Source organism: Monodelphis domestica, chromosome 3 (genome assembly GCF_027887165.1).
Source record: "Monodelphis domestica isolate mMonDom1 chromosome 3, mMonDom1.pri, whole genome shotgun sequence".
NCBI lineage: Eukaryota > Metazoa > Chordata > Mammalia > Didelphimorphia > Didelphidae > Monodelphis > Monodelphis domestica.
The window spans coordinates 29,104,377-29,246,726 of NC_077229.1; the positions used below are offsets into that span (position 1 = coordinate 29,104,377).

Sequence of the window (142,350 nt, forward strand, 5' to 3'; positions counted from 1 at the left end):
AGGTACTCATCGACTTAGAAGAGCCCGTATTAACGCTCCGCGACTGGCCAAATCCCATCACCCCGTTTGCCTCAGTTTGGTGGGTTTTAAAATTAATAATCAATAATGAAATATTATATTTTATAAAGTTTTATTAATAATAACTAAAACGAAAGAACTGCCTGACTTCAGCCGGTTGCAAGTTCAAGAGAGGATGAGGGAGGAGTTACGGCCACTTAAATACAATCACACAAAATGCAGGGATGCAGGAAAAGGGAATTTTGGGAAATTCCAAGGGACTTCTGGGGGACAAAGTCCAAAGGCTCACAATCTCCATTTATACAGTTTCCTTATCTGTCAAATGAGCTAGATTTAAAAAAATGGCAAACCAGTCCAGCGTCTTTGCCAAGAAAACTCCAAGTAGGGTCATGAAGAGCCAGACGTGACTGACCAACGTGATTCACAGGGCTTCTCCCTCTTTCTGGGGCCAAAAACTGGTCCTAGTTTGGCTCTTTTCTACAAGAGCCTTTCAGATGCACCCCTGCCGCGTCCTGCCCATTTCTCCTTCCGATAGGATGGGGACCCCAATTCATTCATTCAGTCAGTCAATAGTGATGGTCACAGTCTGCAATAGAAGGTCCTAGAGAATTGCCTCGGGGAACAGAGGAAATCCAGGGCTTGTCCAGCCCGTCATCCTCTCCTAGTAAGTGCTTAGAAAATGCTCCTTGAATGAATGAATGAATGAATGAATGGCACAGAAGATCCCAGAAGGAACCTCAAAGAGGGAGGATATCTTCAGAAGACTCTTCCCTCTCCTGGCTGGGTATTTCTTGGGGAGATGTGGATAAGGGCTCATCCAACCACCTGAGGATTTACCCTGCCTGCTTGGAAGAGGCACCCCACCCTGGCCATCAATATTGTCTTAAAGAGTTCAGTTCTGGCAACGCTGGGGCCAGGGCCGTGCGACAGGCAATTGGCCCTGGAATCAGCTTTGAAAGACCATTTTAGGGGTAGGTGGGGGAGAGGCATTGGACCTTGGAGGGACCCTCGTGTCCATGAGCGTGGCAATGTATTCCCGTGGGAAGCTGGTGTGGGAGTGGGGGTTAGGAGAAAGGAAGGCTGGAGGCAGCTTAAGGAGAGCCACTTGTTCAATTCCCTGCAAAGGCTACCACAAATGAGCTCCATTTGTCTCATTCTCTAAAATCTTCCAGACTGAATAAAGTCAGAGTGAAAACGGTCATCATTAACCCTAAAAATGTGTCCTAGCTTCTTCCCCTGCTCCCCCAGGGCTGGTTGTTAAACATTTCCCAGGAGCCCAGAGGAGGGGGTACAGTGGAGCACGGCAGTCCCATGGGGTAGGGGGAGGAATTTAAGCTAATAGCTCCCTAGTTCCACAGATCTTTCTGGCACACTCCTTGTTTCTGCCTTAAAGAAGAGGAGCATGCCCGAAGCCCAGGCCCTGGACGATGCCCCAATGGCCTCTCCTTAGGTAGGGCTCCAGGAACAGAGGGAAGCAACTGTGGAAGCCCCTGGGCCGGGGTGTCTCCCCCCTCTTCTTTCCCTCCTGTCCCTCCTTTGGCAGGGGATTTGGCCCGGCTCAGGTTGCCTTCACAAATTCCCCTGCAGCTGCTGGCTCTGTCCCCCTGGGCAGGGGAAGGCTTTATAGCAGCAGCTGCACCATATAAAATAAAACGGCCCCTAGTAAACGGGTTCCTGCTGTCGCCACCGGATACTGGCTTCAATGGCTGGGTCAGGCTGTGGAGATGGCAGGGGATGGCCTGGAGGGCAAGTCAGGGATGCTGCCTGGACCCTCCCTGGACAACACAGCGAGGCAGTGCCAGACAAAGAGGCTCCAAGCCCAGGGAGTGAATCCTGCCTTTGCCCGCCTCTAATGTGGATTATTTAGAGGAGCTTGCAAGTCCCTTTACCTCCCTGGGCCTCAGTTTACCCATATGTAAAATGAGGGGGTTGGACTAGATGGCCTTCTAGCCCTCCATCTGTAAGCTTGTGGGGTGAGAGGGTTCAAATCCTGCTCCAAGTATTGGTTGTGATTTTAGGGAAGTAAATTCAATCCCCTGGGCCTCAGTTTCCTCATCTGTAAAATGAGGGGTTTGGAATCGAGGGTCCCTCTTCATGCCTTTTCCAGCTCTAGAGTTGTGATGCTGTTGGTAACCTCTGTGTCCCTGGATGAGGCCCTGCCTCTTCCCCGGACTCCGTTACCTTCTCTGTCAAAGGACGGGGCTGAGCTCTCAGGTGCCTTTCACCTCTATCTTCTGAGAGGAAAAGCAGGTGGAGGGAGATGTCAGTGCCCAGGGATGCCCTGGTTCTGTGCTCCCCGCTTCTATCTGAGGATCTGCCCAGGTCAAGGGGCAGCAGGGCACAGGGGGTTCCTGGTGGTGATTGTTACTCTTGTTCAGTTGTACCCCATGTTGAGTTGGCAGCAATCCTGAAGTGTTTGGCCATTTCCTTCTCCAGTTCATTTTACAGATGAGGAAACTGAGGCAGTTAGGGCGAAATGATTTGTCCAGGGTCACATAGTCACATAGTCACAAATGAGGCCACATTTGAACCCAGGACCTCCCATCTCTGCGCCTGGCTTTCAATTCACTAAGCCACCCAGCTGCCCCCTTGACTTTTTTGACTTTTTAAAACCCTTCCCTTCTGTCCTGGGAATGACAACTCTAAGACAGAAGGGCAAGGGCTAGGCAAACGGGGCGAAGTGACTTTCCCATGGTTACAGCACCAAGAAGTGATTGAGGCTGGACTGGAACCCAGGACCTCCCCACTCCAGTCCTGGTGCTCTATCCACCAGACCACCTACCTCTCCTCCATGAATTTGTTTTTAAATTATATTTCTGTATTTCAATAGAATTGGTTTCCTTTATAACCTTTTGTATTTTAAGTGCTTAAAAACACAATTCTGAGAACTGAACCCTCTCAACCCACTGACCCACCGTGCTGCCTGCTTTGAGCTGAGCCTTGAAGGAAGCTAGAGATTTGGGGAAGAAAGGGTGAGGAAGGAGGGCATTTGAGGTATGAGGGATGGCCGTGGCAAAGGCATGGAGGCAGGAGATAGAGAGCTGTGTGTGAGGAAACAAGAAGGACCATTTTGCCTGGACCACTGAGTACAATAAAGGTAATAAATGGGACAGGTTGTAAAAAGCTTTCAAAGCCAAAGAAAAGAGTTTCTATTTTATCCTAAAATCTGGATAACGCTGAGGTTATGAACTAAAAGGATAATGGCACCCTATACAGTCATAGGAAATCTGGAAAAGGACAGAAAGAAAATGAGTTCTTTTTTTTTCTTAAGGCTGATCTCAAAGGTCCCTTTTAGTTCTAAATCCTATAATCCTATGATCATAAAATAATTCTGAATGAACAGCCTGGGTTTTGACCTATTTGCTGAGACAGAGATTAAGGAGAGGAGAAATTTGGAATAACAAGGAAAGCTGGACTGAAGGAACAGGGCGGTAGATGCATAACTAGGGTAGGGCGACTGGGGCTTTGTCCTGTGGAGACAAATTTACAAGGTGCAGACAGCATTTATAATCCTTTAGGAGCAAAGAAAATGCAGGGTGAAGCCCGAAGTGACTCAAAAAGGCCCTTCCTGTTTGTTTCCGGCCTTCTGAAAAACATCCTCATTTTTGTGAGATAGCGGCACGTCTGGCCTCAGAGGGAAGAAGCTCCAGCTGGGGCGGAGAAGAGAGGGTCAGGACTGGGTGGGACAAAGCTCAGGGGATGTCAGAGGGGGAAAGGAATGGAGAATCTCGAGGGTCAGAGTTGGGGGGCTCTCAGAGCAAAGGTCAGCCCTCGTCCAGCCCATGAATTTGTATGTGTTTTTTTTTTAATCTTTTGGCCATGATATCTTCATATAATTTGCTTCCTTTGGAATCCTGTGTATTTCGTCTCATGCGCTTAAAGAGCTGGTTCTGATCAGGTTAAAAGGGTCCACGACATAAGCGTGGTTAATAAGCAGAATTAATAGAGCGTAACGTAACAATGTGATAGAAAATAACCTGATGTTATACCATATAACAAAAGCGTGTGATCTAAAACACAGCACGGCATAACAGTAGGGCGTATCAGCACACTATAATATATAACAATACCCGTCACACACTATGTAAATATTTAATGAGTGACCACAGGGACATACCGTAACTCCCTTCTGTGCTAACTCCCCGAGAAGGGGAAGTGCTTGGCCTGGAGGATCAATATTATGTAGCAGTTCCAAGACAGAAGAATGGGTAACAATGGAGGGTAGGTGACCTGCCCAGGGTCACACAGCCAGGCAGGGTCTGGTCTCTGGGCCGCTGTGTGGCCGATGCTACTTCGGGGGCCTTTTTTCCCAACATGGCTGAGCAGCGCGGGGTCTCGGCCCTGCGCAGTCAGCAGAGTTCCTGCTCTAATCCCAGGAGAGCCACCCTGGGTGGCAGGGCCTCCTTTTTGCTGAGGTAGGATTGGGCGCCCGGGGGGGGGGGCAGAGGGGCCTTGTTGGGGGTGGGCAGGGAGGGCTGGCAGCGGGCCCACAAATACCGGTGACTCAGCCTTTGGCCCTCAGCAAAGCGGTTAGCTCAGCAGGATGGAGCTCCAGCATCCTCTCCTGGGGTCAGGGCACGTCTGGCTCCCTGGTGTCCCCCTCCCAAGGCCCTGACCTGGGGCCGGGGGCTGAAAGGGAGCCCCTGGGCCACTCTGGGGGCTTCACGAATTTGGATGAGAGGGAAGAAGCTGCATCGCCTCTCAGTGAAATCTGGCCATTCTTTTCAGCCGTCTGAAAACGGGATTCTGAGAAGGGGCCGAGGGGGCCAGGACACCAGGATGCTTAAAAACCTCTAGACTAGAGGCAAAATTAAGCTGAGGGGCTCAGAGGATGGAGAGCCAGGACTAGAGACCCAGGGAGGTCCTGGGTTCAAATCTGGCCTCAGACACTTCCCAGCGGTATGACCCCGGGCAAGTCACTTAATCCTGTTTGCCTCAGTCTCCTCATCTGTAAAATGAGCTTGAGAAGAAAATGACAGTATCTCTGTTAAAAAAAAAATCCAAATGGGATCAAGAAGCATCAGACATCGGGGCAGCTAAGTAGCTCAGTCAATTGAGAGCCAGGCCCAGAGATGGGAGGTCCTGGGTTCAGATCTGACCTTAGACACTTCCCAGATGTGTGACCCTGGGCAAGTCACCTCACCCCCATTGCCTAGCACTGACCACTATGGATTCTAGGATGGAAGGGCAGGGTTTGAAACAACAACAACAAAAACCCTAATCTGTCTCCCCTAATTACTCCGGGATTCGATTTAGAACCAAAAGGGCCCTTTAGCACCGAGAGTCCAACCCTCTCATTTTATGAATAAGGAAACTGAAGTCCAGAAAAGTGGCAGTTCAAGGAAACTGAGGCAGGATTCAAATCAAGGTTTTTGTGACTCCAGGACTAGTGTGTTCCAGCCTTCCCTTTTCTGGCACAGTTTCCTTCTATATAAAACGAGGGGGTTGGAATGCTTTCTGAGGTCTCCCTCAGATTGGACATTTTATGATATGGTTTCTAGACTTTCTAAAAATGAATTTGACTTGGTTTCCTCCTCTATAAAACATGGATCATGAGATGGCAGCTCAGTGGCTCAGGGGACAGAGAGTCAGGCCTACAGACAGGAGGTTCTGGGTTCCAATCTGCCCTCAGACACTTCCTAGCTGTGTGGCCTTAGGCAAGTCACTTCACCCCCATTGCCTAGCCCTTACCTCTCTTCTGCCTTGGAGCCAATACATAGTATTGATTCTAAAATGGAAGGTAAGGGTTTACAAAAAATAATAAGCATATTTATTACATATGTAATATTACATATTATATAATTAATATATTACATATGTTAATTACATAGATTGACACAATCAATATAATTGGTTGCACTAATTAATACAATTAACTAAACTGATGAACATGAGTACAATCAACTATATTAATTAATATAATAATGCACTTCATTGCATGATTATATATTATATATACTTAAATACATATCTGATTAGTATAATCATATTGACGTGTTAATTATTGCATGCTGTTTGGTAACTATTATTTATTAAATATTTTAAATTGAATATTTGGGATAATTTAGTAAGTAAATGTTAATCATTGATAGTTAACCAATAGAACTAGTTACATTGATCAACATAATCAATCTGATTAATTGCACTAATTAGCCCAATTAAGTGCACTGACCAACACAATAAATATAACTGGCTACAATATAATACAATGAATTGCATCACCAGTGATGTACATTGATCACATTGGTGTTAATTAGTGCATGCTGTTTTGTAATTGTTATTTAGTTATTAAATATTTTTAATTGGAGCATTTATTACAATTTAATAATTAAATGTGGATCATTAACTAATAGAATTAGATTGATCTATATAATTAATACGATTGATTGCATGAATCCAACTAACTACACATTAACATACTATAATCTACTCCATTAATATAATAATATAGTTATTAACAAGATACAATTCATCACAGTGATGTTAATTATTGCATGTTGCTTGATTATTTAACTATTATTTAACTACTAGATATTTTATGTATTTAATTTAACTATTAGATATTTTAAAATGGAACGTGAGTTATTACTTTAATAACTAACGCTAATTAATAATTGTCAGTTAACCTCCATTTTACAGAATAGAAAACTGAGGCCTAAAGTGATTTGCCTTATGGTGGATTGCCAGTGGGGAACACTGCTGGCCCTTCACATCGAGATCTCTGGCCTCTCAGGCTGATGACTTTCCTGGGTACTGCCAATGGCCCGGCCCATTTCCCCAGGGAGAGCAGGCAGTTGGTTTAAGCTTCTACCCCTCCCAGGAGATTTCTGTTTTTGCAAGGAATCTTGGATATTGCATTGGATATTGCCCTGATTCGAAGGAACGAATCTTGATGTGTGAGATTTCAGGCCCCGTGAGAGGCAGCAGGGGGAGATCTCTGGGGATGAAGGCCGCCCAATGAGATATTTGTAAAGTGCTTTAGAAGGTGCCTGGAAAATAGGCCTTACTAGTGCTTGCTCCCTTTCTTCTCCTTCCTTCTAGTCACCATGCATGGGGTGGTCACTCTCCTGAAGTGGAATAATGGCCCTCTTTCCCCCCAGGAAATGGGAGAGGCCCAGGAGAGGTCTTGGTTGGGAGAACTGTCTAGGCATCATGGCACTGTGTTTTGTAAAAGTTAAAATTAAATCTCAATAATAAACATATTATATTTAAGAGATTTATTAATGATCATTAGAAATCAAGGAATAAAGAAGATACAAAATGAAGACCACATGCCCATGGCCGATCAGCCAGTTCAAATGCCCGCCCTTACCACCACCAAGCTCGGGACAGGAAGTAAAAAGATGGGACCCTTAACATCCTTGCCTAATATCCCCTATCTATAGGAAGTACATAACAACAGGAAGTCAGTGGGCTCCTGGGAAATGTAGTTCTTTTTTTTTTTTAAGGATAACATTTTCAATGATACAGTTTGGAGTGAGAGGACTGGCGCTGGCATGATCTCCTCCTTCCTAAGGGCCTCAGGATCCTGGCTCAATGGAGCAGGTTAGATGAGAGGACTGCACTGCTCCCTTCCAGGCCTAGATCTAGATCGAGGGCCAAAGAAGGCATGGATGGCTGTAGTGGAGCTGTGCCTTTGAGGCGAAGTCCTCAAAATGGAATGACTTGCTCAGGGCCACCCAGCTGGGAAGCTTCAAGGACAGGATTTGAATTTGGTTCTTCCTTCCACTAGGTTTGAATTCTAGCCACTCTTTGGAGTTCGGAGCTTAGGGCTGAAGTGGGACCTCAGTTTCCCACTCTGTAAAAGGAGGAGATTGCTCCAGATGGTTTCTGGGCTCTAAAGGCTGCCTTGGCCGTTTGCTTTAGGACCACCTGGATCTCTTTCCCTTCTTTCCTTGCCTGGAAAAGGGACGTTCCTTTCCCACTCGCTTCCTAGCCTTCTGTCAACAGGGTCAGGAGGTATCTCAGCGTTGGCACTGGGGCCTACCAGGCCCTTTGGGAGCCATGTCCTGGCCAGGGGGAGGTGAATCATTCTCTTGAAGCCTTGAAGGCCAGTGTGAGCACAGACAGGAGGCAAGGGGCTGAGGGGCTGCTGAAATGGGGATGGGGGGAGGAGAAGGGGGAGAATTGGCTCACCATGCAGAGAGAGGGCAGTGAGCAGGGGTGGGAAGGGAAGAGGCTGACCAGCGGCCAGAGTTGGGTATAACCCAGAAGGCCCTTTCCGCTAGACATAGAAAGAATGTCTCATATCCATGCCCAGAGCCTGGCTACTTTCTCCTCTTTGCCTCCGTGTGAGCCCATGGGAAGCACCTATCAGATGCCTGTCGTGTGCCAGGCGCTCATGCCCACAAGGAGCATCCTCCGGGTCCCTGAGTGGGGGTGGGGGTGCCTGGAGGGGAGGATTATCTCAAAGGCTCCATCTGGTTTCATAGCTTATCTTTTGCAGAGAACAAGTGCTCTCCCTCCTGGGATATTTGACATGGTCCCAGACGCGCTGGAAACCTAAACGGCTTGGGGCCCACAGGGATTCCTGGGCCATGGAAAAACGTCCAGGCTTGGCTGAAGTCACCCTGAAACGCGGAGTGAGCTCAGCCAAAGACCACAGAAACTCCACAGTCACGGGATTCCTCAGGTGGAAGACAACAGCTCTGACCCAATCCATACAGGAAATCACACCACCGAAACATGGCAGCAAAACGGGCAATCAGCCCTGGCTGGAAGAGCCTTGATGGCTACTTTTGGACAGCTCTGGCTGTTGGGAAATTAAAACCACCTCCATCTTAGAACCGATTCTAAGGCAGAAGAGCGGTCAGGGCTAGGGAGTGTCTGAGGGCAGATTGGAACCCAGAACCTGCCGCCTCGTTGTCCCCAGGAAACTTTTCCTGACGTATTACCTACCATTTTTTCTAGCTGAACTTGTGTAAAATGATTCATTTCAGCAGCACAGCTCAAGCCCCGCACGGGGCAGTATGGGGAGGCCAGGGCTGGGCTTGGAAGCCCCGAGGCCTCCTGGTTGGGCCAGCCTGGGCACAGCTAATCCCAGACTTCCCAAGACTCCAGAGGACCCAGAAGTGACTCTTTGTTTTGGTCCAAATGGTTATCTGTAGAACATTCCTCCTGGGGCTTGGACAGACCCAAGGGCGATCACTGGGAGAAATCTCTTTTCAGAGGCCGTTCATATCGTCATGATGATTAATAACAACAATATTAGTGGAATGAGGCCTTGAATGTCCGCTCCTCTGATTCCAAGGCCAAGAGCCAGCCTTGGGCAGAAAGCAGACCCCACATCTCTGCCTTCTCTCCCAGTCCAGGCCTCCCTCCGCGGCCCATCTTCTGCTTAAGAGAGGGGCGCCCCCAAGTGGCTAGAACAGGCCAGCTCGCCCAGATGGTCACGTGATCTCCACCTGCCTTCAGCCAGGCCCAACCCGGCCCTCTTCCTCCCTCCCCGGCCCCAGATTCCACATCAGAAAGTCCTAGAGGGCGTCTGTGGCCCTCCCCAAGGGTCCAAGCTGTGCTCCTTCTGAATCCGCCCCCCAAGCCAGGAAGGAGTGTGACCAAGGCTCTCTGTTCCCCTGGAGGAGGGGGCGGCCTTATACACACCCCTCCATCTGTTAGAAAAAACACCCCATTTTGGAAGCAGATCCAATGTCGAGGCTGCTAGGGAGGGAGTCGGCATCCTTCCCGCCTTCCTTTCTTCCTAACCCCTGGCCTTCTGTCAGCATAAATTCTATGATGAGTGGCGAGGATGAGGCAGCTGCGGCTAAGTGACATGCCCAGGGTCACCATGCTAGGACTTGGGAGTCTTGAAGGGGGATGTGTGAACCTTCTCCCTGAGCTCCTGGGAGTGAAAACTTCATGTGGTCTAGTCTGAAAAGCTTCTGGGAGATGTCCTGAGGAATCTTTTAAGGGGGGGGTACTGCCATGCCTTTGGGGGGCTGCTTGGACCGTCCTCGGGAGCATTTCAAGATGGCGCACTAAGAAGAAACCTCATCAATCCCACTGCATCTCCCTGTTATGTGTGTGCTAGAGACTGGGCTGCCAGAAGCTGGGAATACAACAGCAAAAAGGGAGAGTTCTTGTCTTCTCAAGGGGTACCCCCTGCCCCTGCCCCGTGAATACATCCAGGCAACAGTGCCTTTACAGGAGTGAGTGAATAACCCAAGACACAGAGCTGACCGAGGACGGATGAATTCTTATAGGAGTTTTATTATGTCATATATTTATATATATATATGTATATATAAGATCTGCTTTATGTACAATAATTGGTTCTCTCAAATAGTTATACTAAGGCAATCTCTAACAATTAACTTTTTTCCCCATACCCGACTCAGGTGAAATTAAGTGCCACTCAATGAAATTCACCCTTCAGATGAAAGGCATGTTGGGGTTCCATCATTTGTTTGCATTTTGGGAACAGACAAGGCAATACAGGTCACACAATTCACAATACACAGCTATGGCAGGCCTTGAGGGGGCGATGGTGCAGAAATAAGTCGGAAGATGGAACACGAGCTGTGCCTTTCCTGGATATTATTCAATGAGAGCTGCTATGAGAACAGGAGGACATTGTGTGTGATTATTACATAGATCTTTTATTGGGGTACAGGAGTCACCTAACCTTTGAGGTGAGATGGATTGCACTGGAAAGGAAGACTGGATGGCTTGGCCAGCCCACGAGGCACAGTGGAGCCTGGAGGGCACGAGTGGTCACTTCTCCTCAGGCTCCTCTTTTTTCGGGGGGTCCTGCTTCAGCTTGTAGTCGGCCAGGGCTGCCTTGATTGCATCTTCGGCAAGCACTAAAAAGGAAGAAAGAAAGGAAAGGAGGGAGGGAAGGAGGGAGGTAGGGAGGGGGGAGGGAGGAAAGGAAGGAAGGAAAGAAGGAAGGAAGGAAGGAAGGAAGGAAGGAAGAAAGGAAGGAAGGAAGGAAGGAAGGAAGGAAGGAAGGAAGGAAGGAAGGAAGGAAGGAAGGAAGGAAGGAAGGAAGGAAGGAAGGAAGGAAGGAAGGAAGGAAAGGAGGGAGGGAGGGAGGGAGGAAGGAAGAGAAGGAAGGAGGGAGGAAGGGAGAGGAGAGAGGGAGGAAGAAAAGGAAGGAAAGAAGGAAGAAAAGAAGGGAGGGAAGGAAGGAGGGAGGGAGGGAAGAAAAGAAAGGAGAAATAAGAGAGTTGAAGGGCAGCATTTCAGAAGCCTGGTCAAATGTATTGTAATTCAAGGCTTTGTACCTTATAAAATTACACAATGGCAGGAGGTCTGAAGGGATCAAATCACTAAGCAGAGACTTTAGCAGCTTCGTTACCAAGTTGGCCCCTTCTTAGTGTTCTTTTTTCACCTTGTAATTTCAAGTCTGGGTCAGTTTAGTAAAATCCCCATCAAGCCTTTGGGCCCAGTTCTGAGACCAAATTTTGCTGCTTTGACATGTAGTATCTGCCTTATTCATTCATCCGATAAACATGTATTAAGTGTTGGAGGGGCTGTGGAAAAATTAGGACACTAATACATTGCTGGTAGAACTGTGAACAGATACAAGCATTCTGGAAAGCAAGCCACAAAACTATGCATACAGCAATACTCCAACTGGGTCTGTACCCCAAAGAGATCAGATAGGGGAAATGGACCTACTTGCCCAAAAATAGTTTTAGCTGCTCTCTCTGTGGCGAAGAACTGTAAAGTGAGAGGGTCTCCGTCCGCTGGGGAGTGGATGAACAAGTTGTGGGATGTAGTTATAACGGAATACAAGAAATGAAGAAGAGGATGAGTTCAGAAACACTGGAAAGACTTCTCTGAACTGATGCAAAGTGGAATGAGCAGAACCAGGAGAGCAATGTACACATTAACAGAAATCTACAATGAGTGACTGGGCAGGGTTAAACCATTCTCAGCAAAACAAGGTTCCAAGAAAACCCCAGGGGACTCATGATGAAAAATGCCATCCATAGTCAGAGAAGAACTGTTGGAATCTAGTGCGGATTAAAGCCTGCCATCTTTTGCTTTATTTCCTTGGTGTTTTTTGTACGTGTGATATGTGTCTTCAGGAATGACATGGGCAATATGGAGATATGTACCGCATGGAAGCGCCGGTAAAAATAGACCATTTGCAACCTCAGGGAGGTGGGGAGAGGGAGGGAAGGAGAGAAATCTAAATCCCAAAATGTCAGAAAACAATTGTAAAAACTGTTTCTATGTGTAATTGGGGGGAAAAAAAAGAAAAAGGAGTACATCACTGTGGGGCAGTTGGGTGGCCCACTGGGCAGAGTTAGGCCTACAGATGAGAGGTCCTGGGTTCAAATTTGGCTTTGATAATCCCCAGCTATGTGACCCTGGGAAAGTCATTTAACTCCACTGCCTAGCCTTACTGCTCTTCTGTCCTGGAACCAATATTCAAAATTGATTCTGAAATGGAAGGTAAGGGGTTGGGGGGAAAAAAAGTACATCATGGCTTTACTTCTCAGGCCAATGGGGGATAAAGTAAGATTTCAGCAAAGCCTGGGGCCAACTTCTCATTCTGGCTAGAGTGTGGACAAAGGGAAGCACTGGGGGCGAGATGACCATGCAGTTAATTAGGGGAAGTTAGAACTGGCTTAAGTCCAGACCCAAAGGGTGGTCCCCGCCAGTCAGTTTGAAGAGAGACCAATGGTAGAGTATCCTGGGGGCTGACCTGTCTGTGCTCCAGCGCTGTGAGAGATCTCAGTCTATTATTTCCCACTGATTCTGGAGAGTGTGCTTGTCACCTCTGGGGTGCGGGGAGGAAAACAAAGTCAGGACCCCCAAGACTGCCAAGATGAAACCAGCTGAGGTAGAATGTGATGGGGAAGCAGGTCACGTCCCACACTGGTTAAGAAGCCATTCCCAAGGCAGCTAGGTAACCGCACAGCAGATGGAGTGCCAGGCCTGGTGTCAGCAGGACCTGAATTCCAATCTAGCCTCAGACCCACTTCCTATTGCGTGAGCCTAGCCCTTGCAGCCCTTCTGTCTTGGACATGATACTAAGAAGGTCAGGCTTTAAAAAGAAGTTGTCGTTTTACAGACTACAGACTCCCATTGCGGGGCCCGTGGCCAGACGACGCATGTGACACGTCCCAGTCCCAGGATGCTACTGCAGTGCTGGGCTCGGTCCCAAAGGCTCTTAGGAAGTCAGGAAGCATTCAGAAGAAGACGAGTACCCTGGGAAAGGGCCTTGAGAACCGGCCCGGGAAGGGGCACTAGACATTTAGCCTGCAGGACAGAGGGGCACCACAGCTGATTTCAAGTATTTGGAAGAATGAAAAAAACTGGCTGGTGAATGAGAAGGCCTGGGCTTGAACCCTAGCCTTTAGCCTGAAGAACCTCATTCCTCACCTGTAAAAGGAGGGGGCTGACCGCTTGGCCTTTAAGGGCCCTTGCCGCTAGGACGATCCTGTGGAAGAGGGTTTGGACTTCAGCAAGTCTTCCGACTGCGAGACCTTCCCCAGAACTGGAGCTGAGCAGTTCTCTCCACAAGCTCCCCGACAAGTGACCGTCCATGTTCTGAACCCTCCTCTCCTCTCCCAAAGGGCCTCCCTCATCCCTTCCCACCCAGAGGACTGCAAAAGCGTCCGAACCAGTCACTTGGCCTCAATCCTCAACTCACTCCAGGTGGCCCTCCACGCGGCCTTCCTTAGGAGATGTGGCCCAATCGCTCCCCTACTCAATGAATTCCAGGCTCCCCATTGGCTCCAGGATTGACTAGAAACCCAGACTTTTAAAAGCCTTTTCAAGCTGGATTATTGCTAGACGTTACTCTCCTTTCTACACCTGGCGCCGCAGTCCCACTGGCCTTTCCTCTGCCCCTTGCACGGTCCCTCCATCCCCCGTTTCCTCACTCCACAGGGCCTTCTCCCCAGCTGGGTCTTCTGCCTGCCTGGCATGCTCTCCTCCTTCCCTCTGCCTCAGAGCCCCTCTTCCTACAGGATGCAGCTCAAATGCTACCTGCTACATGAAGCCTTTCTGGAGTCCCCGATCGCCAGCCCCTCCCAGAGTGCCCTGGGAGCCCTCCTTCTCTATCACACGTGCCTGGCCGCAGGGCAGGCGTGTGACCGATACTGAAGGCAGTCGGCTCCGTGGCTGGCGGGCCCTAATTGTGTGAGATTGTTTCTTTCTATCTACCTTCAACCGCCTTGTCTATCTCTTCATCCATGACGCTTTTTTCTTCCTCCAAGCCCAAGCCGGACCCGTCTACCTCCCCCTCCCCCGAGGGCTCTTCAAGCCCTGGCAAGGTGTCCTGCTCTGGGCTCTGGGGATGAGCATGTTGATCATAGGAAGCCAGGGCACGAATGGCCCAAGGGCCCCTCCAGATGTGTTGTCCCTGTGGAATGGGTGGCCCCCCTCACAGAAGGTCTCAGGCAGAGGCCAGTGGCTGAGAGAGAGGCCTCCCATTCTAATCTGAGCTGGATTAGATGGTTCCGGAGAGCCCTTATGACCCAATCTTGTTGACAATGGGTGCAGGGCATTGTGCCCTTCAGTCCCAGAAAGGTCTCTGACTCGCAGAGCCTGCGATCTAGAACCCAAACACAGACACCGCGACACCCAAATTAGATGCGCAGTGAGGTCCCGGGGCAGAAGGTCGTGGCCTCCGCCAGCTGCTAGGAAATGCCAAGGATTCTAAGTTGCCCACAGAGCAGTCACAGTGTTCTTGTGGCAGCCATGGCACAGAAGAGTTCACAGAAAGAACAGAGAAGAGGAGGATGTGGACTTAAGGCGAGCAGCTTCAGTGCTATCTGGTCCTGAGAAAAGGGTTTCATTCTTCAGAAGGCCTAGAGATTCCCTTTCTTTTCAAAGGCCCTTTCCATGATTACCAAGGCAGAAACCAGAACCGCAGCACGAAGGTGAAGAGCATGGGCTCCCTCCCTCCCAGAACCGCTCCTCTCTAAAGCAAGAGGAGGAAGGATGGAAGAAGCAGTGAATGTACTGCCCAAGATGAACTCCAAGGTGTGCAGACGTTCCTAAAAGCACCTCCTCTAAGGAGAGGGAGGGTAAGGGGAGGCAGCAGGAACATGGCCGGGCTCTCAGTCAACACCCCGAAGGGCATCTGGGCAAACCTGGCTTCAAAAAACAACCTGCAAGATCACTCACCAACTCAGGGAGCAGGAGGGTAAGTAGAGTCAGAAGAAGAGAGGGAAGGGGTGGCAAAGTGGCTCAGTGGATAGAGCCAGGCTTGGTAAAAGGAGGTCCTGGGCTCAAATCCGACCTCAGACACTTAGCTGTGTGACTCTGGGCAAGTCACTTGAACCCCACTGCCCAGCCCTTACTATTTAACTGATACACAGTATTGATTCTACAGCCACAGGAAAGGTTTAGAGAGAGAGAGAGAGAGAGAGAGAGAGAGAGAGAGAGAGAGAGAGAGAGAGAGAGAGAGAGAGAGAGAGAGAGAGAGGAGAGAGAGAATTTGGAACTCAAAACTTAGAAAAAAGAATATTTAAAAAATTGTTTTTACTTGTAATGGGGGGAAATATTATTTAAAAAACTGTTTTTACAAGTAATTAGGAAAAAATAAAGTATTCTTTTAAAAAGAAGTAAAGAGGAACAAACCCCTGCAAAACCAAGAGGGACAGATTCCCTGGAAACCTATGATCTCCCATTGAGTGAGCTGGTGGTAACTTTGTACTCAAGACTCCCAAGGTTCCCTGGGCCTGGCATTTCCTTCAAAGGAAACTGAGGAGGAACCTCTGCTCTTATATGTCCACCCCGCCAAGAATCCCGAGACTCTGGGACTCACCTCTCCACCCCCCGAAAAGCCTCTTTGTCCTCCTCTCCCATCTGACTACCCATTGAATCCCAGACACCGTAATGTCTCATGAGATGCAAGTTCGAGGCATTTCTGCCAGGCCATGACTTACTAGAGCAGTGAAGCTTAACAGGAGGGAGGCACAACTCCTTGGCAATGTCAGTATTTTTGATCGTTAAGGCTTCTTCAACCTGAGAGGCACAAAGGAAAAGATAGGAGCATAAGATTTGGCAAATGATTTGTCTTCTGTTACAGGCTATACAAGAAAAGGGAAGAAATAAGGATTACTTCTGCATGGGGTATTTTCTTTAATGGATACATTTTGCTTTTAAGTCAAATTCATTTTCAAACCTCCCCCTACCCTGCATGTGTGCACTGCATGCACCCACTCATACTCTCTCTCTTTCCCTCCCTCCCTCCTCCTCTCCTTCTTCCCCCTCCAATAAGAGCAGAGCCTTCAAGGGCAGCAGCCCCCTGGACAGCCCGTCACCGGCCTTACCGTTTTCCCTTTAACCCACTCAGTAGCCAGGGAACTTGAAGCAATGGCAGAGCCACAGCCAAATGTCTTGAATCTGGCATCCACAATCTTCCCTTTTTCATCCACTTGGATCTAGAAAGAGAAAGGGTCTTGGCTCCCTGCACCACCTCTCGGGCCGGGGTCCCTGGGACTCGTCTTGCTCTCTACTCCATTTAGACATTTCATGACAGACTTGATTTCATTTCCAAGTTATGTGTCAGAAACCATCTGCAAACACTGCCAGGCCTCTCCCAGCCCATTTCCATGCTACTCTCTAACCCTCTAGGGTGGTCTCCATAATGCAAAGAGGGTCAATCCTCCCCCTTACAAGGCTGGAACCCTTTGCAGTGGTTCAAGTTTCAGGTTAAGGCTTTTTCTTGGGTCCTGAGGACTGTTCAGAGGTTCCTGGCTGACTTGTTTCTGTATTCCAAGATAAGGGTGAAAACTCTGGCAGGCAGCCAGCTGGCCTCCTTCTCTCCACATGATGAGGGAACTGTTGACCAAGATGCACTCAAAAACAACCGAGTGAGAGGGTGCCCTCCAAGCCTGATCCTGCCCTTGTCCTAAGGGGAAGTGGCAGCCACCTGGCTCCTTGGAGCCCTGGCATGAGGCCACTGGCTATAAGGGGATGGCAAGACTCTGAGTGTTCATCCTCACCCATGACAGCTAAATTATCATTGACTGATTCACAAAATTCAACACCATCTCTGTTGAATACACCCAATAACAACTTTTAGGATAATAAAGTCAGCTTCAGAGGTCATCTATTTCAACACCTTCCTCTCCCCATTTGGGTCGTGTCTTATTCTGTGGCTAATTAACTTAAAGGGTCCTGGAACTTCATGAAAGCAGAATCCCAGCTAATAAGACCGGGAAAGAGTGGGATCAACTCCCTGTGACTTTTTCAAAAAGATGAAGCCCACCCTTACCTGTAATTTCATAACATCCCCACAAGCTGGTGCTCCAACCAATCCAGTGCCAACATTCTTGGATGTCTTGTCAAGGGACCCTACATTTCTGGGATTTTCATAATGATCAACTACCTGGAATGAGAGAATTACAAAATAAATCTAAATAAACTGTCTATAAAGAATTTCTTTCCATTAGGGTGAGGAGAAGGGACGAAGGCCTCCATGAAATAATGCTTATGACTTCTGGCCACAAAGCTAGCTCTCAGTGAGGCATTCCTTCCTCTTCCCCAACTCAGCAGCAATTTTTTTTTCTTTTATATCATTTATAGAGAGAACATCAAGATGGAAAAAATTTGGTTCATCCAGTTGGCTATTGGCTAACCTGAGGCCCAAAGATTCCATAGGATTCTTAGCACCTTCTGACATCCTTGCAGCCCAAGGGCACCTCTACCATTTGCACTTTTGTCCGATTCACCAGTCTTCATAGGGGCAGGGACCGGAAATTTAACTTCATTGGTCTAGGGAACTCCCAGGTGAGGAAATTCCCTCTATCAATGAAGGATGGCACCATTTCTGCAACTCAGTCTCAGAGAGCACTATCTAAACTGTGGGCCAAACTTAAATAGAAACAGGCCTGGGCCATAAAACAACTTAATTTAAAAATGTAATTATCATCAATTATATTAAATTTTTATTCATTTTCATAAATGGGCCACTAGAGAAGCTGAGGACATGTTTGACACCCCGAGTCTAAGGCTGAGAAGTTAGGTGACTTGTCCCTAAGGCTACTAGGTTGTCTAGCTCTCTTGGGTCTCCTAGTAAACAAGACACAGCCAACATGACGAGAAGGTGGGGAAGGTGGCTGGCACACTGAGGAGAGCTCTTTAGTGAAGATTTTAAGGAATAAAGGGATGTAAATCAAACAGAATCAGGAGGCAAGGGGAATACTGTGACATCACAGCCCCCCCCCCCCAAGGTGTAGAGAGTACCCACATAGGTAACATTATCAGTCCCCGGTAGAAAGAGGAATTGTTATGTCGGGTGCTTAAGCAAAAAAGCAGCACCAAAGCAGGAAGCTGGTCAAGGTCATTCCCAATCCACCTCAAAGGTCCACAAAACCGGAGGCATATGCAGTCAGGGCCTCCCGGAGAAGGTGCTAGCCCCATCAGCTGCACTGGCTCTAACAGGGGCCCACAAGATGTAACTGTAAAATACCGTCGCTGAAAACCCCCGCCGACAAGTATATGGCTCATTGTTGGGAGGCTTTCACCTGGACAAACTGCATGCAGTTATGGCAGCTGGGACATTTCTGGAATCTCCAAGTCATGAGGCAAAGAGGGAAGACCATGTCCTCCTCTGTCACGACTCATTTTAGACAAATCCCCATTGTCCAGTATAGGCCAATCTTTATGCTTCTAAATGAACTTGAACAATTTCCAGCTGTTCCCCGAGGCCTAACTCGGAGAGCCCAGAGCTTTGTCATCGCTGGGCTGTCTAGCAGTCTGAAGAGGAGATCCCAGTAAGTTTTGAGCAGTAACCATGCTGTGAGAGTAAAGGTAGCTTTGGTCCCTCCCGCATAGGTTATATTTGTTGTTAGAATTCCTCCTGTGGCCTGTGTCCCAGGCTGGTGATAGCCTTGACTGGGGAGCCAGCTCCAGGTCAACAAAATAACCTTGGGTAAGGGTGGGGGAATTATCTCCAGACTTGGGGGAAACAGGAAAACACAAAGTTATAGCTACCCGCTTCTTCTTAGGCAGGATAGGAGAGGCTGGCAAAGGCTCCAACAGGCCTGCTAAGCAGACTTCTATGCCTTGTCTGGAATCAGTCATGATCTATCCAGCACAGATACAGTGGAGCAGATATTGTGAAGGTCAAATGCAACCTTTAGACTTAGGAGCTAGAGGGGGCCTTAGGGGATTACCAGCCCACCCCTGACTATCTAGACACTCCGGTTTCCCAGGTATACATCTTGGGTCCTTGAGAAAAAACAAAATGACCTTAAGGCAGGGACTGAAGTGGACCAGCTCCCTTGATGTAGACTTCGCTGGGATTTCCCACCCATCTCCTGTAAAGGAGCTAGCACAAGGATTAAGTGATTTTGCTGAGGAAAGAGTGAGCTTGTCCTGCCCAGTCCAGGCTGATCAAAGCAGCACTGGGAGTTGTGGCTTGATCCCCTGTTCTCCTGGCCCAGCCCCCCAGCAGCAACCTACCAGAGATTTGTGGACCTGATAGAGAAGGATGAGGTGGGGAGTGAGGAGATCCAGGCTGACGAGTCCCTTTCCCTGTCTGAGCCTCAGCTTCCTGGCACAGTCTGACATTCCCGGAGACTTTGGATTGATTCAGCAACACTTGCCCCCAGTGGCTGCAGGGTTTTTAGTTTTAAGGCCAAACTGGCCCATTAGAAGGCAGTCCTGACTCCTCTAGACCCGGAAGGACCTTAGGGATGATCTGCTCAGAATTCTGCTGATAGGGTGGAAAAGAGCCCTGGACATAGAATTGAGAAGCCTGGGTCAAATCTTGGCTCTGAACTTGGAGCTGTGTGACTTCCAAGTCTCAGGCTCCTCCACTGACTTCCACTCGAAGCCAATTCCTGTCTCTGGACAAAAGTTTTCTCACCTGTAAGATGGGGATAATTCTGGTAACTGCTGACCAGACAGGAAAGTGCTTTATAAAGCAGAACTATAATAATTCCTCTGGACAAGTCCTTGACAACTACTCCAGAAGATTCTGCAAGAGTGGAAATGCTTGGAGAATGGGGCTTAGTAATAACTGGATCTTGACTGAGGGCTGGCCTAGCTAAGTGCAAGGCAACAAGTGAACACTTATTAAATGCTTACAATGAGCTGGGCAATGGGCATGCAGACTCAATCACTGACTTGGACAAAGATTACCATTACCTATATGTCAAAGACTGTTTATTAAGGCATGGAGAGATTAACATTTTCATTGGTAGAATAGGAATTTGTGATGTGATAAAACCACAGATATTTGAAGTATTACTATCATTATTCTCTGTTTCATGTATTTCTAAGTCTGAATCCTCAAATTAGACAATAACAATTTCAGATTTAGCCTGGGAATGGGGGAGGAGGGGTTTAAGTCCAGCTCTGTCATTTACTATGTAGAAGAACTTGTGTGCTTTGTTTGGCTTCAGTTTACCTCTTCTGTGAAATAAGAATGAGGGTACTCTGAGGTGCCCTCTAGCTTGGACATCCAATTTCCTAAGGATAGGCACTGGTGTGATATTAAATCCAGAGTCAAGAAGACTGACTTCAAATTCCACTTCTGACTTTTATTAGCTGGGAGTCAAAGGAACCAACACTGGTGCCTTCTTGTCAAGTCATCTTGGACAGGTGGCTTTAGTTTTTCAGGTCTGTTTCCTTCACTATAAAATGTGGGGGCTGAGCTGATCAGCAGGTCTTAAAGGGTGCTCCCTGGAGGTCCCAAGACCTTTTTTCATGGAGTCTGTGAGATCAAAACTATTTTAGCAAGGTGTTAATAAAGTATGTTAAAAAACTACATTTAAGCAATGAGGCCAGATTTTCTTCTTATTCTTCAACTGAAACAGCACATCACAACAGATTGCAGAAGCAGACTTCCATTGAACCAGTCACTACAGGGATGAACAAATATGTGTAAAACAAGACCACTTTGCTAATTCCTTTTGTTTTGGAAAAGCTGTTCTTCATTAAAAATGTTAATATGGATTGGATTTATTATTTTAAAATGAATATTTTGAAAAATGGATTCATTTTAATTTCTCATATGGCAAATATTGATATAACCCACATTAAAAAAAACAAACAAACCCTTTTGAGGGTCCTTGATGGTCTGGACTAGGTGAGGGGACTTTTTCTGAGCCTGTTTCCTCAGCTGTCAGAAAGATGAGGATAACAACCCCGCCCACCCATACTATTGCAGCACCCCTCTCTCAGAAATGGCTGTGTGGACTTGCCCTGTAGCCCTTAGGGGATGGGTGACCACAGGCAGGTGGCTAACTTCTCTGTTTCAGGGAAAGGGGCACTGGTGGAGGCTTTCCTCCCCTGGAAGTTCTCCTACTCCCTAATTCCCCACCTCCAGTCCCCCTCCCTTGGCCCTGACATCCGGCCCAGATCTGCACCCTCTCTTGTGTTTACACTTCTCCCAGTTCCCAGCATACAGTATGCTTTTAGTAAGGGCTTGTTGCCTGACTTGACTCGGAGCCCTGGGGCGCCTTCTTCCCTCTCCGGGATAAACGAACCCAGGCTCTTGGGGGATTCTGCTTTTAGGGCTTTCCGGATGCAGGCCTTGCCTCCCCCCCAGTGGGACCAGCCGAGACACGCGCAGGAGCCGGGAAGGGGTGGACGCGCAGGCGCAGGAGGGGCGTGAGCCGCTGCTTTCTAACGGCGTCATCGAGGGTCCGTCAACATCCCAGCTTCCCTGGCCCCGGCGCTCCGCGGCCCCTACCTTCTTGTGGTACAGTCGGGCCGGGGCTGAGAGCTCCCGGCAGGGCGGCCGCCGAGCGCCCAGGCATATCGCCGAGGCCGCCCGCCTCAACCCCGCTGCTCCTGCTTTCGCTGCCGACGCTGCCATGTTGTGTCGGAAGGCGGAGTCGCCGAGGGGACGGGGCCGCAGATGCGGCTGACGACCTGGGGGGCGGAGCTCAACCCGAGGGGGCGGGGGCGAGGGGGCGGGGCCCAGAGCAGGAGGGTGGGGCTGAAGATGAAGGGGTGGGGCGGTGGAAGGGGCGGGACCCAGGACGGCCGGTCTCGGAGGAGGGTTAGGGGGCGGAGCCTAAATGGAGCGGAGCGAGGTGGAGAGAAGCAGGAGGAGGCGGGACCACAAGGGCGAGACCTTTAGGTTCAGGTAGTGCGGCGCTCAGGTAGCAAGGGAGTCCGAGGTGGTCTAGGCCTCAGCGGCGGGGCGGGGCGGGGCCTTGGAGAGGTTGGGGGAAGGGGGTGGGGTTTGGGAGGAGAGGGGACGGGAATACGGGGAGGAAGGGACGGGTGGGAGGAGGAGGATCCAAGGGGGTGGGGCGGGGCGTTGGGGAGCGAGCCCATGGGTGGCCCCGCCCCATACCGCCCCGCCCCCTGATCCCCACGTGACTGCGTTCTCACGCCCGCGTGAGAGCCCGGGTTTTGTCCCTCTCGTGACCACGCCCCACGTCTCCCAGCAGCGTGGGAGAGGCCTAAATGGTGGAGACCGTGGATGGTGCGTATGGCCTGACCTCTGGGACTGGAGGCCAGAAGACTTCAGTGTGGGCGACGACCAATTTTTCTGAGGGAAACTGAAGGCGGGGAACCAGGGCACCCCCTCTTCGTGACTCTAGCCCCTCGTCCGTCAGATGACAAAAGGCCCTTCCAGACCAGAATCCAAGAAAATTTAGAAATCAACAATGAAGCCAGGAACAAGAGCAAATCATGAAAAAAGGAAGCAAAGAACACAGCAAAAATAATGTAAAATGAAACAAAATGAAAATGTACAAAGAAAAGAAAAAGTGTGTGTGCACACACATGCCACCTATCGGCATGGGCTCTAATAACAGTCATAAAATAGGGATCATTCCGCCTGTCGTAGTTAAGGGGCCTTTTAAAAAAATTTTTTTTTCTAAAACCCTTTCCTTCCATCGTGGAATAAATACTGTGTTTTGGTTTCAATGCAGAAGAGTGGTAAGGGCTAGGTAATGGGGGTCAAGTGACTCGCCTAGGGTCACACAGCTAGGCAGTGTCTGAGGCCACATTGGAACCCAGGACTCCTGGTCTCTAGGCCTGGCTCTCAAAGGGCCCTTCTTTAATAGATGAGAAGACTATTATTGCCTGTGAGGCAGGATCAGAGATCCTCCAGACTTAGGTTCAGCTTAGGGGACTAGCTAGAGTCAAGGAAATCTGGTTTGAATTCTGATTCAAACATTTAAAAAGACTGTGTGACCCTGGGCAAGCCATCTAACTTTTCTGTGTCTGTTTCTTCCTCTTTAAAATGGGAATAATATTAGTATCTACTTCACAGGCTGAGTGACAAGATGAAATAAGTTAATAGGGAAGTCCTTTGTAAACCAAAAGCACTATGACTGTGATTACTATTAATTGGGGGCCATAGATTTCAAGTGATAGGAAAACAATTATATCCTTATTTTTCACTAACTTCTAACAGAAATTTAGCATTGCTTTCAATTATGAAGGGAGACCATAAATATTCAGAAAAGGGTCCACAGGTGTCACCAGACTACCAATAAGATCCAAATACCTTCGTTCTATGGTGGTAATAGTCATTTTCCACCATGTGTGACTTTTCATGACCCCATGTGGGGTTTTCTTGGTCAAGATACTCATAGAGAGGTTTGCCATTTCCTTCTCCAGCTCATTTGACAGATGAGGACACTGAGGCCATCGGGGTGAACTGACTTGTCCACAGTTTATAAGTTCTGAAGCCTAGCTTTCAGTTATGAATACAAGCAACAAATATTATTCCGAGAAGGGTCTGCGGGCTTCACTACACTGCCAAAGGAATCCAGATACTAGCCTCTGTTCTTTATCCATTGATAAATCTGTAAACATTGCTCATTAGAGGCTGATGATAAAAAGATAGGAGCTTGTATTTTTATCTGGGAAAAAGCAAAGGGACACATCTAACAGCTATCCTATTTGATGGTGGAGGAAAGGGCAGCTCTAGGAGGAAAGTGACAGCTCTGGGATTCCAACTAAGGTCCTCTTGCTTTAAAATCTGAGGTCTTTTGGTTATATTTCACTCAGTTCTGATTTTACAGAGAAGGAAGCTGACACCCAGAGAAGCCATTGTCTCTCATATTGAGTAATTGTCCTTGGCTTCTCAAAGGAATTCAAACTCTAGCAGGTCCTCTCAAGGCCTTGGCCCTGACTAAAGGCTCAGTGACAGACCAACCAGCCTCTCCTTGTGCTGTCATTAGGACCAGACTACCAAAGTCTGAGAAGGTTCAACATCAGAAAACCTCTCACTAAGTGATATACTTATAGCAAGTTACAAAGAAAATCTGTTAAATTTAAAAGGAATGTGATCTGCAGTGGAGGATAGAGTGCCCACAATTGGGGGATTGTGACTCACATTAATGGATAATAACTCAGGTTTCTATTCAACTCCAAGGTTTATAGAGTGCTTACTTCATAATGATCCTGTGAAACAGGTAATCTATTACCTTATGACCACATTGGTGCACACCCTCTTCACAAGGCCTGCCCTCCAACAACAGGTATCCAGCCCATTACTTGTCCTTTTCAGAGCTCCATGTGGAGCTGACACTCCAGTGTTAGTTTTCTCTCTTTCCTCCAATTCTCTTGTCTTGATTTACACCTTTGCACAGTTAGAATGTAAACTCTTTGAGGTTAGGGACAATTTTATTTTTTCTTCCTATATCCTACGTGAAGGAAATTGACCATCTCCTCCTTCTGGGGTTGCATAGGTGACATCACCTCTGGTTGACTACCTGCATACCTGGTGTCAGCCTGAATGATTATCTGTAATTTCATAATAAATTCATTAAACTTATTACAAGGCTCCTATTTTAATTGATACAATCCCTAGTACCTGGCTCAGTGGTTTGTGTATATTAATGTACTTTTTTTAAAATTGGATTGGAGGCCTTTTCCCTTCTGGAGAATGTGACCTGTGACCTCTATAGTTCCCAGGCATAACAAATAAAATGTCAGGTAAGAGCATTTCTTCCCCTCAGGCCTCTCCCCGGAAAAAATGGGATTTTTTTCTGAATGAAGTGCAATGGATCAATAAAAGAAAGAGAATAATAGAGATACCCTTGCCTCTTTTAATGAATAACCCAAAGGAGAGGAAAATGGGATGGGATCCAGTCTTGCTGGAACTCCCTCTGGGGAGACTCCGTTCCCCAGACATCCTTGCTTAAGACAAATCTTGTGGTGAGTGATAAAAAACTGACTGATTTTCTCTCTCTTAAGACTCAGGTCTAGGCCATGTTGGCTTAAGGCCCTTCATACTTATATCTTTTTTTCTCTCTCTCTTTCTTTGATTCCTCATTGTATTATTAATTAAAATTCTCTATAAAACCCAGTTGACTTGGGCATATTCATAATTTGGGAATATATTCCCTGGCGACCACCTTATATTTGATTTTTAAACAAAACACTGTAGTGAAAACATTTTTCCTGCGGTCACAATTTACTCACCCTCTCTTATATGTATCATAATTTATATCTTCCACCATTTTAACTCACTACAGTTTACAACATCAACTATTTTACTCACTACAGTTTATGTCTCCAACTCTTTTAACTGCCCCAGTTTAAGCCATATATTATTTTAAATATTACAGCTGCTATAAATATTTTTGTACACAAATGTCCTTTTCCTTCTTTTAAAAAAACCTCTTTGGGATACCAACCTTGTGATCAAAGGGTATGCAAAATTTTAGAGCCCTTTGGGCATAATTCCAAATTGCTCTCTAGAATAGTTAGATTAGTTCAAGACTCTACCAACAGTGTTTAGGAACCCAATTTTTCCACATCCCATTCAATATTTTCTCTTTTCTTTTTCTGATTAGCTGATTTGATAGAAACTTGTTGTAAACATTTCCCCCCAAATTTTCTGCTTCTTTTGGTTGCATTGGTTTTATTTGTGCAAAACCTTTTAAATTTAATGTAATTGAAATTATTCATTTTATATTCTGTAATGCCATCTCATTTGGTCATAAATTCTTTCCTTATTCATAGATCTAAAAGGTAAACTTTTCCATGGTCCTCTAATTTGCTGATGGTATTATCCTTTAATGTTCAAATCATGTACCCATTTTTGACCTTATTCTTGGTATATGATATGAGGTATTGGTCTATACCTAGTTTTTGCCTAACTGCTTTTCAGTTTTTCCATCAGTTTTTGTCAAATAATGAGTTCTTGCCCCCAAAGCTGAAATATTTGCTTTTATCAAATATTAGATTACTATGGTCATTACTAAGTATTATATACCTAGTCTATCACACTGATCTACCACTCTATTTATTAACCAGTACAGTTTGGTATGACATTGAATAAATTACTTTGGCTGAAGTTTTCATTTTTATTTCATTGGCTCAGACTACTCATGAGTAATGAAAGGTTCTCTAATTGTTTAGGATCTGTCTTTATATGGGCAAATAGAATAAGTATTTAATAAATGCTTGTTCACATGACCTTGAAAATATCCTTCTTGGTGTCCAGAGAGAAAAGCTTCAGGCTTCCATGAGGGAATCAAGGAAGTCACTACTTTGGAGTCTGTGGTGTGTATGTGTGAGTTCAACAATACAGCATCTTTCACTCATGTAGCTCCTCAGCCACCGGACAGTCCAGGCTATTTCCATGGTGGCTGCCTCCACCTATGTCTATTCTTCTAGTTCTTTTAAAAATTTTAGTTAAAAAAATAAAATTGTATTGACATCTTTGGTTGTTACATTATCTAAATTTGTCCAAGGATCTGCTCCCTTCTTCCATGTTATATAACAAAGAATATTCTTAAAAGGGAAAACAAATGAAAAAAGAAGAGAAAAAAGCCCATAAAACCAATCAATATATTATAGAGGTTTGAAAATAAATGCAAAGTTCCATTCCTCTTGACTTTCCACCTCTTCAAATTGTGGAGCAAGGTTCTCTCTTCATCTCTTTTTGGAGCTACAATTGTTAATTCTGCTTGATCCACTTTGTTGTTTGGTGGTAGTGATTCTTTCCACTTGCTTGGTCATTGTCATTCTGTGTATGGTTTTCTTGGGTCTGCTGATCCATTCAGGTAGCTTTTCCCATGCCTCCTATTAATCATGATAGCACAGTAATATTCCTTTACATTCATATGCCACTATTTGGTTAGTTATTATTTGAATGATGGGGATCTACTTTGCAGTTTTGTGCTGCCAAAAAAATGTCAATATATTTTCGGGGTATATGATGACTTCCTTATCAATGGCTCAAAGGGTGTGGGCATTTTAATCCCTTTATTTGCATAATTCCAGATTGCTTCCTAAAATGGTAGTATTTCTAGTTTTCATGAATAATGTATTAATATACCTATTTTTCCCCACAGCCCCAACAGCATCAACTATTCTCATCTTTTGTTACCTTTGCCAATTTGGGGGGTTTGAGGTGAACCTTCAGTTGTTTTGATTTACATTTCTCTTATTATTGGTGATTTTAGAGCATTCTTTCATATAGTTATTAACAGTTTGTAGTTCTTTTGAGAACTGTTCCTAGCATGCAATCACCTTTCCATTTGGGAGTGGCCATATATGGGCTGCTACACCACAAGTCTTAGTGCAGCTTTAAGCTTTAATATCTATTATGTTTAGGGTTAGAAGCTTTAACAGCTTGATCTGGGATACCTGTTCTGTACATATGTGTTTGTTGTCAAAATACCTTGGATTCTAAACCCTTATCTGAGAAATTTTATAAAAAGATTTCGCCCCATTTGATCACTTAAAACTTAGATAAATTTTGTTTGTGCACCAGTTTTTAAATTTCATGTAATGGTAAACTTATGTACTTGTTTCTGTGTCTTGATTAAGAATATACTTCCTATCCATAGCTGTGAAAGGTACATAATCAGCTTTTCTTCTAATTTCTTTGACATGGTCTTTAATATTAAAGATACATCCACTTTGAATTTATTGTGAAATATGGTATAAGATGCTGGTGTAAGCTTAATTTATATTTGATAATTTTGTAGTTTCCCTAAGCAGTTTTTGTCAAATTGATCTACTTCTCTATTTTTTTCATCATTTCTGATGGTTTTGATAACTGCTATTTTATATATAGTTTGGTTCTTTATCCTTAAATCTTTTAATGATTTTCCTTGATATTATAGATCTTTTATTTTTCCAAATGAGTTGCTATTTCTCTTAAATTCTGTAAATCCCTTTGATAATTTGGTTGATATATTAAATATTAAATAAATATACTAAATATATTAAAAGTATAAATTAATTTTGGTAGTATTGTCATTTTTATAAAATTGACATGGTCCAGCCATGAGCACTGAATATACCTCCAATTGTTTAAGTTTTGACTTATTTTTAAACTCTTACTTTCTGTCTTTTCTGAATCAATTGATTCCAAGGCAGAAGAGCAGTAAAGGTTAGGCAGTAGGGGTCAAGTGACTTGCCCAGGGTCCCACAGCTAGAAGTATCTGAGGCAAGATTCAAACCCAGGACTTTCCATCTCTAGGCCTGGCTCTCAATTCATTGAGCCATCTATCTGCTCCCTAAGTTTTTATTTCTTTGAGGAGTACTTTGTAATTGAAGCTATTTATACATGTTCTTGTGTGCTTTGGCAAAATGATGCCTAAATAGTTTGTGCATTTTGCAGCTTTCTCTGGTTCTCATGGTAACTATAGTTCCTTTTCTGTTGTTAGATAGGCTAAGCGGATTGTTTCTTTTAAGGGCTACCAGGGGCTTGGCCTAGCTTCCTATAGCTGATGCTGAGATTCATTTCCAATTCAGCTAGAGAAATTTTTTCACATTTCATACAGTAAGAGCAGTAGATAGGTAACGCCTCATCGTCTTACTTATCTGTCCTTTACTTTCTGTCATTACACATCACCTGAGTTTAGGGAAGCGAAACCATTTGGTCAGGAAGAATGTTAACCATATGTATGTATGTAGGGTGTATGGGGTGTGCAGGGAGGACCTAGCAACTTGCCGAAATCTATTTAGGCATACTTATCTACTTTTAGGGTCCAGATCTCCCCCAACACTTTTTTGTGACTCTAAGAAGCTATAGCATGTACAGCAGCCGCAACTTAGAGTAGCCTAATGGGTGATGGAGTAGCAGTATAGGAGCTGATGGATTAGCCTCTGAGCTGGTGGAGTAGCAGCTCGAAGTTGATGGAATAGTAGCCTTAGAACTGATGGAGTAGCAGCTCTCTGACTGATGGTATAACCCAATAGGTAATAGAGTAACATCCCCAGGTGTGGAGTAGCAACTTGGGGTGTGAATCAAGGTTTGCACATTTATTAGGGTCTGAGGGCTTCCAGAGAAATCTCTACCTTTTCTTGAAAACCCTGGAAAATGGGCATGGCCAAATTCAGGTGTTTTGGGGTACATAGCACCAGGAGAATAAGGAACATGCACAGGTTTGGGGGATCCTTCTGGAATGTCAATCTCCAGTGCCTACATCCCATGTTCCCCCCATTGTCTATTTTGCCATCAGTTGTCAATGTGGGAGAGGACTTGCTACCCTTCTATAATGGGAATATGAGAAGTGGAGGTGGAATATATCACAGTCCTAACAGTTTAGTGCTAAGGTAAATAAAGAACAATATGAGTTATTAATAGTACCAAACAGCACAAAGCTGATGCCCCATATAGAACATTACAGACTCAATATAGGTGATTGATGATACAGAATGCGTAACTGATTAACAATACAGTTTGCAATTCCTGCTTGACTACTGCTGAAAACTACAGATTTTTGCAGTTAATGCCAACTGGAAAGAAATAGAAGATTTCAGAGTAGAAGGTCCTGCTTTTATACTGCCAAACCTCCATCAGTAAGGCATATTCAGTCACCTTTATGGTCCTGATCTTTAACTTTTTTTTTTTTTGTGAAAGAAGTCCTTTACTCAGTTGTATTAGACTGGCTTTTTATTCATAGTCAGGTTAGACTGTTTTCCTTTGAATGAGGCCAGAAGATAAAACTGGAGTCATGGAATGCCTTCAGTGATCACTCTACCACCTGACCTGGCAGGATGCTATTTTTAGAGTTTAGTAGTGATACTGGGCATCAAGAGGGACAAGAAAAAAAACTTTCCAAATTAAAAGAGAACAACCAAGATCCAAAGATCACTGGGATCAGACAAAAATAAAATGGGATAAAAATAAAAGCCAAGAGGCAATCTATTGGAATTTAGGGAAAAGTGGGAGTCCCAGGAAGGAAGGATGGAGGGCACTGCAGGTATTGGAAAGCCGGTACAAAAACTTCATGATGGAAGATCCATTCCTTCTACATTGGCAAGAAGGTACCTTCCAGCTCTTGAATGCTAGGTTTCTGAATTTTGGAGGTGCACAAGAATTAAGTTATTTTTACTAAGGAGGCCAGGGGAAAATGGCTCAGTTAATCAAGGTCACTGAGCAGAGCAGCAGGTAATTACTCCCACACCTGCATGGGTCTGCACTAGTACTACCCGGAGGTGCAGAGCAGGGATTAGCTCCGAGCTAGCATCCCGGGGCGGATGAAGGTGCATGGCCTCGGCAACAGATTCTAACGCAGCCGACAAGCTGGGCCAGGGCGCATAAGCGTGGCTGCAGCAGCAGCCTGGGCTCTGGGCTCCAGTGCACCTGTCGCAGCACGAGCCCTGCGCAGAAGCAAGGATGGCAGGTAAACCTCTTTCAGAGATGTTTTGTCCTTCCCAAGATGGCCCCAGACCCTGCACGGCCCGCCCCCAACAGCGTCCTGACCTCCTCTAAGGCCGCCACTTCCTGTTCAAGGACCCTGAAGCCTGCTCCGCATCACGCCTGGACGGACGCGGTATGCATGGGTTCTTTCTGGCCCGAGAGGAGGCTGCCTGAGGGAAGAGCCTCCTGTGGCCCTACGGCGCCCCCACGGACATCCTGCCGCTGAAGCGCCACGGGCAGCTTCCCAGCTCGGCGCGACAAGATTGCGATCCGGCGCGGCCCGGGGCTACCTCGTTGTCATCGCTGACGTCAGAGCGGCGTCGGCGTCGGGCTCGCGGGGAAGAGTCGCGGGTGGCGCAAGATGGCGGCGGCAGCAGCAGCGGCGGCCGCTTCTGGGTCCCGGGCGGAGTCGGCTGCGATATCGGCGGCGGTGGTGGCAGAGGAGACAGAGAACAAGGAGGCAGCGACGGCCTTAGCCGTGAGGGCGGCGCGTGGGCGCCCTGAGCACAAGGAGCATTCGGAGGATTCGGGCGGGGGCGGCGACGGCGTGGACGAAGATGAGGATGACGATCTGGGTTGCTCCTCGGCGGAGGACGACGATGACGATGACGACGACGATGAGGAAAAGGAGAACGAGGCGGAGATCCAGCGGCTAGAGGAGCAGGTGCGCTGCAGGGCGGGGCAGTGTCCGCGGGGAGGGGGGGGCGGGGCAGGGCAGTGGCCGTTGCCGAACTGTTGCCTCGGACCCGCGCACGCGCACTTAAGTTCCATTCTGGGCCCACGTGTAGAGTGGGAAAGGCAGGAATGGGTCCCGTTCTCGAAGATCCCCTTCTCCCGCCATTAGGAGTACACAGTAGCTGGGGCAAACGGAGGAGAGCAGGAGCCATAATAGGAAGGCTCCCCTCCGAAGAGAGCCGGGAGAGAGGGAAGAAGGCAGCGGGAGGACATGGGAGGGCAGTCCTGCCAGGGGGTCCAGCCAGAGAAAACGTCCTTAGTTGGGAGATAAGGGATTTTGTGAGAAGGTTGAAAAGTGGGGTGTGAAAAGACTGGGAAGGCCAGACCAGAAGAGGCCAGAGTTCAAATCCTGCCATTCACCCACCCATGCCGCCTCCTATTCAACCTCCACCTCTAGAACTGTGTTGCTGGACTCCTGGATCAGGGATTGGACACCCCTCAGTCTATAGCCTCATACCAGGCCATCTCTTTATTTTGTTTTTAAACTCTTAACATGTCTCAGAAGTAATCCTGTGTATTGATTGGTTCCAGGTTAGAAGGGCGGTAAGGGCTAGGCAATGGGGGTTAAGTGACTTGCCCTGACTCTAACCATTGTGCAGCCTAGCTGCCCTCACACCATCTAAAATATCTGCCATTGGGAACACAAATGTTGTGGGGTGGGCAGAGTGTGGAGTTAGGGGTCCGGAGAGACCTGCCTCAGATTCTCCTTCCTCTTGGTCACTTCCTGGGAGGGGATACCTGCACTCTCATCCTGCCTTCAGTTCCATATCTATATTCTATAGGCTGTGGGGAGTGAAGTCTCCTCTCCGTGACCTCTCCATCTCTGCCAAGAGGCAAGAAGAAGGAGTGAGGAAAGAGCCGGTTCCCTTCCTCCCTGTCCTTGGAAAGACGGGAGGCAGCCCAGGAGACCTGGGTTTGGGTCCCAGAAGGGTCACCTCTGTCTCCTTCCCAATCCTAGTCTTTCCTGAAGCCTCAGCCCAATGTGGACAGCTGCCCATTGGACCTCTGGAGCTGCGTGGCTTGTGGGTAACTGGAGCTCAGCATGTTCCACACTGACGTGCCTGCCCTTGAGGTACCTCATCCTCCCCGAGCCCAGCATAGGTTCTTTCAGGCTCTGTCATTTCTGCCAGCAGACAGCCCTCATCTCTGTACCCCGACTCCCCCCACAGAACCACTCCCTGAGTGCTGCTTTGGGCCTGGATGTTGCAGGAGCCTCCCAGGCAATCTCTCTCTCCCCCCTTCAGGCATTTCTGTCACACAGGGCTGCCAAATTCATGCTCCTAATTCACTGCCTTGACATGCTAGTTCTGCTTTTCTCCATGCACACTGCGTTCAAGCCATCTTGCTCACACAGAGGCATGTCTCCAGGTTCCCCAACCCTTGCCTCTTGGAGAGGGCAGGCTGGGGATTTGAAGGCAGGCCTGTGCTTGGTTGTAGATTCACAGCTGTGTCCTTGTGTGAACTATCCTGCTTTGTAGACGACTTTGCCCCTCTGTAGCCATTTCTTGGGGCCTAGTTCTCTGGGCTTAACTATAGTGCCATTCAGCAAGCATTTAAAAATGCCTACTGGGCTATGAAGGAGGCCCCCACAAAAGCCCCAGTCCCTTATCTGATGGGGAGACGGCACAGAAGCATTTCAGCATCTGCCAAGTACATGCAGTGTAAATAAAGATCTCTGGGTTGAAGGCAGTTGCGGCCCTGGGGGGTTAGGAAAGGTCTCCTGCAGGAGGTGACACCAGAGGCAGAGCTAGAAATTGGGGTGGAGCAGGAAGGACACAGGACCATTGGCATCTCCCTCCAGAGCTGAGCAATCACTTCCCGATTAAGAAGATTAGAAGGAGGCCCTCATTTCAAGATTGTGCTCATGGAAACAAGCAGTGGTTCCCTTCTCTGGCGCACGGATCATTTCCAAGGGGTCTTTGGCCTCAGCCCTGTCTACGGAGGTCTTGCGTCATGTTTGCCCAGCACATAGCTCAGTGGGCTGAAGGTCCCCAGTGTGGTTGCTGTTATAGGAAATATTTTAAAGACTTGGCCTTGGCCCTGCGGTAAGAGGCAAGTAAGAAAATGCTGAGTAGAGGATAAAATGAGAAGGTATGAAGGAGAATTTGGAACAGGGTGAGAATGGTGATGTGAGAAACTTGAGAAGTGAGCAATAACTTACAATTGGGAGAATTGGGGAGGTCTCCTTGTAGGAAATGGCACTTCAGCAGAGCCTTTGTGTCAGGGACAAAGAGAGGGGTTGGAGAGTGTCGATGCCAAACCCTGGGGAAGGGCAGGCGAGTATTGGGAAACGGGGATCAGTCTCTTCAGGCTAGTCTTGTACCCAGAGACGGTGGTATAGGGTGAGGGTCAGGGGGTCACAGGATAGAGAATATGAAATGAAGCTGGAAGAGGGCTGAGGTTGAAGTCAGATTATGGGAAGTTTTGTTGCCAGGGAGTTCCTCTTTATTCCATAGGCAATAAGTTTGGTTTTTGAAGCCTTTTGAATGGAGTGATGAGACTGGACTTTAAATGTGAATTTAGAGTGCTCCATCCTATGAAGTCATAAACCACTGGAAGGCTTGTACTGCAGAGCCCTGTTTGCAGCTCTCATTGGGTCACTTTACCCATTAGTTTGTTGGCTTTGAAATCCCATTTGTGTGTGTGTTTTTTTTTTAACCCTCACCTTCCGTCTTGGAGTCGATACTGTGTATTGGTTCCAAGGCAGAAGAGTGGTAAGGGCTAGGCAATGGGAGTCAAGTGACTTGCCCAGGGTCACACAGCTAGGAAGTGTCTGAGGCCACATTTGAACCCAGGACCTCCTGTCTCTAGGCCTGGCTCTCAATCCACTGAACCACCCAGCTTCCCCGATCCCATTTGTTTTTGAACATCTCTCTCCTCCCCTACTCAGTGAACTCTCCCTAATGATGTAGACTGAAAAATAATGAGGGAAGAAAGTAGTTCAGGGAAACCAGCCATACGCTTTGACAGATTCCAACAGGAATGAAGATGCCCCTCCTGAAGGAGCAGAGGTGCGCTTCCTCAGCCCTTTTTTTCCAGGGTCAAGCTTGGTCATTTTAATTATTGCTCACTATTGGGCCTTGAACCAATAGATTGACAGCGCAGAAGTCTTGGTTTGAGTTGAGGTGAATTAAGTTGCTTGGTAGGTGGTTCTTGAATAGGGACTCCTTTAAATGAGAAGCCATGACCTGGAGAGTTCCCCAGAGGCTCCTGCTGAAGCCTTAGGCAGACTTTTTAACCCAGTAGCTTCAGGCCTCTATAGTTTTTGTCTATATGAATGGGGTTTTGCTGCAGGGGAAAGCATTCCTTTATGGTTCTTCAGTGTCTCCTACAGATTCCCAGGCAGATACACAGGGCTTTTCCTGCAGCCCACCCAGATGGCCTTTCTGACAGACCAGTGGAGCCAAATTTCCAAGTTCCTTCTCATCTCAGAGTGTACGTGAGGAGATCTCATGATTCAGCTCTGCTCGCATTTGTCACAGTATAGAAGAAAAGATCTCTTCTATTTGTTCAGATTGTATTTGTGGCTATTAATTGAGTAGTAGTATTCCATAGAATCTTGTAGTAGTCTAGGTGAGATTCACAGCCAAGGTCAGTTAGTATCCTTATTTCTTTTGGCTGTTGGGCCACCTCATCTTTTAAAAGAAATCTCAAACCCTACTTTTGGTCTTAGAACCCAGTACTGTTGTGTATTGGTTCTAAGACAAGTGGTCAGGGCTAGGGCAATGGGGGTTAAGTGACTTGCCCAGGGTCCCACAGCTGGGAATTGTCTGAGGTCAAATTTGAACCCAAGACCGCCTGTCTTCAGGCCTGGCTGTCCATCCACCTAGCTGCTCCCCACCCCATTCTTTTCATGAGGTGCTGATCTTCCCCCTCAGGCTTGACATGATGGTCTTCAGGTAATTGCACCACAATCTGGGGCTTGAGCAGGAACTAACTTAGCCAGAATTCTCTCAGTGCATGGATTTAACCCATTTGACTAAATCTTGCCTTTCTTTGGAGCATCAGTTTGCTTGTTGACATGGCATAAGGAGGTCCAAGGAGAGTGTACCTGCTAGTTAGATATTGGTATGTGAATGGTGATAATAGTGTTCATTTTAAACAAATTTCAGTATGGTATCTGTCAGCCACACACAGGCCCAGAGGAGGAGGCCTTGGTTGGCCACACAGGGTGGGTGTGAGCCCATGGCTAATGCCAGTGAACCACAGTATTACTTGTCAAGTACATCTATACATAGAAAACTTTATTATTCTGAAATAGTCACAGATCTTGCAACTTAACATCTGAGACTTCCTGTCATTTTAGGAGTGAAAAAAAATTGGGTGTAGATGGGTGAATTTCCTAAGACCATACCTATAGATACCTGCATAGCAGGGTGGTAGGAGATCCAGGGACCTCCCCAGTTATTGTACAGGAGCACCTCTATATACCTCCTCCCCATTCCCTCATATAGTATGGATATAAGAGATTGAGATTGAGCTCCTGAGTCTGGAGGGCAGCAGACCAGTTCACCTTCTTGAGCTTTGGCTATTAATAACCTGTAGTGTTTACCACCAGAATGTCCTTTGATGCTCAGTAGAGTGTAAAACTCAGGAGTTTTGAGTTTGAGTAGCATCTGAGTTCAAGTCCTAGCTCTGCCATAGTGTCTGTGGCTAAATATCTGGCTCTGAGCTTCCTTTGCAGCATTCCATTTGCACTCGATGGCCTCCAGAGGCCTTGGATTGGGATTGATTGGGAAGTGTTAATCTTAGAAGTTGCATTTCTAAATGTTTACGTATCTCCTCAGGAGAAATTTAAGTAGAGGGGAGGCTTAAAAGAATTATTATTACTACTAGGACTACGACTATGACTACGATGATGACTACGACTATGACTACGACTACTTAAAATCCTCACCTTCCATCTTAGAATCAATATTGTGTATTGGTTCTAAGGCAGAAAGAGCAGTAAGGGCTAGGCAATGGGGGTGAAGTGACTTGCCTAGGATCACTCGGCTAGGAAGTGTCTGAGGCCAGACTTGAACCTAGGACCTCCCATCTCTAGGCCTCACTCTCTTATTGACTTACAAAAACACTTCTAATTTTTTCTTTGTAAACCATATTTTGTTGCTGTATTTTTCAAGAGTAATAAAAATCACTTTGTAGAATACTTTTAAGAGCAGTGTCATATTTTCATCCTTGTAGAGATGAGCCTAAACACTAGGAAGTTCTATATAAGGCTACTTATAGGAATGATTGTCTACCCTTCCTTATAAACTTTATAAAACATATATTTGGGTTTTTATATAGTAGTCGTAGTCGTAGTCGTAGTCATAGTCGTAATTGTAGTCATAGTTGTAGTCATCATCGTCGTAGTCCTAGTAGTAATAATAATTCTTTTAAGTCTCCTCTCTACTTAAACTTTATAAAACATATATCTCCAGAAATCTTATTCCAGTTCTTACAACTGGTAACAGTATGATTCTTAATTTAAAACTAAAAGTTCTCTCACAACTGTTGTCCTTATGCACAGAACTTTGATTAGTTCTGAGCCAGTTTTTTTAAAACCCTTACCTCTCCTCTGTCTTAGAATCAATGCTAATTGGTTCCAAGGCAGAACAGTAAAGGCTGGGCAGAGACCAAATTCGACCCTAGGATCTCCTGTCTCTAGTTCGGCCCTCTATCCACCAAGCCATCTAGCTGCCCCCAATTGTTCTTTACTCCAGAGTTTTTCACTTTAAAATTTTACTAGTAGAATGTTTACCATCATTTGTGGATGGAAATTGGTTGAAATGGGTCAGCCAGTGGTAGAGGCCTTGATAACCTGGGCTTGGGCCAATGATCCTTGTGAGAAAGACGCAGGTCTGTGTGATTAGCCTGTCTTAGGTAAAGGAGAACAGAAGCTGGTTTGAACACTTTATGTTTATACAAATTATTTCCTGGGTTCTTTGTCTTTTTCTCCTGTGCCCCCCTCCCCACTCCACTCCTACTTTCTGCCTTAGTAACAACCCCAAGTCAGAAGGGCAAGGACTAGATAAATGGAGTGGAATGACTTGCCCAGGATCACGTAGCTAGGACATGTCTGAGGCTGTCTTCCCAATTATAACCCTGATTCTCTTATCCATTGTGGTACTAGCTGGTCCTTTCCAAGTTCTTTTCACTATGCCCTTTCCCTTTTCCTGAGGGACAGTGTTGAAAAATTCTGGATTAATATTCAGTGAGTTTCACAGATGGTAGACTCACTTTTTTTTCTTTTAAAATATTTGAGTGATTCTTTTTATTTTTCATCTCACCGTTATTTTCTAGCTTGCCTCCTATCTCTCATAAAATAAACATAGTTCAGTAAAGCTCCAGTATCCTGCCCATGTGGACAGTGGATATTCCCTTCTGTACTGAGTCCTCAAGTCGGGAAAGGTCACCAAAGTGGTCAGAGGGTGGGCTTTCTTCAGAGTTGTTTTCCTTTGCATCATTGCGCTCATAGATGTTGTTTTGCAGGATCTGAATTAGTTTATGCAAATCTGATTTACCTTGCTTATGACATAAAGATGAGCTTTTTAAAAAATAGTGGTGAAACTCTCCTCCCTTAAAACCATGTAATTAGAATCTGTTCACCTGGACTTCAGTTCCCAGAATCCCACTTTCTTTCTCACCTTATGAACTGACATATGGAGGATATAAGTTTTGTGTAGCCCCACCTCTCTTTTTCCCTTGATCACAACAGGAGTGGGCAGAAGTTACTCATGTGGGTTTACTTTTTGTTAGATAATTAGGTTTGAACTTCTATTTCTTTTAGTTTATTTTCTTTCTACTTCAAGTGATTATTAATAAACTTTATAAAATATAAAGAAAAAATAGTGGTGAAAGCCATTAATTGCTTTTTTGGTCTTTTTTTTCCCAGATTACATTTAAATTAACTTTTAAAACTTCTTTCTGTTAAAGCTTTCCATCAATGCCTTTGACTACAATTGCCACGTGGACCTGATAAAGCTGCTTCGGCAAGAAGGGGAACTTATCAAACTGAGAAGAGCTCGCCAGAAAATGAGTGAACTTTTTCCTCTTACTGAAGGTAAAGCTCAGAATTTACACTGGGAATGTATTTTAGGCATCCATAGTACTTTTTAATTTGTAGGACAGAGCAGCTAAGAAGTTTAGGAAGCTCTGATTATCCCTCAGAGGGAATGTGCGGTGAGTGGGCAGTTAAGTGCTTTATTTTAGGAAAAATTTGTCGTGTGTGAAAGTTCAATGGTCTCATTTTTCAGCTTTTAGGCCAAGTGCCTTGTGAAAACAGATGTCCCCTTATTGGTGGGACCTTATCTCTGCTGATGATCTTCAGTCTCTAGCTTGTTTGACCATAGTTGTTTATATGTCCCTCCTGTTAGACAAGAAGCTTCTTCAGAGCAGGGACTATCATCTGCCTTTTTTTGTATCTCAGAGCTTAGTCCAGTGCCTGGCACATAGTAGGCCTTACAAATGGTAGTTTGACTAATAGATTGTAGTGGTCAGAGTATTAATGATAATGTTTTGGGCAGCTAGGTGGCTCAATGGATAGAGAGCCTGGCCTGGAGATGGGAGGTCTTGGTTGCAAATGTGGCCTCAAGATACTTCCTAGCTTTATGACTTTAGCCAAGTCACTTGACACTAGTTGCTTAGCCCTTACTACTCTTCTGTCTTGGAGTCGATACTTGGTATTGATTCTAAGACAGAAGGTGAGGGTTTTAAAAAGATAATGCACCACTTATAAGAAACACATTTAAAACATTGATTCCATTGAAAGAAAGAGAATCTCTAAATGTGTCTCTGTGTGTGTATCTACCACGAACAGTGATCACTAGCAGCATCGTTCTAGATAAAAGACATTAATGTTAACCTACCTTCTTATATTAGAAATTGAGGTTTTTGCCAGATGTCAGAAATTGTGTAATGGACCATCTGCTAGTCTATGAGCTTTTGAATTATCTGGAAATACTTGAATGCAGAATTCAGTAGAAATAAAACTACTTCTGGAATAGCTTTAATTAAATTTCACATCTGTCTTAGGGATTAATACATGGATTTCAGTGATTCCCCAGGAGGCTTTAGGGACTAGTTTGGGGATGTTCTCATTTGCAAATGCCTCAGGTGGTCTTTTCTTTGAATTAACAATTTTTTAAAGTACCAGATCACTTTTCTTAAAATTTCCAACTTAAAATATTTTAAATATCCTGGATATGGTTTTATTTGTCTCATCCTCTCTCTTTCCCTTTCCCCTCCATTCTTTTTCCAACCTTCCTGTTCTGTTTGTTGCTTGTTAAGCTGCTTTATTACTTCTATGAACTTGTTCCAAATAATAAGTTGAAATATCTGAATTACATTCTTACTTGAGCATTTTAGAATATTAGAGGGCTGGCAGGGGTAGTAGCCAAAGGATTCTGTAATGTGATAGTAAGTTCTGGTTTTGTCTTCAATCATTAGATTTGAATGTCCCTTATTCTTTGAGAGGGAGCAGTGCTTTATGTATCCAGTGACTTGAACTGGATCTCACCCATTCTCATCCTAGTGATGGAGCTCTGGTTTTTGGGACAAGTAATTGGACTTCTCTAAGCCATTATTCTTTTTATTTATTTATTTTTTTGAAAGTGTATTTAATGAATTAATTTAGAGTATTTTTCCATGGTTACATGAATCATGTTCTTTCCCTCCCCTTCTCCCACCCTCTTCCTGTAGCCAACGCGCAATTCCACTGGGTTTTACATGTGTCATTGATCAAGACCAATTTCCATATTATTAACATGTGCATTAGGGTGATCATTTAGAGTCTACATCCCCAATCACATCCCCATCGACCCACGTGATCAAGCAGTTGTTTTTCTTCTGTGTTTCCGCTCCCACAGTTCTTTCCCTGGACGTGGATAGCTTCTTTCTCATAAGTCCCTCAAAATTATCCTGGATCATTGCATTGCTGCTAGTAGAGAAGTCCATTACATTCGATTGTGCCACAGTCTCTGTGTACAATGTTCTCCTGGCTCTGCTCTTTTCACTCTGCATCAATTCCTGGAGTTTGTTCCAGTTCACATGGAATTCCTCCAGTTCGTTATTCCTTTCACCACAACAGTATTCCATCGCCATAAGATAACATGGTTTGCTCAGGCATCCCCCAATTGAGGGACACCCCTTCATTTTCCAATTTTTTGCTATAAGCCATTATTTTTAAAATGTCTTTTTTTCCAGAAAAATTCTAAAATTAAACACTTTGAAAAAGGGCATTTTTATAAAGATAGCAGGACATTGAAAAAGGATTATATATGAAGTTTCCTTCTTGCTTTAATATATGTGTGTATATCTGTATATATAAAAGATATTTCATGTTCGTTTCAAAATTGGCCAACTTATGTTTTTTCTGCACACTTAAAAATGTTAAAATGAACCTCTTTTGGGCATCACTTATGTGTTGGCAGCCTTAATCTCAATTAAAAACAAAGAAAGGCAAAAACAGTCCTCCCAAATAAGGATAATCAAGATGAATTCACACACAAGATGAATTCACACACTGATTGTTTAGAAAGTCGGTATCTTTCTGCACCTTGTGACCATCCTCTTTTTGAGAAGGTGGATAAATGTATGTCATCACAGGTCATCTGGAGATAGGATTGGTCATGATGCTGATCGCAGCTAAGCTTTTATTAAGACTTCATCAGTAAATGGAGAATTCTGATGGTAGCTAATCTTGTTAGGATCAAGAGGAATTGATGCTAAAGCCCTTGGCAAAAAACAAAAATAGTGTTCTGAGTATGAGGCATTATTATTTTAAATGATTTGTTTTTCAGATGTATAAAGCTCTAAATAGATTTAGCTTAGTAATTTTGTTGTTTAAAAAAATTTTTTTTCAAGTATGTGTAAAACAATTTTCAACATTTGTTTTTAAAAATTTTGAGTTCCAAATTCTCTCTTCCCTTCCCCATCTTTGAGAAGGCAAGCAATTGATATAGGTTTTACATGTGCAGTCATACAAAACATTTTTATGGTCTCCCCACTCATGCCTCTTATCTGTCACCAAGCTGTCACCATGGCCTGTCATCTTCACCTTTGCAGTATGCCCTACCCTGGTCCAGGCCCTCATCACTTCATACCTGGACTATTGTAATAGCTGCTGCTGGGTCTGCATGGTTTAGATCTCTTTCCCTACTCTAATCCATCTTCCATTCAGCCACTAAGGTATTTTCCTAAAATAGGTCTGATTGTATCACTTTTCCAATACACTCCATATAGCCTCTAGAATCAAATCCAAAATTATCTACTTGGTATTCACAACCCTTCATAACCTAGCCCCCTTCTACCTTTTCAGTCTTCTTATATCTTACTCCCTATCATGTCCTCATCTATCCAGTGACATGGGCCTTCTGGTTGTTTCATAAACAAGACATTCCTCCTTACTTTGGACATTGTCTCTGGTGTTTCCCATGCCTGCAATGATCTTCTTCCTCATTTCTTCCTTCTGGTTTCAAGTCCCAACTAGAATCCCATCTTTGAGAAGCCTTCTTCAGTCATTCTTCATTCTTTTGTCTCATCTTTCTTATAATTATTTCCTAGTCTTCCTGTATTTGGCTTCTTTGTACATATTTGTTTACTTGGTGTTTCCCCCATTAGATCATGAACTCCTTGAAGGCAGGGATTTTTTTTTCTTTTTTTCCATCCCCAGTGCTTAGCACAGTTCCTAGCAATAGGAGGAGCTTATAAATATTTTTTGGTTGATTGTCTGATGATAATCCTGGGAGGGACTTTTCTTTCAGAAATCTGGCTGGATTGGTTAAAGGATGAGATCAAGATTGCCTCAGATGGTTCAGATCGGGAGAAAGTATATGAACTCTTTGAGCGAGCAGTGAAAGACTATATTTGTAAGTTTTTAAACAATTTTTCTGTATGGACTTAAAATGCTTGTTTTACAATATAGCATCATACTCTGTTTCCTTTCTTGGATTTTACCCTTTTAATCCTGTTAAACAGCTGCCCATGTAATGGACTCTTCATAAATCTAATGAAACCTATTGACTTTGCTTAGAACTGTAGCTGCGAAAATGTGGGTTTCAAGACTGTGAATTGCCAAAAACTGTAAAGATAATTTTTAGTGTCTTGATTTAAATAAAAAATAAGTGGTCGCCATGGGAAAAATTCCCAAATATAAAAATACCCAAGTCAGCTGGGTTTATGGAGATTTTAATTAATACAAATGAAGGAATTAAGGAAAGGGAGAGAGAGAGAGAAGAGAAAATAGTAGAAAGGGCCTAGGCCTTAAAGGAGACTAGTCAGTCTTTATCGCTCACCACAAGATTGTTCCAAGCAAAGCTCTAGTGTTCAGAGAGACCCTCCAATTCAGTTTCCAAACTGAATTCAAATTGTAACTGAATTCAATTGCCTTGAACTTGTTCCTTTGCTTCCTTTTAAAGAGATTTTTCTCTTATAGCCACCTCCCCTAAATTTTCACGTTTACCAATCACAGTAGACTTTTTTTTCCAGGACTGCCCATTCTTAGTTCTCACCACTCTTTAGTTTTCACCTTCTTTGGGTAGACCAAAACTTTACACCTCTTTTGTTAAGCTTGCCTTTTGTAAGTTGCTTGACCTTTTAGTGATTTATTTAACCTTTATAGGTACTTAGCACCCTTTTGTATTAGATCTCTAGCTTTACTATAAGTATTAGTTGGGGACTTTTCATTGTTCAGTAAGGAGTTTACAACTTTATCTTCCCCTAAAGTATGCCTAAGAATGAATGGAGTAATGTTAAAATTCCCAATACATTCCTGATCAAGTACTTCCATTTGTTACAATAAGGGAATAGCTTAACCACATCTTCTAAGGTAGAGTCTGAGCAGTTTTAAGATTCACAGAACAATCCTTTTAAATGCATTAAAAATACATTGGATTGCAAGGAAAACCTACTATATCAAAATATAGTTATTTAAACTATTTTAAAAGCCAGCTTCAAAACCTCAGGTGATGAAGAGCCTTTGTTCCAAGGAAACCTTAAGCTCTAACAGCTTAAAAGTTTCAAGGATGGCCTGTGTGCCTTTTATTCAAGGGCTTCTCACTTGGAGACAGTCAACAGCCAGGCTTCCTGCCATCCTTGCCAAAGTAGATCAGGTGGCAGATTTGTGGATGGAAAAGCAGCCACTGAACAATTTGGGCTAGGAGTCCTGAAATATATTTTCCAAGCATTTCTTAAAATATTTTTGTGTTGTTTTTCAAGGGTTAGTTTTCAAGTCTTAGAAATGATTTTCCATGACTAGAGGCAGAGAAGAAGGGGGAGGGCAGGCCCAAGAGAACAGAAGTAAAAATGGCTTCATCAGCCATTCTGAAGAATTGGCACATACTTGGGCCAAGGGGGAATGGAATATTGTTTCATGAAGTCTAGCATCTCTTAAAATTTCTACTTTGGAATCAGAGGTAAAAAGAAATTCAGGGGGCAACTGGGTAGCTCAGTGGATTGAGAGCGAGGCCTAGACATGGGAGGTCCTAGGTTCAAATCTGGCTTCAGATATTTCCCAGCTGTGTGACCCTGGACAAGCCATTTAACCCCCATTGCTTAACCCTTACCACTCTTCTGCCTTGACACCAATACACAGTATTGATTCCAAGATGGAAGTTAAGGGTTTAAAAAAATTTTCATAGGAAATGATGGAAAGACATCACAAGGAAAAAACAGATTTAGAAGACAATGATTTTATATCTCCAAAGATGTTTCTGAGGAAAGTTGATAAAAGCGGTGGATCCAAATTCAGCTCCAAGAAGTTTGAGAAAAGTAATATAAAGCCTGGAAAAACCTGCTGGAAATTGAATTCAATAATAAACAAGGAGGATGAAAAAAAAATTCTAGCCCAAGGGCAGATGTGAAGAGATAGCAGCTAAGAAGCCCAAGTGGGATGACTTGAAAAAGAAGTAAGAAAGGCAGAGCAGACAACTCGGTGATAAAAACAACTATGACATTGTTCTTAAGGCAAAGCAAATTTGGAAAAGGTGACAAAGAAAAAAGAACAAAGTTGATGAGTGCATTATGGAAGTTGATTCAGGGCAAGATGAGAAGGATGACATTTGCTTATGATTCAAACCATGTTATCTTGTGCTATATTCAGTCTGGTGATGAGGAGCAAAGGAAAGAATTAAAAGAGAATTGGGTTGGATTGAGTAAGGCCAATATTTCAGGAATGTCATCAAGAAATTTCTCATGTTTGGAAGTAAATCCCAAATTACAGAAATAATAAGTTTTAAAAGCCAGATATGGATGACATTGCACCTTGTAGAAGCTTTGGCTGTAGTGGGATGTGCTTATCCTGGCAAAGTGATTTTGGAATAGTGGAACATGCTGGGAGAAGAGCTCTATGAGAAAACATTCCAGCTTGTCAAGTCTGTAATTTCCTCAGCTCTGGAGAAAATGTTAGAGGTACAGCCTGATAAGCAAGAAGCAATTATGGATGACAGAATCCTTATGCCAATGGCTCAAAAAGAAACTAAACATTCACTGGTACCTAGAGTGTTCTGGTATTTTTTCACCTGTGTTCTCTTGGAACTAAGACCAGAAGTGATCGACAGTCAGAGAATCTGGAATATACCTCACAGTACACAAAACAAAGTGTAGCCACGTACCCTCTGCGATGTGGCATGCTGAAGGGCAAGAAAGTTATTATTAAAACAGTGACAACTCCTGTTGAAAAAACAGCCAATGGCAAATAGTCTCTTTTAGTTACTTCTGGCATTTGATTGTGTTGATGATGATGATAATAATAGGCTTGTGAAGCAAATAGTAATGCCAGAAAACATTAGTTCCTGCTCAATATAGTGAACAGTAACTATGGAAGGAAGATTCTGTTGTATTTACTAAACCCCGAGATCTGCACACTTTGTACCTGAAATCAAAATGCTAAAGAAGGGCATAGTATGAGAAAAAGTATAATTGACTTATTTCCCCAGCCCTATTAAACCAAACATAAGATCATATCCTGAAATTGTGACAGACAAATGGATGTGTATTTGTGTTTAATGACCTCCCCTCCCGTCTTAGAATCAATACTGTGTATTGCTTCCACGGCAGAAGAGTGGTAAAGGCTAGGCGATGGGGGTTAAGTCACTCGTCCTGGGTCACCCAGCTGGAAAATGTCTGAATCCAGATTTGAACCCAGGACCTCCAATCTCTAGGCCTGACACTCAATCCACTGAGCTAGCCAGCTGCCCCCCAGCCACTTACTTTTCTAAAGTTGAGCGTCAAGAGTTTCTTCAGGCTCAGGGACAGTTCTTCTCAAATGAGATAATGTGTGTGAAAGTATATTTGTTATAATCAGGTTAGTCTTATATATTTACTATAGGACTCTGCAGGATGAGAAGTCAGAATACCCAGGTTCTAGTTCCCCATCTACCATTGCAGTTGTCTGTTTGACTTTGATCAGTCTTCTCTCAGGGCAGCCATCATCATAGTTCTTCATGGGTATAACACTACTTTCATAGGCATCGTCTTAATCTTTTGAACACATGTGTGAGTGTATATGCATTTGCTGGACTACAAGGACCTTTAAAGAGTCCTTTAAAACTATGAATCTAGGTGGCTCAATGGATATGGCTATGTGACCCTGGGCAAGTCACTTACCCCTGTCTGCCTAGCCCTTGCCCTTCTGTCTTAGAGTTGTTATTAAGGCAGAAAGTAAGGGTTTAAAAAAACAAAACCTATGAATTTATATTCTTTTCATCTGTAGTACACAGTGTTTTACAGCTCAGAATATAAATTGATGAATATTTTCTAATATTACTTTAAAATGCACAATTTCTAGATTGGGTGATTATGAAATGATTGAATGCATGGATGTGCCTTGGGGTTTTGAACTTTTTCTCAAGAATCAATTTTGTTGATGTTGCTTGAGTTAACCTGTTTCATGAATTGACGCTTTGCAGGGCTGAGGATGAAGTGAATTGGTTTTTGACTAGAAATTAACATCATATTTAACTTCTTGGAGTAATTTTTATCCAGAACTAAGAAAAATTTTCTTCGTTTTAGGTCCTGAAATTTGGCTGGAGTATGCCCAGTATTCAATTGGTGGGATTGGTCAAGAAGGCGGTATTGAGAAAGTTCGCTCCATATTTGAAAGAGCCCTTACTGCAGTTGGCTTACATGTGACCAAAGGAGCAGCCATGTGGGAGGCGTATCGGGAGTTTGAGAATGCAATTCTGAAAACAGTCCAGGTGAGCTCTGGTGTGCGTCCGGCCTTCCCTGGCAGTACACCCGTAGGTGTGGGCACTTGGTTTTTCTTTTTGGCAAATAATATTAGCTTGGTCTTGTTGCCAGTATGTGGCATGAGTTGATGCAGGATCAGGATGAAGGCCTCAGAGTCAGGAGACCTCAGTTTAGAACTTGGGTCTCCTAGTGATTATTTGTTCAGTGTGTGGCCACAAGCCCCACAAGAGCCACTGTCTTCTCAGTATAGGTGAATAGTTTGAATTAGGCCACCTTTAGGACCATTGTTGATGTTAGACATGTGACCCTATAATCCAGAATTTTTGTCAGCCTAAGGAAGATGTTGGACTCGGGGCTTCTACATCATCTTCCAGGCTCTTTTAGCAGTTTCCAAGGCTTGAAAATAATGCTACTTTGGTAAGATTTTCTTTTCCTTTTAAAAAAAACCCTTACTTCTGTTTTAGAATCTGTACTGTGTGTTAGTTCCAAGGCAGAAGAGCAGTGAGGGCTAGGCAGTGGGGTTAAGTGACTTGCTCAGGGTCACACAGCCAGGAAATGTCTGAGGCCAGATTTGAACCCAAGATCTACTGTCTCCAGGCCTGGCTCTCTATCCACTGAGCCACCTATCTACCCCAAAAGATTTTCTTCATAATCACTCTGAGAGGAAGTAAATACATCACCATTTTTTAAAATTTTTGCTTTTAAAGAGTGCATTATTGACTTGTGGCTTTTATATGACAAAAGGGTTATACTTGGCAATAATGGTTGGTGTTTTTATAGCTGCTTAAGACTTACAAAGCATTTCATATCCATTCTCATTTGAGCTTTCCCCCATTTTGCAAATGAGAACATTGAAGCCTTGCTCCATGTTGTCCTGTCCTGCCCTGCACATGAGGTGCTAAGCTGGGCTTGCACTAGGGTTTCTGACTGCCTTCTCCACCCTTCTGATGAGGGGTTTGACTTGGAGCTGGCTTCTCAGCATTTTTTTTCTGGGGGTCGTGGTGGGAAAGAGAGATAATTTGTGCAGAATTAGGGTGTGTGTGTGTGTGTGTGTGTGTGTGTGTGTGTGTGTGTGTGTGTAAATAAGAATCTGTATTGGAAATGATAAGAAGAATTAATGTAGTTTGGTCCCCATCTGCCCATGCAGCCCACTCCTGGCCGTGTCCCAACATGTAAGCAGCAGCAGACCCTGGCTCTACAGCTTGAGAGAATCCACACGCTCTTCCGTCGCCAACTGGGCGTCCCACTTCTAGGTGAAGCATCTGGGATTGACATGGTACCCTGTGGCTTTCAAAAGCTTGAGGGGTCATAGAGAGAAGAGAAAGACTGGGTGATTTTTAAGTTTGAAGTGTTTCCACTTGGGAGTATTACTATGCTAGATTTCAGGTTGGGGGCTTTTTTTGTTGTCATTACTTTTAAATTTGCAAAGTTTCTAGCAGGTAATAGATGATATTATGGTTTTGTGGCTAAATTTAATAAACGTTTAATGAAGGGCAGAAATAGTAGTGGCTAAGTAGAATTCTTAAAGGAATATTCTTAGTTTGAAAATCTTAACTCTATTCTTTCTATTATAAAATTAGACATTATTAGAACTAGAAAGATCTTAGAGACTATCTGGTTCACTTCCATATTTTTTAAGTGGGGAAACTGAGGTTTGGAGTAACAAGGTTTGGTCCTTTAACTTGGGTTCCCATTGCCTTTCTCTGCTCTTGGTTCTCGTGCCGGGTCTTGGCGGGGACTTTTGTAGTGGTTGTGTCCAGAACTAGAGATGGAAAGTACAGAAAGAGGTTGAGAATGGGCTGTGGGAGAGACCCTGCCATGTGGTAAACAGCATTGGGCTTGAGAGGCATTAGCTCTAGGCCCAGCCTGAGTGAGTGTATCTTCCAATTCCCACTGCCTCACATTGCCTTGCATTCTTCGTGGCCTCTGCCTAAGCCCAGACATTTTTTTTCTGTTCATGTTGGCTTGTTTTCTTGTCCCAAGTTGATTTCAATGTTTTATAGAAGAGGTTCGGTTTGGTGGAAGGAGCTTGGCATTTGGGACCCCAGGATCCAGATGTGAATGTGGGCTTAGCTGCTTTTCCTCTATGTAACTTTAGATGAATCTCCTTACTTTTCTGACACCTCAGTTTCCTCATCTGTAAAATGAGGTGAGGGAGTTGGTATGGATGGCTTTAGAGATCCTCCTAGCGCCAACGCTCTGAACCCCTTTTGAATTTGGGATATGTAGTTAAGCAGGCCGTGTTCAGGTGAAGGATGAGAGTGTAATTAAGAGTTGGAAACTAGTATTTTTCCCTTCCTAGACATGGAAGCCACCTATGCAGAATATGAGGAGTGGTCCAACGACCCAATCCCGGAGTCGGTCATGCAGAACTATAAGAAAGCGCTACAGCAAATGGAGAAGTGTAAACCCTATGAAGAGGCCCTGGTGAGTGCTGGCCTCTTCTTTTCCACAGAGGGAGCTTTTTGTAGGTGGATGGGTCTTGGAAGCATTGCCCTTTTGCCATAGCCATGCTGGGAAGTTGGTGTGGTAATTACCAGTTCTGTTTTATAGCAGATGACAATGAGGGTCAGAGGTGAAGGGACTTGTTCCCACTCTGTGAAGAGAATGGTCGGGGACGCAAACTTGAGTTGTGGTAGGGTTGGGCAGAGAATGAGAAGAAATGGAAATAGGAAGGGAAGACTGGTGAAGAATGGGAACCCTGGAACACTTCAGAAACCCTAGAAAGACACCCTTGTCCTTTCTCTGCTACCTGCCTAGTGCAGAAAAAGGAACTCCTGGCTTCAGATTATCAATGAAGATAAACTATGAAAGACTGAGTTGTGTACTCTCTAGATAACCAGAGAATTAAAGTATTCTGGTCACTTCGTTTTGTATGAGACATAATGTAGGACTGCATATTAGGAATAGAAATTATTCTAAACTTGATAATTATTAACAAAAGCATTCCCATTCCCACAACCAAAAATGATCTTTAAAAAATGACAATCCTACTTTTTGGAAGTATATTTATAGTGTGAATTTTAAAAATGTGTATTAACTTTAATAAAAGAAAACAGAGGGGGCAGCTGGGTGGCTCAGTGGATTGAGAGCCAGGCCTAGAGACGGGAAGTCATAGGTTCAAATATGGCCTCAGACACTTCCCAGCTGTGTGACCCTGGGCAAGTCACTTCACCCCCATTGCCAAGCTCTTACCACTCTTCTGCCTTGGAGCCAATATACAGTATTGACTCCAAGATGGAAGGTGAGGGTTTAAAAAAAAGAAAACAGAAAATTCCTATTTGAGTACCAGATCCCTTTGGGGGGCTCTTACTTGGATATGTTTGGAGTCAGACTCCCGACTGGAAAAAAACCCTAAAACTAAAAGTTTCAAGCTAGAAGATATATTCAGGACAAGAGCCTGACCTCCTCCCCTAAGGCCCAGGGATGGCAGGGGCATGCTGACCAATCATACAGTAGCATCTGTTTGATTACATTTTTATTTTATATTTAATTTCAGCAGATTTCTGCAAGCTAATGAGTTCTTTTGTTGGCTTGTACACTTGTTCCTCTTGATAAGATTTGAGTGAAATATCCTTAAACTTTATTTTCCCCTGTAAAGCTGGTGATTACCACTGAGGGCCCTTAGTTTTGATTCAAGAATCCAGTCTTTTCTTGCTCATTTTTGGCCAGAAGGCATGTGTTAGTATTAGACTGAAGATTTCTCTCTTGGTTGATCTATCAGGCACACAGCTGGTGCTGTTTGGATTCCCGCATGGATAGATGAATTTTCAGCACATTTCCACAAGCCTAGCTTGGAGTCTCTTTTGGGTGGCGGGTCTGTGTCAGCCAAGGCAGCTTTAGCTGAATCGTTGTGTGCCTGATGGTCAAGCCACCATCAGGGCATTTAATATTCTGGGTTGGTGTCAAGATTAATTGTTTTCCTTAACCAGATAAGGAACCTGTTTTAATTTTTCTTCTAAATGTTTTTGTTTTAGTTGGTAGCAGAGACACCAAAGCTAGCCGAGTATCAAACATACATTGAGTTTGAGTTGAAAGCTGGCGATCCTGCTCGTATTCAGTTAATCTTCGAGCGTGCACTGGCCGAGAACTGCCTTGTTCCCGACTTGTGGGCCCGTTATAATCAATACCTGGTAGGGCATCATTTTCCTTTCCTTTTTAATTAGAAATGGTTTACTGAAAGAAAATTGTGAAGAGAATACTACTAAGAGATTGCTTTTTTCACTTTCCCTTCACTTCTAGCCTTTTTCCTGCTCATCTTTTCCTTTTCTTCTTCTCTAAATTCTAAAAATGATTTTGAAAATACTGAATACTGAATTTATCAGTTTTTCCTAGACTGACTTGGGAAGCAAAACATTTATTCACCTACAGCATATAGAAGTGCAGCAATAGAAGTGATCATTTCAAAGTGCTTTAGTTGTCATGTATAAAGTAATTTAATGAGGGAATTTCTTCTCCTTGCAAGAAATAGTTTGACATCAATTAAGCCTTGACAGCATTGTGCCACATTTTCTATAGAATACCAAAATGGACACTGTCCTGTCTCACCACAAGATTCTTTGACGTAGGATCGGCAGTTGAAAATGAAGGATCTGGTCTTATCTGCACACGACCGCGCTGTTAGAAACTGTCCCTGGACAGTTGGACTCTGGAATCGGTATCTCTTAGCCATGGAAAGACATGGAGTTGCTCATCAGATTGTTTCTGGTAAGGATATTTTTGTGGGAATTCTCTGTTCAGGTAACTGGTTCTTCCATGTTAGCTCCAGCTAGCATTTGAATGCTTTTAAGAGTTTGCGACTTGGAAAAATATACAGATGGGCATTTCATAGAGATTTTCAAAAAATTATTTGTATTGACGTGCTTTCTTTTTGCATCGCCTGCATTTCCTCAAAGAATCTTCTCTCTCTGAGAGCTATTCCTTATGAGAATAAAAAGAAAAGGAAAACCACTCAGCCTAGCTGGACATGGCAGTGTCCACAACCATAGAACGCACCTCTGCAGAGAAGGGAGCTGCATCCTCCTGTCTCTTTTCTGAGTTCAAGCTCAGTCATTTCTCATTTCTTAGCATTTAGTGGTGACTTTGGGGGCAGGGAGTTGGCCTCTAGATTTTCCTGTTTCTGTTAGTCTTTACATAAATTAGAGAAGTCTTCCCGTTCCTTGGTCCCACTTGGCTGTCCTTAAATGGGGGCCTCTGCCTTGTTTCCAAGTCTTTGCTACCACAGAAAGAGCTGATCTCAACATCTTGGCATATACAGCAATACTTTGTTCTTACTTTGGTTTCCTTGGAGAATGGGCCTGGGGACACCTGGAGCATAGGTCATGGGCATTGTCACCCTTGCTTAGCTAAAGTTCCCCAGAATGGCCAAGTCAGTTTGTAGCCCCCAGGGCCATGTGACTTCTCTTAAGTAGCACAGAATTCGCTCTTGTTTTCTAAGCAGTTTCTATCAAATGGGAGTTATAGACCCTGCAGCCAGTCATTTAAAGTTAGTTATTTTGAAATGGAAGTTTACCATGTCCAATTATTCTGACCACAGATAACTTTGAGAAAGCACTGAATGCTGGCTTTATTCAGGCTACGGATTATGTGGAGATCTGGCAGGCGTACCTTGATTACCTGAGGAGAAGAGTGGATTTTAAACAAGGTATTGTATATTTCATTTATATGTAACTCGCCAAATGTTTACTAAATGCTTCCTGTGTACGAAATGTTGGTTAGGTCTCTCAGGAAGAGCAAAGATAAATAAACCTGGTCTCTGCCCTCAAGGAACCGACCATTTAGTACCTCAGGTAGCTTTATGTTACATCAGGTCCTGTTTAGGGCACTCATCGATTGTGGAGGTCACCTGTTGGGGATTGGCCTGCTGGCAGAGTTTGTGCCTGAGGTCTGGAGAGTCCCAGCACCAGGTGCAAGGAGTGGTGGGGTCATGATAACTGATATCCCATGAAACTTAATGATGAGAATCACTTGAATTTGCATTTCTGGAGTGGAGCCCTTTAATTAAGATTTGCCAAATGCTTTTCATATCCATGGGGATCCTAAGTAGCCCTGAGAAATGGATACTCTTCTTCTTGGTCTCTTTTACCCCTGAGGATACTGCAGCCCAGAAAGTGTCCAAGGCTGGCCTTGATCTCAGGGCTTCCTGTCTAGAGCCATAACCATGATATTTCCCAGTTGCCTCTAAACAATGGGCCTTGGGGATTATGTGCTCCCCTGTGGAGAGAAGTGGCAGAGATAACTGAGTACCAACGTGTGGTTTGTCTATAAACTGGACGAGCATTAATTCACCTGTTAGTACTTTAGTCTTCTTGTTTGGTGGTAAAGTTGACTGTCCCCTAGAGGAATCTGTTAGGTCAGTGTCCACATTCTTATGAGCGACACTTTGAGTGAGAGAGAAGGTACATTAAGTGCATGGATAGTCCTGAGGCTTCCCATGGAGACACAGATGAAGAAAAGGCCCTTCTGAGAGAGTGCATGTGGACCTTTTCTCTCCCTCTCCCTTTTCCCCATCTCTTGTCTCCTCTCTGTTTCTGCCTGCCCCCTCTCCTGTCAAACCCACGTTCAATGAAAATTCTTTCTACAATATCCCAGACAAGTGGTTGGTCATTCAGCTTTTGTTTGAAGACCCATAAAGAGGGGAAACTCAGTAACCTCCCAAGAATCTCAGAACTTTTGGCAGAGCTCTTCATTTTTAGGTGGTTTTTCTTTTTAGCAAAACTAAGTCTGTTTCTTGGCAATTCCCACCTATTGCTTTGCCTAGGTGTGACTCGTGGGGCTAAACAGAGACATTCTATTCTCCATTTAGCTAGCCCTTTAGCTAGCTGATGTTGCATCCCACTCTTGTGTTGGAGTGGCAGTTGAGGCGATCCCCTAGGTCTTTGCTATTGTTATGGAAAGTCCCAGTGTGAGAAGGACGTACTAGGGCAACTCTTCCAAATGCTCTTCTTTTTGCAGATCATGGACTGATTGATAGTCTCAAACTTGGAGTAAGGCCCAGTCTCCTAGAGGTGACCCACAAATACCTTAGAGCTTGGCCCAACAATCCATGCTCAAAAAGAGGAGGGGATGAAGAATGCCTGTAAGACTGTGATAACCATGATAGTAGACAGTTTGGAGAGACAGACTGCTGAGCTGGACCATTGGTATACGGACTTGAGACAGATGCCGAGCCAGGCCCAGAAGGAATAGGGAGACAGCAGAGTAGATTGGTGTCTGGAAACTGCCATGTTTGATGGCTCAGTGTTCTTTTGGTCATGTCCTGATTTCTGAAGGGTGGAAATTGTAGGTGCTGCAAGCACCAGGTGAGTCAGTGTGGGAATCTGCCAGCAGGTATTTCTTGAGTACTTGCTGTGTGGCAGGCATTGTGCTGAATGGTGGGAATATAAGCAAAGGCAGACCAAAATAATTCCTGCCCTCAAGGAGTTTATATTCTAGTAGGGGAGGCGACTTTTTAATTAGAAGTACTTCTAAGATTATACAGGGTGGGAAGGTGGCATTTCAGAGGGGAATTTTAAACAAAGTAAATAGAAATAAAGTATAATATAGATCATTTTAATGTGTGGTTTTCTCAGTCAGGACAAAGACTGAAGGGGTGGTTAACACCAGTGGTGTAGGATATGGCCAGCTGGGAATGGTCACCATTGAGTAGAAGGGCCACTCTTCTGAAGGTCTGGCCTGTTCCTCTTTCCTCCCATGGCAGGAAATACGGCAACAGGAGATAGATGGCCAGAGGCCTAAGGAAATGTGCTTCGTTTTGTACCAAAACATTAGGCTGGCAGCAGGAGGGGGAGGTTGCCTAGTGATGGTACAGATGGCAATCACTGCTGGCTACTAGCATCCTTCCTTCAGTGAACATGGATAGCAGCAGCAGGGGGAGAGAGAAGGCACTGGTCAGAGGGAGTTCTTGCTCCGCCTCTCATCTGAGGCTGGAGATCAGGCAGCCAGGGCAGTAGAACAGTTCAGGCTCCTTGGGATCTTCCCTTAGGGGACATGCACAGCAAGAGATGGAAGATTTGCAGTTCTGAGGAAGGTCTCCCTTTCTCACTGAGTGGATTTCAGTGACTAGGAGGTGACAAAACTTAGGAAAGGGCTTGGTGGTGGAGGATAGTCTATATGTGAGGGTGCAGACCAGCCAGAAGTAGGCCAGGTGAAAGGGGATGTCTATCATAGGGTTGTAGCTGTCTTAGTGGAGATCAGTAGAGCAGAGACATGCTTTCTAGGTAAAAATGATTTGGTATGAGATGGGTAAGAGGGAAGAGAGGAAGACACCAGTGTCATGAGCCCTGCTGTAGTAAAAATGCAGGGAATATGGGAGGCTTGGGGGAAAGAGAATGAGTTCACTGTTGGGAAGGCAGTGTGCCTAGGAGAGCTGTTAAGGCCTGATCTATTGAGCTGCCTAGAGACAAGCCCTGCTGAGAGCTGAACAAAAGAGAAGGGAAGGGGCACATGGAGAAGAAGGGAGGTAAGAAGGGCTTAGGGGATAGAGGGTCAGCTTGGACTCAGAAAGTGTCCTCACCTCCCAGAGCCCTGGGCAACACCAAAGACCCTTGAGTTGTGTATTGAGTTGATATAAGTGGGTGTTCTTCACATGCAGCAAGTCACAGGTACCTTTCTAAGGGAAATATTTCAAAGCTCTTGTTAGATGGTTCACTTCTTTTTCATCATCAGGATCTGAGAAAAGTATATTCTAGTTTCACAAGAAGACTTGAATGTTTCGTTGTTACCATATGGGCCCCATGTTCTCTATGGCAGAACATTCCTGTGCTCAGAGCTGGAGTTTTGTGTGCTTGGCATGAAAGATAGTTAAAACTCTCACTAATCATTCCAATGTCCTTTCATTCTCCTGATTTGTCTTATAGATTCGAGTCGAGAGCTGGAGGAGCTGAGGGCTGCCTTTGCTCGAGCGCTGGAGTATTTGGAACAAGAAGTGGAAGAACGTAAGTTTATCCCCTTCCCCCCTTCACCTTGGGCCTCCTATCATCCCCTGGTTTGTGACTGAGTCTCTTTCTCATGGTTTTTTTATTATTTCCTTCTAAGGTTTTAGTGAAAGTGGAGATCCATCCTGTACCATAATGCAGAATTGGGCAAGAGTGGAGGTAAGTTTTTATTTAAAACTCCCATTTTATCTGTCCTGTTACTAGTAGCTGGAAGAATTCTTTTCTAAGATCCAGCCCCATGTGATGTGACAGTACATTAGTTTTCCCATTTGTTAAAAAATGAAATGTAAAAATATAAAGCAAAATTCAGCAATTGTTAAATTTTTTGATATTCCTAGAGTAAAAATATTCTCATTTTCTGTGCTTCTGTAGAATTTGCACAAATGTTGGCACTGAAAAGGAGAGTCCTCTTGTTAGTAAGGTGATAGTTTCTGTTGAATCTTATGGTTGGACCAGAGCTGTTGGAGTGCTTATCTACCCTCTGCATATTTTCTCTGACATTTTATTTGCTCTCCTCTCCATCTTGAAGGCTCGCCTTTGTAACAATATGCAGAAAGCTCGAGAACTCTGGGATAGCATCATGACAAAAGGAAATGCAAAATATGCTAACATGTGGCTGGAGTACTACAACCTGGAACGGTAACTGAGAACACTGCCAGTGGGGTTGTTGGGCTCAGAGAAGAAATAAACCTTAGTATGTGCAGGGTGATAATGGCAAAAGGTAAACTCTATCAGCAGGCCATGGAAATCAGGAGAGCATTTTCTAAAATTTATAAAAAGATTTGTTATAATTATATGGTTACTGGATAGCCCAAAGCAGTGAACAGACTGACTTCTGATTTGCCTGGCACTGTGCTAAGGGCTATGTATATAAAGGGTAAAAACCAAACAGACCAGCAGTCCAAGCCATGAAGGAGTTGACATTCTTCTAATGGGGAAGAAGGAAGCATCTGCACATCACAATAAACCACACAGATACAGAGTGTGTACTGAAGATCAGTCTTGAGGGGGAGGCACTGACAGCTGGTGGGACCAGAAAAGGCCTGAAGCAGGTGGTGCCTTAATCGAGACTCCAAAAAATGCCAGGGGTTCTGAGAGTTGGAGGTTGGGAGGGAGAGCCTGCAGATTGGGGGACAGACATACAATGAGAAGGTCGTGTATGAGAGATGGCTGGGCTATAGAGAGGGTGGATGGGGTGGAAGGTCGTGAAAGACCTCAGATGCCAAAAAAAGAATCTGGGATTTGATCTGGGAGGTGACAGTGAGCCGAGGAATGACAGGATCAGACTTGTGGTTACGAAGATTGCATTGAGGACCAGGGCAGTTGGCTCCTTCAGTCTTCTGCTGGCATCTCCCCGAGGCCAGGGCACCATTTGATTTTTGTATGCTTCAGAGTGCTTTGGACACAGTAGCCCAACAACGGTAAATAGTTGTTAAAGGAATCAATGAGTAGCACCAGGCAATGGGGAGAGCCAATGAGAATGACCAATGGAGCCTTTTCTCAGGAAGCCATGAGTCTAGTGATGTGAGCCAAGGGCATGCCCACCCCCAACTTGCTGGGTACAAGACATTTCTTTTTTAAACCCTTACCTTCTGTCTTAGAATTGATACTAAGTATGGTTCCAAGGCAGAGGAATGGTAAGGGATAGGCCATGGGGGTTAAGTGACTTGTACAGGTCACAGAGCTAGTGTAAGAATTAAAATTAGGACTCTGGTCCTTAGAATTTCATAAAGTTTATTAGAATTACTTAGATAGGGGAAAGCAGAGAAATAGAGAAAAAAGCCTAGTCTAGGTAGCCATGGGGCTTCTATAGCAGCACCCCAGCATGCAAGTTCCTTCGCAGGACGCCAGGGACAGAGAGAGCCTTACTTCCTTGTCTCCGATCTTTTAACCTCCCTCTCCCTTTCGGGTCAAATTCAGTCATGTCTGGATCAGACTCGGAGAGAGTCACATAACCTGCGCTAGATGACATAAGTAGGTGAGCAGCCTAGGTGAGTAAGTGACCTAGCTCCAGGAGCGCAGGGACACGTGATCCTGGGAGAGGATTCCCTCTACAGGCTAGGAAGTGTCCGAGGCCACATTGGAAGCCAGGACTTCCCTTCTCCAGGCCAGGCTCTCTACCCTAGCTGCCCCTGTAAGGCTTATTCTTAAAAGGCAATATTTTTACCTCCATAAAATACCTCGGATAAGAGAACAGAACTGTAACGTCCAATTCCAGGCATCAAGTTAGTCATTTCGGTTCTAGGTAGAATCTTTCATTTTTTTTTTCAGCATGGATAGTCTAAACCAATGTTCCTCTGGGGTAGATGGGGTTTAAGATAATGAACAGCAACAACAAAAAAATCATTTGTATTTGGGTGCTGAGCGTTACGAATTTAGCTAGACTAGTCAGTCTTAGTTCTGAAATTCAGGAGAAGCCAAGTGGTTCAGTGGAGACAGTTAGAGACACCTGAGTTCCTGTTTGACCCCAGACACTTCCCAGCTATGTGACCCTGGGCAAGTCACTTAACCCTGTCTGCCATTTCTTCTAGTATAAAGTGGAGGTGGTAATAGGTTATTGTGAGGACCAAATTAGATTATAATTGTGAAGCCCATAGGACAGGGTCTGGCCCAGAGTAATTGCTTATGTAATGTTGGCTTATGCTCATCATCAGTCATTGATAAAAATCAACATGCCTGCAGCCCTTCCCTGGGCACATTGCTGCCCCATGTTGTGTCTAGGCCACTCTAGACATTGGATACTAAACATAGCAGCTTTCCCAGCAGCAAGACCAGGAAACTGGCCAGGCTCGGTCCATCAGTTCCTCCAGTCTCTTCTCTCCTCCTGACATGCTCCTTCTCCGGGGGTCTAGCGTGGCTTTGCACAAATGAAGGTTTTATAGGAAAGCTGCAACAGGGTGACTCGGAGTCAGAGGCCAGCCCTCTGCTGGAGGACAGGGGAATTGTTAGGCTTGGCAGATCCCGGCAAGGGGGATCCTGCTCCTTTTTGTGTGTCTTCTGCTGCTTCCTGGAGGTATTACACCTTGTTGTTGTGCTTCAGGGCACATGGGGACACCCAGCACTGTCGCAAGGCTTTGCATAGGGCCGTTCAGTGTACCAGTGACTACCCGGAACACGTCTGCGAAGTACTGCTCACGCTTGAGAGGATTGAAGGTGAGGAGGTGTGGCTGGGTGCCACTGACCTATTTACTGCTCAGTCCCAAGAATGGATGGATAATCTTGTCTGGTTTTTGTAAGACAAAACAAGCTGTGCTCCTGAAGGTTCAGGTCTGACTTCAGAAGAGAAGAATTCTCATGGCTTGCCCACTGATTAGAGCTTCCCCATATTGTTAGTGAAGAAACTTAATTATCTAGAGATCAAAGAATTTTTTTGGAGCTGGAAGGGCCCTTAGAAGCTGTTAAGTCCAACCCCACCATTTTTGGATGAGGAAACTGAGGCCTTGAGATATGGGGTGTCTTGGGTTCATCTGCCATTGAGATGGTGGAACAGGCCTCAGAAGGATCCTAGCACCAGCTAGAATACAGTCCTTAGTATTCGGTAATAATTAGCTATAACTGCCTACAATGGGAATAATACCTTACAGTATCCTTTCGATGACTTTAGGGAAAGACAGTTGTAGGAAGTCTCCACCTCCAGTACAGTGTACAGTCCCAGCTAATGCCAGTGTTTGGCCTTCCTTTAATCCAGGTCTTAGTTGTCCATATCACCAGTAGGAGGTCTCTGTCTCTCCTGGAATCCCAACCAATTGCCATAGAGGCCAGTGGTTGGGCAGTTGTGAACCCTGTGCGACTGATTTCTGTTCTCTCTGGACCACGGGGCAAATGGCTTTGCCGACCTCAGGCAGACATGCTTCTTTTTGGACTAACTGATGCTTCTCTCTGTTTAGGCTCGTAGCAAATGTAGGCACTGAAGCCTTTTAACCAACCTAGACAGTGAGCATTTTATTTAGCCAGTACCTTTAATTAAAAAGTTCTGAGATTGAGCTCTTTAGAAACTTTTCAAAGTGGCAAAGTAACATAATTAAAATTAAAATGTTAAATTATGAAATGTCTTGATTAGAGACGCTTTTTTATACTTTGAGTTGTAGATCCAACTCTCATATCTTTCAAAAAAAGTTTTTTCTGTATTTTTATATTACCATCATTTCCTAATTTATCATTCCCTTTCTATGGTGCCAGTTCTTGCAAAAAGAAAAGAATAAACTAATTTTAAGCCAATTCAATAGGGTCAGGTAGATAGATCGGTGGATTGAGAGCCAGGCCTAGAGATGGTAGGCCCTGGGGTCAAATGTGGCCTCAGACACTTCCTAGCTGTGTGACTTTGGGCAAGTCACTTAACCTTCACTGCCCAACCCATTCTTTTGCCTTGGAACTAATATACAGTATTGATTCTAAGATGGAAGCTAAGGGTTAAAAAAAAAAAAGCATTTCAGCACAACCAACAGATCTTTCATCTGGAGTCCAACAACCAGAATTCAAGGCCGTCTGCATGGCTGTGGGCAAGTCTTTTAACCACTTAGAGTTGAGGTTCTTCAGCTATAGAATCAGGAGTTGGGACTGTCTGAGTGAGACAGTGTTTGTAGTATTTGTAGTACTTGTAGTACTGTGTTCTCCTGCCTCTGCAAAGAACTCTTCTTTTGCTCTAGGAGTTATTCTCAGGGAGAAACCTTTTCCTCTTGAATATTTGATTTACTGAACAAATGAATGACAAAACATCCCACCTGACTTGTTAGTGGCATTTACTTTTCACTTCTCGTAGGCTTTGAAACCTTATGTTTGGCATTCTGGCTTTCAGGTATTAGTGATGCCAGTTTTTCAATGGGGAGATTTTCAACTCTTCTCCCCAATTCCAACTGAAAGCTTAAGCTAGCTGAGTGTTTCTTAGAGGATTTAAATGGGGAAGTGATCAGAGAAATCATTTAGAAGTCATCTAAAAACTGTTTCGTAGCTGAAGAAATTAAGATTGGTTAAGAGATTTGTCTGCAGCCATCCAAGTAGTAAGAACGCATGGGAACTTTAACCTTAGTGGTCCCCTGATTCCTTATGGGCATTGAGTCGTTTATGTTTTCCTTTTTTTGGTACAATGGAGGGAGATCTCTTAAAGAAACATTTCCTAATAATCAGGGATAAAGACTTGCTTGTTGGAATATGGGATGGATTAGGTCATTAGGGTGTGTGTGGGAATCTTTCATGTAAGGGTTAGACCAAGTATTTCTGAAAAGGTCTTTCTCAGTTCTAAGATTCTGTTTTCTCTTTAGGGAGTGTGGAGGAGTGACTGCGATGTCATTCCCTTTATGAAGTTTTCAGAAACTCCAGGAAATCAAAGCTTGTTTCCTACTTTTCTCATTTAGGTACTCTGGAAGATTGGGACACAGCTGTTCAGAAAACTGAAAACCGATTAGCCCGAGTTAATGAGCAGAGAGTCAAGGTAGTGATATTCTGTGAATTGCTGAGGAGCTACGGATAATTGCCCTTCTCTAAGGATACTTGTCCTTGAATGTTTGTCAAGATCTCCAGATAACCTCTTTTGAGATGTATTTCTCAGATGGAAAATTGGCTAACTTCCATGTTAGACAATTGAGGCAACATTTAATTCCTCTGTTGCAGCATTCTGACAGATGTTCTTGAAATTTGAGGTCTGCCTAGTAAGAAATTGTAAAAATAACTGAGGGTCTTTTTAGTCACTGGTTTTTGATAATAATGTTCATTGAGACAGGCCTTGCTGTTTGCTACACATGAGGATAGCCTAGATCACTCATGCCAAGTGGGTGGTGAGAGTATATGGGTGTACTGCTTGCTGTGGAAACAAACCATTCAGAATCCTGAAGTCCTTATGCACCTTTAGAGTTGAGCTTTGAATTAGTAATACAGGATTTCTTAGCCTCCTGTTCTTTCTTCATTTTTCTCCTTTTTATAATAATGCACAGAGATCGCGTTCCTCTAGAATGAGGCATTGCCCTCTTCTCTCTTCCTCTCATCCCTAGCAGAAGGTTAGAGTGGGGGATGAGGTAGCATGCCTACTGACTTGTCTTCCTGGTATTTGCAGGCTGCCGAGAAGGAAGCTGCCCTTGCCCAGCAGGAAGAGGAAAAGACTGAGCAGCGCAAGAGGGCTCGGGCAGAGAAGAGGGCCTCCAAAAAGGTGAAGAAGACCAAGGCTGGGGACAAGCGGAAGGTGGATGAAGATGAGGAGGACCAGTGGGGGGATGAAGAAGAAGGTATTTTGGGTCACATGTGTTAGCTTGGGCAGGGAGCAAAGACAGTGTGTTCATCCCTTGGCATTCCTTAGTGAAATGTGTCCTCAGAGAGAAAGCAAGAGTAAGTTCTTTTGCTAACTTTTAACCAGTGAGTCCGAGTAATATACAGTATTTACATGGCAGATTTACATAGAACAAGGTGGGCCGTCTTGAGGGATGTGCACCAGTTATATGCAGGTGTGCAGATGGGCTAATGTGGGCTATGGCTTGGGGTTGCCCCCTGTAAATATGTGGGGGGTGGAGACACACAGGGTCCCCTCCATGCAGGCAGTGCCCTTTTTCAGCTGCAGTGGTAGGGCTGGGCATCATTTTGGAGCTGGGCTGTTAGGTTGCTCATGGAGGAGAACTTTACTGTCGATCCCTTCTTGTTTTGGAAATCTGTAGAACAGCCCTGCAAGCGACCAAGAGCTGGGCACAACCTTTCCTTGACCGAAGAGGCAGAATCCATGAGCATGGAGCTGGGACTCTTTGGGAGGAGTGAACCTACAGAAGTGGACCCCCCTTCCAAACAGAAGGAGAGAGCAGCTGCAATCCGAAAGGAGATGCCCAAAGTGTTCCACGATAGCAATAAAGACAACATCACTGTATTTGTCAGCAACTTGCCCTATGGCCTGGGAGAGCCTGATGTCAAGCTCAGGCCCCTCTTTGAACCCTTTGGGGAGGTCACAGAGATCCGCCCCATCTTCAGTAACCGTGGAGACTTCCGGGGCTACTGCTATGTGGAGTTTAAGGAGGAGAAAGCAGCCCTGCAAGCCCTCAGCTTGGACCGGAAGATGGTGGATGGAAGGCCAATGTTTGTTTCACCTTGTGTGGACAAGAACAAGAACCCAGATTTTAAGGTAGACTTTTGGGCAGAGGAGTGGGCGGCAGCCTCAGTTAAGGAAGACGGGCTTCTTGTCCTCCCTCTGGAGGTTCGTCTGGAAGTTAGAAAGTTTTTTAGGCAGCAGCAATGAGAAGACCAAGCTGCACGGGATGCCTGGGCTCAATCAGTTGGGTTATGGGAAGTAGCTGTGTGTGCCCTTTGTGGCTAGCATGTGAGGCTTGAGGCCGCAGCTCAGGCCAGTCTGTTCTTTCTTGCTCTGCAGGTGTTCAGGTACAGCACTGCCCTGGAAAAGCACAAGTTGTTTATCTCGGGTTTGCCATTCTCCTGCACAAAAGAAGAACTTGAAGACATCTGCAAAGTTCATGGAAATGTGAAGGACCTCAGGCTGGTCACCAACCGTGCTGGAAAACCAAAGGTACGAGTACGAGACGGTCAAGGAGATCCTTTGGGAGTTTGGTGTGGCTCTGTGTAAGTAAATTAATTTAAGTTGGTTCATGATTTCTATGGCGCTGTGATTGTTCTTTCTTTAGGGGCTTGCCTATGTAGAATATGAAAATGAGTCACAGGCTTCTCAGGCTGTGCTGAAAATGGATGGGATGACCATCAAACAGAACGTCATTAAAGTGGCCATCAGTAATCCTCCTCAAAGAAAGCTGCCCGACAGGCCGGAGGCAGGGAGGGCCTTGGGAGCCATGGTGCCGCGGCAGGTATATGGCGCGTAAGTGTTCATCTCACTTGTGGAGCATGGGGCGAGGGGAGGGGTGGTGAGAGGGCAGAGCTCCTTTGACTGCATTCAGTTCTTGCTTTTTTCTTGTCAGTCACTGAGGGAAAAACACTGAGAATAGTCAGAAAAAGCTAGAGGCTGACATTTCCTCAGCCACAAAGTGGGAGAAACACTAGGCTGCCCAGTTCTGGCTCGGCCAGTGACTATGACCAGGCCACTTCACTTTGCTGAATTCAGCTGCCAGAAACAGATCAGGAGAAGTTAGGTGGAGGCTGCCTCTCCCTTCAGGGGCCTCTTACACAGTCCTCATTTATGCAGCCCAAGACCCTGAAGGTCTCTAACTATGAATTGCAACTTTTTAGTCTGTACATAAAATGTTTCCCTTTGTAGGCGGGGTAAGGGGAGGACCCAGCTCTCGCTCTTGCCCCGGGCGTTGCAGCGCCCCAACAATCCTGGCCCTAAGACTGAGAATGGGACATTCCAGACCCCACCTGGACCCTCTTCTACACCCACAGAGGCACCCAAGATGTCAAATGCTGACTTTGCCAAGATGCTCCTGAAAAAGTGAATCGGACTCTACGGGAAATGTGAAAATGCCTTTTAGAAAGCCATTTTGTGTCCTTATTTCTGCTAGCAAGGGGGACCCCCCATCATTCCCTGTAAATACAACTTTGCCCCGTTAGGTCCACCAAAGTCCAGTTTGGGGCTGTATGTACCAAGCCAGAGGCCTCTTTGGTTTTGACCGAGACAGAAGGCTGGGATGGGTTTAAATGGCTTTAAATGATCCCTCATATTGAGGGTAGGTGACATGAGGGAAGTGTTCACTTTACAGACAGGCAGGGGGTGAAGTTTCCTAAGAGGTTTTTTGTCTTAAAAGAATGGAAGGAATTGAGGAGGACTTAAGCTCCGCTTATCTCACTGGGGCAGTTGCTCAGTCAGCCTTTTGCCATTTACCAGATACTTGCTTCACACCCCTCGGAGCAGACGGGTCTATCATTCTTGGCAAAGACAAAATGGCAGATGCTCGGAATTCACCACAATGGCCTATTTTAGTAGGGGAAGGGGCATGTCAGAGAAAAATGGGTTGGCTTGATGTTCTGTTCAAAGTGGTCTGTTTTTATATTGTGTATTTGTAAATGACATGTCGAACCCTTATTTTTACGTTTCCTAACAATGGGAGACCAGAGATGTTTGTTTTGTATTCAGAATTGTGTGTGCTGCCACTGGTGGGTCACATCCACTTTGTCTGCCCAAGGAACTGGACTCCTCCCTGTTGAGACCCTCCCTTTCACCCCTTGGTTCTGTTTCTATATGATGTCAAATGCAAACTCCAGTTCTCCATTTCACTTCACTTATTAAACTGAAGTTCTCTTTAAAAGAGCTTTTGCACAATCTGCTCTCTCCTCCTCTTTAACACAAGCGGTGTACCTTCCTTTACTTACGTCCTAACCCTGGCACAGAGAGACGGGCTTTGTACCTCCAGGCCTGTGTTCCCACTGACTTTGGTCATTTACAAAATGTCTCCTCTTTGGCTTCGAGGATCCCTTCTTCCTCCTGCTTTGGCTAATCTTCAGTCAGTTCTTAACTGCACGAAGCTTAGTTCAAAGAACTCTGGGGCAAAACAGACTATCAGAATCACTCCCTAATTAATCTTTTTTAAAGTGGGGTTTTTAAAACGGAGAGTTATGAAGTGTGGCACAGCTGTGTTTCTGGGTTAGACAGCTCATAAAAGATGGTAACTTAGATTGCATGTTACTCGCGCACATTTAGAAGGTAGCCGCATAGTTACAAAGTGCTTTCGTCCTGGGGAGATGAGTGGGCAGGCTTCATGAAGACATGAAGAATTGTAGGCAGGTAAAGGTTCAGACACCGAACCTGGGACCCAGAGGCGAGCCTAGAGCCCCAGGGCAGGCCAGTTCCAGTCTAGCATTCTGTTCATGCGTGTATGTGGAAAAGCCTACAGAACTACCCATGCAAGGGGGAAACACTGGACCTTCAAGCCTTAGTGTTTTCATCTATAAAATGGGGACAAGAATGCTTACACTGCCTATCCCATAGGCATGTTATTTTATTTTGCTTTAGAATTGGGAAATGATTATATTGTAGCTCTCAGGATCCCCTTTTTGCAGTGGTTGTGTTTTTTGAGGGTCTTAGTGGGCGAGTAGCAATTTGTCCTGCTTTGGGCTACCGCTTTTCTTATTTGAGGCTGCCCGATAATCTCACAGCTCACACTTCATTCACATGGCTGGTCCATTGGAACATAACAATGTGAGCTTGCTTGACTTTGCTGCCTGTGTGCCCCAGGTATTCAATTGTGACTCCCCTCCCCCCACAAATTACAACTGGGACACGAGCCAGGAGGTGGGTAGGTGTCACTACTATGGCCTTGCTGCCTAGTGGTGTGCTTCCTGTCTACTAGGTATGGCCCTAGGCCCCGGGGATACAAAACCAAAAGAAATCAAAACTATTCTATTTGAGGAGGCTTGGATCAGTTATTAATGATTAAAAACTACTTACAGCCTGGACTCAATTTTTTTTTAAACCTTCACCTTCCAATAAATACTATACTATATATTGATTCCAAGGCAGAGTAGCAGTAAGAGCTAGGCAATGATGGTTAAGTGACTTGCCCAGGGTCACAACTAGGAAGTGTCCAAGGTCAAATTTGAACCCAAGATCTTCCATCTGATTCTCTGTCCATAGAGCCATCTAGCTGTCCTGCCTATACTTAATAATTTCTAATCATGTGCGCCACTGTTAAAAAATTGCTATCTGTTAAGCACTCTGCAGGTCTGCATTGTCTTAGAACAGAGGTGCCTGCACTGCCATTTGAAAAATAATTTCATTTAGCATATGAACTAGGGCCAAAGGGAGGGAATTTTAATCAAAGGATGGATATTAAAATGGGCAACTAATGGGTATACAGGTACTGAACCAAAAGAAAAACCCAATCACAGGTATGCTGCTGCTTCCTAGACCTGGAAGACCTTGCTGTAGTCATTCTCTTTGGGCCTTGATTTCTTCTCCTGAAATGAGCTGTTTTAGCCATCTTGTTCAAGAATAGTATTAGGTCAGTCATGCAATAGCTGCTTCTCACATGATGAGCCCAACTCAGTTTATTTAATAAAATACTTTATTAGAATTTAGAATAAGTAGTTTGTTAGAGTAACATCCTTCACTTAGAACTAAAGTGCAAATTTCATTCATTCTGTAGTATCAAAATAAGTGCTTTTGTTTAGTGGTTCAGCTAGCCTCAGAGTGGAACAAGCTAGCCTTGTTCACGAGAACCAAATCCACTGTAGAGTTAGGGTTTAAGAAGGGTTCACTAATTGATGGCAGTGGTTTCTTGAAAATCCTCTGGATTTGGGGTGAGAATGAACTCTTTGAATTCCCTGGGGCCATTAAGTGAAGACTTTGATACTTTTCTTAGCCTTTTAGAAAGCTAGTAGAGATGCATTCATTGCGCTGGCTTCTAACATCTGTCCATCTGTGACAGCTGATCCAGAAAGACAGAAGCTTGACGTGTGCCAGCACTGATAGGATGTGGTAGTAGCGACTAAGCAAAAGGTTCACCAAGTGGATGGATTTCATCACGCAGAAAAGACCCTGGTTATTTTTCTGGCTAGTAGAGCCATAATACCACTTGGGCCACCAAGGGCTCTGCTATCATGGCAGGATCCCTTGAAATGTGGCCTTGAGTCCTAGAACAAAGTTCATCCCCTTCCTTCCAAGCTGCTCAGAAGGACAGCCCAACGATGAGGGCCATTTGCCTGTGTTGAGCATGAGGTATCTGAAGATGAACTAGGGAATTACGGGGTGGCAGCAGTAGGCATAATGAAAAGAACGTGGGAGAGGATATTGCACAGAAAAGGCAAAGATACTGGCCAAGGCGACAGAAGGTTGCCCCAAAGGCGGCAAAGTTTTCATCAAGGATCATGATCTAGCTGCTTATATCCGACCTCGTGTCAGAGATCCAGATACGTACTCTCATCATCATGTCCATGGAGAATCTGTTTCCAAAGAATGGGTTTAGGAGTGATCCGTCAGGGAAGACATTCTTAAGACTTTGATGGTCCTGGGTTCACAGCTTGATGGATAGATGATGGAGTGGTCTGATATCCAAGACAATTTCTGCCCTAAGAGACATTCCCCTCTTCTTCCAAGAAGGGGGACTAGGAAGAACAGAGAGGGAGGGAACCAGGCTAATCTTTCTGTTAGTCTTAATTACAAAGATAACTCACTTTAGGAAAACACAAGTATAGCTCAAAGAGACTTCTTGGGGGGGAAATGCCAATCAAGGCATACGAGGTCCCACAGTTAAAACTGACTCTTAATTTAATGTCCCAGTAGTTTGCTTTCTAGGCAGAAGCTGATGACCAAGTCATCTGGGTAGACAGATTTGTGTCTTCCAAAGGAAAGTCGCCCGTCATCTGTATAAAAATAACTCCCAGGGCTGAGGCCCAGAAGAGGGACTTGCTTTCATGGGAGGCTTTCTGCATCCTGACCTGCACCAGGATAGCCCCCTTTCTTCCCACTTTGGTACATATTCTGACCAGGAGACTTAGTTGCATAACTCAGAGAGAATGTACAGGGGCCCATAGGACACATACCCGCAATATAGCTTCCCTGTATACCCTGCAAAAAGCCTAGAGGATCTTAATGCCCAGCCCAGAGTTTGGCTACAATGTCCAACATTTCTAGCCTGCTTTAAAACACAAACCTAAATAAATAATTTGGCTTAGTTAGCTCATAAATTATTATAATAGAGACGAGGCTTAATTTGACTTGCTAAAGGAAAAAACTAAAACCAGAAACATTCTGAGGTCAAGAATGCTTACGCTCTCTAGTCTTTATGAGACGACTTGTTTCCCAGTAGGACCGCCCAAGGCTTCTAGGTGATTCCTCCAGAACAATCCCTGCTGTATTTTGAGTCATACAGATTTAGGTTTTCACAGGAATAGTCTGTCTGCATCCGGAATGGTTGGGATTTGCTTCTGGCAAACCCACAGCATGGTCAGTGGTTGCGATTAGCAGCATGTCTAAAGTAGTCTCGGTACACTTGGCAATGAAACGGATGAAGGGTCTCACGTCCCCTTCGTTGGCAACTTCCAACACGTGGTAATACTCTGACCTCTGCTCCTTCCGGATCGTAATGGGAGGGTAGCCTGCCTGCATCAAAATTAGGTTCATCAGCAAGCGGGAGGTCCTGCCGTTGCCATCGACGAAGGGGTGGATGTAGACCAATTTATAATGGGCCAAGGCTGCAAACTCCACTGGGTGTAAATTCATGGCGTCTTCCGAGTTCAGCCACTGTATAAACTCTTCCATCTGTTTTTCCACATCTTGGGGGTGGGGAGGAATGTGATGGCCCACAAACACCTGTGTAGTCCTAAATCTCCCCGCCTCCACGGGATCCACATAACCCAGCACCCGCCTATGGATCTCGAGCATGTCACTGATGGTGACGGAACCAATCCTGGAGACCAGAGTGGTGTTTATGTATTTCATGGCCGCGTGCATACCAATGACCTCGTTCTGTTCCTCCAGGCTCTTCCCTGGCACAGCGTAGCGGGTCTCAATGATGTGTCTTATTTCAGAGAGGGTGAGAGTGTTGCCTTCAATGGCAACAGTGTGATAGATGTGATGGTAGTAGGACTCCTCCATGACCCGCCGCAGCGCTGAGCTCCCCTTCGGAATGGCCATCACCTTTTTAACTTTGCTGTCGATGATGCTGAAGTACCTCTGGTCTATCTCTTCCACCAGAGGCAGTGTCCGATCCCTATTGATTAGAGCCTTCTCATTGTAGGGAGAGATGGTCAATGCTTTGGTATACAAGTAATCAGCATGCAGAATGTCTTTCTCCTCTTCAGAAAAGATGCCCAGCTCGTTGAGGGCATCCACATAGTCGGGGTCCATCTTGAGGGCGTGTAAGAAGAGTTTGTGGGCCTTCTCTCGCTTCCCCTGCCGCTTCATTTCCAGGGCTTGGTTCAGGGCTGCTCTGGCTTCTAGCTTGACATCTAGAAGACACCAGAAAGAGCATTGTGCTTAGACATTCTCTGGATGTAAATAAAGCTTTGCATGGGCAATGGATGTGAGAGGACAGGGAGAATCTCTGAGGCCGCCTTGGCCAAACTAGATCCCCAAGAGTGGCCTCTGGAGTCCACTGGAGGACTTCCAGTCATGGAAATCAACTGGGCTCCAAAGCAGCTCCAACCAGTCCTTGGTTAGGGGCTTTGCATTGGCTCCTGGACTCCCTAGCAGGATGTGAGCTCCCCGAGGGTTGTTTCTGCATCCCTGCACAACGGTGGTTTGAAATTCGCTGAAGATTGGATTGCTGGATGGCCTGCAGGCCCCTTTTCGAACAAGCTCTAGGCCCTCCCAAAAGTGAACCCCAGATCTGAACCCAAGGGCTTCCAGGCACGGTCTTCCTGGGCAGATGGGCCCCTTGTCTCCCTGGTTCTTTATCCTAGGCCTATCCAAGGCCTTTGGGCTGCCATGTTGACTTAGGTTAAGCCCAAGCTAAGACCCTGTAATAATTAAAAAATTTAATAATAATATTCTCTACCCAGATATATATATATTTTATAAAGTTTATTAGGAAGGGTAGACAATCATTCCTAAGTAACCTGACCACATGGTTCCTAGCCTGCAAGTCCCTTCCTCATTCTACTTCACCTGCCAGCTCTGTCTCTCCTCCTTGTGGTTCCCCTTTGGTCTTCTCAGTCTCCCCCGTCCTGCCCCAAACCTTAACTTTTATTGAGGTACAGAATGTACACTGATGCAACCCTGGTACAACTGGTACGTCACTAAGGAGGGGGAGGGGATGAGCTTCCTTGACACAACCTCCAAGCTCTTTTCAAGAGCATGTTGGGGGCAGCTAGGTGGCTACTTCCTGGCTGTGTGACCCTGGACAAGTCACCCTTGTTGATTCCAAGACAGAAGGGAAGGATTTAAAACAAGAAGCTGCTGCCTTACCTGGAGACGCTTTGGGCTTGACCACCAGCAGATTGATGCCTCTGGTCGTGACACTGAGCCCCGTGTTGGGAGAGCTGTATCCCTTAATGCTCCCATGGGCTCCCTCCAGCTTGCTCTTCAGCAAGGTCAGCCCTTTCCGGATCATGGAGCACTGCTCGTCCTTGGCCCCCGGGGGGAGCAAGAGCATCAGCAGGGACCCCAGAAGCACCCCGAGCAGGGCCATCACCCACAGCCAGCGGCTCCACACCAAGGAGACCCATTTCGGCTCGGCCACTGCCACCACCGTGGCCATCGACATGAAGGTCATCTGGCCTCAGGAGTGTGCCTCGAGAGCATGGCCACCGCTGGAGAGACAGCTCAGCATCTGCAAGGAGAATCGAGGGTGGGTACAGGGGCCTTGGCGGAAGAGGATCCCCTTGGGTTCAGTGGAGGAAGCAGGGATCCCCTCTCCCCTTTACCCGTTTTCCTCTCACCCCCAGCAAGACCAGTGTTCAAATCACCACAGTCCCTTCCTAGCTGTGTGGCCCTGGGCAAGTCACTTCACCACTGCCTCCCTCAGCTTCTCTGTCTGGAAAACGGGGATCATCAAATACTGACCTCCAGGGATTGTGATGAGCAAATGGAAGCATTGAAGATCACAGCTGGGATGGGGGTGGGAAGCACTGAATGTCACATCCAGGGGAAAGTTGGAGCATTGAATGTCACAGCTCAGAGGGCTCTGAAACATTAAAGATCCCCAGAACATTGTCAGCCAAGGAGGTCCTCTGGAGCTCTGAAGTAGGGGGAGCGGGGCCAGGGTGCCCCAGAACTGTAAATATCACATCCAGGCTTCCCCCACCCCTCCAGCACTCAATGTCGCAGCCAGGGCACCCTTGGAGCACTGAATATCATCCAGGGGAGGCCGCTAAGCACGGAATGTCACAGTTAGGGTTCTACAGCATTGGGTGTCACACCTAGAAGTTTCCCCCAAGCCCTGACTGTCACAGCTAGGGTTCTAGAGCACTGAGTGCACAGCCAGGGCTCCCCACCCCCGAGCACTGAATGTCACAGGCAGGCTCCCTTCCCCCGCCAATACTGAATGTCACATCCAGGGGAACTTCCTAAACCCTGAAATGTCACAGCCGGGGTCCCCCTCAGCTCTCCTCCCACTCCCCACTCTCCAACACCGCCTCCTCCTCCCGGTTCCAGCTCTTCCTAGGCCACCATCTCCCCTCACCTGCGGCTCTCGTCGCCTCTGCCCCTACCTTCCACTCCTCCGGGTCCAGTCGCAGCTGCTGCTACCGGGTTTCAGCTTACAGTCAGAGTCCTCCACGTTCTGGTCCCGCCCCATAGCCTCGATTCCCGTTCCTGGTTGGTCCCCTCAACCTGTCCGTCGCTTCCATTTCCGGCTTCTCTCCGTGGACCGGCTTCCCCGGGAAAACAACTCTCCGTGGGCCGCTTCTATTGGCTGCTTCCTCAGCCCGTCTTCCGTCAGCGACAACCAATAGCCAAGGCGAAAGCCAGTGCTCTTTTGGGGCTGGCCGACTACGAGAGGAGAGGGGCAGGGTCTCGGATGGGGGCGTGGCGAGTGATTTCTCCCATTGGTCCAACGGGGAACTGGAGGCGTCGGAAACCGGGCTAAGGCCACCTTTGGCCACGCCCCGCGAGTTTAGACTGAGCCAGCTTTCCGCTCCCTCACTAGTTCACCTCCCGCCCAAAACTCCTCTAGGGTACCGAGCCTGGGGCTTCCGTCTCTCTAGCCCGTCCGTCATTCCATCCACAGGAATCTATCTAGTGCCTACCGTGTGCCTGGGGGAATGCAAAGATAAGAAAGGGAACAGCCTTCAAGGAATTCACAGGATCTTGGGGGAAACAACTAGGATACGTGGAACGCATGGCCTGGCACATTGCAGGCGTCCCATAAAGGTGGGCGGGCGCACTCCCTCCCTCATTCCCTCCCCCTTCCCCTTTTTCTCACAATCTGCAGAGGAGCAGTAAGAGCTGGGGGTTAAGTGACTTGTCCAGGGTCACACAGCTGGGAAGGGTCTGAGACCAGATTTGAACTGAGGGAAATGAGTCTTCCTGACTCAAGGCTTAACACTTTATTCACTGAGCCACCTAATAAGGCTGAGGTTCAAATCCCACTTTACATACTTAATTGTGCAGCCCTTCACCTTTCTTAATCTCAGTTTCCTCATTTGTATGATGAGGGAGATGGGACTTGGCATCATCCTCTAAAGTTTTTCCGGCTCCAAATTCAGGTTAACCAGGATCGATCCTAGCTTATTACAAAATCACTATTGATCCAGTCGTTCTGGAAGACAATTTGGAACTATGCCCAAAGGGCGCTAAAAGACTGTCTGCCCTTTGATCCAGCCATAGCACTGCTGGGTTATACACTAAAGAGATAATAAGGAAAAAAACTTGTACAAAAATATTCATAGCTGCGCTCTTTGTGGTGGCCAAAAGTTGGAAAATGAGGGGATGCCCTTCCATTGGGGAATGGCTGAACAAATTGTGGTATCTGTTGGTGATGGAATACTATTGTGGAGGAATGATGAACTGGAGGGATTCCATGTGAACTGGACCGACCAACAGGAAGTGATGCAGAGTGAGAGGAGCAGAGCCAGGAGAACATTGTACACAGAGACTAATACACTGTGGTATAATCGAATATAATGGACTTCTTTACTAGTAGCAATGCAATGATCCAGGAGAATTCTGAGGGACTTAGGAGAAAGAAGCTATCCACATCCAGAGAAAGAACTGTGGGAGCGGAAACACAGAAGAAAAACAAGTGCCTGATCACATGGGCAGAGGGGGATAGGATTGGAGATGTAGACTCTATTAAAGATTAGCCTAGTGCAAATATTAGCAATAATATGGAAATAAGTCTTGATCAATGATTCATATAAAACCCAGTGGAATTACTTGTTGAGGGAAGGAAAGAACATGAATCAAGTAACCATGTAAAAATATTCTAGATTAATTAAATAAAAATGTTTAAAGAAAAAATAAAAACATTCTAAATTAATTAATTTTATTAAATTAAAATTTAAAAAATTTAAAAAACCAAAATCACTCATTTTCAGAAATACATAGGAAGCAAAATAGGAAAATTCTTTTCAAGAAAACATTCTGAGAAGCCAGAAAAAAACCAATACCTCAACTTTGGCTGGGGGCAAAACAGGATAAATGGAGAGTGGCGTTTTGGAGTAGCCACTAACATTAAACCTGGTACAATGTAAGATTTAAATTAATATCCAATAACTCCAAGTATTATATTTTATAAGATTTATTAGTAATAACTTGATTACTAATAACACTTACTAAAAATTTACTAAACTTACTAAAAAACAATTACTAATAACAATCACTTGATTACTAAATAACAGAACAAAAGTAAAAAAGCCTGAGTAAAAACACATGGGTAAAGTTCTCCTGTCTGGCTCTCACCCAACCTCCAAAACCGCCTTCCCAGGAGCACAGAGAGAGGGGAGGAGGAGCTGCATAAAAATACATTCTCCCTACCGTAGGTATGCCTGCAGTGTTCACTTTCAATGGGAGCACACAAATAGGATGCTGGGTAAGAGAGTCCTTGGGAACAAATTCTAATTACACACCACTTAAGGTCAGAATTTGGGGTTCTATGTCAGGGGTTATATGATGATACAGGAGAAAATGGGATGAGTACACAAAAAAGGTGAAGCAAAATGTGAATGACATTTGAGAGGGAGAGAGATCACTTTCTAAGGAGTAATTGTTAGCTCCTTGAGAACAGGGACTGGTTTTTCCCCGTCATTGCATCCTCAGCTCTTAGCACATAGTAGGCTCTTTAATGTTTGTTGATTTGACAGGCAAGTTATTGTTTATCCTTTGTTTTGAAGAGGACCAGTGGCATCAGAGTGATGTCGACTTGCTTGTGAATTGGATTGAAGTGAGGCAGATTTGTATAAAATAGTAAGACTCACTCTCCCAGAGTCATTGAAGTCCAGTGGCATGACAAAAGACAAAATGATTAGTGATGATGGCCTGGGATATAGCAGATGACCTTGGCTTTTTCAATGTCTGAGCAAGCTCTACATATTCCATAGCCACCTTCTAGGCTGTTGTAACAAATTGTTCTCATCTGCTCGTTCTTCAGGGGAAAGTTTCACATGCCTGGAGTAGACATCCCTCTAACTCATCAATAGGTCTGAGGGCTCTTAGTTATCCTGAACCTGGCTTAGCCCATCTGCTGGACTGTTTGCCAGAGTGTGGCCACTGCCCATGCTACAGCTTCTTGGAGCTGCGGGTGGGAACTGGGTGCCAGGTAGACATCAAAGGTGGATGAGCAACCCTGAAAAGGGCTTAGCAAACCCTTATACCAGAGATGCTAGCCTTCCCTGCATGTCCCATACTCTCCAATTGGAGAATATCTACCTCATAACCCCTATTTTTCTGGGTTCTGATCTCTCCTGCTCTGATCCCAGTGTGAGTAGCCTACTCAACTGAGACGCCTCTGCATTGTTGCTGGCCTTTTTTCCCCTTGGTAGTATGGCAGACAGTGTCCTGTCTGTTCCCTAGATGGTGTTCCCATTTGGGTTTTGCCCATTTGCTTGAGTCATGTTCTTGGGCATTGGGCTTCGGATTGACTCCACCTCATTGAGATTTCCCCAGATCAATGCAGTGCCCTGGTCCCATGAGGGAGGGCCATCTGGCAAGCCAAAGTAATGACAGATGAGCTAGCCTTTGAAGGAAGGGTGGGATTTAGATATATAGATATGGACATTTTAGCTACAGAGAATAGTAGGAACCATGGTGTGGAGCTAGTAGTCTAGTTTGGGTAGTGTAAAAATTAAAATTAAATGTCAATAATAAAAATATTATATTTTAGGAGATTTATCAATGATAATTAGAAATCAATAAATAAAGAGGATACAAAATAAAGACCACATGCCCATGACTGATTAGCCATTTCAAAATCCCCGAGCTTAGCTTACCACCACCACCATGCTGGCTGCAAGTCCAAGAAAGAGGTCCAAGAGGCCTGCCTAATCACTCATATCCTCATCTAGAGGAAGTATGTAATGACAGGAAGTCAGTGGGCTCCCAGAAAATGTAGTTCTTTTTTAGGGTAACAGATTTTCAATTATACATTCCCCCTGAGATCTGTGAAAGACTAGTCTCTCCAATGGATCTTGTAAACACAACCAACTTTGAAATTACAATAATTTGGGTATAAAAGGAAAAGAGAACAAAACCAATGATTGCTAGGCACATTGACAAAAAGCTAGTTATGGGGCAGTCCCCTTTGGCATAAGTGTATACATACAAAACAAATGCATTCAACCCCACACAGTTCAACTCACCACATCCCAAAGTTCACTCTAGATCTTCTGGTACAGTGTGTGGTCTGTAGAGGTATCTTCATGGTTCCTTCTCCAAACAGTTCACTTTCTAGATTTGAAGAGGTAGCATGTTTCTTATCCTAAAATTACTCTCAAAAAGAATTTAAACTTTGCACTTTAGAATAATTATACATTCCCCCCTGAAGAGGGTGTTGAAAAACACAGGAACCACTTAGGAATGCATGGCTGAGTTATGAGGTATATGAATCAATTGGCAAGAAAAATAAAAAATATAAAAAAAATCCAAATAAAAGAGAAAATAATTTCTGGATGAAATATAGACTATCAAAGTCTTATGTGTAAAAATTCTAAGTAAAAGAAAATAAACCTATAACAGGTCCTTGAGTCAGGGCCCAATTAAAATGATTTCTGTCCCACAAGTCTGTAGGACAAAATGCAGTAATATTTCACTTACCCATTTGCGGCCAAGACTACAGGAAGTTGCCATGCTATAAGAGAGAAAAAAGGACTATATTTTTGTGTGATAGGGAAGTGTCATTCCCTGGTATGATTTTACCTTCACTCTCAGGGATAGGGGGAGCCAAGATAATAGCCAAACTTTGGTACTTGTCTGTGAATATTTCACAAAGAGTGTGGTACAAGGTGCCCTACATCTTAACATGTCAAGCATTGTAACCTTGAGTCTCACAGTAGGTTCAAGTCCTTTTGTATTGGCTTAGAAGTTCATCGATCCTACCTAGATTGGTTTGGTCCTTTTTTGATCTTGTGCTCCTTGGCATTGTATAATGGTTCTTTTTGTATTTCCTTCTCCTGGAATCAGACCAAATCATTAAGCAAAGCCTCATAATTTTCTTTTAAACAATGAATGGCATCATTTTTATAGTCTAAAGCTTTTTGGGTATGTATTGACATTAGGGCAAATGTATTTTAAACTTATATTACTGCAAAATAAAAAAAATTAAAGAAAAACCTTCTCAGTACTGTTGACATGTGCTTCAAATACGAAAAGGAGAGAAAAAATAAAACTGAAATAATATATTGTACATTGTAATGGTGGAAATTTAGGGGAGATGGGAGAGGTTATAATATTGTAATGGTTAAGAATGTGGCTACAGGATTTATGTAATATTAAACAATGGCCGCCAAGGAATTTACTTATGAAATTCCTAAAAATGAAACACTCAAGTCAGAATGAAGTTTATGGAGGTTTAATCACACTGGGAGTAGGGAAAAGGATAGGGAGAGAAGGAGAGAAGGAGAGAAGAGAAAAAGGGAAAGGGGCTACTCAACCTCTGACCAAGGCAGAGGGAGTTTTAGGCCCAAAGGCCCAGGTGGAAAAAATCAGTCCTTAACTCACGTGACCGATCTGAAGGAAAGCTGTCTGCGGGCGTCCTCTCTGTCCAAGCTCCTAACACCCACTCTTCCTAACACCAACTCCTCCTAACACCCACTGGCGTCTCCCTCTCCCCACAGGAAGTGAGCGAATTCCAGAGGCTGTTCCCTACCTCACTTCCTGTGTCTCACAAAATCCAATGGTTGGCTCTAGCTTGGCTTAGGACAGCCCAGGTGGGCAGTTAGTTATTTCTGCTTTGTCATTGACTAGAACATGCCCGTGTAGTGTGGGTGTGCACAATTTTGGGTGCTAGACCAAGATGGAGACTTTTAAAATTCACAACATGCAAGCAAAAACAATAATAAAAAAGTTTTTAAAATAAAAAAATATATAGTTTACAATCATTGACACACTGTGTCAGCTAGGGAAAGGTAGAATACAAAGGTTTCTTACCCCCAAATGAGATCCATTTCCTTTTCAAACTTGGCCATGATCCACTGTTTACAAAATAACAGTTTTTATGAGGAACAATAGTACAAAAGGTAAAGTACATTCAAGAAGTATCAAAATCCCCAAAGTTTTAATAGCCCATTTAATGACAATAGCAAAAAAAAACCCCACTATCATATTTTACATGAGTCTGCTATATGACATTTAAAGTTAATGGATACTTGCCACAGGTTTTTCAGGTGTAGTAAATCTTTCAACCTTGGTTGAGATATTCTTAAACAAAGTAAAACTTATTTGGGTCTAGAACATTACTAAGAAATCTAGATTGTTCTGGTGGAAGTAAATTAGACTGCAGAGTTACAAATGAGAGATGCTCCCTCTTGGGAGCCATCCAGGGGTACCATGCCCTGGGATCAACTTCCCAGCTCCTTTGGTATGAGAATGTTATGTCCCATTCATTCACATTTTTACAAATGCAGGAGCTGGGGATTATAATTGTACTTCACTTTAGCTACTAAAATGGACCCTTCACTTCTTGTTACAAATAACTCAGAGGTAGGCAAAATGATCCGTTAGAGTTTTTGAAAAAAAATTTTTTTTAATCATGTCTAAAGACCCCTTAAAATTGATTTGAGATATTTAGCTCATTAAATTTACCAAAGGTTGTTAACCACGTTGATGGAGTCCATTCAACATCTGTGTGACAATTTAACAAAGCCAAAATGGAAGAGAAAGTTGTTTTTATATGGGCTTTTTAAATAATATTTGTTCAGTATATAGTTCAGTATAGGGGAAAGGTAACAAAATATATCAGTAGTTAAAACACAGTAGATTAAACTAATTCAGTGTAACAGAATAGTATTGAATACATTAATATTTGAACTTAAAACAACAAAATTAAATCTTAAAGCAGACAATCAGCAAAATACAATAAAATACAGAGACTTTCATAAAACAATTTAGTCTGAAAAGGCTTAAAATTTTCAGCTCCAGTCTCTTGAAAGTTCCTTTCTCTATCCGTCCAGATTCCTTTTGTCAGATTTTTTTGGCTCTCCCATAGTGAGGGAAAATTCCTTGCTGAACATGGTGAGGAGGAATCCCAAATTGGATAAATCTTAGAGACTGGGTAGGTCCAAATGGCAAAGGGTTGTAGGCAGATGAATTTTCTCCCCTGAATCTTGGGCAAGATAAGTGAAAGGATTAGTTCACTTATAAAAAAACATCCTAAAGCTGGAAGTTGTTTGAAATAGGTAATGCATTGCTTTCATAGAGTGAGCCATGCTTGTAATTTATTTCCTGTTTGGAAGAGTAACTTCCTTCTTCCCTTCCCCCCTGAGGTAAAACACTAGTTTCCCCAGCCACATGGAGAGGGAGTTAGGAGGCTAATCATTGCCTAAGGAAAATACACCCCAGTTTTTACCACCTACTTTGTGATTCTGAAGACATAGCTGCAGCTACAAGCAGCCCAACAGGACTGGGGTTGGGGCTGGGCTGGGGCTGGAGATCAGGAGGAGGATTCAGGAGTAGGAGCAGGAGCAGGAGCAGGATCAGCAACAGCAATGCCAGAGGCAGCAGCCAGGAACTGAGGAACATAGGCTTAAGCAGATGAGTAAGAGAAGTGGCTTATCTCTTCTTCTTCAAGAGTACCCTGGCTAAAAATAGTCTGGCCAGTAAGGAGGGCAAATGAGGAAAAAAGTAGGGAAAGAAAAAAGCAGCAGCTCCAAAGAGTGGGTGGGTGGGGTGGAAGAAAAGCCTTGGCAGGAGAAACGTGGCTTAAAATTTATCTAGGCTATATTAAAAAATATTGAGAGTTTTTCTCATCCCTTCTGGTTGCCAAAAATGTAAAATATAAAATTAATGTGCAATAATAAAAAGAATATATTTTAGGGGATTTATTAATGATCATTAGAAATCAAGGAATAAAGAGGATACAAAATAAAGACCATGCCCATGCCCATGGCTGATTAGCCATTTCAAAATCTCTGAGCTTAGCTTACCACTGCTACCATGTTGGCTGCAAGCCCAAGAAAGAGGCCCAAGAGGACTGCCCACTTGCTAATATTCTCTGTCTACAGGAAGTATGTAATGACAGGAAGTCAGTGGGATCCCAGGAAATGTAGTTCTTTTTTAGGGTAACAGATTTTCAATTATACAGTAGAGTATAGACTATGTGAATAACAAACACAGATAACAGCAACAATAATTTATAAAGTGCTTTAAAATTTGTAAAGCAGTTTACATCTGTTATTTCAAGGGAAGTGTTATGAGATAAGATTGGACAGATAGGCTGAAACTAGATGTTGGAGAACTTGAAATAACCAGCTTAAGAATTTATATTTTATTTGGTAGGCCACAGGGAGCCATGAATATATGCACTATAGTTGAAGGAACACTTGCTCTGGAGCCAGATGTCCTGGGTTCAAGTCATACCTCTGATGCTGAGTAGCTGTATTATCTCAGGCTTTATTATCCTGAACCTTAGTGTTCTCATCTACGAAATGAGAGCAGTGGACTAGATGACCTAGATCTAAGTAAGTGCCCTTTTAGCTCTAAATCTTATATCATTTGGTTGGAAGTTACTGACCTTTTCTGGGCCTCAGTTTCTTCCTTTGTAAAACAAGGAGACTGTACTGGATGACATCTCTGTCCTTCTCATCTGTAAGTCTCTGATTGTATGACCATATAGAGATTCTTTAAAACGTTTTCTAGATTTACCTTAATGGTTAAGATAATGATGGAGGTTGACTAGTCTTCAGCTCCTCTCCCCTTCTTTTTATCTTTGTGAATGTTCTGGGAATAATTCTGCTTTGTGAACCAGCAATGCCAACAAATACTGATCTTTTATTGAGCTTATGAAATGACAGAATATCAGGTTTCCTGGCCAGAATTTGCTATTCTGCTATTGAGATTCATTCCCAATACATCTGCCAATGGCTCTCCTCCAGCTTGTTCTTGGCTCCCTGCTTGGAGAGCAGTATCCCTTGTTTCATGCAGTAGCTATGTTTTGGGAAAGTTTTGTGTGAATCTAGGGTCTGGGATTTAATTCTTAAATTCTTCCATGGAAATATAGCACTCCCTCTGGGTACTTCCACAGTTCCTATTCCAACTAGTAGTTTCACTATCCAAAGGACAGCTAAGTCCTCTCTGAGTTCTAGAGGGAATCTTGATATATTTCTAATACTAGAGTTTCTGAGCCCCCATCAACGTGCTTCTCAATATAACCAGCCAGCATATTTTAGCAAAGGTATTTACCAAGATAATATGGTAAGAACAACTGGTATAAAATGTTACTCTCAAATGTAGGGATGCATCTCCCAAATTAAAAAAAAAGGTCCTTGGGAAGAGTGGGCTCAAACTTAGAGTGCAATGTGGTGAGGAGGAATGCAGGTAGTTGTGAATTGTCACACCTAATGAATATGAGGCAATTCACAATTCCTAGTACTGGAATTCCTTTCTCCCTTCATCTAGATCTTACATAGTTCCCCTTTGGCATAACTCAATGCTGGGTGGGCCATTCATCTGAACTCCAAGGATTGGTTCATTTTATTAATCTGTATCTGAAAGCTTCTCAAGGGAATGTTTTCTGAGACTAACACTTTGGGAGACTGGCTGACTCTTTCCACATCTATCTGTCTTTGGTGTCTCTCTCCATTCTCACTGGAGACTTTCCCTCTGCCACCAGTCACTGACCATCATCTTCTGCTTTAGGCTTTCTGATGATATGGCCACGGCAAAGGAGAGGAAGCTCTTCTTCCAGGCCTGCTTTTTCTCTTGCACTTACGTTTCCAACTTCCAAATGAATACTCTTCTACATGCATTTGCACTATGATTGCACTCTAAGTGTGAGCCCATTCTTCCCAAGGGCCTTTGTTTATTTCTGGGAGATGTGTCCTTTCATTTGGGGGTAATATTTGGTAACACCTGTTCTGACTATACTCTCTTTATACAATTTTTAATTTATTATTTTTTAACCCTCACCTTCCATTTTAGAATCATCGCTATGTATTGGCTCCAAAGCAGAAGAGAGGTAAGGGCTAGGTAATAGGGATTAAGTGACTTGTTCAGGGTCACACTGCTAGGAAGTATCTGAGGCTTGATTGGAACCCAGGACCTCCTGTCTCCAGGCCTGGCTCTTAATCCACTAAATTAGCCAGTTGCCCCCGTAGGGCAGAAATTAAGAAGTAAATCTCAAACCCTGAATTCATACAAAATTCTTTCATAGTCTCTCTGACTTCCTATTTTTATGCATAGGCCTGAAAACATGTCTGGTTCTTTTGGGCAATCACAAAATATTTCCTGTCTTTTATCTAATGGCCAAAGCCCTATCTAGAGTCCTCTGGAGTCATTTGGGGCCTTATTCACTCACTGTGGGATTGTGGGAAAATTCCTTAACACTTCCTGCTTTCTTTCCTCATGCCTGGGCCTTCTGCCATCACATTAATTCAGATGAGAGTGATAGATGGATCCCTCTTCCTATCATGTGGGCCTTCGTCCCAGCCTCTAAGGCATGGAGGTGACCCTGGATTTTACAAAGCTGTAAGTCAAGCACAAGGTCAGGTGGGTTTGACGAGGCAGGAAGGGTTCTGAGTGCAGGTTGGGGACGGGCTGTGTGCCGGCCATCCATAGCCGCGCATCATCCACTCTGATCAGGTGCCAGGCCTGGAATCGCCGAGATTCCTCTTTATGAATTCAAATCCAGCCTTACTTAGACACTTACTAGCTGTGTGACCTTGGGAAGGTCACTTCGCCCTGTTGGCCTCAGTTTCCTCATCTGTAAAATGAGCTGAAGAAGGAAATGGGAAGCCACGCCAGCATCTTTACCAAGAAAACCTGAAATAAGGTTGTGAAGAGTCCGCCACGCATGAAACAGCTGGACCACAAAAATAATAGATTCACAAAGAAAGTCAGGAGCGTCCAGCCTATGCCAGCCTCTGGGGACAGGAAGACCTACGTGGGAGGGCTCTTTCCATCGGCTTTCGAGGCCTGTTTCCAGCTCAAGATGGAGGAGGCAGATTGTGAGCTCCATCAAGGGGCGGCCCAGATGGACACTAGATGGCAGCCACTACCTGGGTTTTGCTCCTGTCTACCTCCCTGGCCTGTCACAACCAAGAACCTTCCCATTTTCCTTCCTGATTCTCTTTGCTTCCTTAAATGTGGGAGGCCAGGGAGAGGCCTCAGAAGCCTGGAAAGTGGCCTCCCCTGGACGTGCTGAGGAGAGATTTCTGAAAGTTTCCTCTGAGGCCGCCAAGAAACGTGCCCATTATTGGGCACCCTCGGAGCATCTTTAGGGATCTTTCCTGTCCCCAGCCTTCGCCCCAGCAGAGCAGACTTACCCGTCTTAGCCCGCATGGAAGAACAACTCGATTTGTCTCTACTGCTTTGCCAGGTCTCCAGCGTGTGGTAAGAACTTATTTGATTTGTTCTGAACCCTGACATTCTGCCTTAGTATCAATTTTAAGCAGAAGAACCACAACGGCTAGGCAAGGGGGGTCAAGTGACTTGTCCAGGGTCACACAGCTAGGAAGTGTCCGAGGCCAAATTTGAACCCAGGACCTCCCCATGCCAGGTCTGGCCCTCTATCCACTGTGCTACCTAGACTCCTCAAGAATCCATTTTCAAACTAAACTAAACCCTTTCCCTGTATTCCCCGGCATTCATAGGGGACCTCGGAAATCAGCTAGTCCAATGCCCTCATTTTTTTTGTAAAAACCCTCACCTTCCGTCTTGGAGTCAATACTGTGTATTGGCTCCAAGGCAGAAGAGTGGTAAGGGCTAGGCCATGGGGGGCAAGTGACTTGCCCAGGGTCACACAGCTAGGAAGTGTCTGAGGCCAAATTTGAACCCAGGACCTCCCCATGCCAGGCCTGGCCCTCTATCCCTTTAAAAACCCTTACCTTCCGTCTTGGAGTCAATACTGTGTATTGGCTCCAAGGCAGAAGAGTGGTAAGGGCTGGGCAATGGGGGGCAAGTGACTTGCCTAGGGTCACACAACTAGGAAGTGGCTGAGGCCAGATTTCAACGCCCTCATTTTTAAAGATGCAGGAAACTGAGGTAGAGAGCATTCTTGAGTCCTCCCTCATCATTTCAGAGGGGCCAAGTAACTTGGCTGAGGTGCCACAGGAGGTCCTGGGGACTAGCGCTTCCCCCCAGTAAGGTGGCAGAGCTGGGACTCAAATCTCAGGCCTAGGACTCCAAATCTGGCTCTCTTCTGCTCTGTGCTTCTTCTTCTAGGGAAGTGACAAGGTACAATGAGAGTGGGAAGGGTTTGGATTCGAATTCCCGGGCAGATGCCCCAACTCCCCAGGAAAAGGATGCAAAATCAAAGGCTGAAGCAGGAAAACGAACCTTGTCACCCATAATCCCCCATCGCTCCATTTCCCACTGCCCGCCTTCATGCCTTTGCAGAGATGGTCTCCCGTGCCCAGCACGCTCTCCTTACTCCCCTTCACTTCTGAGATGGAACGGATCCTTCCTTTCCTTCAGCGTTCAGCCGGAGAGCCGGAGAAGGCAATGGCAAACCCCTGCAGGATCTTTGTGGAGAAACGGGTCGGGAAGAGTCAGACGCAACTGGACGGCGACCCCCTCCTCCAGTCAGACGCAACTGGACGGCGACCCCCTCCTCCAGGAAGTCTTCCTTCAAATGCCTCCCCCAACAGAATGCTGCCCTCTTGCCTTTCTCTCTCTGTTGCCTAACGCAGTTTCTAGAAGCTGAAGAAACGCTGGTCCAGGGACAGCTGTGCGACCCCAGAAAAGCTGCACCAGCCCCCATTTCCTCACCTGCATAAGGAGGATAATAAGACCCTCAGAACCCCAGCTATGGGGCTGCTGTGAGGTGTGTGTGTGTGTGTGTGTGTGTGTGTGTGTGTGTGTGTGCGTGTGTGTGTGCGACACACTTGTCAATCTGAATTCCACACTGAAAAAGGGATTTGGTGGAGGAGCAGGAAGAGAGTCCGGCCCGAAAGTGCAGTGACCCGACCGGTGTTCAGCTCCCAGCTCTGTTGCTATTCGTTGGGATTATTTGGGGCGTCTTTTCCTTTTCAAGCCTCCGCTTCCCCTTCTGTAAGGGAGGCTTGGGCTGGAAGGCCCCTCTCAATCTGGGCTCCTCAGCGCCGGCCCGCAGTAACCCCGGGACCTGAGCCCAGTCACTCAGCCGCTCTGGGTGCCATTTTCCTTATCTCTGAAAGGACGGGGTAGGGCTGGCCCTTCCCTTCCCATTCTAAGTCTGGGGCCCTCCAGACCGCTCTTCCCTTTGTTCTTCCTGTCAACCGCCAATGGGTCTAGGCGGCTTTTGTGGCAGAGCCGGAGGGTCGTCCAAGGTTCAAGCAACGGGCGCCATGCGGCTTCCCTGGAAGCGTGAGCGCCGCCACACGGTGGCTCCCTTTCGATGGGACGAGGACCCTTTACCCAAACTAGGGGCAAATGAGTGAGTCCGTAAAGATTGATGTAGCACCATCTAGGGCCCAAGGGTTGTGCCAAGGTGGGGGAATAGGAAGCAAGACCAAAGGCAGCCCCTGGCCTCAAGGAACTCGCACGACAATGGGAGAAACGACATGGAAATACCTGGGTACAAAGAAGATCGAGACAGGAAAAAGTGCAAACCGCCTCAGAGAGAAGACGCTGGGATGAAGGAAGATTGGGAAAGGTTTCCTCTTTTCTCAAAAAATGTGAATTCTGGGGGCAGCTGGGTAGCTCAGTGGATTGAGAGCCAGGCCTAGAGAAGGGAGGTCCTAGGTTCAAATCTGACCTCAGACACTTCTCAGCTGGGTGACCCTGGGCAAGTCACTTGACCCCCATTGTCTAGCCCTTACCGCTCTTCTGCCTTGGAGCCAATACACAGTACTGACTCCAAGATGGAAGGTAAGGGTTTAAAAAAAAAAGTGAATTCTATCTTTTATGTTCATATTGCATCTTTTTCTTTTTTAATTAAAAAAAAACTCTTCCCTTCTGTCTTGGGATCAATACTGTGTATTCAGTGCAAGGCAGAAGAGTGGTAAGGGCTAGGCAATGGGAGTTAAGTGACTTGTCCAGGGTCACACAGCTAGGAAGTATCTGAGGCCAGATTGGAACCCAGGACCTCCCATCTTTAGGCCTGGTTTTCCATCCACTGATCTATCTAACTGGCCCCTGGAAAAGCTTTCCTTCCTTCCTTCCTTCCTTCCTTCCTTCCTTCCTTCCTTCCTTCCTTCCTTCCTTCCTTCCTTCCTTCCTTCCTTCCTTCCTTCCTTCCTTCCTTCCTCCCTCCCTCCCTCCCCTCCCTCTTTCTTCTTTCTTTCTTTTCTTTCTTTCTTTCTTTCTTTCTTTCTTTCTTTCTTTCTTTCTTTCTTTCTTTCTTTCTTTCTTTCTTTCTTTCTTTCTTTCTTTCTTTCTTTCTTTCTTTCTTTCTTTCTTTCTTTCTTTCTTTCTTTCTTTCTTTCTTTCTTTCTTTCTTTCTTTCTTTCTTTCTTTCTATCTCTTTGGGCTATAGATCTAGTAGTGGTATTACTGAATGAAAATGTATTCATTCTTTTATAGTTTGAGCAAGGTTCTTGCAGAAGGTAGGAATCTGCCCAGAATGGACACCTCCAACAGGACTGGAAAAGGCAGGGCATGGATACCACCACAGATTGCAGGATCATAGACCAAGGGCTGGATGGCACCTCTGAGGACCTCTGTCATTTTATAGGTCAGGAAATTGAGGTAAAGACAGGGGAAAAAACTTGCCCAAGGCCACAGGGGGAATAAGCACCAGAGGGCAGAGACAGACTTCCACTGGTCACTCCCTCCTACCCCTGCCTTTATTCCCTGGTTATCTGTGATGGTGAATGGCCTCAAGGTCATCATTATCATGGATACACTGTGACACAATCGAACTAATGGACTTCTCTACTATCAGTAATGCAATGACTCAGGACAATTCTCAGGGACTTATGCTATCCATATCTAGAGAAAGAAGTGTGGGAGCAGAAACACAGAAGAACAACAACTGCTTGATCACATGGGTGAATGGGTGTTAAAGCGGGGGGGGGGGGGGGGGGGGGGGGGGGGGGGGGGGGGGGGGGGGAGAGGGACAGAGGGAGGGGCAGGACTGGGACCAGAGTTCTGCAGGTAAGGAATGGGGAAAGTAGTAAGAGGAAATGCAGAGGGAGAAGTAAGAAGGACCTCACCTGAAGATAAGGGTGAAGGAAAAGATAAGAATAACAGTCATAATCACAGTGTGGGGTCAGAAGGGACCCAAAGCTGGTGGCAATGGGTTCGAGTTTATTGCAAACTGGTAGATCTTTTAAAGGTAAAAACCACAGGAATTACAACAATCGCCCGTGAGAAAGGTCTATGGGAAAGTGCAACATGAGTGTAGATAGTGCAGCTGGTAGGATAATGGGGGGGTAAGATAATGGTTCCAGGAATCATCCAGGGTTCATGGAATGGTCAGCAATCTTGTTATGGAGGCTAAAATAAGGTGGAGCCGAGGGCACTTGGATCGGTTCTCAAACAGACCGAGAGAATTTGACCTCTAAGGAGGGCGCTTAGATCTTTATCTAAGATAGACCCAGGGATATCACCTCTGACAGATGGGGACATGATTGCCATGTAGACTCTAAATCACCCTAGTGCACATACTAATAATATGGAACTAGGTCTGGATCAATGACAAAAGAAAAAGATTATTGTCATCATAACTAATCTTTAGATAGTGCTTTAAGGTTTGCCAGGCACTTTGCAATTGTTATATCATTTGGTTCTCTCAACAACCTTGGGAGGGAGGTGCTGTTATCATCCTTATTTTCAGATCGAGGACACCAAGGCAGACAGAGATAAGAGACTTGTCTAGGGTCACACAGCTAGTTAAATATCTGAGGTCAAATTGTGAACTCAGGTGTTCCTGAGTCCAGGTTCAACTGTCTATCTACTGAACCACAGACCTCGATACACTTCAGCATTTCTAAGGGAAAATGTTTTCTCTTTAAAATTAATTTTAAATTTAATTTAGTTAAGTAATCATTTGAATTTAATTTTTTTCTTAAAATTAATTTTTTCTCCTACCACCAATTCCCCTCCATGTGAGAAAGAAACCAAAATCCTTGGAAGAAATCTGCGGAGGCAAACCAAACAGATTCTTCCATTGGCTGTATTGCATTCTCTATTCGCAGCCCATGGCTCCTGTTAGGAGTTGGGGGTCCTTTCTCATTGGCTTTTTAAAAAAACTGCCGAAAGTGGCCCAGAATCAAGTGTGGAGGTGAAGACGGTCACGAATCGAGGTGGACAATCTTGGCCCAAATGGAAAGTCAGGAGGTTGGGGCTGGGAATGTCTCATCATGGTGGGACTTTTTATTTTTTCAAACATTCTCCTTCATTCCCATCTGCTGTCTTGCTGCAACTTCCTCTTGAGATAATCCTAAAGCTCTGCTCCGATACAGTGGTCAGCACAATGACTGGGATGCTTCTTGTTGAGTTGTTTCAGTCACGTCTGACTCTTTGTGACCCCATTTGGAGTTTCTTGGCAGGGCTCCTGGAGTGGTTTGCCATTCCTTCTGCAGCTCATTTTACAGATGAGGAAACTGAGGCAGCTGGGTAAAGTGACTTGCCTAAGGTCACATAGCTAGTATATAAGATGAGATTTAAACTCATGAAAATGAGTCTTCTTGATTCCAAGTCCAGTGCTCTATCTACTGTGCCACCTGGCTGCCTAGTACACAGTAGGTGCTTAATAAATGTTTATTGATTGGATCATACCACACCCTCCCTTGATAAACTCCCATGGGTCCCAATTATCTTGAGGATCAGATATAAAATTTTTTGTTCATCATTTAAATCCCTTCTTGATCCATCTCCAGTTTACCTTTCTAGAGTGATTCCACCTTGATCTCTTTTCCTAGTGCTATGGTCTGTCCATACTGGCCTTCTTGCTGTTCCTTACACACAGCCCATCTCCCACCTCCATGCCTTTGCATACACAGTGTCCTATGTTAGTAATGCACTTTGCCCTCACCCTGTGCCTCTTAGAACCTCTAGTTTCCTTCAAGGCACAGCTCAAATGCTACCTTCTATATGAAACCTTTCTGGGTGGGCCCCTCCTCCCCAGTTGCTATGACATACTACTCCCAAAAATGGCATTGCAATAGATATATATATATGTATACATATATGTAATATGTATTCATATGTGGCTCTTGTCTCCCACTATAAAATGTTTCTTTTTTTTTAAACCCTTACCTTCCATCTTGGAATCTATACTGTGTATTGGCTCCAAGGCAGAAGAGCAGTAAGGGCTAGACAATGGGGGTCAAGTGACTTGCCCAGGGTCACACAGCTAGGAAGTGTCTGAGGTCACATTTGAACCCAGGACCTCCCCTCTCTAGGCCTGGCTCTCCATCCACTGAGCCAGCCAGCTGCCCCCTAAAAATGTTTCTTGAAGGCTGATATAACATTTTAAAAATTGTATTCCTAGTGCCTGTTACACGAGAACTTAATGAATTCTTGTGGACTGATTTCTTGAGAGAGGCCTTTGTTTTACAGATGAGGAAACTGAGGCTCACACAGTTTTAAGTCAAAAAGCCATTTTCTGCAAACCCAGCCTCAGCCACTCAGCTGTGTGACCCTGGGCGAGTCACTTACCTTGTTTGCCTCAATGTACATGCATGTGAGCACATAAAGGCAGACTGGGGGCAGAGCATAGAGAACACCCAGACCTCCAGGAAGCCCCGAGTTTCTTTAGATGAATCCTCTTTGGGATGAAGGAATAACCCCCAGAGGTTCTCCCTCTTCCTTCTCCGGAGAAAGGCCGTTTCTGGTTCTGAAATCCTTCCCTCGGGGACTTTCCCTGGCAGCAGGCCGCGCCAAGGAGCACACTGACTTGTAGCGGAGCACCAGCGGCCATGAACGAGTCCCGGGAAGCCCCGGCCCAGGCCTGGCCTCGCCCATCTCATCTCGGTTTACCCCGACGCCATCTTGCTGGCCTTTCAGAGAGAGCAGCCTGGAGCGCCCGCTTTAGTGGGGGCTCTGGTCTCTGCGCTCCCTCCTCTTCCTCCACCTTGTCCCTGGCTGCTGTCTCTCTGGCTCTCAGGAAGAATTTCGGTACGACAGCTCCGACTGCCCAGGACCGTCACCAAGACGGCTGTCAATCCTGCGGACTTGGAGACTCGGAGATCACGGAGCTAGCAGGAAACCGAAGACATCTTCAAGAGTGGGGTGACCCATTTTATGGAGGAGGCCACTGCGGCCCGGAGAGGGACCGAGCAATATAGAAGGTAGAGCCAGCAGGAAAAGATGACCGGTCAGAGCTGCGGCAGAGAGTCACGAAAGGAAGGGCCATGGCACAACGGATATCAGAGCTGGGAGGGGCTTAGGACAGGGGATGTCTGGGATGGGAGGGCTTACGGACAGGGCGTGTCAGAGCTGGGAGGGGCTTAGAACAGGGGATGTCAGGGGCTGGGAGGGGCTTAGGACAGGGACTATCAGAGCTGGGAGGGCTTAGAACAGTGAGTGTCAGAGCTGGGAGGGGCCTAGAACAGGAGTGTCAGGGCTGGGAGGGGCTTAGAACAGGGAATGTCAGGGCTGGGAGGGGGCTTAGGACAGGGAGTGGCAGAGCTGGGAGGGGCTTAGAAACAGGGCATGTCTGGGATGGGAGGAGCTTAGGTCAGGGAATATCAGAGCTGGGAGGAGCTTAGAACAGGGAGTGTCAGAGCTGGGAGGGGCTTAGAACAGGGAGTGTCAGGGCTGGAGGGGCTTAGAACAGGGAGTGTCAGGGTTGGGAGGGGCTTAGGTCAGGGAGTGTCAGAGCTGGAGGGGCTTAGAACAGGGAATGTCAGGGCTGGGAGGGGCTTAGGTCAGGAGTGAGTGTTAGAGCTGGGAGGGGCTTAGAACAGGGAGTGTCAGGGCTGGACGGGGCTTAGAACAGGGAATGTCAGGGCTGGGAGGGGCTTAGGACAGGGAGTGTCAGAGCTGGGAGGGGCTTAGAACAGGGAATGTCAGGGATGGGAGGGGCTTAGGACAGGGAGTGTCAGAGGTGGGAGGGGCTTAGAACAGAGACTGTCAGGGATGGGAGGGGTTTAGAGATCATGTAGTCTCTCATTTTATAGATGAGGAAATTGAGGACCACAGAGATTCGGGGATTAGCCCAAGTCCCAAAGTCAGTGAAATACCATAACTGGGTGGGCTGGGGTTGATTTCTGCCTCTCCGCTTTTTGCTCACATCAGTTTAACTCGATGTCTGTGTCTGTACTATTGACGTGGTTCCACCTTTATGGGAGGCTGGGCATCCGAAGATTAGCCCAAAATGATCCCAGGCTGGCCGGACTCTCTCCTGGATCTCCTCCTACCTCTCTGACCCCTCCTTTGTCTGCTCTGCCATCTCTTTGTGGACATTTCTCAGGGTTCTGCCCTGGATCCTCCTCCCTTCTCTCGCTATGATCTCTCTGGGCTGTCACTGTCTCTTGTCTCTGGGTCTCTATTTCTCTCTCTCTTTCCCCTTCCTCTTCCTCTCCTCCTTCTCCTTCCCCTTCCTCCTTCTCTCTCTCTCCCTTCTCTCTCTTTCCTTGCTGTCTCTCTTTCCTCTCTCTCTCTCTCTCTCTCTCTCTCTCTCTCTCTCTCTCTCTCTCTCTCTCTCTCTCTCTCTCTCTCTCTCTCGCTGTCTCTTCTCCCTGTCGGTCTCTCTCATCTCTCTCCCTTCCCCCCTCTCCCCCCTCTCTCTTACTAATGTTCTTTCTTTTTTATTAAAACACACACACACACACACACACACACACACACACACACACACACACACACAACCCCAAAGGCCCCAAACCCTTTACTTTCTGTCTCAGTATCAGTTCTAAGACAGAATAGTGGTAAGGGCCAGGCCGTGGGGATTAAGGGACTTGCCTGTCACAGTGAGGAAGTGTCTGAGTCTCATTTGAACCCAGGACTTCCTGTCTCTAGACCTGACTATCTACTGAGGCACTTGGCTGCCTCCTTTCTAATCCATCTTTTCCACTCACCGCCAAAACCATTCTCCTTGAGTGACCAGGTCACTCCTCTTTAAAAACATCGTCAGTGGCTCCCTATTGCCTCTAGGATGAAATAGAAACTGCGGCATTCAGAGACTCTTGCAACCAGGCTTCCACCTAGCTATCGAAGCTGATTTTGTACGGTTTCTCCTCATGCGCTCTGTCTTCCAACAAGAGGGTTTAGCCGCTGCGGGCTGGACGCGCCAGGCCATCTGCTTAGAGGCCAGGAGACCTGAGTTCAAGTGTAGCCTCAGGGACTTCCTAGCCGGGTGACCGGAGGTGAATCACTTCACCGCTTCCTGCTTCAGTTTCCTCCGTTATAAAATGGCGATAATAACGCAACCTGTCTTCAGTGTGGTGAGGCTCGAATGAAATAATCTGTAGAGTGCTTAGCACTCACGTAAGGGTCTGTTATGACTTCTGCTATTACGGTTATGATTAGCAATTGCAGCACTGTGGAAAGTTAATATTAATCGAAACCCCCCGCCCCCCTTCTCCACCGCGGGCGCCATGGGTGGGGTCCTCCCACCTCCGGTCTACCCAAGAAGGAGCCGCCGCGCATGCGCCCTGCGACCATTCGGAACCTAGAGAGCCACCGCGGTCCCGCCCCAGAGGCTCGGGAGAGGGACCTAGCAGGGAGGAGAAACTGACCGAGGGAGAAAAAATGGATCTCTCCCTCCTCCGGGCTCTCTCGGCCCTTCCCCTCCTGACGTCACTTTTGTTAATTTCGCACCAGTTTCCCCGGCGGGCTGGCGGCAGGCTTGCGTGCAGTTTCTTCCGCGAAGAAGGGATGCTCCCTGGGAGAGAGCCCATTCCTTTTTGGAATGAATGAGCTTTCAGGTCTTTCTGGCCATACATCTAAGCTTCTATGAAATTTCCTTCCGGATTCTAGGAATGTGGGGGTGGTGGGGGCAGCTGGGTGGCTCAGGGGATTGAGAACCAGACCAGGATATGGGAGGTCCTGGGTTCAAGGGTGATCTCAGACATTTCCTAGCTGTGTGTGTGACCCTGGACAAGTCCCTTAACCCCACTGCCCAGCCCTTCCCTCTCTTCTACCTTGGAGCCAATGCGAGGTTTTATCAATCCCCTCTCTCTCTCTCTCTCTCTCTCTATATATATATATATAGAGGGGATTGAGAGCCAGACCAGGATATGGGAGGTCCTGGGTTCAAGTGTGACCTCAGACACTTTCTAATATATATATATATAAATATATAAAAGAATTCTAGGGCTGGTAGTGGGGGAATGGTAAAAAAGTGGGAGAGAGAGCATTAGCCACTGGGGTGATGCAGGAAGCTTCATGGAAACAGGGACAGCTCCATTGTACCCTGAAGGAACAAGCAGGATTCTAAGAGGTAGAAATGAGAACTCTAGTATAAAAAGGCTTGGGGGACAGCTTATGGTAATGCTTGGAGGAGGAAGATGGCAGATCCATTTTCTAACCTGGGCAGAACTTGTGTGTAGTAGTAGTAGTAGTAGTCTCTCGGTAACCGAGTGTGTGGGAGATATCAAACATGGAAAGGTGGGGCTTCCCTTCTATTTTATATTTTTTATTAAAAAAAAAAAACCCACCTTCAAGACAGAAAGCCAAAGGCTAGGCAAATGGGGGTTAAATGACTTGCCCAGGGTCACACAGCTGGGAAGTATCTGAGGTTACATTTGAACCCAGGTATTCCCGGTTCCAGGCAGTTGTCCCTTTAAAAAAAGCATCTGGGTCTTTAACCTGGTAACACTGGCCAGAAAGATGTGATTTATACCGTTTCTCTGCACTCTCTTCTCATGGGCTCATTAAATGATCACCTTGGATTAGTGGATTTACCCAGCAGCCAGCCTGTCTGTGTCTAGTCTACCCCTGTGGGTCAGGCAGATCCCACTGTGGCCCAGGGCCAAAGAGGCTGCTGGGAATGGAGAGGAGGTGGGTGGGGGGAGAGATCAGAGCCGAGGTCAGATTTTTTAATGCATTTATAGCCTTAAAAATGTGTTAGTGGAGATGCTCCGTCACCATGGCAACCTAGAGAGATGTGGCAGGGAGAGCAGAGCTCTCAGTAACCATCCCTTTATTCAAATGGGCAAAATCCCCAAGTGCTTTGGACAGACATCAGAGGCTGGGCCTCAGATGCTCAGGAAATGCTTCAAACCCAAACAAAACCCAGGAACAACCAACAGCTTTCCAATGCTTTGATGTTTACAAAGTCAGGCAAGAGGGATTTATTAAGCACCTACTAGATGCCAGGCACTGGGCTAAGCTCTTTGGGGATACTGAAAGAAGCCAAAGACAGTCCCTGCCCTCAAGGAGCTCCCAATCTCTCCGGGGAGACAAAGTACAGACTATTAGGGGTAAACAAAGTGAAGACAGAATACAGTGGAGATAATCAACAGAAGGAAGGCACTGGCAAGGAGGAACAGCTTCCCTCACCTCATTTGACCCTCTGAGACAGATGCTAAAGATGTGAAAATCTATTTTACAAATAAGGAAACTGAGGCTAGATCTTCCTGGTGCCCAATCCAGGGCTTTATGTCACATTGCTTCCCATTGGTAAGTTATAAGTAGAGAGAGACTTTAGAGGCTTTGAGTGGCCTTGAGACCAGATCTTTGTCTTAGAGAAATAATCTTGGTAGGGCAATCATGGAGGATTTCTTCTCTCTTTATGGATTATTCCAAACAACTGTGTTCCTTCCTCAGTAGGACATGCAGGGGGGATCCATGCATCTGCCTAAGAACAAAGAACATCCCCAAACCAAAAAACCAGGAAACAAGCTTCCCCTTCCTCCCCAAACTCTTCAACAACAATGACAAAGCAAAGGAAGTTAGGATTTTTTTTTGGGAGGGGATGATTGGGAGGACAGGAATCCCTTAAAAATGATCAACATCTACACAGCCTTTTGTAGTTTGGGAAGAACTTTATTTCCATCATATCAGTGAAACCTCAGAGCATCCCTGAGATTCAGATAGTATAGATATTATTAACTGCTTTTGTGGTGGTTGTTCAGATGTTTCAGTCATGTCTGATGCTTCTTTTTTTTTTTTAAACCCTCACCTTCCATCTTGGAATCTATACTGTGTATTGGTTCCAAGGCAGAAGAGTGGGAAGGGCTAGGCAATAGGGGTGAAGTGACTTGCCCAGGGTCATACAGCTGGGAAGTGTCTGAGGTCAGATTTGAACCCAGGACCTCCCCTCTCTAGGCCTGCCTCTCCATCCACTGAGCTACCCAGCTGTACCCCCATCTTTGCTTTTTAGTAGTTACCTAGAGTACACAGCTCAGCACAGACATTTACTGGAATGATGTAATCACAATGGTAGCAGCAAACTCTTTCCCAATACCCCCAAGGCCTATTTTCTCACTATAGGCGGGGAGTGGGAGCAATGGACTCTGGTAGAGTTTACAAATGGGGAGGAACGCTCATAAGGAACACATGCACTTGTTCAGAGTTATGCTGCTCCCCCTTCCACCCCATTGGCTCCTAAAGTCCCTTTGCTGCCCTCAACAGAGGGGAATCTCCCCTGGGCTAGTCACTTGACTTGTTCCTGGGCTAGGTCCCTCGTTCCAGGGTTTGGCTGTGGTCTTTGGCTTTGTGTTTAGCTGGAAGCCTAGTCCAGCTTGTATCGTGCTTGTATCGTGAACGCTTTCTGGTCTTCTTGTCTCCAGTCTGGTCACAAACTACCTCAGGATTCTAAGGGTGCTCCCGAGAAGTTGGGGTGTCTTTACTGCCCTTGGCTTGAACCTCCATTCCTTTCTGGTGTGTTCTTCCCACTGAGAGGTTTTATAGGGGGATGTTTACTTAGAAGACCCAGCAGGAACAGAAGTAGAAATATTTCCCCCACATTCCCCCTCGCTCCCCTATTGGGCTTCAGTTGGGGGGAGCCTGGGCTCAGATGGGCAGCGGTCTCTACAGGGCATCGGCCCCTCCAAATGCCTGCCCACATGTGGCATCGCTGTGAGATGCATCCTGGTCTCAGCCTCTGGTGGCTGCTTATCCATCCTTCAGGGAAAGATGCCGCACTTGGCTGCAGAAGCCCAGCATGGATGATGACTCCTGAGACCTCGAGACCTCCATGGTGCCGTCTTCTGAGCTTTCGACACCCTCGACGTCATCGTGGCCTCCTTCACCCCCATGGAAAGGACAAATACCAAGGCAGAGAACAAAGTGAATCCGAAGATGGGGAGGGGCGGCCTTATCTCTCATCTCTCGCTCAATCGCTCAATCGCTGTCTTCTAGGAAGAAATTGGCCGAAGAGAAGAAGTCAAAGCCATGGAGGGGAGGAAGCTCAAGAGGCTCCTGTTTGCTGTGGTTATCAGACCAGAACCATTTCCAGAATGGCTGGGCGCCCCCTGAAGAGTCTCCAGGGCCCTTCTACATCATCACACTTCTTTGATAATCCTAGTGTCAGACATCTCCTGGAAGCAGCTCCTCGGGGCCTTCCACGCAGGGAATCGAATCTGTGAGCCTCTGCATGCTCACAGGACCTGGTAGGCGAATGAAGCAAACATTTGCTAAATGCCTACCGTGTGCTAGACAGAAGATGGAGGGATGGAGGAGAGAGAGATTCCCCCTTGCGCTGATCTCCCTTCCTTTTCTGAGCCCGAGGATTGTCTTGGCGTGCTCCCTTGGAGTCCAATCCCTGGCTTACCAAAGGGTGCATCAAGGATCCCTGTGGATTCCCAGTCGCCTTTCTTGACCCTTTCCCATGCAAGGGGACCCCTCAACCTCTGTGGCCCTTATAAGGGGCAAATGGACTTCTTCTAATCCTCAACTGGCTTCAGCTTTCTAGGACAGTCGCCTGGGCTTCTGCTCTTTCTGGGAGGAAAGAGGGATGGCATGGAGAGGGAGGAGAAGGAAAGTCTTCCCTCGACCCTCCTGGCGCCCTGGAAGCCATCAGGAGCCTCTCGCGAGGTTCCATTTGTATGTTCTCATGGTCTAGTCTCTCTCGAGTCCTAGACGAAGTCCCTTGCCCTTTCCTATGTCCACAGACATTCAAGTCACTCAACGTCTCATCCTTTCACCTCGCTTACCTTGACTTTCCATCTGGCAAATGGGGCCACCAAAAGGCCCTGGTGATTCGTCAAATGGATTTAGGGAACCAGCTGGCTTAGGGTTCCAGCTACCACGTGGGAAACGCTTGTCGGACTTGAAAGCTCTTTGGAAATGTCAGTTATTGTGATGTGACTTGCCCAGGATCACACAACCAATCTATCCATCCCTGCGGCAGGATGGAAACTCACACTTCTGAAATCTATTCATTATATCCAGAGGTTATAATCATCCTATTTATATGTTAGTCACAATTCACGCAGAATACACGCGTTATCATAGTGCGATAATAGGTGCATTACTAGAATAATATTACATACATGATTAGAATACTATAATGGACATATTTTAGCATACTATAATGATGTTCTACTATATACATTATCATACTATAATAATGTTATAACATGCGTTATATAATGCTCTGATAATATTACACACATGATTAGGAGACTATAATATACATTTTAGCATATTATAATGATGTTCTACTATATACATTATACTATCATGTGTTATACTATAATAATGTTATAACATGCATTATGATGCTATGATAATATTACACACATGATTAGGATACTATAATAAACATTTTAGCATACTATAATGATGTTCTACTATATATATTATGTATTATACTATAATAATGTTATAACACATGCATTATGATAATGCTATTATATTATATACATTATTAGAATAATGAAATAACATTAAAATATTTGCTAGATATACAGAGATATACAGTTGTTCAGTCATGTTCAACTGATTGTGACTCTATTTGGTGTTTTCTTAGCAAAGATACTTCCTTGGTCTGCCATTTCTTTCTCTAGATAGAATGATTTACATATTATTATAATATATATTTTTTATATTAAAGAGAGGACTTTAAACACGATGTACTTTTTATTTTTTATTTTTATTTTTGGAGATTCATATTTTATTGATTAATTAAGAATATTTTTCCGTGGTTCAATGATTCATGTTCTTTCCCTTCCCTCTTCCCATCCCCTCCTTTAGCTAACACTCAATTCCATTGGGTTTTGCATGTGTCTGATTCAGACCTATTTCCATATTATTGATGTTTGCACTGGGGTGATCATTCAGAGTCTACATCCCCAATCAGATCCCCATTGAACCATTTGATCAAGCAGTTGTTTTTCTTCTGTGTTTCCGCTCCCACAGTTCTTCCTCTGAATGTGGATATATAGGGTAGTTAGGTGCTGCAGTGGATGGAGCATCAGGCCTGGGACCAGGAAGACTCCTCTTCCTGAGTTCAAATCTAGCCTCAGACACTATCTGTATGACCCTGGGCAAGCCACTTCACCCTGTTAGCCTCAGTTTCCTCATTTGTAAAATGAGATGGAGAAGGAAATGGCAAGCTGCTCCAGTATCTCTGCCAAGAACACCTCAGATGGGGTGAAAAGCAGTTGAACATGACTGAAAGAAATGACTTAACAAAAGCACTATATTATGTGGCTTCCTATATGCCAGGTCCTGTACTAAGTGCTTTGCAATTATTCTCTCATTTGATCCATACTATAATAAATTTCAGAGCTGGAAGAGACCTTAGGAAATTAAATGTCAGAACTGGCAGGTACCATAGAAAATCAAATAGCAGAGCTGGAGGGTACTTAGAGAGGATCTTGGCCAATTCTCCTTTCCTTTAGAGCAGGAGACAGAAGCCTAGAGAAAAGTGAAGGGGCTTGCTTCATGTTACATATTAATATTATGTTAATGACTGAGCAAGAACTAGAGCCAAGTCTTTTCTCTCTCACCATGGTGACTTTCCAAAATACTCTGCTGCCTTTCCTTCAGATTCCTCATCTAAGAAAATGAGTGTCAGAGAAAGGAAATGACTTGTCCAAGGCTACTGAGTTAATGGTATGGTCAAGCACAGAATTTTAGGTGAGGACATTTTGACTGTGTCAACATAGTCCCTTTTCTACTATTGGGAACACTGAAATGAGAAAACTGTCTCTTAGGAGTTCACATGAGTGAGAGGCAAATAAGATCCTGATGGCTAAACCAGGAGAGGCAAAGCAGAGAAAGAACTTGAGACCAACCTCACTCATGAACACTGTGCAAACATTCTAAACAAAAATGAAAAGATCACAGCAAAATATTTAGAAAGTAATTTGCTAGGACCAAGTTGGAGTCACAGAGGAGTAAAGAACGGTTCAACACTGGGGAAATATTAACACAATTAATATTTCAAAATAAAGATGAAGTTATTTCAAAACATGTAGAAAAAGTATTTGACAAAATATGACAGTTGTGTTAAAAATCATTTTAAAAGAATAAGCATGGAAAATCCTTTAATTAAAATGATCACCTCCCTCCCTCCCTTCTCCTTCCTTCCTTCCTTCCTTCCTTCCTTCCTTCCTTCCTTCCTTCCTTCCTTCCTTCCTTCCTTCCTTCCTTCCTTCCTTCCTTCCTTCCTTCCTTCCTTCCTTCCTTCCTTCCTTCCTTCTCTCTTTCCTTCCCTCCTTCCTTCCCTCCTTCCCTCCTTCCCTCCTTCCTTCCCTCCTTCCCTCCTTCTCTCCTTCCCTCCTTCCTTCCTTCCTTCCTTCCTTCCTTCCTTCCTTCCTTCCTTCCTTCCTTCCTTCCTTCCTTCCTTCCTTCCTTCCTTCCTTCCTTCCTTCCTTCCTTCCTTCCTTCCTTCCTTCCTTCCTTCCTTCCTTCCTTCCTTCCACCATCCACCTTCACTATCCACCAAGTCACATAGCTGTCCCCCTGGGATTGTCTTTCTTTTCTTTTCTTTTTTTAAAATGTAACTTCATTAAACATTCCCTCCCCCCCATGGTTACATGATTCTTGCTGTCACCCTCTCCTCTTCCCTTCTTTCTCAAGGTGTTGACAAGCAATTTCACTGGGTTATACATATGCTATCACTCAAATCCTATTTCCATATTATTCATTAAAAAAAAACAAACTCTTCCCTTCTGTCTTAGAATCAATACTGTGTATTGGTTCAAAGGCAGAAGAGCAGTAAGGGTTGGGTAATGGGAATTAAGTGACTTGCCCAGGGTCACACAGCTAGGAAGTGTCTGAGATGAGATTGGAACCCAGAACTTCCATCTCTAGACATGGCTCTCCATCTACTGAGCCACCCAGCTACCCCCATATTATTCATTTTTGTAATAGAGTAATCTTTTAAAACCAAACCCTACACCAAAATAAACAAGTTACAAATTATGTTTTCTTCCGGATTTCTACTCCCACAGTTCTTTCTCAGGATATGGCTAGCATGGGGTTTTCTTTCTAAAGCTGCAGTTCATGAACCCCCACCGGTTGTGTTTCTTCTTCCAATTATCACGTCAATTAGCCAGACTTAATTAACTATTAGAAATGGATATTGGCTACAGTTGAATAGTTGGTGTAAAACGCTCCCCACCAAAGTCTGCGGTGCATAGAGTGTCTGTGACACTTGATTGCTGTGTGCCATGGGCGTTAACCGTCCTCATACCGCCTTTCTCTCAGGGCTAGCATAAACCTGAAAGCACGATCAAAACGTGAGTTATGATGAAGACAGTATTTAGACATGTAAGGGGGAGGCGATGGAGTGAATCAAACCAAGGGACCCTGTTTGAGGTAAGGGATGTGCCAATCAGATGGGAATTTGCCTCCGTTGGTCAAAGTCCTGAATTGTGTATCATAGGCACAGTTTTGTAGGCCTCAGAAAGTTGGTCCCACCCAAAGGATGTCTCCAATAGATAGACAGAATGAAGATCAGAGAGATATGAGGAGCTGGGCGAAGCTTCCCTGCGGCCCTTGCAGCCAGGCCTTCTATTGCCACGCTTCTCCTGTGCCAGCATGAACGCCTGCTCTATCTGACCTCTGAGAGGCTAGATCTCTCTGCCGACCGTTCGGAATGGAGCAGAGGGACGTGGCTGGAGTCCGAGCTGGAGCGGAGGGCACAGAAGAGTTTCTGTTTCCGTGATGGGCTGGACCTCTGGGCAGCTGGAGAAGTCGAAGGATGAAGCTCACTTGCCTCCTCCCTTGCGTTGTCCAGAGCGGAGTGCTGTAAGAGTTTATAAACTGTTGTAAGCCATCCAGCAGCCCCAGAGCCATGATGATTTAGCCTGCTATTGCCTTCTGCTGGAAATGGGACAGACTCAAGGTGCAGAATGAAGCATGTGCATTGTGGTCATGGCGGATGTGAGACTTTATTTTACTTATGAATATTTGTTACAATTTTTAAAAAACCCTTAATTACCTTCTGTCTTAGAATCAGTAATGTGTATTGGTTCCAAGGCAGAAGAGTGTTAAAGGTTAGGCAATGGGGGTTAAGTGACTTGCTCAGGGTCACACAGCTAGGGAGTATCTGAGGCCAGAGTTGAACCCAGGATCTCCTGTCTCTGGGCCTGACTCTCAATCCACTGAGCCACCCAGTCACCCCCACAAAAATTGTTTTTAATGGTGGGGAAGGGAGAAATGAGTCAGAGAGAAAAGAGCTTTTGGTTAATTAAAAAAGCTCAAAAAAGAGATTATTTAATACAAGACCCTCATTTTATAGAAGATGACATTTAAGTCAGAGGGGCTATGACTTGCCCAAGGCCACATGTTAAGTGACAGGACCAGAATTTGAGACTTTGAATCTCTTGCTTATAAAACTGTGCCACACCTCTTTTCCCAAACCAAGAAATACAAAATAGAAATGCAAAATAAGAATATAATGAATCAAACTCTCATTGTCTGTCAATCAGCAGCTTTGAAACTAATCAATCAAAAACTTAAGTACCCCACTTGTCACTTACTAGAGTAAGTAAGCTCATACCTACAAAGGCCACTGGCATTCCCCTTGGGCAGGGCTAGACAAATTGAAAGACTGAGGTTGGTTCCCATAAAGTGGGGGAGAGACAGGAAGTGACGGTGAGAAAACTGCTTTAAAAAGGCCAGCTTGAAGATTCAGTGATTCTTTCTCGGTATTGGTGAGCCAGACTCGAAGAGGAGATCTTTTCTCTGGATCCCACGTTGGCTTGCAGCGGTGAGTGGAGTGATTCCTTCCTTGGTTCTTTGGTGGGACACTTCCTTCAGTGTGAGTTCCGGTGAGATTCTTGGTGGTCTTAGCCTCGTGTGCAATGAAGGTTCTTGGGGGAAGATTCTTCAACATTTCCTGGTTCTTTGGATTTTGGATTCTAATTAGGACTTTGGACTCTGGTGAGATTTGCTTTTGGATTCACATTTGTGATCTGGAGACATCAGGATTGAACTTAGGGTATTTGTAGCTAGGCAGTACTTTCTGTATCTACATTTTTCTGCTTTCACTGTCAACATGGAATTTAGGAATCCCAAACTTGTGGCCTAGTGGGATCTGATGAACCCCAATTTTAGATTTAGCTTGTAGATTGGAGACCCCCAAAGCTTGTCCTTGTTCCCTGTTCCCATGAGAATCTTCCCTGAAGGGAAATGATAATTCTGGTTGGGTGAGATAAGCATATGCTAAGGACATTCTTTGTTTTAGGTAGCTTCCCCTATTGTATTAGAGGTCAGACATGGGCATGAACCATCCTTTAGTAACTTTGTAAGCAGCCCCCTTCTCTTGCACCCTAGCTTCTGGCTATGATTCTTTTCCCTAGTTTGATTTGTATCTTGTCAGTGTAGTTTGAACACTCCCATTTTCCTTGTAGCCATAGTGATGTCAATCATCTTTCCCTGCCCCTGGATTTCCCAAAGGGTATATAGGTTCCCCAAGTTCTTTTGTTCCTCGGAGTTGTCATCTAGCGTTGTGGCGCTCCCTAGGGATAACATCCCCAGAGTCCAGGGTTTGCACCCTGAAAAAGTTGTGGTGCCGACTCTGAGTAAAGGGCCAAATTGGACTTATCCCTCTCCTGATTAAAGACTTGGTTTTTCTGACTATTTAATAGTTCTGTGTTATTTCCAAGTTAACAACTCTTTCTACCTCTTTGTAAATAAAGCTGCTAAAAGTAATTTTGACTTAAGCTATAATATTTTTAAATCAGTAACCATAATATTACTTTAGAATTCTCATATTTTGCATAAAACCTCCATTAAATTTTTACAATAGTCCTATTCAGGGACAGTGGATAGAGGAAGAGATGAGGAGCTAGGAGAGGAGGACCTCCCTTAAAATCTGGCCTCAGACATGTCTTAGCTTGTGTGATCCTGGATAAATCACTTAATCCCATTTGCCTAACTCTTGCCACCCAGCTGCTCCCTCATGAGACTCTTGACATGCCCTGTTCTAAGCTCCTTCCCAGCTCTGACCTCCTCTAGTCTAAGGTCTCTCCCAGCTTTAACATCCCCTGTTCTAAGCCCCTTTCCAGCTGTGAAGATTGGATTTAGCTATCTCCTGATTGTAACAATGAAGATACTTAGCTCTTCCTTTATAGTGAAGCTAGAATTGTAAGCTTCAAACTATTTTTAGATTTTAACTACAAAAAGGTGTTAAGTAACTACAAAAGGTGAACTTAACAAAAGGATTTTAAGTAACCCAAAAAAGATATAATCTAATCAAAGAAGGTGAGAACTAAAGAATGGGCAGTCCTAGAGAAAAGTGTCTGCTGTGATTGGTAGACGTGAAAATTTAGAGGAGGTGACACAAGAGAAAAAGGTCTTTAAATAGAGGGAAAAAAGACTGAAGAAGAGTCAGTCACCCGGGCTTGGAGTGAAGGACAAAGGAGCGACTGGAAGATTGATACTCAGACTTCTTAAAGACTGTCACAGCTGGTGAGTGAAAAGCTGACTTAGTGACCTCGCCTTTCTGGAGGTGTGAAGCCTCCAGGAAAGGTCCAACTTCTTGAGACTCTTCCCCTGGCTGGGGTTTAGAAATTCTGACTGGTATCAGACGAAGTCAGAGTTCTCTCTCTCTCTCTCTCTCTCTCTCTCTCTCTCTCTCTCTCTCTCTCTCTCTCTCTCTCTCTCTCTCTCTCTCTCTCTCTCTCTCTCTCTCTCTCTCTCTCTCTTTCTCTCTCTCTCTCTTTCCTTAATATCTTCCTTCTATTGTAAATATTATTAACAAACTACCATAAATTCCATTTACTTTATTAATTCATTTTGGGATTTAGAAATTAAATCCCTGGTGACCACCTGATTAATAATATATTCAAAGTCCAACCACAATTTAAATTTTAACACAGCTCTGACATTCCCTCTTCTAAGCTTCCTCCCAGCTCTGACATCCCCTGTTCTAAGGTTTCTCCCAGCTCTGACATCTCCTGTACTAAGCCCCTTTCCATCCCTGACATTCCCTGTTCTAAGCCCCTGTCCATCTATGACATTCTCTTTTCTAAGTTCCCTCCCAGCTCTGACATTCCCTGTTCTAAGCCCCTTTCCAGCCCTGAAGTCCCTGTTCTAAGCTCCCTCCCAGCTCTGACATTCTCTGTTCTAAGCTCTCACCTAGCTTTGACATTCCCTTTTCTAAGGTCTCTCCCAGGTCTGACATTCTCTGTTCTAAGCCCCCTCCTATCCTTGACACCCCCTGTTCTAAGGGTCCATTCTAGGTCCTATTCTAAAAGTTAAAAAAAAAAAGTCCCAGCACTGGTCATTTTTCTGCCTGGAAGATTTCATCTCATCTCCACCAGGCAGCCCTGAGGTGATGGTTTTCCTCCCTGTCTGTGTCCCAGAAGACTGTAGGTTGGAAGGGAGCAGGAGATGCTCATCCACCCATTCAGGAAAGTGAATCATGGAAGTCGTCTGTCCCCATAGATCTTCTTCATGCCCTTTCTGGGGCTTTTGCTTGCTTTTCTAGGTATCAGTCCATCAGTCAATCAACACATCTTAATTGTGTACACCTATGCATCTAGCATGGCAGAGGAAACAGAATAACTGCAAGATGGTGCAAAGGATGGAGAGCCCTGGGCCCAGCACCATGAAGACTTGAGCTCCAATACATTCAAGCCTGGGACACTTATTAGTTGGGCAGGTCCCTCGATATCTGTCTGCCTCAGTTTCCTCAACTGCAAATGGAAATAATAACAGCACTTTCCTCATAGGGTTGTCGTGACGATCAAATGAGACAATATTGGTGAAGACTCCACACAGGTCCTGGCCCGACATGCTAATAAATGCTTGTCTCTTGCCTTTTTTTTTTAAACCCTTACTTTCCGTCTTAGAATCAGTACTGTGTATCAATTCAAAGGCAGAAGAGTGGGAAGGGCTAGGTGATGGAGGTTAAGTGACTTGTCCAGGGTCACACAACCAGGAAGTATCTGAGGCCAAATCTAAAAGAATTTTTTTGAAACCTTTACTTTCTGTTTTAGAACCAATATTGTTGTTAAAATTAAATATTAATAAACTCTATGGAAACCAAGAACCTGGAGTTTTAAATTTAACTTTAATACTGTGTATCGGTTCAAAGGCAGAAGAGGTGAGGGCTAGGCAATGGGTGTCAAGTGACTTTTCCAGGGTCACACAACCAGGAAGTGTCTAAGGTAATATTTGAACCCAGGACCTCCCACCTTTAAATCCACTGAGCCACCTCCCTGCCCTGCCTTATATTGGCTTTAGAGCTGGTTGGGAACTTTGGCTGAAGATTTCCAGTGTGGGAGGTCTTGCTATCGCTCAGGGTAACCCATTTCACTTTGGGGTCACACGGACCATTAGGATGCTTTTCCTTGCTTCAAAGACAAACTTGCGTCTTGGTGGCTTTCCAGCCTTTGGGTCCATTTCTGATCCCTAAAGCCAAGCAGCAGAGACCCAACCCTCCTCCCACATGCCAAAGCAGGCTTTTCTCCAGGCTGAAGCGCCTGAACTGTCTCGTGTGATGTCACATGTGGACCGCGTCTCGAGAGTTTCTGATCAGACCCTCCCTGGATGAGTGACTCCCTTCTCGGGCTCTTCCCACCCTCCAGTAGGGGTTCTCTAAACAGAACCTTGGCTGCTAAGTTCACCAGCATCCCAGAAACATGAAAGACTGACGAGGAGAGTTAATGAGGCGGCTCAGTGGAAAGAGCCCTCGGCTTGGTATCAGGAATCGGACCTCAGATGCTGACTAGGAGTGTCATCTCCCTTCCTTTGGCCTCAGTTTCCTCATCTGTCCAATGGGGGCACCAATAACCCTACTGTGCCAGGGGGTGGTGAAGGTCAAATGAAGGATAAAGAGTAAGGTGCTCCGCCCAGGCTCTGTCACCTTGTAGGTGTTCTATACGTATTATGTCTATTTTCCTGGTGCCTCTCATGGCAGGCCTTCTGCCAGCTGTCCGTGCCCAATGGCACCAGAGTCTTCAGTGTGTTTGTGAGATGCCGCCCCACATGACGGCCCCCAATTTCCCCTTTCTAGGCAGACAAAGGCTCCTGATGGTTCCACTCACCTCCTAGGTGTTGTGGGGGATGACTGATGGGGAGACGAATGGTTGTTGCTCCTCCTAAATATTTGCCACTGGGTCAAGGAGGGAGAAAAGGGAGAAATGGGGGTGGGGGGGAGGAAGGAGGGAAGAGCCTGTGCCAGCCCCTGGTTCCCTTTGAAGTTTATTGGAGCCGTTCTCAAGACCTTGGAGGGGGTCTGGAGACTTTTCCATCCTTACTGTTCTACTCCCAGTGATGCCTCCAGTCCCCCCATAGATGGATGGAGGGCCATTATCTGGAGCCGGGATAAAGGATTTCCTAACACAGTTAGCAAGCGCCGCTCCCCCCACCCCCAAGATTCCATTCCATTTATTTCCTGACCTAAATTCTGGCCTTAACTCTTAAGTCTCCTGAGCCAGTCTCTGAGCGCTGAAGCATTGTTTAATCAACAGTATGAATCTATTTATGTGATGTGGTTGCCCTCATGAAAACAAATGAATAAATGAATGAAAAAGCATGTATTAGGGACATGAATGAATGAATGAAAAAGCTAGGCGACTCAGTGAATGGAGACAGGAAGTCCTGGGTTCCAATCTGACCTTAGATACATTCTGGCTGTGTGACCCTGGACAAGTCACTTAACCCCCACTGCCTAGTGTAAGAGTTAAATTCTTATCCAATACCTCAAGTATTTGATGACAATTATGCAATCCCCCCTGAGGAGGGTATTTACAAACACACGGATCAACTCAGGTAGCCACTGAAGCTCAAGGCCGACTCTTGTGTGTATTCAGGGTCTTATTCTATGCCAGATGTGGTGCTAAGTTCCTGCCCCCAAGGAGCTGATATTCTAAGAGGAGAAGAGGACCCAGATGGGAGGAGAGGCCCCCAGGGAAAGGAGTTTTCATCTGGATGGGTCAGAAAGGGAGAGGGGCACAGGCCATTGGCAGGCGATGGCTGGATGGAGGGGAGAGATGAAGTGCCGTCTGGCACCGAGGGTCAGCCAGTGGGCTAGTTTGTACTCCCTCGGTCACCCTGGGGGACAGAGGCCAATTGTGTTTTTCCTTATATTCCCAGCACCTCAATGCACGGTGCTTGGCACCCAGGAGAGGTTTTTAATAAGTGCTTGTGAGTGAGGCTTTGTCTACCATATTTTGGGGTGTCCTTGTGCCTTGGAAATGGATCCACAAGCAGATAGAATGGAAAAGATTGCCATGATGTCATGGTTCTCCTAACCAGTCTGGGGGCTTTCTCTGGAACTTCTGTTCTTAAGCTTCTGGGCATCATGGACCCCTTTGTCAGTCTAGCGAAGCCTATGGAATCCTCCTCAGTCAGACTCTCATTCTTTTTCTGTAGACTCTGACTTGTGCATTGGTTCCAAGGTAGAGGAGCAGTGAGGGCTAGGCAATGGGAGTCAAGTGACTTGCCCAGGGTCACACAGCTAGGAAATATCTCAGGTCAGATTGGAACCCAGGACTTCCTGTCTCTGAGCCTGGCTCTCCATCCACTGAGCCACCCAGCTGCCCCCTGATTAATTTTTATCTAATACCACTTAAGCGAGTCATGGGCATCCGTGGTCGCCACTAGGATTCCGTTTCAAGAACCTCATACACCCTCGGAGAGAGGCAGTCCTCTGTTGCTACGGTGCTCCCACTCCCTTCTTCCAGATGGTCTGGTGAGCTGGACCCCAGCAATGGGAAAGCAGCTGTTGTGTCCAGAGGGGAATTTCATGGGTAAATGATGTATCTCTGGTAAGGAACGGCTGGAGCTGTCATTAGCGGTTATTTATTATCTCTGTAGCCATTCGCAAAGGAGACGGCAGGCGTTTGGGCTCGTCTCCCTCCCCAGATGTCCTCCATAAATGGGGGCCACTTTCCGAGTCCCCAGAACATAAACCCCCCAATAAAGGGATCTTCAAAGAGCCGGGCGCTGTGGCCGCTTTGTCCTTGGGCCGCTCCTGCATTAAGTCTCCTGTGATTACCGAGCTGGCAGCTGGCGGAGATTTGCATATGGCATGAAATGAAGTTAGTGTCTGCGAGTGTCTGATGTGCGCTGAGCCGGATTTGTGCCGTAGCTTTGTTTGCACATCTGCTTTCTAGGCTGTCTTTGGTCCATCGAGTCGCCCTGGGGTTGGGGGAAGGGGCTCCCAAGGGGCCGTCCTGCTCAGGCTTTGGAGTCTTACTGGCTCTTCCTTCTGGCCTTGGAAGCAGCCTCCCATTCGGGGCCTCAAAGAAAAAAACGTGGTAGACATAATTATAATAATCGAATCTAATAAATAATAAAGGGCCAAGGGACAGCCAGCTAGCACAACAGACAGAGAGCCAGACCTGGAGTTGGGAGGGCCTGGGTTCAAATTTGACCTTGGTTATTTCCTAGTTGTATGACCCTGGTCAAGTCACTTTATCCTGATTTCCTAGCCTTTGCCACTCTTTTGTCTTAGAATTGACACTAGGACAGAAGGTGAGGGTTTTTTAAAAAAGAGCTTAGCATTATGTCTGGTATATAGTGTATCATCATCATCATCATCATCATAGCTCTAGACTGGGAGTCAGGAGAGAACTGGGTTCAAATCCTGCCTGTAGCTATTTGGCTATGGTGGGCAACTTGCTTTCCTCATCTATAAAATGGGATGACCTGGCACATAGTGTATCATCATCATCATCATCATCATCATCATCATCATCATCATCATCATCATCATCATCGCTCTGGGAGTCAGGAGAGAACTGGATTCAAATCCTACCTGTAGCTATTTGGTTATGGTGGGCAAGTCACTGAAACTCTGGCTTGCTTTCCTCCTTTATAAAATGGGATGACCTGGCACATAGTGTATCATCATCATCATCATTATCATCATCATCATCATCATCATCATCATCATCATCATCATAATCATCATTGCTCTGGGAGTCAGGAGAGAACTGGATTCAAATCCTACCTGTAGCTATTTGGTTATGGTGGGCAAGTCACTGAAACTCTGGCTTGCTTTCCTCCTTTATAAAATGGGATGACCTGGCACATAGTGTATCATCATCATCATCATCATCATCATCATCATCATCATCATCATCACTCTGGGAGTCAGGAGAGAACTGGATTCAAATCCTACCTGTAGCTATTTGGTTATGGTGGGCAAGTCACTGAAACTCTGGCTTGCTTTCCTCCTTTATAAAATGGGATGACCTGGCACATAGTGTATCATCATCATCATCATCATCATCATCATCATCATCATCATCATCATCATCATCGCTCTGGGAGTCAGGAGAGAACTGGATTCAAATCCTGCCTGTAGCTATTTGGCTATGGTGGGCAAGTCACTGAAACTCTGTCTCGCTTTCCTCATCTGTAACATGGGAGGATGATACCTGGCTTTTTCCTTTTGTAGGATTGTTGGGAAGATCCCCCAAAACCATGTCTGTGAAGCACTTTGTGGACATTGGCAGGTCGATTCTCATTCTTATTGTTGCCCAGACCTACTGTTTCACCAGTATGGGAAACTCTCGGTATGGGAAGCCCCCTCCATCCCTGGGGATCGCCCCTCTTCTGTTCCTTCTGGCCCCAGAGATAGTTCACTGGGAAGTCAAGTGAGGAGCCTGGATCTACACAGCCAGCGTGAGCAGAGCCGGTGCTTGAACTCGGGTCTTTCTGACTCCAAGGCTGCCCCTCTGTCTTCTATTTTAGGTTGCCCATTCCATTTCCATTTGTGGCTATTATCGTTATTGTTGGGATCTTCACCATAAACAGGGTTAGAACTGGAGTCAGGAAATCTGAGTTTCGAAATCTCAGAATAAGGCGTCTCTCTCAAGTACAGCCGCCATTTTGGATGGGAAGGAACTCAGCGTTTGGAATTAGGGGACGTTGGCCGAAGATTGACTCTCTCTGGGCTTCAGTGACTCCATCTTTAAAATGGAGGGATGGGGTGACATTTACTAGATCATTGCCAACGTCTTTTCCATCTCAAAATCCTATGATTGAAAATCAAGCCATTGGGGCAGCTAGTTGGCTTAGTACATAAAGAGCCAAGTCTAGAGACAGAAGGTTCTGGGTTCAAGCTTGACCTCACATACTTATTAGCTGTTTGATCCTGGACAAGTCACTTAACCCTCACTGCCTAGCCCTGACTGCTCTTCTGCCTTGGAACTGAAATTTAGTATGGATGCTAAGACAGAAGGTGAGGGCTTGAAAAGAAAAAAAAAAGAAAATCAATTCATCAACATTTACTAAGCACCTACTATGTGCCAGGCACTGTGCTAAGAGCTGGGAATACAAAAATAGGTAAAAGACAGTTCTTGCCCTCAAGAAGGTTCCCATCTAATTGCAGGGACGACAGGCAGACAAAACTACAAAGTGAGCCATAGACAGGACAAGTTGAGAATAATGAACAGAAGGGAGGCACTAGAATGAAGAGGAGCCCAGGGAAAGCTTCCTGCAGAAAACAGAGTTTTAAGTGGGACTTAAAGAAAGCCAGGAAGGTCAGTAGTCACAGAGAGAGCAGTTCAGGTATGGGAGAGAGAGAAGATGGACTGAGCCGAGAAGGAGAGTCGGGTTGGTGGGATCACCAGCAGGCTTGTTTTGCTTGACCTCATCTGTATAATGGGTATTAGACTTCTTGCCTTCTCCATGGGTGGGGGAGAGTCAGGGAGAGGAGGAGAATTCAAACCAGAAAATTAAATAAAAAAAAGAAGACGGCAGGCTTTCTGCCGCTACCTGCCTTGGTCCCCGCTCAGGCTGGGAGAGTAGGAGGCATGTTTGGAAAGCCTTGCTTAGCCTCCAGGGTTCGAATAACTGCCAGACTTGGTTTTGTTTTTTTTCGTTCCTTTTTGGCAACTCTGGGTCCTTGTTTTCTCATTTGTTAAATGGAGACGATAATATTTGTGCTGCCTGCTTCCTGGGACTCGGGTGCACCATGAAAGAGATGCATGATGGAAACTTGACAAATGGAAGGAAGCATGAGCTTAATTTGACATCTAAAATAAACGTGATGCTTTTATTCAACTATATTTCTAGGATGTTCTGATGTCTTTAAAACCAACATTGTGCCTTCATAAAACTGTATCTTGAGCATTATCTTTGTGCATTTCAAAATGATGCAATCTTGCCCAAAGGGATATTTCTAGATTCTGGATGTACCATGATGGACCAGAAAGAGAGAGGGAGTACCAGTAAGACACATTGATGCCCAATGCAAGAGAAACTCAAAAAATGTATATATACACGTGTATATATGTGCACATGTATGTGGTTGTTATTATTGTTATTGTTGGGATCTTCACTATAAACAGGGTTAGAACCAGAGTCAGGAAATCTGAGTTCTGCAATCTCAGAATATGGCATCTCTCTCAAGTGCAGCCACCATTCTAGATGGGAAATATATATATATACCTTATTATTATATAAATATAAATCGTACATCCTTATAGTATGTAAATATAAACCGTACATCCTTGTAGTATGTAAATATAAACCGTACATCCTTGTAGTATGTAAATATAAATCGTACATCCTTATAGTATGTAAATATAAACCGTACATCCTTGTAGTATGTAAATATAAATCATACATCCTTATAGTATGTGAATATAAACCGTACATCCTTATAGTATGTAAATATAACTCGTGCATCCTTAGGATAGTATGTAAATATAAATCGTACATCCTTATAGTATGTAAATATAAACCATACATCTGTATAGTATACAAATAATATATATAGTATGTAAATATAAATCATACATCCTTATAGTATGTAAATATAAATCATACATCTTTATAGTATGTAAATATAAATCATACATCTTTATAGTATGTAAATATAAATCATACATCTTTATAGTATGTAAATATAAACCGTACATCCTTATAGTATGTAAATATAAACCGTACATCCTTGTAGTATGTAAATATAAACCGCACATCCTTGTAGTATGTAAATATAAACCGTACATCCTTATAGTATGTAAATATAAACCGCACATCCTTATAGTATGTAAATATAAATCGTACATCCTTATAGTATGTAAATATAAACCGTACATCCTTATAGTATGTAAATATAAACCATACATCCTTATAGCATGTAAATATAAACCATACATCCTTATAGTATGTAAATATAAACCATACATCTGTATAGTATACAAATAATATATATAGTATGTAAATATAAATCATACATCCTTATAGTATGTAAATATAAATAATATATCCTTATAGTATATAGTTATAAATTACATATCCATATATGTATATGTATACATATATATGTGTGTGTGTATATATATATATGTACATACTTACCTTCTGTCTTAGAATCAATGCTATGCATTGGTTCTACAGTGGAACTGTAAAAATTAGGCAATAAGGGTAAGTGACTTGCCCAGGGTCACATAGCTAGGAGGAGTCTGAGACCAGATTTGAACCCAGGATCTCTCATCTCTAGTCCTGGCTCTCTATCCACAGAACCACGGAGTTGCCCCCATTGTATATATTTCTGATCTTCCTTGTCCTATGACTTGATGATGATAGTGAAAGCTGTCATCCACAAGTGCCAGGAGCGTCAGTGTTTCTTTATCTGTAGAGCAAAGCCAGAAATCGCAGCCTTCTTTAGAGCTGTGACAGGTTTTTCTTTTACCCTTCAGTGAGTTCCTGCTATATTCTCTTCCCTTTGGGTTGAGAAAACTGAATAATTAATTAGGAGATGGGACTAGTTTGGGAGCTATTCATGAGTGCTGGGAAGGGGTGGGGGGGGGGCCATTTCAAACTTTGTTCAGTTTCCTGTCATTGTATTGCTATTCTATTTCAGTAAATGTCTTTTCTTTGAATAAACATTCATTGGGTTGTTATGGTCAAAGAAATACTGATGGGGGCTTGTAAATCATGAATTTGAATAGAAAAACACCTCAACAGGGCCAAGAATCCAAGCTGAAAGGAGGAGGAGGGGTACATTGAGGATCTCCAGGTTTTACATATACAAATTTTTGTCTTTAAAAAATTACATTATCTTTTTTTTTAAAAGCAGAATGTTAGACTCCAGACACCAGGGTCTGATTCCTGTTTACGTCTCACTAGTTGTATGACCTGAGACAAGTCTCTACCCTTTCCTAGGCCTCAGTTTTGTCCTCTACAAAATGAGGATAGAGCTGTGCAAAGAGCTATGTGGGAGAACACTTAAACTGCCAGCTTGCCTCTTCCATTAACCAGCTGGGTGATCTCTGAAAATATTTTGACCTCTGACAAAAACGAGGTTGGAGTAGATGGCTTTGAAAGCCCCCCTTTCACAGCAGATGTAGAATCCTGTGACTAGATGACTTTGTTCCTTCTGGTTCTAAAATTCTGAAAGAGGAGGGGAGAGGGGAGAGGGGAGAGTGAGAGGGGAGAGGGGAGAGTGAGAGGGGAGAGGGGAGAGGAGAGAGTGAGAGGGGAGAGGGGAGAGTGAGAGGGGAGAGGGGAGAGTGAGAGGGGAGAGTGAGAGGGGAGAGGGGAGAGTGAGAGGGGAGAGGGGAGAGTGAGAGGGGAGAGGGGAGAGGAGAGAGTGAGAGGGGAGAGGGGAGAGTGAGAGGGGAGAGGGGAGAGTGAGAGGGGAGAGTGAGAGGGGAGAGGGGAGAGTGAGAGGGGAGAGGGGAGAGTGAGAGGGGAGAGTGAGAGGGGAGAGGGGAGAGTGAGAGGGGAGAGGGGAGAGGGAGAGGGGAGAGTGAGAGGGGAGAGTGAGAAGGGAGAGGGGAGAGTGAGAGGGGAGAGGGGAGAGGGAGAGGGGAGAGTGAGAGGGGAGAGTGAGAGGGGAGAGTGAGAGGGGAGAGTGAGAAGGGAGAGAGGAGAAGGGAGAGGGGAGAGGGGAGAGGGGAGAGGGGAGAGTGAGAGGGGAGAGGGGAGAGGGAGAGGGGAGAGTGAGAGGGGAGAGTGAGAGGGGAGAGTGAGAGGGGAGAGTGAGAAGGGAGAGAGGAGAAGGGAGAGGGGAGAGGGGAGAGGGGAGAGGGGAGAGGGGAGAGTGAGAGGGGAGAGTGAGAGGGGAGAGGGGAGAGTGAGAGGGGAGAGGGGAGAGGGAGAGGGGAGAGTGAGAGGGGAGAGTGAGAGGGGAGAGTGAGAGGGGAGAGTGAGAAGGGAGAGAGGAGAAGGGAGAGGGGAGAGGGGAGAGGGGAGAGGGGAGAGTGAGAGGGGAGAGGGGAGAGGGAGAGGGGAGAGTGAGAGGGGAGAGTGAGAGGGGAGAGTGAGAGGGGAGAGTGAGAAGGGAGAGAGGAGAAGGGAGAGGGGAGAGGGGAGAGGGGAGAGGGGAGAGTGAGAGGGGAGAGTGAGAGGGGAGAGTGAGAGGGGAGAGTGAGAAGGGAGAGAGGAGAAGGGAGAGGGGAGAGGGGAGAGGGGAGAGGGAGAAGGGAGAGGGAGAGGGGAGAGGGGAGAGGGGAGGGGGAGGGGGAGAGGGGAGAGGGGAGAGTGAGAGGGGAGAGTGAGAGGGGAGAGTGAGAAGGGAGGGGGAGGGGGAGAGGGGAGAGGGGAGAGTGAGAGGGGAGAGAGGAGAAAAGGGAGAGGGGAGAGTGAGAGGAGAGAGAGGAGAAAAGGGAGAGGGGAGAGTGAGAGGGGAGAGGGGAGAGGGGAGAGGGAAGAGTGAGAGGGGAGAGTGAGAGGGGAGAGGGGAGAGGGGAGAGGGAGAGGGGAGAGGGGAGAGGGGAGAGTGAGAGGGGAGAGTGAGAAGGGAGGGGGAGGGGGAGAGGGGAGAGGGGAGAGTGAGAGGGGAGAGAGGAGAAAAGGGAGAGGGGAGAGTGAGAGGAGAGAGAGGAGAAAAGGGAGAGGGGAGAGTGAGAGGGGAGAGGGGAGAGGGGAGAGGGAAGAGTGAGAGGGGAGAGTGAGAGGGGAGAGGGGAGAGGGAGAGGGGAGAGGGGAGAGGGAGAGGGGAGAGGGGAGAGGGGAGAGGGGAGAGTGAGAGGGGAGAGTGAGAGGGGAGAGGGGAGAGGGGAGAGGGGAGAGGGGAGAGGGAAGAGTGAGAGGGGAGAGGGGAGAGTGAGAGGGGAGAGGGGAGAGGGAGAGGGGAGAGGGAAGAGTGAGAGGGGAGAGTGAGAGGGGAGAGGGGAGAGGGGAGAGGGAAGAGTGAGAGGGGAGAGGGGAGAGGGGAGAGTGAGAGGGGAGAGTGAGAGGGGAGAGTGAGAGTGGAGAGGGGAGAGTGAGAGGGGAGAGTGAGAGGGGAGAGTGAGAGGGGAGAGGAACAGAAAAAGAAATCCCGCCAGTGTGCTCTGCCTGGGAAGGTTTCAGGTCATGTCCACAGGCAGCTGCTGCTTTGACTTTTGTCCCCTTTCCTCGGGGTCTCCAGAGAGCTCCACGGGCCTCAGACTCGCTCATTAGCACATTCATGACAACATTTACCGGCTTGGAAAGGCTTCTGTGGGGCTTTTCCTCCAGCAGCTGGAGCCCAGTTTCTATGGACACAGGCGCCCCTTCTACCGGCGCTCAGGGGTTTGGGCGGCTCTCCTTGGGGGCGGGGGATGCACAGCAGAATTCTCATATTTCTAACTCTCTAACCACTGTACCCCTACCGTGTCGGGGAGTCGGAGCGTCGGCTTGGAACAAGCTCCCACGACCCACATCAGCCCTCCCATGAAAGAGGGGAGAAACTAGATCAGGCTTGTCCTACCGGGGCAGAGAAAGAGGCCATAAAACCAGTGGAGTAAACAAGTCATCGGGGAACGACCCGATATGCCTCTAGTGTAGGAGGCCGGAGAGACGGAGCCAGAGAGAACAGCCAGAGAGAACAGCCAGAGAGAACTCCAGGGGCTCCTTCCTCCTGGGGGAAATGAGATGTAAATAAAGCCAGCATTGGACTACGTTGGCTACGGAAATCTGCCGCTGCCCCGAAGAGTACTGGGGACAGACCGCTCCTTTCTCAGTCTCAGTTTCCTTATGTGGAAAATAGCCTTGTTTCAACGTTTCCTTTGAGCTTTGATATTCTCTGTTCTAAGCCAGGGTCCCAGTTCTGACATTTTCTCCAAGGCTCCTCCCAGCTCTGACATTCCCTGTTCTAAGCCCCCTCCCAGTCCTGATATCCCCGTTCTAAGATTCTTCCCAGTTCTGATATTCTACGTTCTAAGGTTCCTCCCAGTCCTGACGCCCCCTGTTCTACGACCCTCTCAGCCCTGACATCCATGTTCAAAGGCCCTTTCACAGCCCCGATGTTCCCTGTTTTAAACCCCCTCCGAGCTCTGCTGTTCCCTGTTCTAAGGGCTGGAAGAGGACTAGACAAAACTGGAAGCCGTATTTGTGCTTCTCTGAATACGGGTCTCACACTTTGCCCCAATCCGCACTGCCGACTGCCTCAGTGCTCCAGAGAATTTCCCCCATTTCCCTCTGTCTCCCTTGCATTTCCTCCCTGCCCGCTTTCAATGAGATGCCATTTTGGGGTCACCAGGTGTATCCGTACAGATGTGCTTCACCCGCATTTGAGCAAAGCATCGGACTTCGTCTCCTGTATGTTCTGCCAGTGGGAAAGAAAGGGGGCCTTTAGGGGTATCCGTAGAGAGCCCAGGGCCTGCTTGAATGGCCAGACCCCCAGAAAAGTCAGGGCCAATTTACTGACAGGTTGGCGGGAGTCTCTAGTGGAGGGCTCCCGGGATCTGGCCTGGTTTCTGCATCCTCTAACGTTTTAGTTTGTCTCTTAGTCGAGGGTATAGAGAGAGCTATAGATGGCTTGTGTGTGAAATGAGCAGATGATGCCTTGTTTGATCTCTCCTCTTATTTTGCTATTGTGGACAGTTATGAGGCTTATGATATGCCCCCCTCCCCCAATGATGGGATATGTCATGAGCTAGGATGGGTGACGCATCTGTGGGTATCAGGGTCAGAATCTAAAAACGCCTCAATGGACCATAATGTTGGGGTAACTCTTAGGAATTAACAGAGAAATCTTCTGTTTTATTTTTTTGAACTCTCTTTCTTAGTAACAACTCTAAGACAGAAGAGTGGTAAGGGCAAGGAAATGAGAGTTAAGTGACTTGCCCAGGGTCACACAGCTAGGAAGTGTCTGAGGCCAGATTTGAGCCCAGGTTCTCTCAATTCCAGGCCAGGTTCTTTATCTGCTGTGCTACCTAGCTGCCCCTAATAAATGTATAACTCAATACCAGTTCACGTGAAAAGGCTCTGAGGGTTTTAGTGGACCACAAACTCAAAATAGATCAGCTTTGCAAATGTATTTTTTTATTCCACTGAGAGTCAGCAGAGTATCCAGGACAAGAGAGCTGAGAGCCCTGCGGTATTCTGTGCTAGATAGACCTTCTCAGGAGTAATGAGTTGTTTGGGGAATCCCAGTTTGGAAAGGACGTTGATAAGCTGGGGAGAGTCCAGAGGAGGTAACTGAGATGGAGAAGAACCTTGAGGTAAGGTCAGTGGATGACCCTCCTTTATTCCTTCCTCTTGTCTGCTTTGCTGGAATATCATCCTTCTTCCCTCCACTAAGTATAGGTGTCCTCAAGAGGTCATCCATTTTATAGAATAGGAAACTGAGGCCAACCAGTGTCAGAGAGGAGATTGTAACCCTCTGTGATCTTCTCTTCTTTCTCAACACTCTCTTCTCTAACACAGGAGTCTAGGAGAGAAGCCCAAGAACTCGCAGGAACAGAAGGGAGAGACTCTCCCTCCACCTGTGTTGGTGAACTCATGGCACATGTGCCGGAGGGGTTGCTCCTCCCCCTCTCCATCTGCCTGATGACATTCTCCCATGTCCCACCCCTCTGCCCAGCAGCCAATGGGAGCGCTTCCTCTCTCCCTGACTGGGGTACATGTGGTTTGAGGATGCAGTCTGGGCACTGGGGCTCTCAAAGGCTTGCCAATGCTGGCAGACCACAACCTTCAAGAAAAGAATGAGTCGATGAGTTAGTGAAGGACCAACAGAAGAGCTAAAGGACCTGCCAAGCATCACCATCTTCATTTTTATTTTTCAAACCTTTACTTTCTGTTTTAGGAAGAGCTTCAAGACACAGGAGAGGGATAGGCAAAAAGGGGAGAAGTAATTTGTCCAGGGTCATGCCCTTAGGAAATGTTTCTGAGGCTAGATTTGAAACCAGGACCTCTTAACTCCAGGCTGGGTGCTCTATCTGCTGTGGGTTACTGAAGGAAAAGAATAATTAATATTCATATTTGGACAATACCCATAGGCTTCTAAGGAGGTGGAGAAAAGGAATAAACATTTAGTGCCTGCTCTATCCCAGGCACTGGCCTGGGATAAGCACTGGCTCTATCCCAGGCACTGGCCTGGGATAAGCACTGGCTAAGCATACATATTCTTTCCTTTTTAAAATTTTGCTTCTTTAGACCCTCTCGTCCATCTTAGGATCAATCCTGTGTATGGGTTTCAAGGCAGAAGAGCAATAAGGACTGGGCAATGGGGGTCAAGTGACTTGCCCAGGGTCACACAGCTGGGGAGTGTCTAAGGCCACATTTGAACTCAGGACCTCCTGTTTGTCTCTAGGTGTGGCTCTGAATCTATTGAGCTACCCACTAGAATCCCATTTTATAAATGAGGAAATGAGCCTCAGAGAGGGGAAACAGACTGCCTAAAGTCACACAACTGGTTCATGGCATGGTCGGGGCTACAGGCTCCTTCCACCATAGAAGGATGCCACCAGGAGGCCCGAGGACTTCCCCAAGTGAAAAGCAGCATCCCGTCCCCCCTTGTCTCCCCGCACCCGGCTCCATTTGGATCTACACGGAGAGAAAAGCAACCAACAATTATGATGTTCCCCTGCGGAGCAGAGCCATAATTCCTCCATGTCAAGGGGCTGCGCTGGCAGGCTGCTTCCTGATGGATAAGCGATCAATGAAAGGTGGGCTGATGGATGTGCTGGCAGCGGGGCCCCTCGCCGGCTCCTCATAAATCAGAGCGCCGGCCGACCTCCCAGGCTGCCGAGCCCGCCAGCCTGGAGAGATTCTCTTCTGGCTTGTCCCCACTTAATGAAACAAGGATGCAGAGGGAGGCAGCCTCCAGCCTCTTCCCAGCGTCAGAGGGTGACGCTGAGGAGTACCGATGCTTCTCCTCTGCTGCCCCTGGCTTCTGGCTTCATGGCCTCACCGCTATAACCCCCGCCCCCATTAAAAACCCTTATCTTGCATTTCTAGTATTTAATTGTCATTATTTATATTATGTTTTTATATTCATGTTTATTATTTTATTTTCCTTTTTAATGTTTAATTTACCTTTTATAATGATCATTTTATTTGATTTAACATTACTTTATTTACATTTTATTATTTATTTTATTTACCATTTATTATTATTAATCTGTTTTCATTTTACCATTTAATTAATATTTTATTTACCTTTCATGATAATTTATTATTATTTTATTTGCCTTTTATTAATGTTTCATTTACCTTTTATAATGATCATTTAATTTCATTTACCTTTTATTATTTAGTTAATGCTTTATTTACCTTTTACCATTATCATTTTTATTATTTTATTTACCTTTTTATTGTTTATTATTTTGTTTACCTTTTATTATTATGTTTACCTTTTATTATTCAATTAATGTTTTATTTACCTCTTTTTATCAATTATTTTATTTACCTTTTTATTGTTTATTATTTTATTTACCTTTTATTTATTGTTTTGTTTACCTTTTTATTTAATTAATGTTTTATGTACCTTTTATCAGTTATTATTTTATTTACCTTTATTATTATTTTGCCTACCTTTTACTTAATGTTTTATTTACCTTTTATCATTTATTATTTTATTTATCTTTATTATTTTTTATTTATCTTTTACTACTATTTATTATTAGATTTACCTTTTATTAATTCTTAGACAGAAGAGCAATAAGGGCTAGGAAATTGGGGTTAAGTGTGTTGTCCAGGGTCACACAGCTGGGAAGTGTCTGAGTTCAAATTTGAACCCAGGACCTTCCATCGGTAGGGCTGGCTCTCCATCCATTGAACCATCTTTGCTGCCTCCTCAAGCTGAGTCTTGCAAGGAGTTGTATGAGAATTCTAAGGTCCCAAACCAGGGGAAGGTCTTCCCCAGTCCCTTCTTCCCTCCCAGGTTGAGCCAGGCTCGTTTCTCAAGTCCTTCTCCCTCCTGCCTTTGGGTCTCAGCTGTGACTCTCTCTCCTTCCTTGCTGCTTTCCAGCCCCCATGGGGTCTCTGGGTCCCCTGGTCCCTTCCCCCTAGCTCAGGCTTGTTTCACGCTGTCCCCTTCCCCCCTCCTCCAGCAGACTTCTCTGCTCTTTCCTTTCCCTGGTGTTGCTACCTTGGCAGTATTTCCACTGTAGAGGGCGGCTGTGGCTCCCCAGGGTCCTCTCTGGGTGTTCCCAAGCTCCATCCATCTGGCGTCCTCCATCCTTCATCAGGGGCTCTTGATGTGGCAGCCAGCCCCAGTGCTAGCTAGCTCTGCTTCTATAAGACTTTAATGGCGCCTAGTTTAAGTGGGGGCAAGGGATGCTTCTGAGCTTGGACACAGGATGTCTGATGGCAAATGCTGGCTCTAATGACCATAGCTGTGTGATTATGGGTAATTCCTTTCTCGGAGGCAGCTGAGTGGGCCAGTGGAGAGAACCCTTAGTCCCAAGGCAGGAGGATCTTAGTTCAAATCCTGCCTCAGACACCACAAGCTGTGTGACAACGGGAAAGGCATATACTCTCGGTCTACCTCAGTTTCCACAACTATAAAATAGGGATAATATCAGCAATGCCTACTTTGTTGGGTTGTTGTGAAGATCCAATGAGATCATATTGGGAAAGCACCCAGCAACTTGTTTTCTACTGTTCTCCCCTTCACCCTAAGGTGATGAAGGGAGAGGAAGTTTTTCATGACCTCTTTCCCCATTTTTTAATTAAAAAATTTATTTATATCTTTTATATCATCTTATTCCTAATATATTCCTCAATCTTTCCCACCTACAATGAAAAAAAAATAAACCAGAAAGAGGAACACCCTTGTAATAAAAAAAGAAAGAAAAAGTTAATGCAAATGGACCACTCTGGTTGAAACTGAGGCACAGAATGGCTTTTAGTCATTTTGCCATGCAATAGGACATCAATACTCTCTAAATTAAATTGGAGTACATTAAAATTTTTAAGATGTACATTTAACTTAATTAACTTAAATTTAAATAAAAATTGCACATCTATAAGATTTTTAATTAATATCTGATACTTCAAGTATTATATTTTTATAAAGTTTATCTGTCAAAATAGAACCACGTGGCTAAAGTTTTTCTACCTGCTCAAAAATCCCTGCTCCACTAAAGCCTCCATGGGAAGGAAAGACACCAAGAGCTAGGACTTCCACCCAATTTATATCCCGCCTATGTCAGCACAGAACAACAGGAAGTGAGTGGGGTTCTGGGAATTGTAGTTTTTAGGGTAACAGATTCTAATTACACACATCAGAACAAATGCCATTATTTATTAAGAATTTCTTATATTAGGGGGCAGCTGGGTAGCTCAGTGGATAGAGAACCAGGCCTGGAGACGGGAGGTCCTGGGTTCCAATATGACCTCAGACACTTCCCAGCTGTGTGACCCTGGGCAAGTCATTTAACCCCCACTGCCTAACCTTTACCACTCTTCTGCCTTGGAGCCAATACACTGTATTGATTCCAAGATGGAAGGTGAGGATTTAAAAAAAAAAGAATTTCTTATATTAGCATAGTAAACCTTTCACTACTCTTGAACTTTGGGGCCATTATTACTAACTAAATAGCATGAACTAAAAGTGCTCTGACCTGGGCACGACTGGTTACATGGGAGAATTGGGGATAAAGACTGATGCTAGAGCTTGTGTTTGGTGCATAATGATGTAATGACTCACACTGATACCTCTCAGAGTGAGAATGAGGGTGATTGGGTGAACCATTGCCAAGATATTATGCCACTTGGGAAAATGGCAGGAATTTAGTGTGTAATTAGAAGAGTCGTATTTTACATATTTGTCGGTTAACTTTATTTATTTATTTTGATTGTGCATCGTATATATCTGAATCTGCATGTGCTGAGTTTGTGTAAAATGAGGTCCTATGTAGTGCTTATCCATTGAAGACAGCTGAGACCTTGGAAAGGTTAGAGTGAAGCCATTTCTCTTAGGATCCAAAATGGAGCTCGAATATGCTCCTGCTCGGAACATCTAAAGCGCCATGTTTTGCTTTTTCCATCCACAGAATGGGATCACCAGCAACTTTTCCTCCTTGTTCTTCCCCTCACCCCAACGTGATTATGGGAGAGGAAGGATTTTTTCATGACCCCTTTCCCCATTTTTAATTAAAAATTTTTTATTTATATCTTTTTATTTTTACATCATCTTCATTTCCTAAAATATCCCTCAATCTTTCCCACCTAAATAAACAAACAAGATAAAAAATAATAAACAAGAAAGAGGAAATCCCTTATAATAAATAAGAAATATACTTAAATAATAAACCAGAAAGAAGAAATCCCTTTTAATAAAAATATAATAATAATAATAAAATAATAAACAAGAAAGAAGAAATCCCTTTTAATAAAAATAAATAAAAATATAATAATAATAAAATAATAAACAAGAAAGAAGTCCCTTTTAATAAAAATAATAAATAAGTAAAAATATATAATAATAAAAATTATAAACAAGAAAGAAGAAATCCCTTATAATAAAGATAATACATAAGTAAAAAATATAATAATAAAATAATAAACAAGAAAGAAATCCCTCATAATAAACAAATAAGAAATATACTTAAATAACAAACAAGAAAAAATAATTAAAAAAAGAAGAAATCCCTTATAATAAAAATAAGTAAAAAATATAATAATAATAAAATAATAAACAAGAAAAAAGAATTCCCTCATAAATAAGAAATATACTTAAATAATAAACAATAAAGAAGATATCCCTTATAATAAAAATAATACATAAATAAAATATATAACATAAAATAATAAACAAGAAAGAAGAAATTTCTTATAATAACAATAAGTAAAATATATAATAATAAAATAATAAAGAAGAAATCCCTTATAATAAACAAGTAAGAAATATGCTGAAATAATAAATAATAAAAAATAATAAAAAAGAAAGAAAAAATCTCTTATAATAAAAATAAGTAAAAAAATAGTATAATAAACAAGAAAGAAGAAATTCCTTATAATAAAATAATATAGTAATATAATATATTATTATATATAATATAATATAATAAAATAATAAAATAAAAGAGGAAAAAATAGTTAATACAAAGTATCCAAGATTTAAACTGAATCTGACTGTATAAGTGATGTTCCACCCATGGTTTCCCCTATCTGCAAAGAAGAGAGGGAGGTACATTCTCATATCTTGTCTTAAGAGCAATCTCGGTCATTATAATATCACAATGTTCTATTTTTTGTTGTTCTTGCCTTTTACATTGTAGCATTGTAGTCATCACTGGCATATTGTTTTCCTGGTTCTCCCCACTCCATTTTGTATCAGTTCATAGAAATCTTCTCATGCTTCTCTCTGTGCTCATTACAACTTCATTTTGAGTCGAAATCCAGAATCCTAGGATCAGGGAATGTAGAGGTCTTTGGGACCAACACTCTCATTTTACATCTGAGGAAACTGAGGTCCAGAGAGACTTGCCCAAGGCATCCAGGAAATCATTTGTGATTCCAAATTCAGTCCTTTCCACCTTATAGCCTTGCTGTTATGCCAGAGGCAGGTTGGGGCTAGAACAAAAACCTAGAACAAAAACTCTAGCGCTGAGGCTGATTTAGGTGGGATCTGTGGAGTGCGCGGGGACACGAGGGCGAGATAACAGACCTTGAGACATGGGATCCTAGAGAGCGAGAGACCCTGGAATCCTTCGACATTCTTGCGAGGAAGAAGAGTAGGACGGAGACCTAGGGTACCACTAGAAGGTAAGAGAGGGGGAAGGGCGAGCCTCCCTATTTTAACTAATTTATTTAATTTAACTAATTAATTTTTTTATTTAACTAATTTAACTACTAATTTAACTAATGATCCGCTAAAGGCACAAATTCCTTTCCCACCCTCAACGTCTCGGCACCCAGGGGCCAAGTGCCCTTCACCTCCTGCTAGTTATATCTCCGCGGAGGCCCCACCCCCATCTCGGGCGCTCAGGCGCTCTCCAGAGGGAGTTGTTTCCTTGTCTGGCTTTCCTAGGAGTTCTTTATGATGTCTTCTCTCCTTCCCCGCTCTAATTGCTCCCAAGACCGCTACAAAGCTTGTCACCAGGAGGAGCAACACTGCGCGGTTACAGAAATCCTTTCAAAATGATGTGTAAAACGGGGCCATTCTTAAGTAATTTATGTAAAGAGCAAGCAATTCCTTGTACATTTTTATTAGGAAGGTAGAGTTTTATGTACTGTAAAATTTGATGGATTATTGTAAATTATGCTGTGGTCGCAAGCCCTCTCTGCAAAGCCTGAGGTTTCTTTCTTCACTGTAAATAAAGCAGCGAGTGGCTGCTGGGGGTGCTGGGGAGATTTCCTACCTGGGGATTGTTGCTAATTCTGCAGAGAGATGCCCATTTTAAAAATTAGAATTGACATTTTGTTTTAACATCACTTTTCATTTCTGACTATATCCCTGCTAGTCCCTGCTAGGTTCTCTATGCAGTGGGGCCATAGAGTTAGAAATTCTTGAACCTCTAAAAAACTACGTTACCCAAAGTTCCTTTCTGCATTACCCAAAATCCTTTTCCCTTTTCTGGCGCCTTTGGGTTTTGCATGATGGTATTTAAGTGGGCTGTAGCTCCTTCCACCTGCTCTTTCCTCGTGACTGGGCTGAGTTTAGGTAGTTTCTTTTATTTTAGTTATTATTAATAAAACTTAAAAAAAAAAAAAACAATCCTTGCCTTCTGTTTTAGACTCAACACTATGCATTGGTTCCAAGGCAGAAGAGTGGTAAGGGATAGGCAATGGGGGTTAAGTGACTTGCCCAGGGTAACTCAGCTGGAAAATGCCTGAGTCCAGATTTGAAACCAGGACCTCCCATCTCAAGGCCTGACTCTCCATCCACTGAGCCACCCAGCTGCCTCCAATAAAACTTTTAAAATATAATACTTGGTTGTTGAATATTAAAACTTAAACCCACAGGGCTGCGGGGAGCCATCAGGCCACAACACCTTGACAGAGTCACGAGTGGTAGCTAAGGAGGCCACAGAGTGGTCCTTGGCAAGATATGACTGCCCACTCTATCCCTTTTGCATATCCTCTCTCACCAATGTCCCTTAACATGATTATTATTCCCCCTAGTCTCAAAAGGAATAATACAAGAGCAAAATACCTATACCCTAATTCTCTAAAACATCACCAAAAGATCAGACCCTCAAATCCTATCCCAAAAGACTATCATGGTTAACTTTTACTTAGGTACATAATCCCTAATAAAACCGCAGCTACAGGCCAAGCACAAAACTTTCCCACTCACCAAAACCTATTCTCATGAAGCCAACACACAAATCAATCATAGAGGCCCATACAATAAGTACAAGTACATCAAGCTTCAATATGCCTCAGTGACACAATTACACAAATCAGTAACTCAGGAGCTCCCTAGTAAGACCCCTGAGATATGAGCAATCTAAATTTGAATTGTGTTCCCAATACCCTTCAACCTCAATGGTATGATTGTTGAATTGTCTTTTAAGAACTGTTGATTAATTATTCCATTTTATTAAAAGTAATAAGTAATTTTCCTTGATTGTTTGTAAGCTCAAAACTTCTCACAGGGTAATGAAAAAATTAAGCCACCTGTGACAAAATCATTTATCTTGTGTGTAACCTTTTATTCTGTCTGTAATCATAATACAGGGGTGTATGGGGTGCTCAGGGAGGGGTAGTATCTCTGGTATGGAGGGCTTGTTGTACCCTCCTAGGGCAGCTCTCCAGCCTCTGACCCCCACCTGACACCCAGCTCTCACTTGTGGCTCCTAGTAGCTGCTAGCATGCAGCAGCGGCCACACCCTGGGCAATGGCTTCGACAGGCCGGCTAAACCTTGTGAGGGTAGCCATTGGGTCATAGACCCCTGGTGAACCAGGGCCTTACTCACCCAGCATGTGAAGACTGCTTCAGCTGAACAGACGGAAGAAACCAATAAGAAGGTTTGACGGCTGAGATGGCGACGCAGCAAAGCACTGTGGAGTGCTTAGGGCGTGTGGGAGCACAAAAGACAACATGGCCATCCAATGCAGCTGAGGAAGTCTCCAGGTGTAACAATTTTCAGTGCCACTGGACCCAGGCTTCCAACGCCGAGAGAGTGGGACTGTCTCTGCATCGACTCTTCCACTTAAATCTCCTTCACGCACAAGTGTCTTTGTGCATACTCATCTATCATAGATGAAAACGCACAAAGACAATCGTCATCCTCAGTTACGGAGAGACTACTACCCCTAATCATAATACAAGAATATAGACTGTTAATCAAGTGATTTGTTAAAAGTTAATGTATCACTTTTCCAATTATCTCTCTTTGAATATGTGTGTTAAGTAATGCATCTGTGTGCCAAGAAAATGGGTATAAAAATAAAAACCAAGCCTGGGCATGGCGGAGCAGCTATTGGATGCAAAGCAGTCCCATGGCTGTAATGATTAAGCTGTCTTCTGTTTGTTATTTATTTTGATTGATCGTTTACCACCTGTCAGAAAACCCTGGAGTCACAAGTAAGGCTGGACCTTGCCCATGACACAGGGCCATGCATCATAGCAAAGAAGAAAAGGAAAAGAAAAAAAAAGCAGTTCGGAATATATAATTAATACATCAACAGAGGCACACTGTCTATGGAATATGCTGCTCCCACCTCCCGATTTCTGCAAAGAAAGGAAAAAGGGAGCATCCTTTTTTTAAAGATTAAAATCTGAGTTCATTCCTGAACCCACATCATCATGGATATATGAATGAAGATGGTTATGCTTTCTTAAAATTCAAGTTGGCCCAGGGTCTCCAGGAATTTCCTGATCTGAAGGGGCAGGGAGTCTAGGTTCTCTCCCGTGTGAACTTGAACACTCGTTTCTCTCTTCAAGACCTTGTGTTTGTCCCTGAAAAACTAGAGGAATGGAGGAATACAAAGAACTTTGGAGACTGAAAACCTTTGACTGTTCTTGATGAGCTGTGTGCCTCAGTTGTCCAATCTGTAAAATGTGAAGAGTTAGATGAGTTGATCTCTAGCTATCAATCTTATCCTGCCTCCAGGTCAATTCCATTTTGATGCTGGTTCTGTAATTCTTTTCAGTAAAGGCCTTTTATGAGCTCTGAGGCCTGGGGAAATGTCTCTGGGCAAATAGGGAGTGTGTACCGTTAGCAAGTATTTATAACTAGGGATGTAGGTTGGGTTCTTGTGGAATCATTTCAGTATTGTCTGACTCTCTATGGCCCCACTTAGGGTTTTCTTGGCAAAGATAATTGGTGTGGGTTGCTTTTTCCTTCTCCAGGTCATTTTATAATTGAGGAAACAGAGGCAAACAAGGCTAAGTGACTTGTCCAGAGTCACACAGTGAGGAAGTTTGAGTCCAGAATAGAACTCAGGCCTTTCTGACTTCAGGCTCAGTGCTCTAATTACTATGATACCTGGCAACAGGGTGGAAGGCTGGGTATTTACTGGGTCTCCAGGCAGCAGATGGAGAACTTTCGATTCCCAGCATTTCAACTCAGCACCCATTCTACAGGCTCCTGCTGAATGTTGGGAGAATCCACCTAGTTGGAGGCTGGGATTGAAGGTTAGCCAATGATGTTTTGGACCAAAGGGATTTCACTAGTAGCCAGGTTTCTGGCCTGTGGTCTGAGAAGTTCGGATGAGCCAGGGTCTTTTCTGGACAGTGGCTGCCCTAGCTGGTAAACAGGACTCACAAGGTCCATCTAGGATAGGTTTGTTTCCTGCCTGCTGCCTCCAAAACCACCAATTCAGTCAGTTAGCAGGAAGAGATTCAGATGCTGGGAATTATATTGCTGACAGTATACCTGAAGTTTATAGACACCAGAGCTGGAAAGCTATGAGATTCTCAAGCTCAAGGGAGTTTTAACTTTTCTCTGTGTGTCAGGGAATCATTGGGCAGTCTGGTAAAGGAAGCTTATGGACCCCTTTTTAGCATAATGTTTTTAAATTCATGAAATAAATATGCAGAATTACAAAGAAAATCAAATTTGTTAAAATAGTTATCAAAATATTAAAAGAAAGCTAGATTTCTCAAACAAATCCTTGTTTTAGACCCAACTCATCTCTCTCTCTCTCTCTGTCTCTCTGTCTCTCTATCTCTCTGTCTTTGTCTCCCTCTGTCTCTCTCTGTCTCTCTCTCTCTCACCCCTCCCCATCCATCTCATCATCTATCTATCCATCTATCTGTCTGTCTGTCATCAACCTAATATCTATCTAATCATCTATTTTTATTGATCTCTGTCTAGTCATATAGCTATCTCTATCCATCTCTTTCTTTTTTTTAATTAAAAATTTTTTTTATTTAGTCAGTTCAGAACATTATTTCTTGGTTACAAGAATCATATTCTATCCCTCCCTTCCCTACCCCCACCCTTCCTGTAGCTGATGCATAATTGCACTGGGTATTACATGTGTCCTTGATCAGAACCTATTTCCATGTTGTTGGTGTTCGCATCAGGATGTTCATTCATTCTACATCCCCAACCATATACCCTCGACCCATGTAATCAAGCAGTTGTTTTTCTTCTGTGTTTCTGCTCCCACAGTTTTCCCTCTGAATGTGAATAGTATTTTTTCTCATAGTTCCCTCCAAGTTGTTTTGGATCATAGCATTGCTGCTAGTAGAGAAGTCCATTACATTCGATTGTACCACAGTGTTTCAGTCTCTGTGTTGTAACGATTAAAGTTTAGGGGAGATGGGGAGACTGAGGCAGGTAGAAATTAGTTTCTCTCTGCAAGGAGTATTATATTTTTTAGAGGTTTATTAAAGGATAAAGATTAAAGAATATACAAGTAAGAAACATGTGCCTAGGCCAGAGGCCTAGACAAAATAACCTCACATCACGCAAGAGACTGGCCTGCTCCAAACGGAAGTCCAAAAGAGCCGAGCCGCCCTCAAAAGCCTTTGAATCAGCCTAAATGCCTTCTCGATCTCGGCCCAGGTGAGATTACAAGGCATTCTGGGGAAGTGGAGCAAAGGCTCATGGGGATTGTAGTCCTGTATTTGAGTCTATTTTTTTACAGTGTACAATGTTCTCCTGGTTCTGCTCCTTTTGCTCTGCATCAGTTCCTGGAGGTTGTTCCAGTCTCCATGGGATTCTTCTACTTTATTATTCCTTTGAGCACAATAGTATTCCATCACCAACAGATACCAAAATTTGTTCAGCCATTCCCCAATTGAAGGGCATCCCCTCATTTTCCAATTTTTTGCCACCACATATCCATCTCTTTCTAATGATCTATTTATCTACATTTAATCAACCTAATATCTATCTAATTGTCTACCTTTATTGATCTCTGCTTAATAGTATATCTATCTCTATCCATCTCTTTCTAATCATATCTTTCTCTCCCTTCTTTCCCCCCTCCCTGTATCCCCCCTCCCCATTCACCCCATCTACCCATCCATCTATCTATCTGTCTGTCTGTATTTAATCATCTACCTAATATTTATCTAATCATCTATCTTTATTGATCTATTTAATCATATAGCTATCTCTATCCATCTTTCTAATTATCTATCCATCCATCCGTCTGTTTGTCTATCTGTCTGTATTTAGTCACCTAATATCTATCTAATCTACCTTTATTGATCTCTGCTTAATAGTATATCGATCTCTATCTATCTCTTTCTAATCATATCTTTCTCTCCCTTCTTTCCTCCCTCCCTGTATCCCCCCTCCCCATCCACCCCATCTATCCATCCATCTATCCATTTACCCATCCATCTATCTATCTGTCTGTCTGTATTTAATCATCTACCTAATATTTATCTAATCATCTATCTTTATTGATCTGTTTAATCATATAGCTATCTCTATCCATCTTTCTAATTATCTATCCATCCATCCGTCTGTCTGTCTGTCTGTCTGTCTGTATTTAGTCACCTAATATCTATCTAATCTACCTTTATTGATCTCTGTTTAATCATTTATCTATCTCTATCCATCTCTTTCTAACCATCTCTCTCTCTCCCTCCCTTCCTCCCTCCCCATCCATCCCATCTATCTATCTGTATTTAATCAACCTAATATCTATCTAACCATCTATCTTTATTGATTTCTGTTTAATCATATATCTTTCTCTATCCATCTCTTCCTAATAATCTATCTATCCATTTCTAATCATCTATCTATCTATTTGTTCATCTTCCACCTATTTATTTGAAATTTCGCTTTTTTTTTGCTTCTATCAATTTGCAAAAACTATTTTCTTTCTCTTCCTCAACATGAAAAAAAAGGAAAACAAAGTTTTTGTAACAAGTATGCATAGTTGTTTTTAAAAATTCCATGTTGGCCATGTACAAAAGAAAAAATGTCGCATTTTGTACCCTTTCTCCATCGCCCAGGCTCCATCATTGGTCTCCATAAGTCAGAAGTGGGTCCCATGCTTGGTTACTGGTCTTCTGGAATCTTAGTTATCATTGCATCAATCAATGACCCTCAGTTTTTCAAAATTGCTTGTCTTAGCAATGTCACTGTTCTATGAAGTCTCTGGATCTGTTCATTTTACTCTGCACTGGTTCATAAGTTTTCTCGGAGTTCTTGAAAACATCTCTTTTGTCATTCTTTCTAGCACAATAGTATTCTATCATCTTTATAAGCCATATTTTATTCATTCATTCTCCTATTGATGGGCACGTCCTTCGTTTCCAGTTCTTTGCAATCACAAAAAGAGCTGCTAAAAATGTATACATCCATATTTACAGATGTATCCCTTTCTTTGCTCTCTCTTTATGGCATGGACCTTGGGGTACCACAAAGGCGATGTAAAATTTAATATGTTTTGGGGCAAATTCAGGTTGTTCTCCATAATGGCTGGACCACTTCACAATTCCAACAATAGTGGGCAAATGCACCTCTTTTCCCACAGCCCCCTAGACATGTACCGTTTTCTATTTGATTTTTGTATGTGTATGTGTGTATCAGATTTGCCAATCTGATGGGTATGGGGTGGAATTTTTGAGTTGCTTTAATTTTAATTCCTCTAATTATTAATGATTTGGGATATTTTTCCATATTGTTTGGATTTCCTTCTTAGAAAATTATCTGTTCATATCCTTTGACCATTAATTGATTATTAATTAACATAAAATGCCTCTTAGTCTTACAAATTTGAGTCAGTTCTCTCTCTCTATCCCAGAAATGCAATCTTTATTAGATAAACTTGCTGGGAAAAGTCTTCTTTCAGGCACCCATTTCCCTTCTAATTTTAGCTGCATTGGCACTATTAATATTTTATGTAATCAAAATTGCCCATTTTCTCTTCTGTGATATTCTTTTCCCCTTGTTTGGTCATGAACCATCCAGAGACATGAAAGGCAATTTCTTCTATGTGGTTGTTGAGTCACTTTTCAATCACGTCTGACTCTTCCTGACCCCATTTGGGGTTTTCTTGGCAGAGACACTGGAGTGGTTTATGATTTTAAATGTATTGTAGTATGACTCCTTTTAGAACTCTGTTGGATGAGACGGCCTCTGAAATCCGCATGTCACTCCTTTACTCAATAAACTCCAGTGGTTCCCTATTACCTTTAGGATCAAATATAAATTCCATCATTTAGCTTTTCAAACTTTTCACGACTGACCCCCATCTGTCTTTCCAGACTCAGTGGGCATTTGTTTCTGCTCCCACACTCTGTTACAGCCAAGCTGATCATCTTTCTGTTTCTTATCCATGATACCCCATTCCATTTCCATGTCTTTGCATTGACCATCCGCCATATATCTGAAATGCATTCCCTCCTCACCTTCATCTCAGGGGGTCCTTCTACTCCCTCAGGGCTCAGTTCAGTCTCCAGAGTCTCCATGAAGCCCCTTCTATTCCTCTCTGGCTAGTGCCTTCCCTCCTTAACTGCCTGCTATTGAAGCTCCTTTGTATGGATTTTCCATATGTTTATTCTGTAGCTGCTTATGTATGTACTTGTCCACCCTGCTAGGATGTTAGCTTCCTACAAGAAAGACTTTGGATTTTTTCCCGGTTTTATTTATATCCCCAGTGTCGGAATTATTTGGGTCAAATTTCTTTACTGGAATACGGGCACTAAGGAGCTGCAGGGTGAGGACTGTGAGCTGATAAGATGCAAAGGGTGCCAAGAAGAGATGAGAGGTATGAGTGGACCAAGGGAGACAGATTTGTCCAGTTTAGGAAGCCAGCCCTAATCCCTACGATTATCAAGAAAGTCACTTCTGGAGTAGCTGGGTGGTTCACTGGATAGAGAGCCAGACCTGGAGACAGGAGATCCCGGGTTCAAATCTGGCCCCAGACAGTTCCTAGCTGTGTGACCCTGGGCAAGTCACTTAACCCCCATTGCTTAGCCCTTACCGCTCTTCTGCCTTGGAACCAATATACAGTATTGATTCTAAGATGGAAGGGAAGAGTTTTAAAAAAAAGTGTTTCTGCTCTAATGTTGAATAATCCATTGCAAATCATGGGGGGATACTTTTTACCAGCAGCTCCATGGATATCACCTCCTGTAAAGTTAATGAGATACACAGCAGGCCAGTGCTGCCCATTGAAACCCAGGGAGCAATGGAGGCTTCAGGGTGGGTCCTGAATAGCAGGCTATGTCCTGCTCTAGACTCAAGTGGTCTAACTCTGATGCTTCTACTTTCTCCTTTGGAGAATGGACTCTTTGACTTGGAGGCAAGAGATCCAGCTCTCCTTTCCTAGGAGGGGAACGTCAGAACTGGGAGGGGGCTTAGAACAGGGAAAGTCAGAGCTGGGAGGGGGCTTAGAACAGGGAATGTCAGAGCTGGGAGGAGGCTTAGAACAGGGAATGTCAGAGCTGGGAAGGGACTTAGAAAAGAGAATATCAGATCTGGGAAGGGGGCTTAGAACAGGGAATGTCAGAGCTAGGAGGGAGCTTAGAACATGGAATGTCAGATCTGGGAGGGAGCTTAGAACATGGAATGTCAGATCTGTGAGGGAGCTTAGAACAGGGAATGTCAGAACTAAGAGGCCCCTTAGAACAAGGACTGTTGGGGCTGGGAAGGATTCTAGAACATAGAATATCAGAGTGAGGAAGGGTCTCAGAATAGAATATCAGAGATGGAAGAGGAACAGAGAATATAGATAAAAAGAGACCTGGGAACATAGAACATGGGATTTTAAGCTTTCCAGATATGACATTCTAGGTTACAAAATGTCTCTCAGTTGTAACATTATATTCTAAATCTCTTGCCACTTCTGCTGTCCTCTGTCCTAAGGTCCCTTCTAGCTTTGACATTCTTGTTCTAAGACCTTTCCCCCAACTCTGACATTCCTTGTTCCAGGGTCCTCCTAGCTCCAATATTCTACCTTCCAAAATTCTTCCCAGTTCTAAACTTTTCTATTCTAAGGTCCCTGCTAGTGCTAATACTCTAAGGATCTAAAATCCAGGCCTGCAGAGGAAGGGAATGTATTCTCATCCCTGATTAGAGGGTGACTCTGCAAACTGTATTTAGAACTTCATTTCAATAATAAAATCAGGGAAACATATCAAACAAACACAAGTTTTTTTCATAATGCTAATAACAATAATCTTAAAGGAAATCCTCCAATTAATTAGCTTTTAAGTAGTGCTGCAATTTTGCATCTTTTGTGTACAGCTCTGATGGGGAAACAGAAGGATGGTACAAAGAGAGGCCAGGAGAGAAGGAGGGGGTTATTTCCACCGAAGCTGCTTGAGCAATGTTTACAGAAGAAAGGTATAAAGACCTTTTCTCTCCCTCCTGAGATTCTAGAGCAGGGGTCCCCAGACTTGGTACACGGGGGCCAGTTCACTGTCCCTCAGACCATTGGAGGGCCGGATTATAAAAAAACAACAACAAAAAACTATGAACAAATCTGTATACCGCTATCTGGGATAGTGGAGGCTGCAGCGCTGGTGGTGATGAGCCTGTCACACCTTGCACAGGCCCATCACTGCCACCACTATACCGGGCAGCAGTGTACACAGTGTGGAATCCCCTCCCCCAGATCACCTCTCACCATGCTGACGTCTTCCATTGTGCAGCCACATAATCCTTTGTAGGATGCCTCGTTCTCTTTCAGTTACTTTCAGAACAAGTAGCCACACAAAGGATTACATCACCGGAAGTAGTGCTGTATGTGAGCGATGCTACATCCTGTGCTCCTCTCACTGTCCACCAATGAAAGAGGTGCCCCTTCCGGAAGTGCAGTGGGAGCCAGATACATGGCCTCGAGGGGGCTGCATGTGGCCCGTTGGCCGTAGTTTGGGGACCCCTGTCCTAGATCCTCCTACTCGAAACTCAGCTCTAATTCTAGCTCTGAACTTTCACGGAAGAAGGGGCAGAGGACAGAATTCTTGTTGTAGCACAGGCTACCAATATAGTCTTATAATCTAAATTAGTCAGTGCTGTTTCAGACCTGTTTTCTATCATCATGCCTATTTGACCTTTGTTTTTATCTTGTTTCCTTGTGTATTTTTATAAAACAAACCTCTTAATAAACTCTTTGTTATCATTTTGTGTTACTGTCTTTGGTTGTATCTGTTCATCTGTCTTTTATATGTGTTCTCTGGGGTGTTTGAAAAGCACATTTGTCTAGGGCTGGTTTTCTCTTTAAGGATACAAAGAAAATCTCTTTGAAAAAAATTGAACATTCATCTTTTTTCATCAATTATTAGGCCCATCTTGCATTGCATCTTGGGCTTGTATGCTCTTTCAAACCCATTTTCCCATTCCCTCCTGTGGTTCTAGTGGTGCAAAATAGTCTTACATTATTCACATTTTATTTCCTTTATATTTGAAAATCTTTTTTCTGGTTGTTTAGAAAATTTGTTGTTTGCCATTGGAATTGTTAAGTCTAACCACTATGTGTCTTGGAGTTTGGAGCATGTGGTTTTTTCCCCCCTTTCCTAAAGGCAATCTGTTAATTCTTTCAGTTGGCACTTTGTTTTCTGTGTTCAGAAATTCTGAGCATTTTTCTTGTATTACTTTTTTTCTTATAGTGTTCTGGTTTTGACTTGTATTCTCTTGGGAAACAATCCTTAAGTTGTCTCTATATGTCCTATTTCTGAGATCAATCTATTTTGCTTATATGGAGATCATTAAAATAAATATTACTGGGGGCACCTGGGTGGCTCAGTGGATTGAGAGCCAGGTCTAGAGACGGGAGGTCCTAGGTTCAAATATGACCTCAGATACTTCCTAGCTGTGTGACCCTGGGCAAGTCACTTAACCCCCTTTGCCTAGCTGTTACTGCTCTTTTTTTTTCTTGGAACCAATACACAATATTGACTCCAAGACAGAAGGTAAGGATTTTAAAAAATATATGACTACTTTTTGTTCTCTTCTTCTAGGTTGTCCTTTACTTCTGTGTATTTGCATTTCCAATCAGTTATACACCATTGCTTCTTTGGTGATACTTGCCATTGTGGATTCAATTTCCCCCTGCTTAAGTTCTGTCAATTATTTCTGCTGAGCAGACCATATTTTTGCTTTGCTAATTCGTATTTCTCTCTTAAGCTATTCAAGAACATCTTCCCATGGTTCCATGTTTTCTTGGAAAGTTCTAAGTTCTTCTGTCTTATCCATCTTCCTTTGTCTGGCACTATTTATTCGGGATACCTAGACTCTGTTGTCTATCTGGAGACTAGATTTCCTTCAGTTATTAATATCTTCCCTGTTAGTTCATCTGCTTTTACTCAAAGTTTATAACTGAGTTTTCTTCCTCCTAAGGGTGTTGATAATTTCAGTCTTTCCCCCCACCCCTTATATTCCTTTATCACTCACTTTCTGACTTTCTCCCCTTTGATGGCTTTTTCCCTGTGGGTTGGACCTCAAAGATTGGACCTTCACAGGCTGGGTCTCTGCTCCAAGTGACTTTTGGGTTAGGGGGAACAGAACTGGCCTGGATGGGGGATGGTGGTGTTGGGGAATGAGTTCATGGAGATCCCTACAGCCTGATGCACATGTCCTACCTCAGTTACCTTTGTTCCCCAGTTCTCTGGCTGAGTTCTGTTGTGGTTCTGAGCACTGTGGCACTATTGCCCTGGCCTGAGCAATTTTTTTTCATTTTGATTGAAGGGAATGGAGGTTAAGTGACTTGTGCAAAGTCACACAGCTTGGAAGAGTCTGAGGCCAGATTTGAATCCAGGATCTCCTTCTCTAAATCTGGCTTAAAGTCCACAGAACTGCTTACCTGCCCCCTTGATAGAGCAGATTGTTTTTTTTAAACCCTCACCTTCCGTCTTGGAGTCAATACCGTGTATTGGCTCCAAGGCAGAAGAGTGGTAAGGGCTAGGCAATGGGGGTCAAGTGACTTGCCCAGGGTCACACAGCTAGGAAGTGGCTGAGGCCAGATTTGAACCTAGGACCTCCCATCTCTAGGCCTGGCTCTTAATCCACTGAGCTACTCAGCTGCCCCCTCTTACCACTCTTCTGCCTTGAAACGGAGGTTGGTATCAATTCTAAGACAGGAGGTAAGGCTTAAAAATCACATTATTATATAAACTGTTCTCCTGGTGTGTTCACTTCGCTGCATCACTTTGTACATGTCTTCTCAGGTTTCTCTGAACTCATCCCTTTTGTCATTTCTCTTGGCATGCTGGTCATCTGGGCTGTCCCCTTGATTGTTACGAGGGGCGATAGCATAACACCCCGTAGAGATGTGAGCTTTCACGCTTCGCTGATTGGGAGAGAGAGGACTGGAGGGCAGCTCTACCCGAACCCCAAATCTTAGTTCCAACCACAAAACCCAATTTCCCCCTCCTTCACTGCCCCAGGATTCGCTGATGAAAGGGGAGGGTCTTTCCTCTTTCTGGTTGGCTCTCTTGCCCCCAGGATCAATGGCCAGCAAGGCAAGGTTAGCACAAGAGAGACCAACTTATCTTCCAAGTTTTGTGAAATGGAAAAAATCAGATATTATTGTCTCATCCAGTGTGGGAAAGAAGGCATAAACGCTACCATGGACTGAGATGGCTTTCTGTTCCCTCCACAGGTCATACACACACGTGAGCATGAAAGAAATAAAAAGGGACCAAACTGGTCGTCCTAAATGGAGGCATTAGGAAGGAGAACGCTGAAGTTCCTGGCAGCAGACAGACAAGTCAAGTGGATGGAGTTATTAAAGGACGGGAAGGCTTTTTCTTTGACGATAACTCAAGATTAAAGGGAGAAAACCCATTTCTCTCTGACTTGGGCTACATGTTAGACCCAAAAGGAAGATGTTTGCAGCCAGGACCACCTGTCAGACACAGATGTCAGGCTCAGTAGAAGTGGCCATGCAGGATCCCCTCTCTTGAACCTTCATCAGGGGCCAATTAATCCCAAGGTTGTATTTGATGGGATTTGCAAGGAACATTCAGATGAATCTAGATGAACTACCCTGTCCCCTTTGGATCCCCAAATGTTACCATTTTTTAAAAATTATTTAACCCTTTCCATCTTGGAGTCAATACTATGTATTGGTTCCAAGGTAAGGGCTAGGCAATGGGGGTTAAGTGACTTGCCCAGGGTCACACAGCTGAGAAGTGTCTGAGGTCAGATTTGAACCCTAGTCTCTAGGCCTGGATCTCAATCTACTGAGCCACCCAGTTGCCCCCACCAGGAAATATTATTAACACCTTTATTATTATATTTATTTATTATTATAATAATTTCATTATAATTATATTATTTATTATTATTATGATCACTATTAACACTTAAAAGTAATAGTAGCTCACATTTGTATAACTTTTTACATATATTATCTCATTTGGTTCCCATGATATCCCTGCAAGATAGATGCTATTGTCATTCCAATTTATAGAAAGGGAAAGGGAGACAGAAAGAGATGCAATGAGTTGCCCAGGGTCATACAACTAGTAAGAGTATAAGTTGGGATTGGCGGCAGCTATATGGTACAGTGGATAGAGTACTGAGCTTGGAGTCAGGAAGATTTATTTTCTTGAGTTCAAATCTGGTCTCCGGCACTTACCAGCTATGTAACCCTGGCTAAGTCACTCAATCCCATTTGCCTCAGTTTCCTCATCTGTAAAATGAGATGGAGGAGGAAATGGCACTCCAGTATCTTTGTCAAGAAAATCCCAAAATGGGGTCACGAAGAGTTGGTCATGGCTGAAAACAACTGAACAACAACAAAAGGGAGAATTTGAATTCAGATCTTCCTGACTATAGGTTCTCTATTCACTGAGCCATCTACCTTCTAGCCCTACTGACCCTGGGATGGGTTCCTACCTTGATTCATCTGGGATAGAGCAAGTGTGTCCAGGCAGAATGAAGGACCAGAACTTTCTGTTCCCATTTCCAAGACCTCTCTGCTGGAGACCTCATCAATTATACTCCCAGTGTGGAAAATGTCTTGCCAGTTGGCCTCCAGGCAGGTGTCAAAGCAATAGTCTCTGACTTGATTATATTACCTGGTTTTTCCCAAAGAGGTGGGAAAATTGACCCCATTCCCTGGAGCGTGTGCCTACTCTCTCTCTCTCTCCTTGTCTTGCCCAAGTCACGACTGGATCGGAAGATGAGTTTTTAGTTCAGCTGCAGCGAAAGTGGGTTAGCTGAGGAAAATCATATTAGATGGAGAATTGTGTCGAGAGACGAGGAAGGGAGAAGTGCAATTTAGCGGTATATGTTCTCATTAGAATGACTTTGTGGCTTCCAAAGAGGAGTTGCAGGAGGCTATAAAGGGTGGATCTTATTGAGTTCCTTCTACAAAGTGATTGAGAAACATAGGCTGAGCCACTTTACCAGGTTGCCTCCATCTATAATCAATCAATCAAACAATCAATCAAATAATTGGATTTCTTAAGCACCTACTGTGTGCCAGGTGCTATGCTAAGCCCTGGGTTACACTGCTCTCAAGAGCCTCATATTTTAATGGGAAAAACAGCATGTGAAAATCAGAATATGTAAGATAAATATAGAGTAAATGGAAGAGGACCTTAGAGAAAGACATTAGCATCTGGGGGGGAAAGGCATTCTGTTACAGGAGGGAGTCCAAGAGTAAGGGATGAGGAGGAATATAATTTCAGGCAAAGGAAACAGCCAGTACAAAATGTAGGGGTGAAAAATGGAACATCATGTGCAGGGGTGTGTTGGTAAATGTTTAACAACCAGGCTCTCTGAAATCCTATGATACCCACATAAGTTTAATCTTTATTATGAACACTTTTTTAACTCCAGACAATAAAACGACGATAAGATCAAGCCTCGGTTTGTACTGCTTCCTGAGATATAAATGTGTAAATGCTCACTGAAAATTTAACAATTGGCTTTCTCTGGAGTCCAAGCTGGCTCCAGCACATCCTGATTATCTGTGAGAAACAATAAGTAGGCTAGCATGACTGGGCCACAGAATATATAGAGGTGAGTAAAATACAAGAAAACTGCTGAGATAGGAAGGGGCTAGATGGTGAAAGCGTGTATTTATTCAACAGAAGACTCCCATCTAATCCTAGAGGTCCTAGGGAGTCAGTGGAATTTTTTGAGTAGAGCATGGATAACAAGGTGAATGATATACTTTAGGAAAATCACTTTAGTAGCTAAGTGATGGGTGCTTTGGTGTGGGAAGATACTTGAGGCAGGGAGACCCATTTGGAGGTTATGGCAAATGTAAGGGTACACTCCTTTTGGGTGCAGGTGAATTTGGAGGATGTAAGGGACAAAGAGATGTAAGGGTCCATGGTAGGTGCCTAAAGAATGTTTATTGAATGATTGGTTGATGGTTCCACTCAGTCTACTTTTGAACTGTTAAAGGGATTTTCTTCATCTCTCCCTCTGTCTCTTTAAGAGGCAAGGGAGCAGGATTTCTAAGTAGATCAGAACTGACAGGAGTCAGTGAGCCAGAGCTGAAGATTCTGTTACCAGGGAGACCAGGATAGAGATAGATAAGGAAGGAGCACTGACAGTTAGGGGCGTTTGCCTCTGGATCTTGAGAGAGCAGGAGGTCTGTCTCTGAGGCAAGGGCTACTGGCAGTTGGGTGATAGAAAACTGATTGAAGGATTGATGTCTAATTATTTAGGGAGTTAGGTAATTAGTGAATCATTGATAGATAGAGTAGGTTAGAGCAGGCCTGGTGTTTGCCAAGCTAGAAGAAACTGTACTCAGAATACAGTTAGAGGTAGGTTATTAGAAATTTTAGCTAGTATTAGGATTGTAGGTATAGTTATAGGGTATAAGGATAATAACCTCTCTTTTCTCCTTTTTCTGTTTTCTATCTGTATTTCTTCTTAAATTAAACTAAGTGTTTTTATTCATCTGCTCTCCTCACTTTGGTCAAATTCCTACTTTTAACCCTTACAGTACTTTGTAGAAGGTAAGTCCTTTTCAGGTATAAATAAATCTTAAAATCATGGAAAACTTTGAGGAGAATAATTTACTCCTGAAGGATAAGAATAGCAAATGCTATATGAAAAGACCAGCAGAGATGATGATCAGACCTCCTCCCCCTGCCTCAACCATCTTTGAGGATGCCTCAATATCTTTCTCTCTAATCATTTCTTTTCATAGGATAACAAGATTTGGAGCTTTAAAAAACTGGGGAAACTCGAATCCCGGAACTGTTGGATGATTATTGGGCAAAAGGCCATTGTCCAGTCATGGCCTAACCTGGAGTGATTAAGACTTGGGAAATGTCCTGGATGGTCACCAAGTTAGGTGATGTCTCTCTCCAAGAGGACCCAGGTCTGAACAATGAAGGGCTCTTTAGAGCTGACCCAGAGTGGTTACTACTAGGGGTAGGCTAATGGTCTTTCTCTTTTTTTCCCTTAAAAAGAATAGCAATGTCTCAATATAGAGATGGGGAGAACCCAGAGCAAGGTTCCAGTGGGATGGCCTGTTCTATTTAGTAGAGCTATTAAGTCTACCATAAAAAGTAAATCCAGCTGAAAAAACCAGACCCGTCTAGTACTGATCATTCTTCCAGAAGCCAACTTTATAAGGAATCAATGAAAAAACAAAGGAAAGGTTTTTTGGCTTTGGCCACCTCAGCTCTTTACATGTTTGCCTCATTACCATTGTACCTGGTGCCCACTTGCTCCTCAGATGATGAAAGAGAGCAACCCAGGTTTATGTGGGGAATGTGCTGGACCATTTGAGTAAACACCTTTGTTCAGAGTTAATTGGGTCTGGGGGTGGCTGGGTAGCTCAGTGGACTGAGAGCCAGGCCTAGAGCCAAGGAGGTCCTGGGTTCAAATCTAACCTCAGACACTTCCTAGTTATGTGACCCTGGGCAAGTCACTTAACCTCCATTGCCTAGCCCTGACTGCTTTTCTGCCTTGGAACCAATACACAGTATTGATTCTAAGGTGGAAGGTAAGGGTTTTAAAGAAAAGAGTTAATTGGGCCATGGAAATTTATTTTGCATGACTGCACATATATAACCTATATCAAATTGCTTGCCTTCTCAGTGAGGGAGGAGGAAAGAGAGAGAGGAAGAGAATTTGGAATGAAAAAAAAAAGATTATTAAAAAATATGAAAAGAGAGTTAATTGAGTCTACTGGCTGATTGTTAATGGGAAATACATTGGTGGGGGTTCTTGAGCTATTGTATTTATAGTGTAGGATTATACAGTTACCTCTAGATCCCTGCAAATGGTTGCTTTTTTTGGGATCCAACCCTTGAGCTCAAGTACAAGGTAGAGCAGCATCCCAGACGATAAAATAGACCAGGACAGCAGTGAACAGTGTGTGTAGAGGACAGCAGAGAGATTGGTCTTATGTTGATTTGTAAAGGGTTGGAGCATGGGAAGAAAAGAGCCACAGGAGTAATCTTCCTTTCTGGTCTTTATTTAGTTTGCTCCTGTGAGGACCTCAGACTCCAGCAGGAAGAGTATTGGATTTAGAATCAAGGAATCTGAATTCAAATCTTGCCATATAGACTAGTTGTGATTTATCAGGCAAAGCACTCTGTGCCTCAATGACCTCATCTGTAAAATGAAGGCTTTAGAATATTGTACAATGCTCAATAGTGAAAGACTCGGCTACTCCAAGCAACACAACGATCTGGGCCAGTTCCGAAGGACTTTTGACAAAGAATGCTGTCTGTCCATCTCCAGAGAAAGAGCTGGTGGCATCAGATGCCGATCAAAGCAGACTCTCTTCCATGTTAGCTGACTTCTGGTTTGGCTTTGATATGAGGATTTTCTTACAATAATGACCAATAGGGAAGTATGCTTTGCACGATGACACATTTAGCCCAGATCAAATTGCTCACCATTTCTGGGAGGGGAGCCAGACAATCTGGGTCTTATAATTTCGGAAGATCTATGTTAAAAATTGCTATTACACATAACTAGGAAAATAAAACATCTTTGAATGAAAATAGGACCACGAGGGCTTTAGACTAGTTGGCTATTCTTTCTAGTTCAAAATCCACTTGCTGCTGAAGTAGCAGTAGCGTTTGGCAAGCTATAAGCCACTGGCCAAGCCTGCCTGCCTACAACAGAGGAGCTAAGGATGGTCTCTAATTCTAAAGAAAGTTTTATTGTATTTTCCAATCTAAAAACCATTCTTGTGTCATAGCTGTTCAAAAAGCAGGCAGCAGCTGCCCTTGGCTCGAGGGCTAGACTTTGCTGACCCCTGCTTTAAAGGCACAGATGGCAGGTTTAGCATATTTGCAGATGACGTAAACTCAGGAGGAATATCTAATACACTGAATGAGAATAATGATTAGGAAATATCTTGACAATATAAAAGATTGAGTCTGATAAAAAGAAATTTAATAGGGATAAAAATAAAGCAGGCAGCATAGTACTAGATAGCTAGCTGGCTTTAAAATCAAGACCAGGGTTCAAGGCTATCTC

The 142,350-nt window shown here is 44.6% G+C and overlaps 3 protein-coding genes, 1 long non-coding RNA gene and 1 pseudogene across 12 annotated transcripts; 2 read left to right on the forward strand and 3 right to left on the reverse strand.

Annotated features, from left to right (window-relative positions):
- Nucleotides 1-10,204: 10,204 nt before the first annotated feature.
- On the reverse strand, nt 10,205-21,883 carry ISCU (iron-sulfur cluster assembly enzyme). Of its 4 annotated transcripts, none has more exons than XM_056821635.1 (6): nt 21,632-21,883; nt 17,204-17,317; nt 16,257-16,367; nt 15,870-15,948; nt 12,674-12,748; nt 10,205-10,817 (listed from the first exon to the last, which is right to left on the reverse strand). In XM_056821635.1, the coding sequence occupies exons 1-5, from the start codon at nt 21,755-21,757 to the stop codon at nt 12,711-12,713; spliced, it is 468 nt and encodes a 155-aa protein (XP_056677613.1). In that variant the 5' UTR covers nt 21,758-21,883; the 3' UTR covers nt 10,205-10,817; nt 12,674-12,710. The 4 variants fall into 4 exon arrangements, with proteins under 4 accessions (XP_056677613.1, XP_007490020.1, XP_056677612.1 ...); XM_007489958.3 differs by lacking the exon at nt 12,674-12,748 and adding an exon at nt 13,354-13,411; XM_056821634.1 differs by lacking the exon at nt 12,674-12,748 and having other exon boundaries at nt 21,632-21,868.
- Nucleotides 21,884-26,687: 4,804 nt separating this feature from the next.
- LOC103093189 (uncharacterized) lies at nt 26,688-30,706 on the reverse strand. Its single transcript, XR_465980.3, has 2 exons — nt 30,581-30,706; nt 26,688-26,940 (listed from the first exon to the last, which is right to left on the reverse strand). It is a non-coding gene; the product is annotated as an uncharacterized LOC103093189 (long non-coding RNA).
- Nucleotides 29,457-64,549, forward strand: SART3 (spliceosome associated factor 3, U4/U6 recycling protein). 3 transcript variants are annotated; one of them, XM_007489960.3, is made up of 19 exons: nt 29,457-31,181; nt 38,171-38,297; nt 41,998-42,102; nt 46,244-46,428; nt 47,568-47,673; nt 48,723-48,847; nt 50,398-50,553; nt 50,989-51,127; nt 51,957-52,064; nt 55,279-55,356; nt 55,457-55,515; nt 55,886-55,995; nt 58,397-58,509; nt 60,708-60,784; nt 61,403-61,571; nt 61,995-62,449; nt 62,696-62,848; nt 62,964-63,151; nt 63,548-64,549. In XM_007489960.3, exons 1-19 carry the CDS (start codon nt 30,879-30,881, stop codon nt 63,723-63,725), a joined length of 2,934 nt encoding a protein of 977 aa, XP_007490022.1. In that variant the 5' UTR covers nt 29,457-30,878; the 3' UTR covers nt 63,726-64,549. The 3 variants fall into 3 exon arrangements, with proteins under 3 accessions (XP_007490022.1, XP_016287927.1, XP_056677611.1); XM_016432441.2 differs by having other exon boundaries at nt 62,964-63,140; XM_056821633.1 differs by lacking the exon at nt 29,457-31,181 and adding an exon at nt 32,077-32,324.
- On the forward strand, nt 44,060-46,235 carry LOC130457938 (pumilio homolog 3-like; annotated as a pseudogene).
- Nucleotides 64,550-66,272: 1,723 nt separating the features above from the next.
- On the reverse strand, nt 66,273-71,743 carry FICD (FIC domain protein adenylyltransferase). Of its 4 annotated transcripts, none has more exons than XM_007489962.3 (4): nt 71,377-71,743; nt 70,730-70,850; nt 70,133-70,496; nt 66,273-69,174 (listed from the first exon to the last, which is right to left on the reverse strand). In XM_007489962.3, exons 3-4 carry the CDS (start codon nt 70,437-70,439, stop codon nt 68,099-68,101), a joined length of 1,383 nt encoding a protein of 460 aa, XP_007490024.1. In that variant the 5' UTR covers nt 70,440-70,496; nt 70,730-70,850; nt 71,377-71,743; the 3' UTR covers nt 66,273-68,098. The 4 variants fall into 4 exon arrangements, with proteins under 4 accessions (XP_007490024.1, XP_007490023.1, XP_007490025.1 ...); XM_007489961.3 differs by having other exon boundaries at nt 71,349-71,743; XM_007489963.3 differs by lacking the exon at nt 70,730-70,850 and having other exon boundaries at nt 71,377-71,741.
- Nucleotides 71,744-142,350: the final 70,607 nt, after the last annotated feature.

Excerpts from the sequence above, each read along its gene's own strand:
- ISCU (XM_056821634.1), bottom strand. The coding sequence starts at position 21,757 with ATGGCAGCGTCGGCAGCGAAAGCAGGAGCAGCGGGGTTGAGGCGGGCG. Across the intron at positions 16,368-17,203 it reads GGGATGTTATGAAATTACAG|ATCCAAGTGGATGAAAAAGG; the intron begins GTAAGGGTGGGC and ends TTCTCTTTCTAG. Across the intron at positions 15,949-16,256 it reads AGTGGGTTAAAGGGAAAACG|GTTGAAGAAGCCTTAACGAT; the intron begins GTAAGGCCGGTG and ends TGTGCCTCTCAG.
- SART3 (XM_007489960.3), top strand. The coding sequence starts at position 30,879 with ATGGCGGCGGCAGCAGCAGCGGCGGCCGCTTCTGGGTCCCGGGCGGAG. Across the intron at positions 38,298-41,997 it reads ACTTTTTCCTCTTACTGAAG|AAATCTGGCTGGATTGGTTA; the intron begins GTAAAGCTCAGA and ends CTTTTCTTTCAG. Across the intron at positions 47,674-48,722 it reads ACTGGGCGTCCCACTTCTAG|ACATGGAAGCCACCTATGCA; the intron begins GTGAAGCATCTG and ends TTCCCTTCCTAG.
- FICD (XM_007489962.3), bottom strand. The coding sequence starts at position 70,439 with ATGACCTTCATGTCGATGGCCACGGTGGTGGCAGTGGCCGAGCCGAAA. Across the intron at positions 69,175-70,132 it reads CAAGCCCAAAGCGTCTCCAG|ATGTCAAGCTAGAAGCCAGA; the intron begins GTAAGGCAGCAG and ends GGTGTCTTCTAG.